Below are 144179 nucleotides of genomic sequence, written 5' to 3'. Positions count from 1 at the left end.
CAGGTAGATTGTGCTGCTATCTTAGCATAACTAAGACGCATGACCTTAAGGTACAAAGAATAGCCATGTTTCAAAGCGTGTACACATCACCTATCGACTTTGCATGCATCGAATCTCGTACTAAACTTATTACGCTAGACTGTGCTGCCATCTTAGTCTAACCTATACGCATGAAATTAAAGTACGAAGAATAAACATGTTTTAAAGCGTGTACTCGTCACCTATCGATTTTGCATGCATCAAATATCGTACTAAACTTCTTGCGCTAGATTGTGCTGCTATCTTAGCATAACCTGTACGCATGAACTTAGAGTACAAAGAATAGCCTTGTTTCAAAGCGTGTACACATTACCTAATGATTTTGCATGAAACGACTATCATGCTAAACTTTTTCCACTAGATTGTGCTAAAATCATGTAAGTGTGCTGCTATTTTAGCATAACCTATCGATTTTACATGCATCGACTATCGTACTAGACTTCTTCCGCTAGAGCATGTAGCAATCGCTTTTGTGTATCCCTAACCCATGTGCACGAACTTAAAGCATAAAGATGAGCTATGTTCTAAAGCGTGTACACATCACCTATCGATAATGTATGTATCGAATATCGTACTAAACTTCTCCTGCTAGAGCGTACGAGTATCGATTATGCGCGCATGAACTTAAAGCATAAAGAATAGCAATGTATAAAAATCTTGTAAACAAAGCAGCAGCATTACGTATAGTCAAGATTAAATGCGTGCACACATCATGTATCCATGATGCACACAGTACTAAACTTATTCCATTAGAATGTACAAAGTTCGCATGTGTTTGTACTGCTATCTTAGCATAGCCTATGGCCATGAACTTAAAGAATAAAGAATAGTTATGTGTAAAAAATCTTGTGAATATAGCAGAGTGTTAACTACGTAGGTGTAGACATTGAACTTTACATGCTGAGGCAACATACTACGTGACCGTGACGTCACGACCACGTGCACTTGTTTGGTAAACATAGCCACGTGCTTTTCTGACAGCTGTCTTCTTGACGAACCCTAACCTCAATTTGAAGGACAATAGAGCGTCGCTAACCTCACTGCTGCCATCTTTACGGCGGTAAACCTCAAGGCTGCCACCTTATGCATGTTGTAGCGCGGAATTTAAAATCCAACAACAGAACATTGCTAAACTCTCTGCTATCATCTTGAAAAGTTCAGTGTTCCAAACACTAGTTCGAAAAACGTAACTCATCGCACCTCGGGGATTTTATTACGTAAGACGTAACCCCTAGGTTCCATTCCTTGTTCTGAACATGAAACCATTTACAAATAAAGATTAATTTTCTACACTTAACAAAGTACAAGCGTTCTTGCTGATAGCGATCGACGAGGTTGTTGCTCCTTTAGCCCTTTAGCCCATTAGCCCTTTTGCCCATTAGCCCTTCAGCCAATTAGCCCTACAAGAAATGTGCGGTAAGGAGGAGGAAGAGTCCTTTCATCCTTTTTGCCCTTCTGATAAGATGTAACCCCTGGGTCCCATACCCTATCACGATTTTTTTTCAGCCATGTTTATGCGATAACTTGTTCGACTGATTTTTACACACAAGACGAATGATGGAAGGTAAATAATTTGAAGTTATACTTTGGCTATATCGTTTACTGAGCGAGTTAGCTGCGCAGTATGGGTACAGTGTGTTTTTGATTTTTACACTATGCAAATCATTGAAGTTGTAGTTTTGCAATGTTGCTTACTGAGCGAGTTAGCTACGCGATATGTGCACAGTGTATTTCCATAGTTTTTTATTTTACACTAAGCAAATCATCAAAATTGTACTTTTGCTCTGAACACATCAAACAATGTTCTGATCATATGTTGAGGTTAACAACATCGATTACAGTGTTCGATTCTAGTCTTGTTATGTTTCATTCTGATCTTCTTAGAACAAGGGTACCCCCTAACATGTTCTAAACACATGTTGTATTGAGTACAGTGTTCGATTCTAGTCTTGATCACTTATTTCGTGTTCTGAACACATCGATCAATGTTCTGATCACATGTTGTATCGAGTACAGTGTTCGATTCTAGTCATGATCACTTATTTTGTGTTCTGAACACATCAATCAATGTTCTGATCACATGTTGAAGTTAACAACATCGATTACAGTGTTCTATTCTAGTCTTGTTATGTTTCAATCTGATCTTCTTAGAACAAGCGTATCCCCTGACATATTCTAAACACATGATGTATTGAGTACATTGTTCGATTCTAGTCTTGATCACTTATTTTGTTTTCTGAACGCATCAATCAATGTTCTGATCACATGTCGTATCGAGTACAGCGTTTGATTCTACTCTTCTTATGTTTCGAAAGTCTAAACATGCACAATAATGTTATCGCTGCACACGCTTGCCTTCGCGATGCAGGTTTAATCTTGTTCGATATAAAGCTATGCCTTGACATAAGAGGCGGAGGAGGAGGTAGAGAAGGAGGAGGAGGAGGGGGAGGAGGAGGAGAATGATAAGGCCTTAACAGCCTATGTATAGTCGCCATTGTTTAAATATGACAGCTGTCAAAAGAATTTTTCAAATTATCCACCACCACATTTCAGCTAAAGAGGGCAGCAGGGTGCTCTGTTGATTAAGCACATAGAATTTCAAATTGCCCTCCACCACATGCATAACAGCAGCTGTTACCTTGCGCAGTAGCCTCTAAGCTAGCTTTCTTCATAAGAGTAGCCGCCATCTTGTGCGAGCACCCCTAGGCCGTCTCATAAGGAGCTATGTATAGTCACCATTTTGTGTCTGCCATCTTGCGTAAGCATCCCTAGGACGTCTCAAGGCATCTTGTTTCTCATAAGACCAGCCACCATCTTGTAGAAATAGATAGCTGCGAATGCCAAAGGGCTTAAGTAGGAATCGAACCGTTGATCTCATCATTAGACTATGTTTTTTCCTGTTCCTGATACTACGAACCTACGTATTAGGCGGGAAAATTTTGTCCGTTTTGCTCTACGATGCATCGTTTTCGAGATATTTAACATTTTGCATTTAAGCCTCCAAATTTAATGAATCGAACCTGCACGGTACGTTATACTCTCTACCATAGCTAGACCTGATCATGTTACGAAGACTCGCTTCAATACAAGCTAAAACAGAGCAAATGCCAAAGGGCCTAAGTAGGAACCGAACCGTTGATCCCATCATTAGACTATGATTTTCTTGTTCCTCATACTGCGAACCTGGGTATTAGGCAGAAAAATTTTGTCCGTTTTGCTCTACGCTGCACCGTTTTCGATATATTTAACATTTTGCATTTAAGCCCTAAATTTAATGAATCGAACTATCACGACACGTTAGCCTCTAAGCTAGCATTCTTCATAAGAGTAGCAACCATCTTGCGCAAGCACCCTTAAAGCGTCTCATAAGGAGTTATGTATAGCCGCCATCTTGTGTCCGCCATCTTGTGTCCGCCATCTTGCGCAAGCATCCTTAGGGCGTCTCAAGCCATCTTGTGCAAGGACCCTTAAGCCGTCCCATAAGAGCAGCCGCTATCTTGCGCAAGCATCCCTAGGGCATCTCATAAGGAGCCATGTATAACTGCCATCTTGCGCAAGCATCCCAAGGGCGTCTCATAAGAACCTGTGTATAGCAGCCATCTTGCGCAAGCACCCTTAAGGAGTCATGTATAGCCGCCATCTTATGCAATTAGCGTCGAGAGAGGGCTGCTGTAGAATTTTTCTTTTTAAATTATCCGCCACCACATTTCAAAGGTATCTAGCTAAAGATGGCAGCACTGCGGATGACAGGTGACGAATTTACATCTAAAGAGGGCAGCACGGTGCTCTCTGTATTAAAGATGGCGGATGACAGCTGTCAAAAAAGCACATGGCTATGTTTACCAAACAAGAGCACGTGGAATTTGCCGCCATCACATTTCAAACTAAAGAGGGCAGCACTATGCTCTGTTGATTAAAGATGGCGGATGGTAGCTGTCGAAAAAGCACGTGAGTTTGTTTCCAAACAAGAGCACGTGGAATTTTTCAATTTGCCGCCACCACCTTTCAAAGGTATCTAGCTAAAGATGGCAGCACGGTGCTCTCTTGATTAAAGATGGCGGATGATAGCTAACAGAACTTTTCAAATTGCCCGCTACTACGTGCTTAAGGTAGTAGCCATAAAGAGGGCAGCACGGTGTTCTGTGGATTAAAGATGGCGGATGACAGGTGATGAAATTGCCCGCATGATAGCAGCACAGTGCTCTGTTGATTAAAGATGGCGGATGACAGCTGTCAAAAAAGCACGTGAGTATGTTTTCAAACAAGAGCACGTGGAATTTTTCAATTTGCCGACACCACATAGAGGGCAGCACTGTTCTCTCTGGATTAAAGATGGCTGCTTGTCGAAAAGCATTTTTCAAATTATCCGCCACCACATTTCAAAGGTAAGTAGCTAAAGAGGGCAGCACTATGCTCTACAGATTAAAGATGGCGGATGACAGCTGTCAAAAAAAGCACGTGGCTGTCAAAAAGCACGTGGATTTGTTTATCTCGTGCTAGTGAGGTTAAGTTGGTAGCACTAAGGTTTGGGCCCGCTAAGATGGCAGCACTGCCGATGACAGGTGATGAAAGAGGGCAGCACAGTGTTTAAAGATGGCGGATGACAGCTGCACGTGGCTTTGTTTACTCATGCTAGTTAGGTTAAGTTGGTACCACTAAGGTTTAGGCCCGTCAAGATGGCAGTACTGAGGTTAGCGATGCGTTGTTGTCTGTCAGAAAGCACGTGGCTTTGTTTACAAATCTGTCAAAAGCACGTGGCTGTCAAAAAACACGTGGCTTTGTTTACCTCACGCTAGTGAGGTTAAGTTGGCACTACTGAGGTTTAGGCCCGTCAAGATGGCAGTACTGAGGTTAGCGATGCGTTGTTGTCTGTCAAAAAGCACGTGGCTGTCAAAAAACACGTGGCTTTGTTTACCTCATGCTAGTTAGGTTAAGTTGGCACTAGTGAGGTTTAGGCCCGTCAAGATGGCAGCAGTGAGGTTAGCGATGCGTTGTTGTCGATGACAGCTGTCAAAAAGCACGTGGCTTTGTTTACAAATTCAAATCTCCCGCCAAAATTCAAATTTCCCGCCAAAATTCAAATTTCCCGCGGGCGGAGGAGGAGGCGGCGGAGGAGGAGGCGGGCGGAGGCGGGCGGCGGAGGAGGTGCGGCAGAACTCTCCCATTATACTACTATAGACTGTATTAAAAATGTTCTGCTTGCCATGGATTCTGAAGATGCAGCCTCAATAATTGAAGCCGCGAAAACAGTTGTATGCGACACATTTGTGATAAATGACTTACGTTATATTCAGCATAATTTTATATGCGTCACAAAAACACTGCAAAAGGCACCAAAATTCGCAAATCTCTCTTTCTGAAAGTTGTGAAATTGTGAATAAAACTGTGGAACAACTAAATTGTGGTGCAGGTAAAGTTACAGATGTAGCAAACATGAAGGTGGCCACTGTACTTTCAAAGAATCCTAGATATGAAGAAATGACAAAGACTGCTGCAATGATGTGTGGAGATTTAAGTGTAGGATTAACATTGGATTTAACCCCAGCATATATCGTGAAGTTGAATTATGCCCCCGTTACCTCTTCCGATGTTGAACGTAGTTTCAGTCAATACAAATCTGTCCTTAGAGATAATAGGAGAAGATTCACTTTCGAGCACTTAAAAGAACATTTTGTAATCCATTGTTTTTGGTAACAGAGTATAAGAGATTGTGTGTTCTTCAAATATATTAAAATGAGAAGTGTAACATAATGTTGCATGTAGATCTACTTTGTTTAGCGTTTTTGAACTTTGATATTAAATAGAAATTAATTTTATGTGTGTAATTTTGAGTCCATATATAATTCAATATTTCAATAAAAATAACCACCATATATATATATATATATATATATATATATATATATATATATATATATATATGCATATTTCAATAATTATTAGTACATATACATCCGTTCCCTGTATGTTTACTATACCAAGCAAAGTATTCACCGGCATCTCGGAAGGGAGGGTGCAATCAGTAGTTGAGAGGAAGTCGCATGAAAACCAGTGTGGCTACAGAGCACGGAGGGGCTGTCAAGATCCAATTTTCAGTACGCACCAGGTGAATGTAAAATGTTAAGATGTGAATAGACAGCTGTGTTTTTGTTTCGTAGATCTAGAGAAAGCATATGACAGGGTGCCGAGGGATAAGATGTTCACCATACTGTGAAGAGGGGGAGGGGGATGAAATTAAGGGTAGACTATTAAAATCAGTCAAACGCATTCATGATGACAATTGGGGTCCAGTGAGAATTGATGGTAGAACGAATTCTTGGTTCAGGATACTTATAGGGATTAGACAAGGCTGTAATCCTTCACATTTGTTCTTCGTAGTTTACGTAGATTATCTGCTGAAGGGTAGGTATACATGGGTAAGGAGTTATTCAGGCGGGTGGAAATTTAGTAAGCAGTCTGGCCCCTGCTGACGACTTCGTCTTAATGCCAGATTGTGCCGAAAGCCTGCAGTCTAGTATCTTGGAACTTGAAAACAGGTTTAATGAGTATGGGATGACAAGTAGCCTCTCCAAGACTAAATTGATGTCGGTAGGTTTGAAAGTCAACAGAGTTGAATGTCAGATTGGTGATACAAACATGGAACAGGTAGGTAGATAATTTTAAGTATTTTTGTTGTGTGTTCCCCAGGATGGTAATATAGTAAGTGATATAGAATCAAGGTGTAGTAAAGCCAATGCAGTGAGCTGGCAGTTGCGATCAACAATGTTCTGTAAGGAGGAAGTCAGCTCCAGGACGATACTGTATTTACATCGGTGTGTTTCCAGACCATCTTTGCTTTGCGGGAACGAAAGCTGGGTGGACTCGGGATATATTATTCATAAGTTAGAAGTAACGGACATGAAAGTAGCGAGAATTATTGCTTTAACAAACAGGTGGGAACAATGGCAGGAGAGTACTCGGAACAAGCAGCTGACGGCTAAGTTTTGAATGAACTCGATGGATGAAGCTGTACGCGCAAACCGTCTTCGGCGGTGAGGATATATGCGACGAATGGAGGAGGATAGGTTGCCTAGAGGAGAATATTATTCTCTATTATGGAGGGTAAGAGAAATAGAGGGAGACCAAGATGACAATCGTTTGATTCAGTTCCTAACGATTTAAAGATAAGAGGTATAGAGCTAAAAGAGGCCACGGCACTAGTTGCAAATAGAGGATTGTCCGACGTGCCGTTTTGGTAAATTCACAGAGGCTTGCAGACTGAACGCTGAAAGGCATAACGGACTATAATGATATTGCAAGTATATATGTATAAGAAACCTTACGATTTTTTTCCGTTAGTGTACGAAGAATTGGTTCGTAAAGTTCAGTCAGTTGATCCCTCCTTCCATGGCTGTCCACATACGTTAAGACTTACGGATCTGCTTTCGTATTCTTTCTTTCACCCGGAGAGGTTCCTTCTCTCTTATATATCCTTTTTGAGCCAGACATAGCGGGACATTGCACCCAGTGCTGCCAGTGCCCTTTTCAGTAAGAATCGCATACTACAATTGTAGACATTAGGGATAAGTTCAACTACAACTCTCCGCACAATTGTGTATTTTGGTATACATGAGCGTTACAGTGTGATTTATGACAAGTATTGGAACTGGGTGACATAACAAGCCCATTCACATTTCAAGTAGAAGAAGAAGTGTCGCATGCTGTGTAGTTGCGTTGCCTACGCTATAATAGAAGGCCTGGACAAGCCGACACATTTCTGGGCGAACAAAGTAGTTCAGGAAATTGCCGCTTGGATCGCGTTTATGTTCTGATGTTCTGTCTATATCCTTATATTGAAGATTCATACAATAACTTGAAATAATACATTTTAATATCATTATGCCCGGTGTGAATCAGATATAAATATATAAAACAACTTAGAACACACTACAATTCATATATTTCTTTCATTTAGCACTTGATTATCATACAAGAATAAAGAATAGGGAAATAGGCCTAAATAGAAGTACTCACACGATTTTTCCCTAATTTCAACACTTTTCTGCTCAGAGGCCTTCTGTTGAATTTGTTTAATAAATCACAGTCTTTAGTCACTTTCTTTGCATTAGTATCAAGAACAGACCTGGAAAATGTTGTAAGTATAACGTATGTGATGTGTGCTTGATCGCAGTCGCGGCACTGAAACGTCTCTTTAAACTTTGGAGCGGTACGGAATTTCAGCTTTCGGACAAGGTTACATTTTCCGAGATATCCTAACGCCCGCGTTGTAAATATTAATATTTTTAAGAAGAAGACGAATTTGCGTCGGCACTTTGTCGGGGAGCAGAATTCACCTCAGTGTATTTACACTGTAATCTAATTCCACAAAGTGCAAGCTACACATTCTGGAGTTATCATTAGGAGCCCAACAAAATCCTTTTCTGCTGCCCTGTCGAGAAATAGCAAGCCTCCATATGTCCCCTAAACTCGGATCTTTAGGAAAAAGGTGAAAATTTATGTTTGTGTAAATTTTTTGCTGTGTCAGATGTGCAGTTAAGCACGCAACAATAAACCACCTTAACCTACAGAATGGAAAGAGAAACTTGACGGCAATGGGACCCAGGGGCTCTGAAATTTGGAGCGTGGGTTGGCGACCACGGGGCACTTAGCTGAGTCCTGGCATTTCTTCCACTTACTTGTGCCAGGCTCCTAACTTTCATGTATCCTATCCGACCTTCCTTGGTCAACTCTGGTTCTTTGCCGACCCCGACGCTATTAGGTTTCCGAGGGTTAGGGAGTCTTTCATTTTCACGCCCTTTGTGGTCCTTGTCTTCCGTTGGCCTTTACTTTCATTTTTCGAAGTGTCTGGTCCCTTCCAGTTTCTCTCTCTTCTTCTTCTGGAAATGTATGGACTCTTTTCGTGTCGCCCAGTCACAAACACATAATTTTTAAACAATATACACATTAAAACACAGTCCACTTGGTCTGAAAACATTGAAGTATCGATATTCACTCATCAGTTTCTCTCTCTGATTAGTGTTATATAGAGGATGGTTGCCTAGTTGTACTTCCTCTTAAAACAATAAGCACCACCACCACCTTGACGGTAATTTGGAAGCACATAACTAAACAAATGTTAAGTGCATCTCAACAACCATCCATATATTGCAAATCGTGAGACCAAATAAATTAAAAAATACAAAACTCTTCATGTTTCGTGTTAGATAAGGCCCTTATAAAACGAAGTTTAATATGTTATTTCTTCTCATAAAACATGTTGCAGTAACATACGTAATCCTAGAATTCGCGTCAACAACAGAACATAAACGCGAACCTAGCGGTGGGAAAGAGAAAAACTATTACCCCGCTTTTAATGCAAGAAATTGGCTCTCTGTGCAGGCCTTCTAGTATCTATGCTGAAATTGAAGTCAAGAGCTTAGGCCTCAACTGGTATCATACGTCTGTGAGACGGCCGAAAATTTTCCCAAGGCCATCCCCTCTCCTATACTTAGCCTACTGCTTTCTTCCCTTCTGTACCTTTCAGTTGGAATGTTGTTTCCCTGCAGGGAAAGTGATGTACCGCTCGCTTTGTTTCACCTTGAATAAGTGCGTATTAAACTTATCGCGCCGTCTGAGAGACGTATGATACCAGTTCCGTGACTATTGTTCGCGAACCCGTTATTCAGTATTGAGTGTTTATTGAGATAATGGCTAGGCTTGATTTTATGAAGACACTTGCCAAGTCACTGGTCTATCCTCAAATGCATCGGAAGCTTACTGAGATGGAGAAAATTTCACATGAACTGACATTCTGGATGAGGAGGATGCATCAGATTGATGACGAACAAGAGGAACCTGAATTCTTCGAGGTTCGTAAAACGTGCTACTTTTGCGATCCTCAACTGAAAAGAAGAACGAAGTACCAGTGCCAGAAGTGCGGAAAACCGATCTGCTTGGAGTGAGCCAAAAAAAAAAAAAAAAAGTAACATATCATGTGATAAGGAAAATTGTGCTTTCTAACAAACAGTGACTTTGAACCTTAAAATTTAAATTTATGTTTGGAGTTTTCCAGTAATTTTATGTTTTATTTGTTTGTATGGTCTTTGTGTAATACTGATATATATCGTAATAATCATATTTTCTAGATTTTTAAGAAAAGCAGAAGCGTCCACATTTTTGGAGCATCATTCTAATATTTTATTATAATTTTTCTGGGATTGTAATTTTTTCTTCAAATTTTTGCACTGACATATTTGCAAACATATATTTAAAGGAATTAAGTTGAATAAATAACAAAAAGTTAAGAACAAATTGTTTAATTTAAAATTAATATCTGGAGTCTGACAGACGTATGATACCAGTTACGTTAGAAACGTAGATGATACCAGTTGAGGGTTAAGAAAAGTATCCTTCCGCATGTGAGCACGTCCCCTGTTCCCTCTTCCCGTCTCGTCCCGTTCTCCATCTCCGCCACAGCCAGGTTATCATTAACGCCGTGCGTCCATCTGACAAGTACAGTACTTCATTCTGAAATAGTGAAGCATCAAACGAAATCACTTCCTTTCACATAGCTGTCCTTTGATTACGTCGCATACCTATTTATTCCTTTATTGCCCATGTAAAATCTACAGATTACTGACGAATACCGAGGCAAGAGAAGCAAGGTTTATTTTTATTTCATAATGCAATTTGTGTGAGGCACATGGGGACTTACAACATAAGTATACGATTCCGCTCTCGTGCAACGACTGTCAGTGTCAATTTCTCACAGTTAAAAAAACTGAAAAACCCACCCGTTAGTGGGATTGCAAAATACAATGCTTCCAGGAATGTTGTAAATATTGTAGTCTCGTCATTCGGAAGGTAAAAACGAACTCATGTTCCTCGCATGACAACATTTCTGCAGGTAAAGGGTGGTTACGAATATAAAGTACATATTATTATTATTATTATTATTATTATTATTATTATTATTATTATTATTATTATTATTATTATTATTATTATTATTATCATCATCATCATCATCATCGAATTCGCCAAGGATCCTATTCCCATACCGTGTTAAGGCCCTTCCTGTTTTATTTACGGCGAGTGCTGAGCTGACACATCGATCTTTCGCTGGAGACTTGGATTTTCCGTGGAGTTTAAATTTCAAGCGAGCGGCGTAAACACTGTACAAAAAAACGCCGATCAGCTGCGCGGTCTTTTTCACGTCTTCCACAGTCCACAGTGGATTCTAATCTCGTAGGCTACTGTAATCGTTTAAAACAATTTGGTTTAGATGTTCTACTTTATTTTTCTCCACTTTTGATAGCTTTAAAATATTTCACAGGGGACTCAAGCGCCACGGCATCACACACGCCTTGCTCACAGCTGGCAGCCATTATGAATACTGAACAGTGAACACGCTGTTGCAGCCAGTATTGCCAACAGTTTTCTTGGATCCATCTTCAACGTCACACATATTATGCGAACTTATCAGCAGTGGAATGAAGTCGAACAAAGTTACAAAGTACACAGTGCAATAAGATATCAATATCATATTAAATTATTATTATTTTGCTACATACACCACTGAGAACAATAACTATTCATAGCCATCTACGTATGAAATATAAGAGTTGGTAACGAACCCGAATAACATACAACATGTGATATATTTTCCATATTTATACAGGGCAAAATTTTAATTCATCAAGTCAGTTCACCAGAATATCTAACCAAACTGAAGAAAGCTCCTGACTTCAGGAACAAGTAACAAATCTAGGAAACTATTTGGCGCTTCGGAAGCCTTTTCACCGACCAGAAGTCTGACTAACATTAAAGGGGCCGCTAAGGTCTTGAGTTGACTCTCAGTATAGTAGGCTTTGGTAGTTGTCACTACTATCTGCGCACTTTACACCCTAGTGCTGAATCGGTCGACCTCGGTTATCTTCGAGATTCGTATTGGCAACCTTTGAAACACAAACTAAGAATCGCTTATCATCGCTGTGCGACACCTGGCGTACACTTTAAGTACTCGCACTGTTGTTGTTTACACAGCAAAGCCAAACTATAGAATTCATGCTAAGAACACGTTTCGCATCGGGAAATGTTATATAGTATTATATATTGTGTGTGGACACAGTAGTTTGCTTAAGATAATAACAGTTTAGAAAATTCATATCGATCGATCATGTTATCGATTCAATTCAGATTTCATTTCCATTAGTGATGAGCGATACCGTGATTTGTGAGTCACAGCGTGATTTGATATCGTGATTTTCTGATATCAGTGATTTTTAGTCGTGACGTGATCACAATCACCGCATCATCCGTGCTGCTTGGTGCTTGGACTGCTTGTTATTTGTAGCTTGTGATCAAGAGAATGCCTTGTTATTGTGACTAGGCTATCTCTGTGTAAACGTTTATAAGAAAATCAGCAACCTAAGGGTTTGCATTTAATAAACAGCCTACATTTTGGTTGCATTACAGACACGGTCGTTGCCAATTTACTTCTAGGCGTACAAACCTAATCATTTTATTATTTACATTCGTTTTTTTTTTGTAGACATGCCGAAGTTCAACCAATATGTCAAGGAAAAAATAGGATCAACATTGGTAACAGTCGTGTTTTATACTGTAACCGATTATTTGGTATGTGCTAGGAAATGAAATTCTACACATTTATCTGGCACAAGTGAAAAATATAATGATGAATGACTATTCCCAGCCACCTAATGTAAGGTTAACGATACCAGTGCACCTTTCCCTAGATTCCAGTACCGGCAGTAATTTAGAAAAATATATGGTATGGAAAGGCGTTGACCCAGCTGCGTGAGGGCAATTGGGAAGCTACAATAAGGAGCGGTCTAAGAGGCACGGCAATACACTTGAGGGATGTGACGTGCTGACCACACGGCTATCTAATATCTGCAAGCCTAGAGCTGCGCAGCAGCTGTAAATGAAAGCCAAGACCTTTTGAGGGCTGGAGTGTTCTTGCTCTTAATTAACTTTAGAGTAGTAGTGGTTTAAATGAAATAATTCAAAATTACAAATTTTATTCATCAGCTATTCCTTATCTTAGTCTAATTTTCATCACATTATTGTGTTTTAGATTTCACAAGAGCATGCTGATAGTGCTAGTCACAAAGCAAAATCAACCATAAAAAGTAAAACTGGACAGACTCTGCTCACACAAAGTATACCTCCCACAATCCACAGTGGTTTCTATGCTCATATGTTTAGAGCCCTAGTTGCTGAAAATATCCCCTGGAATTCTGTGCATAGTCTTGTTTACAGAAATACACCAACAACACATACTTTCAACATCTACATTAAAGGAAAACTACTTAGATATAGGAGGTAATTTTGCCAGTCACAGAGGATATTTGGGAGTCCTTACATAGGGTTGTATGTGGACAAAACCAGCAACTCTGTGGGCAGGTACATTGCTAATCTTGTAGTAGAAAAACTGGAACCCAATTGGCATTTACTGCTCTCCTTTGTTCTAAGCAGCTTGAGAAAATAGAGCAAAGCATTGTGTACATCATCAACAAGGGGTTCCAGTTGTTGTATCCTGGGAGTGTTGATATTTATAAAGACCTTCTCCTTGTCTCCAATGCTGCTTCCTACATGATTGCTACTCTACCTCTCGTTAAAACTTTCTACCCTTCTTTAATGTCCATGTTACTTGCATGGCCCATGCCTTGCACAGACTCACAGAAATAGTTAGGGCCAAGTTGCCTGCAGTAAATAATCTGATTTCAACAACGAAGAGAGTGTTCTGTAAGCTTCCATCAAGAATAGCCATCTTCTGAGAGAAATTCCCCTCTATTCTTTTCCACCACAGCCAATCATCAGCCGTTGGGGTTCCTCAATGGAAGCTGCCCTGTATTATATCGAACATCTGTGATAGACAATATGCCTTTAACAGACAACTCTGCATATGTGTCGTATGGGCAAAGATCTGCTAAAGGATTATTCCAGTGTTCAGAGAGACATTGCATATATTCAGGCAAATTTTTCATTTGTTCCAGTCAATCAGTACAAAAATAGGAAAAAAAGTAGAGCCTCAAACAGATATATTTTGTAATTGAGGAAGCTGAGAATATTATACAAAGTACTAGGGGTAAAGTAAGGGATAAAATAAAAGACAGGTGGGCTAGTGTATTGCAGAAGAATCTAGGTAATTCAGTGCAGGAAAGGATATATCAGGTAATGGATGGGGAAAAGTAGACCTACCTAGTGAAATTGAACTGAAAAATGTAGGTAAATTTTGCTATGCCCCTCCAACATCTGTGAGTGTAGAGCACATTTTTTCTGCTTAAAAAGTTATTTTAACAGACAAAAGACGCAGCCTGACTATGGAAAATTTGGAGAAGATTATTGTTATGTGCTGTAAAGCAAACTACGACTGAAAAGTGCAGTAGGAATGTTCCTCACAAATAAATACGCATACCAGTACTACGCATTTAATTTAATTTTAGTACAGTACTGATGAAAATTTTTTGTTTCCTAATCCATAGCTGTTTGTAATAAACGCCTGTTTAATTATGCCTTCATTTTGCAACTATTCCTATTTAGAAAGGGTAACCTATACCACATTACTGTACTTAACGTAAAAAAAAATATCACATTACAGTGTAGGTCTATATTGTCATATTTTAAAGTCGATTTTCTGCCTATTTTTAAAGCATATTTGAAGTGCCTATATTCTCTTTTAAAAACCTATTTACTTGTTTAAAAGGCCATTTTAGGTGCCTAAAACATTTTTTTAGAGTCTAAAATCCCAGGTCTGTATCATCAGATACATGCTGATTGTTGACTACTGCTTTCTGGCAAAGCAAGTGAGAGGTGCTTGTATTCCAAATGATTATTCAGATTTGAAGTACTTCTTTTTAAGACAATTTCTGTTTGCTCATATTACATATTGTGAAATTTTCATCCACTTCTTTAAAGGACTGCTACAGGTCACTGTTCTTCCTTTTTCTAGAAAACGCCATTTCAGTTAACTTGCCTCCTAATACTGAGCTTCAGTGACAATATGCCCCCGGGCATTCCAAAATACAGGAGAAATACATGTTTGTTACTATTCTAGGAGAGTCCCGTGTACCACGATTTTTTTGAACGCGCGCTTAAAAATAATACCACACTGCGAGTCAACTAACAATTTCCTGAAACTGATATTGCAAGCGATGCCGAGGATTATAAGTGTTTCAGTTGTTAATATATTCGGGAGGAATGTGCTCAATTCCTACAAATACATTATATATTGAACGATATGTTGACGTCTCTAAAAAATTAAATCAACAAATGTCCATACTGTTGGTAATCGTGGCGATGCTGCTTCCTTGAACGCATCGCTTCGCATGGATACCGTTGCGGCAGCACATGTCGTGATATCACGACTGATCACAACATCGATCACAGTCACAGTTTAGGTAGCAACATTCTAGTTCTGTATATGGCGTTAAGATGGCGCACGATGATCACTTGAAGTGAAATCACGACTGATCACAGTGATAGCGTAGACAGTAACAGTCGTTACTCGTGATTTCTTGATATCAGTGAAAAAATCACAGTTCGTGAAATATCGCCCATCACTAATTTCCATTCCGTTGGCAGTATTACTGAAACCGACAGTGCTCCCTTTTTACACCTCCAACGAGTGCAAAAATCTATAACTAAAATGTGCGCATACTATAGTAATACAGCCTTTCCTAAATACAGCTTGTTCTACTGACTGTTACAAATCAAATTTGTTCTTCGAGAGGTAATTTTAAGTGATTAAACAACATTCAAATGTCCGGTTTTGTGTCGAAGTAGCTGATATGTTGTTATATAAGGCACGTAATGGCCAATTCCACAGCTTATTCCGTTAATCAGTTACGGATTTCCTTCATTGTGGAATTGTGATCTTTTTACACTGCGTCCACAACCTCTAACATATTGTCGGTAATGTTCAAGTTCAATAATTTACTTTTGCTAAATGTATAGATCTCAACCGAGAATATTAGAAGTTCTTAATACTAATATTTCCCAGATTCAGCATTTTACATATTTTTAATATTTAATGTTATTAATTATCTTAAATTTTCTTTTTAATTAAGCATTAAAAATAAATACTCATATAACTAGCTTGCTTTTTAGAAAACTCCCAGCCTTTGCGATGCAAGTGCCTGCAAGTTGAATGTAGTACCAATATATCGTATATCTAACTTTAGTGGAATGAGGATTTTTTTCTGAAGAGCAACGCAGATGAAGAAATGCGGATGGTAGTTTCAGAAAGAGATTGCAACATGTAGTGTGTAATTTTAGTTATTGTTTTGCTGTATTATTTACCTCTGTGTGCAATTTTATAGTGACGCTGTGAATGTTGAGTTGTTCTTTACACTGTATGATGCAACATATGGTACTAGGGATCAAATTCTTGAGAGGTTTCCATTTAGGATATCTGTATCTTTTTCTGTCAGTGTTGTTATGGAGATTCTTCTGTATCACATCAATGCCCCACAGCAGCTAATTCTGGTATTTATTTGTGATGATTTAGGTAACAGTAGGCTGTCTCTCTGATTTATTGCTGTGTAAAAGATTTTCAGGAGTGAGTGGCAGTGAGTTTGCATGGGGTCTAATCCTAGGATCTGCAGCCCTGAAAAACGTTTCCGTGGTTTCCCCATTTTATCATTTATTAACCTTAATTAGTGCTGCTGTGTACCTAACCTTATTCCTTTCCCTTGGAGTTGTTAGTGCACCATTAAACTGCTAGCAGAAATGGAAAAACAATCTTCAGGAATAAATTTTGGCTGTGGTAACTCTAAAAGGTGTATGCTTGAAAGTAAAACGAATAACATATTAATAGAATAACCTGTGATGGCCAGAACAATTGAACATGGCACACAGTATTGCTCCTACATTGAAATATACAAAATACAATTGAGCATAGTTTCCTGAGTAGATATGTGTTTACATAGAAATCTGTTCCCTGGCAATGTATAAGAATCGACACAATTAGCCACAGGAACGAAGTTTGTATTACCTGTACGAGAAATTGTAATATTAATTGTTAGTGCACTATGTTTACATTTACAGTAAAATATCACAAAGTAGCTTACGAACACTGTTATTGGGTGAAATGAATTCTCTGAGGCACTACTCGAGGTATTCAAAATAGACAATTTTTGTACCACCTGCGAAACAATAAAAACTGCTTAACATTTAAATCAATAGTTTGACATGGAACTCCCTACAAGGGGCAATCTGGTAAATACTGCTCGGTTGTGACATTAGACATGACATGCACAGAAAAATAAACAAATGATACTTAAGTTAAGGTCGGTGGCATTGTTCGATGAAATGAGCTGATAGCAGTATTGTATAAATTTTTGTCTTCATTTCAACATAATTTTCTTCATTTTCCATTTCCATTTCCATTGAAATGTGAATCAAAAACCTCTTCAGTTTTTCTCTCTCCACCCTTCCGTCCTCAAATATTTTTTTCTACTTTTACTCCACCCTTCTCTGTACTCTCTTTACTGTATCCATTCACCCCTTTCTGGGCAATCCCCAGTGTCTTTCTCCTATGATTTTCACTGTAAATACTTACTTTGGAACTCTGTTCTCTTCCATTCTCATCATGTGTCCATACCACTTCAGCTTACAGGTCTCTATCTAGCCTTTCAGTGTGGGGAATCCAATTATCTCCCTGATTTCTATGTTTCATACTTGATCCCTTCATGCCCTCCCTATTAATTTTTTTTGTAAGAAATTTTTTCTTGGCCTCTTGCATTCTGCTTTCATCATGTTTTCTTGTTGTTGTCGATGTGCTTGATGTATATGTCAAAATTGGTGTGTAGTATATTGGTTGCAAAATTTCCTAGTATTCCATTGGGATGTCCCATTTACCGACTTTACGTCTCGCACATTAGTGTAACTCATTGGCTTGTTCAATTCTCTTTCCAAGTTCTTCATTTATTTTCCCAACTTCTGCAATTATTCTCTCCAAATACTTGAAGCTTTCCACAACTTCTAATGGTCTTCCATTTACTTCAATATTCCCACTTCCTTTTCTATTACCCCTTGTCACCACTACTATCAACACTTTTCCATACTTATTTTCATTTCATATTTCTCTATCTCCTGATTCCATACAGTATCCTGTTCTTGTGCTTCCGTTTCGTCTTCTCCACATATTACTGTGTCATCTGCAAAGAGTAAGGCCTTTGCCTCCTTGGTTCCCATTTCTTGTTGTATACTTTTGTATATGACTGTAATGAAGATTGGAGGAGATAAAACACATCCTCTTTGAAGTCCTGCTTCTACTCTGAACCATTCTGTTAGTTCTATTGTAGTATTCATACTACTTACTCACTTTTCGTTCATGGCTTTTTTAATTGGTTCTTCACCTCTCCCTGCCTTCTTCTTTATCAATGCATCCGAGACCACTTACCATGGAACACGAACATATGCCTTCTCAATATCAATAAATATCATCACTGAATCCAGCCTAAATTCCTATCTGTTCTCCATCATATTCTTTACGTTCAACAGATTGAAAATTTTAAAAATTATGTTTACACTGAGTATGGAGTAAGACACTGTGTGGAAGTGAATCATAGACAAAAACTGGTGCCGAGAAAAACAGAGTTGAAGCCTTTTAAAGGCTGTGTTATCAGAAGTCCCTGAAGATGAGATTGATAGAATGTGTCTCAAATGAAGAGATAGTGAATCAGCTTGATGAGAGGAGAATGGTTTGTGAGTATTTGATCCTGGGTAGGAAAATTTTGATAGAGAAAATCTCAAAGAACTGTGAACTTGTTCAGTTAGCTTTGAAGCTAATTGTAAAGTATAAAAATGGTAGAAAGAATCCAAGATATGGACCCAGGTGATCAGAGTGATATGCAGATGGCATTGTCACTGAATTTTCAAGAAGTTTTGTGCATTTCAATCACAAGCGATGTACGTTGAATTTTTAACAGGAAAGGTCATCTTGTTGCGGTTTCAGTTCCATATAAAACTGTATGTTATGTAGCTATTAATAAGATATAAGGTGTCATGTAAAACTAGGAGTCCTCAGGAGTCCTTTGACTATGATGTTGATATTGACACACATGTTAACTTATATTTACTGTGGATGTGATCACTGTTTTAGAAGTCATGTAAAACTGGAAATCCTTAGCTTTGATCAAAGTATCAGTCATAGAAAACTTCAGGTGTCATGTAAAATTACAAGATTGTTGCTTAGTCTGTTGACAAACAACATAAGTAGCAATGACATCAATAAGGTAATATATTTTTCTGGGTTATGTTTCAGTGTAAGGTCATTGGAAGAAATCAACGATCCCAGTAACTTCTAACTACTCAGTTGCAGTTTGAAATGGACCTGGAAGTAAAGATCAAAGAGGAACCAGCCTGGCTTGAAGGAACAACGACTGCATCACTTGTAAATCTCATTCCAGATAACTTCATACAGGTCAGAAATTAACCCTTAATAGCTGAATAAGTTTGGCAGGGACATAATTTTCTGTGTGCTTCCTCAGTATTAACACTAGGAGTCACCAATTGCTGAATGATCATCTATGCGTAGTGCAAATCTGTTTTGTTTCTTTGTCTGGGAATACACCACAAAGCGCTACGCGAAGCTGCCAACTCTTAGGAACTTACGCTTGTGGTAGGATTTTTATTTTCAGTATCAAAATGACTTTCGTTTAGGGGTTGCACCTCTTCTAGTTTCCCCTCTGATTATAATAGAGGACTGTTGGCCCATTGTACTTTTTTTAAACTAATATCCTCCAACACTACTGCACCACCATTAGCACCACATGTTAAATATTGTTACTCCTACCATAATTAGTAGAGAAGAAGTTAAATCACAAATCTTTTGTTAGTGTTTTTTAGACTGGATACACCAGTCTTCTAAACAAAATGTCAACACAAGTGTGATTATTCTGTTTCCCACACATCCACAATGTGCTAAAAGATATGTGTGTTAAGGAGAGAGCAGATTTGCCTATGGCATGCAAGGGATAAAATAGCTCAAAAACTGAAATTATGTTCTCTCAAAATAAGTATTTTGCTCAGATTGAATTCATTTAGAAAGGCAGAATAGTGATAAGCTCATTCCTCAAATTCAGGTCAGATTGTATGTTATATAGAGAACCATGTCCAAGGGCGCTAGAATGCATGATTACTGAGAATAATTTCTTTAATATGCCCCTTCTTAGTGGGCTCTGACACCTTTAGGACTTAGGGCACATTAAATACAAACAGGAGTTTTAAAACTGAATTTGAATATACTTTGGATGGGGTAGTTATCCCAAAAGATGGCAAGTGCAAATACTTAGGTGTAAGATTTGAAAGTAATTTGCACTGGAAGGGTCATGTGGATGACATTGTTGGGAAAGCATACAGATCGTTACATGTCATAATGAGGCTACTTAAAGGATGCAACAAAGAATTAAAAGAGAAAAGTTACTTAAGTATGGTTCGTCCATTATTGGAATATGCAAACAGTATATGGGATCCTCACCAAGAATACCTAATAAAAGAAATAGATAATGTGCAGAGGAAAGCAGCAAGATTTGTAACAGGGGATTTCAGGGGAAAGAGTAGTGTGTCAGAAATGTTAAAAAAACTAGGGTGGGAAACTTTAAGTAAGAGAAGGGAGAAAACTAGACTTATAGGTTTATATAGAGCCTATACAGGAGAAGCCGCATGGGGAGATATCCGTGAGAGGCTTCAGTTGGAAAATAATTATATCGGCAGGACTGACCACAAATATAAAATTAGAAGGAATTTTAGCAGAAGCGATTGGGGTAAATTTTCTTTCATTGGGAAGGGTGTGAAGGAGTGGAACAGTTTACCAGGGGTAGTGTTTGATCCTTTTCGAAAATCTGTACAGATATTCAAGAAGAGAATAAACAGCAACAGAGAAAATAAATGAAATGTTAGAGGGCATTCGACCAGTGCAGGTTAATGTAAATAAAAAATGTGTGTGAATAAATTAATTCCATCCCCTGGTCTAAGGAGTTTGGACAGCCAAAGTAGGGGACTGCCTGTAGGGGTGAAGTACAGTGGGGACTTCGAGGGCCCTGGGACCGCTACGGTAGCTGTGAAGGCCCTTCAGGAACTCTGAAAAGTGGTGGTAAAAGGGGCTCTGGTTAAGACGCAGCAGGTCGTTATGCTACTTAGGTTCCAGAATGGGTAAAGAAAAGAAAAAGTAAATAAATGCAATGTAAATTTTAATCTTATACCAGTTGTACAATATCATTTGAAGTAATCCCACATACTGTATATCAGATGACTATATTTGTAAGTAGTACAGGAGATATTATAAGTAGAATTTTGTAAACAATGTAAATTTATTAAGGATGAGCTGTGTGTTTAATAGAAAAAGTTGTTTGCATAAATTATATAATATTGTATTATAGGAAAATTTTATTCTCTTGTTAATTTAATATTTAGTGCTTGACAATAATGTATTTTAGTGTACCATTTGCCACTGAGGTAAACACCTCATTTGCAAATAAAGAGATTTTGATTTTGATTTGATTTTGAATAGTTTTTTTTCTTTCCTCTTTGTCATAATTTCTCTGTCCTTTTTGTGCATCCTTTTCATCCATTTCGTAGTTCAGCTACTGTTCTGTATTGAAAGGTTTAAGTTGGTATATTCTATAACTTGTTACTTTAATTTACTTTTATTAGTAAGTTAACTTATATAAGAACATAAGCTTTTGATCAAAGTCCCCCCCCTCCCCCTCTTTTAGTGCTGACAATGTTTTATGAATCCAAGTGAGAAATTTAAATGTATCGTAATAAATCTTAAAAGATCTTCTGAAACTGCAGATGTACACTCCAACACTGCTGACTCTCCACTGACAGTGTCCTCATTCCCACAGTTCTTCACAGAATGCTACATAACATGCTTGCAGCAGTAAAATATTTCATTGCTAGTTGCTTTGACTTTGGGCTACATCACATCTTTTGCTGCTATATGACTGTGATAAGCCTGCTTCTTTCATGTTAGTGTTTTTTATTTTACACTTGGAAGCATTGAAATATGCTGTTTGAAACAGAACTCTCTTAATGCTTTATGTAGCCCCTGTGATCTGAGCAAAACCAGAGTAGAGAATTTGATTCCATTATTTTAAGTTATTTTAATCTGTCTGTAAACAAACTCTATGCTGAGAACAAAATAATTATTTTAAACAGTTGTAACACTTCTAATTGGTTCAAACATCTTTTAAGATTTGATTGATATGATTGTACATATGAAAACAGTTAATACAATTTAGTGCTCATGCCTATGGCTGCTTCCTTCCAAATTCTGTGTGAGATGGCCCCAATTCCATCCCTGGCAGTATATCTTCTGATATGGCTAGAAAATGTTTCGCATTTTGTGTTTTGTTCTCAGTCTCATACTTTCTCCGACATAAGGATTGAGCAAGAATAGTAACACCATTCTCAGTACAGCCTTTGGTTATAACAATCCTCTACTGGTAGAAATCTTCCTTAAAAATTAGTGAAATTCTGAAAGTAACTGTAATACTAGAAATGAATAAATTAACGTGCTCATTTGTTTGTGACTGTATTTGTAGATGTGTGTTATGAGCATACCTAATATATCTTATTTTCCACAGGAAAATTTTGAACATGTATCAGAAGTGATAGCTGTGAAAGAAGAAGTTAAATTAGAGTTAACGGAGCCATGGTCATCGCAGGAAAACTCTCTAGAGGTAATGTACATAATTTCATAATCCATCGTCAGGTAATGGAAATGGTTAGAAAATTGCTCAACAGATACCAGGGTTTGATCCTTCATTTCAGTGTACATGATTGATAGTCCTACAGAAACTATATTTTATTATGAGGTTGACTGTTGACTTACCTAATTTTTACTTTTCTTTCAAGTTGTTCCACAATTTTGCATTTTGAATTGTGCAGCTGTTAGGATTATTCCAAAGACCTGTACTTTATATCACTTGGGAGCTGGTATCATTCCTACTTTTACTTTTGAATTTGTAAATAGTTTCGAACACAAAGTAGCTATTACATTTGTCTTCTTGTTACTGTTACAGGATATTTTATTAATTGTTTCCAAATGATTCACCTTTGTTATCTTATTGAATATATTACTTATTGATTTCTAGATAATACAGTAATTTGTGATGCATGTTGCAGGTAATATGCTTGTTTACTGTGAGCATTCGCTTATATACAACACACATTGTAGCTGTCTCGTGGCAAGTAAAATATATTCTTATACTTCCTAATATGGTTTGTGGTGTTACTTGTCCATTGTGACATATAATATTACTTATACATGCAATGGAAGAAATAAGCCATTCAAGAGTTATCTTGCCTTTCTCTTCCATACTTCGTAAGGGATAGTGTTTGTGAATAGGTCTTGTAAGTTCACTGTTACTCACCTAAACATTCGTTTACATGAATGAATTTGTCATTACCAGGATACGTATTTGATCACTGTCATCGTCCACTTCATAGTATACATGCCATCTTCTTTCAGTATGACTATGTTGCTATGGGGTATTTCATTGCCCATTTATTGAGATATTCGTGTCACCACCTCTTCCACGAGTTCTGGGTTAGCTACTGAAAATATAGCCTTGTGGACAAGGTTGTAATGAGAGAGGAAGTATAATCATAATCAGAGTGTGTAGTAATAGGCTCTCCTATAAGGAAATGGGATGTAGTTACTTAAGAAGTGTCAAAAGGGTTATCATTTAGCTTTCGTGAGAGGATGTGTTGTAAGAAAGGTTCATTCTTTGTTGGTGAAGCGATAAGAATCCGTCACTCATCTGAGGTATTATATCAGACTCTTGATAGCTGCTTCCCAGATTCCACCAAAGTGTGGTGCTGTAGAAGGGATGAAATGTCACGTCATTCCCATGCCTGCAGTTGTATGACAAGTTGGTTTTCTGGGGGTTGTTTTGCCATAAGGCCTTGATTTTTGTAGTTGATCTGAAGAAGTTTGTGCAGTTATTGCTGTAAATGTTCAGGGGTTGACCTCTATGAGAAATAAGTCGATAAAGTGCTTAGAGAAATGTTGTGGTGAGATCAGGTATCATGTCTATGTAGACAGTCTTGGTAGCTAGGCATTCTGGTCTTATTCGATTTCACACGATGTTTTATTAGAATTGGGCCAGAATAGTCTATGCTAGTTTTATGGAATTGGTATGTTGGGGCTACAGGCACCTTTTGTGTATTTCACATGAATTGTTCTGAGGTATCTGCATTCAACTTAGAACACTTGAGACGTGTATGAGTGTGGCTCCTTTCTGTGTTGGAATTACTGATGGATCCTCCCGCTTTCTCCCACTCACCACACTAAAACACACACACTACTGGACCTAATAGTAACGAACAACCCTGACAGAGTATTACATTACAGCCAGACATCTCCTCCTGGACTCTCAGCCCATGACATTATCTTTATGTGTTATGCACTGCAATGTCCCATACATAAACCTAAGTACATAACTTACAGAGACTTTAGCCGTGTTGACAATGAAAAATTATTGGAAGACCCATTTTCGATCCCGTGGCAGAAGTCAACTCATGAAACCATCATTGGCGACATGGTCACCACTTTCAGTAACATGATACTACAATTTTTTGACAAACACGCCCCTCTACGAACATCACGCATCTGTAGAAGACTCTCCCCGTAGCTAAATGATGATATTAGAGCAATGATGGCTAAGCAGGATGCAGCTCATAGGAAATACAAACTTTACCCGACAGAGGAAAACTTTATCTATTGCAAACGAATACATAATAAAATGACTCTGACAGTAAGAAACGCTCGACTACGGTATGCCCATGACCTTATAAAACCTGACATAAGATCCATTACCTTATGGAAGTCAATCCAAAAATTTGGACTAAATAAACTGGACAAGGTAGACGATTTGGAGATTTCTCTTGATGAATTGAATAATCGCTTCGTATCTCATGTTCAATTAAACGAAGAAGCAAAAGAAAATCTTTTGCTGGCAATTTACAACACGCCACCCGTAGGCAAGTGAAAGCGGCTATCTTGCAAATTAAAACCGAATCCATAGGGGTGGAAAATATATATATTATAAAGCTAAAGAAAATTATCGATGCTATTATTCCAGTATTGACATTCATATACAACTCTCCTTTCAAAACATTGTATTTCCAAATGTCTGGAAAATGGCCCTGGTACAGCCCTTCCCAAAAACAAAATATTCTAGACTAAACAGTGACTACAAACCTGTTAATATACTGTCTATAATAGCCAGGGGACTCAAACACATTGTGTATAATCAAATTGCGAACTATCTCAATGACCACGACTTACTAGACCCACACCAGTCAGGTTTTCGACGAAATCATAGTATGTGTACTACCTTACTAAGCGTGACTGACAATATAAGACAGGCTATTGATGAGCAAAAACGGACAATTCTAGTATTATTGGACTTCAGCAAACCATTGCCTCTCTAGGCACAACCTACATTTAACAAGACCTTATCAATTGATTTTTAAGTTTACACAGGGGTATCGAGTACCCTTTCTGTCGGGCCTTTGTGAAAAATAATATTTTCAATTACTGGCCCAAAAATCAAAATTATGGAGGCAGAAACATGCGCTCCCTGAAATCAAAGATTAAAACCCTACTTGGGCTAGTGGCCCGACGATGCAGAGGCTTGTCCCACACTACTGAGGTGACTAGATGGAGGACATTTAAGTTACAAGGCTACAGATAGAATATGGTTACAAAAACATAGTCACCTCAAAACAAGTTGATAGGGAACTCGAGAGGGTATCACACTCTCTATTCCCAAATTTCAGTTAAGTACACTTGATTTACTTGAACGTTTACATGGGAAGAAAGAGAAGTTTACATTTTAGGAAATGGACTGTTACATAGTTAAATATTGGAACCTTCCCCTCGAGTCAGCTTGCGGAGATAACTACTGAGATAGAAAATTGGTGGCCGTTACCTTATCTGATGTTCTGCCTGCCAATGGATGAGGCCCCCTTCCCCTCTCTTAACACACACACTCAATAGCATGACGATCAGTAAGACAAGTTAACTCCAAAAAGCGTCAGCTTTTATTCCCGAGAGTAAGGTTCGAGATGACTCTGGGCTAAGACCAGACACACCCCCTCATTTTTATTGGACAATCGAAAAGTTAAAAGAAGCCTATGATTGGTAGAAAAATAAATACACAACATTTTTATTGGCCAGAGTCCAAAGCTGGCGGGATGAGTAAGAAGTGTTGAAAACCTGGAAGTATCAAAAACAAAGGAGATCCGTTCAGTTCAGAAAACCTATAAACACAACATTTCTTTAAATTTCTTGTTGTTCCTCTTTACACCAGAGTTCATAACATCAGTTTTTTAATAGAGACGTCAATGGGGAGAAGTCCAAACTTCTTGAAATAGCTTTTGCCAACTGTGATACACAAAAAACCAAGTGAAATCCAGTCAGTTTAGGAAATCTAAAAATAACACATTACTCTAACACTTTAGTAGTAACATCTGTTGACCAACATGCCAACTTCCTGCACTAGTTGTTTCAATTTTTATGTGATAGATAGCATTCTTCAAGGCACTTCATTTAAATGCATAGGGTTGAGGTGTACCTCCTGGTACAGACGCCCTCCCCCAGTAGTCTTTCCCTGGGTGACACTGTAGAAATTTGCAAAAAAAAATTATGTTGGAATTTCACGGATGGAAAACTTCTTGCTGAATGTTCAGTTTAGAAAAAAATTTGAAAACGAGTCTTGAAATCTTCCTGAAGTTTTCAAAGTCCGTGATGCCTAGTTCAAGTTTGATGGCAATAGCGACTGACACTGCCTATACCCGGGTGGTATCCCCCAGGACCCCCCATGTACCCTCAGACATGCCTCTCCCACTACCTTGAGAGGGTTAGCCGTGGTGGTGCCCACCACAGACAAGATGTAGTAATGCTGCTCCAAGATGGGTAGGTTGTTGAGTTATCGCACCTCAGTCCTTGCCGGAAAGGATGGAGCTTCGGCGTACTGTCAGAAGGAGACTGGACCAGAGTGGAGTGGTCCCTTACCCTACACCGGCATCGCTCGCCAGATGTTGCAACATGGCTGCCATTGGCTTAGAGGGCACTGAAGCAGTACTTTGTTCGATGACAGAGATTGTTTGTTGGAGATTGAGGGTCTTTATTATTTTGCAGGTTTTTATGAGACGGGCGGCGTAGCGGATGAGTGTGTGTCTGTTTACCGGGGTTTGGAGACTGGGGCTAGGTCATGGCCACTAGGCCATGGACAAACCGAAACGCTTATTGGAGGGGAAGGTTGTATAAATCTAATTACAATACATGATATGAATTTCTTACGATCGGGGCAGAAGGCCTCCATATTTCAAAATAAGTTACCTAATTAATTTTATGATTTAAGATCATTACTGTAAGGAATATAACCTTTGCTTTCTGCCAAGATTTAGTGGCCTATGTACTAAAATAAGGAATTTTTTACTGGTTTCACCTGAGAAAGGTGAACCCTAAATATCCTCTCATTGGCTGGGTTGCTGACCAATAAGGTGACAGCGGGTTAAGAAATCCAAAACAATACATGGTCCACGAAGTCTGGGAGCCAGCTTGCCACAAGTACAATTTTTTTTACCATAACCTGTTCTCCAACTTTTAAATTGGGTAGGCCTCTGTCCACGATCATATTCCTCTCTGACTTTTTCATTGGAAGCTTTAAAGTTACTCTTAGCCTTCTTCCATAGATCTCTAATATAATCGGGATCTATTGGCACTGGCAACATGTCATTAAGTGACCATATATTAGACAGCGGCACGTGGGAACAAATTTAAACATGAGGGTGATTATTACCTTAAACTAAGCTGGTTGCCTCATGTGCTCAGTAATATACTCTCCATAATGCAATATTCGTTGCTACTTCCTCAGTGTTCATAAATATGAGCTATCATCCCATTCTATCACTTAACAAGGCTAGACTATTTCCATTGAGCACTATCTGCCTTCTTAAATAGAGCATCGTGTGGCATTAAAGCCTATTATTAACATTCGGTCATTAAATCCACGTTCATTACTTTTAACATAACTTACTTTTATATAATAAGTTAAGTTCCTAATGTACATGAATAACATTTGGGTGACAGTTGATACTTCATTGATGAAATGATGCAAGATGAGGTGTCATTATATAAAAAATTCACAAAGGAATGCATCGTATCCATCCCAGTTAGTCTTTTAGGTTCTAAGTTAAACAAATTCGTCTGTAATTTTTAACACTTGATTGTTAGTGCACTACACTGTTAGTGGCATTCAAATAATTGAAGACTTACATTATCAACACATTTCAACTGATAGAAGTGCACTCATGTTCATAAAACAGAACACCTTTAAAGACTAGAGATAGGAAATTCATATTCACATGACATGTTCATTAGTATCTTCTGCAGAAATGATTAGCATTTCAGTCACCCAGGTATGGCATGTGCCCTGTTGCTTAGTAGGCACTTTGTCCTCGAGGGGCACTGATAACTTGTTCCACGTGTGAGGGCATCAACGCGTACAAGGCGCAAATGGCATCCTGGGGTATAGCCATCACCTGGTCCCACAGTTCATCTTTGGTGGTTGGCAGCGCCGCACCCGCCCTTTCACCATATCCCACACATTTTCGATTAGCGACAAGTCCGATGATCAGGTGGGCCAGGGCAACAGCCTGACATCCTGTGACAACAAGAAGGCACGTGTTCGTGCAGCAACATGTGGTCGCGCATTGTCGTGTTGAAATATGCCATCTGGGGTGTCGTGCAGAAAGGATATGGCTACGGGTCGCAGGATATCGTTCACGTAGGTCAAACTTTTAACAGAGACCTGGACATGCACCAGCTGTGATTCATGTTTGTACCCTATAGCACCCCACACCATAAAGCCTTGAGTTGGCTCTGTATGTCTTGTGTGAAAGCAGTCAGTGTGATGCCTCCCCCCTGTCTGCGGTGAACGAGAATGCGGCCATCATTTATAAACGAACAGAACCTGGATTCATTCGAAAAAACTGTCTGCTGCCATTCCTGTTCCCAGTGACGTCGTTCCATACATCATTACAGTCTAGCATGTTTATTCACATTATTCAAAGGTAGGTGGAGAACTGGATTACGCGTCAGTAACCCAGATCGTAATCAACAGGGACGGATTTTCACTCCTGATAGTGTACGATGTGTTACACTGTACCACTGTTGCACCATAGCCGAGGACGATGCCAATCTGTGCTGCAATGCCATCCGGATGAGGTGTCGATCTTCTCGGGATTGGTCTGGTTGGTGTGAACGGACCCACCTCGTAGTTATCTACGACCTTCTATGAATGTTCTTTACACATCCGCTGCACTGCTGACACACGTCTTCACACACGAGCTGCAATTTCCCAGATAGATGTATCACGTTCTCCCATGCCCATAATTCGCCTTCATTCAAAGTGACTAATTTGACAGTACTTTTCTTGCATACGTCTGCGAGGCATCATGCACCTCTGCTCAAGTCACACTGATCCATTACCTTTGGTTTATAGCGACAACGAGAGCCGCAAGCACAATTTACTAGTCCGTGGTTGTGCGCAGGGATATTGATATTGGACCTTGAACCTGAGGATCGACATGTTTCAAATGCTAATTCTTTCTTCAGAACGTAATGCACATATCCTGTGAATATGAACTTCCTCTTCCTAGTCTTTCAAGGTGCTCTGGATTTTATGGACATGAGTGTATTTCAATCATTCACAAAGTTCACCAACACCAATAATTAGATGAGAAGTGATAAGAATCTGTAACAACACAAAATAATAGAAAATGTTATTTCAAGAATGAAGTCCTTCTGAAAAGGAAATTAATATTTAAAAAAGGTTCTCAACCTTTTATGATGGAAGTTGATTAAGTCCTGGCTGGCAACGTCTCATGATTGGTCCCTTTGGCACCCTTTAGGGTATGGTGGGATCTCCCCTTTTAGTGGCACATTCTGGAAGGAATATCCTTTGCAAGGTGCACCATGATCAAAGTAGAGATTCCTCTTACAAGCAGCATGATGATTCCCCTTGTTCCTTGTCTTGCAGGCTTCTTGTAACAGTAGGCTTCCTCACACATACATTCAAACACATACACACATACTGACACATACTGAAACTAAAATGGCACATTAATATGTGTTCCAACGATGCCTGTTTAAATGTCAGTCGACACGTAACTTGTGGATTCAGATGATTTGCACACCACACGTGTTCTGGAATTAATATTGTAGTGGTTAAGTCGTGCAGAAGACGAAATAATGTGTTCCCTTTGTAAGATATCATGGCTAATAAACGGCGTTTGGCATAGAATATCTTGTAGAATTGTAGTGGGAAAACGAAGTGAAGTTGTGCTCTAAAGTAGAGCAGTATGAAAGCAGTAGAGCAAAATCTGAATAAGTTGAGCGTGGATTACACACTGCCTTTATCAGCCCTCTGTCTAGAAGGTGTGATTAGTTGGAAACCAATCATACATTTCTTCACGTCATCTTAAAGTATCATGGTTCAAAACTGGTCTTGTGAAGAATTCTGAAAACTTGCCGGGTGGTGTTAGCCTTGAAAATTTTAACTGTTCATATCTGTCACATGCTAACCTCCTGAGCAATAAGAAAATAGGGATGGGTCGCCACACAACCATGCAGCTATGAGCTTAAAGGCGAATTTCTCCAAAGTAATCAGATCCTGGCCTTCACCAGAGCTGTTATAAATGACCCACTGACCGAATTAAATTAAGCTTTTGCGGCAGTCTCAGTTTTAACTCCAATTATGCCATTTTTGGGTACAGTGTGTTGTACATGAAAGATTTTTTTCCACAGTATATACTGCTGTATAAATTATACAGAAGTCTTAAAAGTGTATTATTTTGATATATTGATGCTTTGTTGAATTAGTAAAATTGGTTTGTAGAAATCCTGTCTGTGGTGTGAAAACTGCATTTTCAGTATAAAGTGTTGTGAGAACTTTAAGGTGAAACTATCTATAGACTTGTACAGTGCTTATGCATTGTCATTCTACATTGTTAACAGTTAACTTCTCTGAGATGCCCAGCTATCTTTTAGCTGTTAATGTTAATACTATAATTGGTTTTACAGTAAAATAATGATAATCATTACATTTACTATTTCTTAATTGATATTTCACCCATGTGTCATTGAAATGTGTTTGATCCAACCCTGTCTCCTCACTTTTGGAGATAAATTGACCCGTGAGTATTTCTCTATGCCCAAATACCTTTGATCCATGATTCCCGTTTAGAGCATATACCCTGCAATTTACTAGTATCTTCGTACACTTCTCTTCCAAATATTTCATGCGATAATTCTGGACGTCGGTTTATCTTCACATAAATGTGTACTTTGTTTCTTAATATGGATAGATCTGTGTTGATGTAGGACTGTCAAAGTTCATAGAACTATTGTGATAAACCTTTTTCTTGATTGTTGTCTCTTTTTCTTTGTCCCTCAGTGAGAGACTTTGCTAGTTGTATTGTGTGCTACCAAATGTTCACATTGTCAAGAAATGTTAATTGAAGTGAATTGTTTTACTCTAACTGAAGTGCTGTTAGGTTCAACTTGCATTAGCTTGATCACCTCAAGAATCATGTCTTTGGCTGTTCTTCTGTGTAAGGTTCTTTTGTGGGGTTACTTCGGAATGTGTTGCAAGAGTATAAGCATAAATTTGGAAGCATTGTCTATCGTAATTACAATGCCGATAAGCTTGATAAGTCTCTTAAAGGGATTCTTGGTGAAGGGCATACAGAGAAGCTGCGAAGAAGTAAGGGCCACCTAGATCCGAAGAGCATACGTAGGCAGCCCATCTTGACTTCAAAGGGAAGAAAGCATGATCTGCATAGAATTTTGGGATTCTACTTTACTCTTTACTTTTCCAAAGTAACCCCATGTATCATAAAATTTTGGACATGTATATGAAAACTTATGTCCAAATGTGCATGTAAATCTGGGGAACTGTGAAAGCTGAATTTCTAAAATAAAAACTTACTTTTTAACGTATTGTTTGAAATTACATATTAACATACTCTCACAATAATTATTGGAAGAGAAGGAATTCAAGCAATTGCTTCCTTGTTGTACTGAATAACTGGCCATATAGCTCTAGGCCTGCATTTATAAGATGCTGGGCTCGAACCCACTGTCGACAGCTCGGAAGTGCATGTTTCACATTTTCACAGCAAACAAATGGTGCGAGTGTACCTTAATTAAGGCCACAATTGCTTCCTTCTCATTCCTAGCCATTTTTAGCTCATCATCGCCATATGACCTATCTGTGTCGGTTTGAAAGAGAAATGGTAGAAACCATCAAATAAACAATATGCCGTAGGTTATGTTCAATTAACTTTCATTAATAAGGCTTAAATTTATGATTATATCTGGCCACTGTTCGTTGACTGATAATTACATTCAAACTTTTTGCCTTTTTGTCTCTTTGATAAATCAAGGAAACTAAATTTTATGTACATAGTCAATGAATATTTACATTCTCATAAGTTCCATAGATTCATACTTTAGGAATATTTGTTGCTTCAGTTAAACTATTGTAGTTAGGATACATCTAAATGTGGCTTAGAATTATTGTAGAATAGTTATTTTATTAGTAAATATCATTCTTGCTTTATTATTACTTAATCTTTTCATTCTATTGTTCCTGTTAACCTGTTGCAATTTGGATAATGTAAGTCCGGTTTAGAATTGAAGTGTAGCTATGTAATTAGATTTTAAGTTGCTCGCTTTGGAAAGGCCAGAAATCTCATGACATCAAAGATGTCTGTGAACTTATCTGGTAGGTTACATCCAGCAGGAATGGTGTTGATTTCATTGTGTGCGCAAGCGTGCAAGATTGAGTTGCTGAGGTTCAGCGCTATTCCGACAGCCTTATGTGAATTACATTCGACGTTGCATCCTCTCGAACTTGTGTTTTCTATGTCACAATCTGGCTGTGATGACCTGGATAAGGAAGAGCATTGGCAGGAGCTACGAGGTCATGTTGCAGCGTATCCTGAAGATGAGTTTCCACTTCTCTGTGATGACCTTAATGCGCATCATGGTCACTAAGAATGTTTATAGCTGCCATGTTGGTAATACCTTTGTTATCTGATATGATGATGGAACTCATATTTGAGGTTTCTCTTGTGGGGTGACTGCAGCAATCAAATTGACCTGATCATTGTTCAGCACCGTGATCTACGACGAAGAAAGGTTGTGAATGTCATATCATCTGACCGTATCCCACCTCTGCATAAGGTAGGCATAGCGGATTTAAGGACCTCTATGCCCCCGAGAATATCAAGTGGTGGAAGCTTAAAGACTAGAAGGAGACCCTAGCTACAACATAAATTTTCCTCTTGTTGATCTTAATGCATTTGACAACATGTAGACACATTCTACAGAACTTTCACTGCAACCGTCACAGTAAACTTGGGTATGATATAACCTAGTTCCTATTGTATTGAATATCTAACGTTCCTATGGATGATTGCAGTCCATGAAGAGTTGTAGGATAAGACGAAGGCATACTGTATATAAATTGGCTTTCACAAAAGACTCCAGAACACAGGGAAAGAATTGTCTTTGAGGAACCTGTGGCTAAGAAATCTGTCGCTCAATCGAGACGCACTCACTGTAATGACCTGTGTACAAGGTGTATCAGAACTATACTGACAGAGAAATCAGGGATGCTCTTCGTGGAATGTTGAGAATGATGGTGCAGTCAGATTCTCAGGGAAATGTTTCCTATTGAGGAAATTAAAGTGACCTTGTTACTTCCGGTCATGCAGTTCAGATTGATGAACTTGCTCTATTTGCTATGTCAGAGAGTCAGCCGCTGTGCGTCAGAAAAGAGAAGGGGTGGGAAGTGAAATTTGGAGAAATAGGTAATTCTCGGTGCGAATGCACAAGTTTCTCGTTCTTTTCGCATAGTCGCTTCCACACTCCGGTAGGCACTGTACAGTTTGTTCTACACGAATTGACTACTATGTGAACCCTATAGAAAGAGAAAACATCTTGTAACAAGAATACAGGCAGCTTTCCAACCCGTTCGCCATACACTACACATCCTGGACATGATCACTCACTACTACGCCATAGTGAACTATACACCAAAGTAGGAGGGGGCCGTATTGAACATACACTGTAATCAAATCATTCGGCGTGTTGATTCCTTCATTAAGTATTTCATTGAGTTTACAATATTATGAGGGAAGGAATACACAATCTTCGAGCATGTTAATTAATATAGAATATTACTGCGACAAACAGATGAGAGGAGAAACAATCTGGTGCTTTCCTTGACTAACATGCGTGTCTTAAATACAGTGTGTTCTTTAACTGTGTGTGCAGTTACAGCTATTAGATAAATGGACTGTGGATATTGCCTGTTAGAGACAATAATATTGAAGTCGTATGAGGAAGCATTATCTCTGTCTGCGCATACACTCCACAACACCTCCCTACCCTTATCTTCCCTGAAAGGCGGTCAGCAGCTCTTCAATTTCAATCGCGCACCAGGAAGTAACAATTTAACCTCATTTTCTCAAAAATATAATTTTTCCCGCCAGTCTGATTGAACCATTGTTCTTAACATAATACGATGAGGATCCTTGAATTTTTGTCGGTGTAGTCCTGATAAACTCTGTACACCTCTGAGCTCAAGGGAAGAAGAAGCGAACTGTTTTCCATCTGATGAAAATTGACACAAGTATTGAGCACACTGTCTGCATTAGAGACAAAGATGACCAGTGATTAGAGGACAAACAAGAAATCCTCAATCATTGGCAACAACATTTGTAGATATTTCCTGCATTGAATTACCACATTACCCTATTCCTGATTGTAAGTCCCATCTTATGCATCACATGAAAGGAAGTGGAGAGTGCCAGTAGGAGTATGAAGGACCAAAAAGCGCCAGGACCGGATGACCATCCAGCAAACTTCTGGAAGATGAGGCAGTTTAAAGAACTCATTATCAACTGGCTGAGAAGCTTATTCAGTGCCAGAGTTGACTCTGGCTCTGTCCCCAGTCATTGGGCTGTAAACATCCTTGTGCCTATTTTTGAGCAAAATGACGATTCAGCAGAATGTGCAAATTACCATCCAAATTACACCCAATTGTACATGAGAAGATCTTTTAGAGTAGCCTTCATTATTGACTGGGTGAAATTGCCGGCATTATTGCTATACAATGCATCGTCATTAAGGGTGTTGGAACAACTCATGCAATTTTCACTGCCAGAATGCTAATTGAAAAGCACTGAGAGCACCAGCCGGCAGTGTACATTGTCTTCCTTGATACTGGAATTACTTTCAGCCGTGTTACTACGGCTTGTTGCTGTGTACGGTGTTGAATGTTGACAGATTTAGAAAGGTATTAAGTAGCAATTACGCAACATGGGAATGTGTATACTTCATTAGTCGATGGGCATCGCAGCCGTCACTCGTGACGCATAGGATATGTCACCAATGGTTTGGTCATGTCCTTTTGCAGTACTTGACGCAGTTGACAATTTCACCTAATCCTTTGAAATTACTTTACAATATCCACTATAAGGAACATTGAATGTAATATACAAAAATTTAAAACTAGAAATGCTTCTGGGATGGGTAAAATTTCTGGGCATATACGAAAGTCAGTTCTTTGAGATATTGATTAGAGTATGTATGAAACAGCTATACCAGATGAATGAATACTTAGTGTAGTAGCATTCTGTGTATAGAGAAAATGTGCTAAACTTAAGGCTAGTAATTACACAATGGTCGTATTGACTTGTGTTGCATGCAAGCTCTTGGAATGCATTCTTTCTGATTATGTTATACACATTTAAGAAATTACCAACTGGCTCGATAGAAGGTAGTTCAGGTTTAGGAAATATTATTCCACTGAAGCTCATCTTATGGATTCCAGCAGGATATAGCAGATATATTAGATTCAGGAAGTCAAATGTATCACGATTGACATATCCAAGGTTTTCTTAGGGTAGATCTCGGGAAACTACTGACAAAAAATTAGTGCGTTTGGGATAGATAAAACAGTGGCTAAATGGGTGACTATAAAGATATGGCCAAATTATTAAACATTAAAAATTTGAGAATTGAACAGATAAGATGATACCAATTTTTAAATTGATGACATTAGTACTTGGTATGCACCCCCTTAGCTTTCATGAGCGACTTGCTTAGACTAGGCATACCCTCAAACAGTATTTTACACTGGCCCCTTAAATCGTCATCATGACACCAGATCTGAACGAGCTTCTCAATAAAACCAATTTTTGTCGTTATAATTTTTTGGACTTTTCTTTGCTATTTTCCAAGGATTTTCTATGGGGTTCATGTCTGGACTGTTTGTAGGCTTCGTTCTTGCATAAAAATCTTATCTTGCATGATATTAAATTCACTTTGGCCAAACTACTCTTGCACCTGAGCTACCAAACGGGTTCTTAATACTTTACTGTTCACGTCTCATAGTTCCTTCTACAATATATAATCGTCCACAGCCATACCAAGAAAACACACTCCAGACCATCACTGAAGTTGGATGCTTCACTCAATCTGGATGGAATGCTTCTCCTTATCTTCTGACATATTGACTTGTCTCTTCTTCGACAGGAAATACCGATTCGTCACTAAAGCACACCTGAAATAAATAAAACAAATAAGCCTAGGATTAAATGCAATAAGCTGTATGGTTTAAAAGAAGAATTTCATACATTTACTGTGCTGTACGGTTACATCACTTAGATTGGGTTATAATGGAATAATGAATGATAATTTAGGAATTACAGTAATTGTCATGGACTTGCCTGTTTCCATTCATCAGATGACCAATTCTGGAGAGTCTTAGCACACTGGAACCTGTTTACAGCCATAGCAGGAGTAAACTTCGCTTTGCCTTGAGGTCATCTTGCTTTCATTCCAGCATTAAACAGCTCTCGCCTCAGAGTCCTGGCTAATACAAATGACCCATACTCTTCTAATTTCTTACGTAAATCCAAACTAGTAACCTTGCAGTTGTTCACTGACAAATTAATCAGATTTGCTTCCTCCTTGGGGTTGGTTTCTTCTTCTGGCCACAGTTTCCAACACGTTGTTGACATTTTGTCTTGGGCTGATGACCTTCGATGTCAGGCCCCTTAAAACAACAAGCATCATCATCATCATCATCACATTTTGTCTTCCCGTTATCTTCACGTTTTAAAATTCTACTTACAGATTGCTGTGGTATTTGCAATCTAGAATCTATTTCTTGTTGTGATTGACGTTTCTCAAGAAGTAGCTCTCTGTCAGTGCCTTTCTTGGCGAAAGGTCTCTTCGTCTCCCCATAACCTCAAAATTTGAGAGTTCTCTAGAACCTCTCTTAAGAAATATCAGTTGAACTCCTGAAGAGTATCAATAATACATGTAATTTTCAGAATGCACAGTCTTAACAATAGGTCACATTATTTACTTCCAAACAGCAACAATATGCAGGTAATAAAGATAAACAACAGAATATGCTCACTAACAAAAATGACACAAGACCAGTGATACTGAAATTACATTGTGGTTCTCACTGTAGCCACTGTATGAAAAAATACAATAGTGTGGACCAGGATATCCCAAGTGGAAACTTTGCCTCCAAACAAGTTCAAGGATTAGGCTATAAAGGTCGATAGTTTACATAAAGGTAGAAATATACCTTTTACCATTAAAATTTGGCCTCGTCTGGTGTATTTCTAGAAAATAGAACTCAGAGCATAAGAGTAGGTGAAGCTTTATTTGATCCTGTAACAATTATGGGATTGGGTCCCACAGGGCAGTATTATGAAACCTTTATTTTCTGATATATGTAAACAATATGAATAATGAACTGAAATAAGTGATGATGCTCTTTGTAATAAATAAGTTTCAGGATTATGAGTAACTGAAAAAGACCTTGACAATATTGTAAGTTGGACATCGTGCAATGCTGTATTTGTAAACGTGGTGAAAAGTCAGTTTCTTTGTTTCACAAATAGAAAGAGTCCTCTCCGGTTTTATTATTGTATTGATGGGTGAAATTTCTTAATGGGGATCTCTGTAAGTACCTAGCTATTCATAATAAGGATATAGCTTCATTATGGTAATCATTTAAACACATTGAAAATAAAATTTACAGATCCCTTAATATGATTATGAGGTTATTTATTGGTTGTAAAGAAGAGGGCATATAAATCTCAAGCAAAGCCACAATGAGAGTGTGAGACCATCACCAGTATTACTTGATTAGAGAACAGGAAATAATCCACAGAAATAGCTCCATTTCTTGCAGGTGATTTCTAACAAAAGAGTTGTGTTACAGAGATGTTGCAAAGTTTCAGCTGGGGAGACTTGGAGAAAGGAAACAAGTTGTTTGATTAAGCAGTATATTCTGAGATGTCATAGGAGAGATGGCTTGGAATGACATTAGTTGATGGATACATTTAAGTCATGTTCTTTAAGTGTAGGAAAGTTCACAACATGAAGATAAGTTTGAATTCAAGGGGACAAATTTTGGCAAATGTTCACTTATAGGAAGATGATTTAGTGATTGAAATAATTTACCATGGGAGTTGTTTCATATATTTCCACAATCTTTTTTCTATATAAACAACCAAGAGCCCTAATTGCTGTGGTTTGATTGATTCATTGATTGATTCATTCATTGATTGGGACATTAATTGATTTATGCTTTTGGTCTTAATGTGATGTACAGAGGGGGGATGATGGATATTTCTATGCTTATGATTTAAGCGTTGTCCACTTGTTGGGAAAGTGGTGGGAGTACTGTGGGATTATTTGATATTACAGTGAAGTGTTTTTGGAAAGAAAGTATATAGGAACATGGAAATGAACAAAGAGGTGACAAGTTAATTCATATGTAGGAAGATGGGAACAGGGGAATATGAATATAAGAGGATGAAGAATATGGCTAATCATTGTGGAATTAGGGATCAACAGAAAGAGAAACAGAGGCAAGGAATGGTATTGGCTAATGATTTGGAGATACTGCTTACTATTATTTATTTCCCTAAAATTGTACATGTTCACATACATGGAAGTACCTCCACCCATACATGTATGTGTACATATACTCTGCTGAATATTCACAAATATGTAGGTGATTTTAAATTTACAAATTTGCAATGTTCCTCCCTTTCTGAGCTACTGTGTCTACTGCTCTCCTACAGTGTGTTCCTATTCATGTTCTTATATCTCATCAATTGTTTGAAAAGCAGTGGCAGAAGGGTCTCAGGTTAAAACACAGCAGGTCATTGTGCAAGTTAGGTTCCAAAAAGGGTAAAAAATAAAATAAGTAAATGCAATGTAATTTTTAACCTAATAGAATTTGTATAGTATTATTTGAAGTAGTTGCACAAGTGGTATGTGTGTTGATTATGTTTGTAAAACAGAAAATATTATGAGTAAGAGTTTGTAAATTCTATACATTTATTAAGGATGAGCTGTGTGCTTAATAGAAAAAAATAGCAAAAATTGTAGAATACTGTTTTTAGGAAATTGTCTTCTTCTCTGTTCTTTTAAACTTTAGTGCTTGATAATAATGTATTTTTGTGTACCATTTGCCACCAAGGTAGACACCTCTCTTGCATTTAATGAGATTTTCATTTGATTGTTCCTTTCCATTATATATTTTTTTAAATGGGAGATAAATTAATTATACTCTTCTTGTGCCACTATGAAATTTATTTTCTCAGCTGTTTCTATTTTAGGCCTATATATTTTTATTCCTTACTTCTCTATTCTACTTTTCTTATTTCTTACTGACAGCCTTCCGAAGATACTAAGGAGGAAGTATTCATAGACGAACAAACTGATGATCAGCTGTTGCCATACATCAAAGAAGAAACAAAGTACGTACACTACAAGTCCTATACAATATGGAATATGTTGTACCTATTCATAGTTGTGTTCAGTAGTGGATGGTTTATCTCCAAAAGTGGCCATTTTCATCAGTTCTTTACAAGGTTACATTTAAAAATAAATTCTGAAAATTCTATTGGTTAAAATTATCTAAAATATTCAGGAACTTTAAGGTCATATTTAATTTTCCATCATGTACTCGTAGTTTTATTCAATATATATCTACAAAAAGAATCTCTGGTAAAGCTAGATATTTTTGAAGTGTATTTGTTTACAATACCTTTAAGCAACCATGAAAAAGTGTTCTTCCTTTCACTTTCTCTGCATCATTTGTTCATCACATTCTTATCATTTGAAATGCTATCTGAAACTCTTGCTTCCAGATATTCTGAGTAATATTCTTGTACGTTCACGCCAACAGTGACACACAGAAAAAGCAATATTTGTAGATTAAAAATTAAATCTACTAATTAGAAATTGTTAAGTTTTAAGTACATTGTAAACAATAAATGTTTCAAACTAACATAATCAGTTTCATTAATCAATATAATGATGGCTGAGTTCAATAATGTGATAACTCGAAGAATGTCATTTTGAAATTATTTTGTTAGATTCCTTTTTTCTGATCATTTCTGTTCTCTTGTGTGTTAAGTCAGATTCCTCCATTTGTGGACGCCAAAGCAGATAATGTGTTGTAGAAATGAAACTTTGAGGTCAGTTATGCTACATCTTCGGTATCATAGTTTTCAAATAAAACTTGTGCATTGTTGTAAGCACAAAAATTGTGCTATTTAATTTATGTTCATTCCAGTGATGTGGTCACACTTTCTGATTCATTTTAGTGTTCATTGTCAGTCAGGTGCTTCTAGTGTGTTGATTGCAAACATACTTACACAATTAGTATAAACTAATAAAATGGACAGGTGCAAGTGGAGTTTTAAATTTGTGCAGGTTGCCTAAAAAAACTCAGAATTCTTCAAGTAAATGAATTTATTTTCTCATAAAAGTAGATAAATAGGCGGTACATTATTGCTTCACGTCCGTAGGTTTATCCTCAACGTGCCCTACACGTGACCCTCGGGTGGTGCTAAGAAAGCAATAACTGTGGCTGCTGGACCTATCTTCTTAAAGATCCTCTAGCAATAGCAGAAGTATTTCATGGAAATGGCTCTTCTCAGAGCTACCAGACAAGAAACATCGGACCTTTCATCCATGTTTTCGAGCTTAACGTAGAAAGCATCAGCAGAGCAAAATGTGACTACCTATCCAAAGTTATCCTGAATAATAATATAGATGTTGTGGTTATACGTGAAATCCATACAGCCAATGAAGAAGAGTTTCGGAAAAGGGGCCTCATTGATGGTTTCACAGCTCTTCGTGCAACATATCACAGTGCACATGGTATAGCTAGTTATGTTCGTAATAATATCCAAGATGCCTCAATGCTCTTTCAAAACGAAGACGTAGACATCCATTGTGTTGCTGTCCGAGTGGCACATGTTACTATGTTTTGCATTTATAACCCCCCAAACGCACAGTGGTCAGGTACTGTACTCCCGACTGCTCAACACCCTGCAGTTTATATAGGCGACTTCAACACCCATCAGAAACTATGGAAGTACTCGAATAACAATGAATGTGGAAAGAAACTCGTAGAATGGACAGAAATGAACAATCTCCATCTGATTTTTTACCCTAAAGATCTTGGTACTTTCCAATGAGCTGCATGAAATAGGGATTTCAATCCTGACTTGTGATTTGTTAGCTGCAATGATGCAGGACAGCCCTTACATACCAGTCGTAAAGTGTTAAGACATTTTCCCCACAGTCAACATGGCGCCATTGTAGTGGACATTGGCATCAAAATTCCTGTTGTACCGTCAATACCACATGCTCGGAGGAACTTCAGAAAAGCAAATTGGTCAACACTCACCACTGAACTGGATAAATGTGTTTGGTGGATTGCTCCCAAGTACAATTACAAGCGTTTCGTAGATGCAGTTATGATGGAGGCTAAGAAGAGTATGCCATAGAAAAGAATACATCCCTGTTGGAATGCAGAGACTGATGCACTCTATAACGAATATCTGCATACTGGTGATGAAGACATAGCTGATGAACTTCTTTCCAGCATGGATACTACACGGAGAGAACGGTGGATTGAAACAGTGGAGAATATCGACCTAACTCATTTCAGTAGAAGATCTTGGGGGCACCGCAGAAAACTTGGAGGAAGGGCACCTTTGGTGAAGCAACAGCTTGGAGTTACTCCGGATCAAGTAGCATCTCACATCGTCACAACTTCCCAAAGTCCATCAGATAAGAAACATACCAAATACATACTGCGCCAGCTCCAAACTCTGGAATCAAGAACACCATGCACATCAAGGTATTCACAACCGCTTACGGTGCAAGACATCAATGCTGCTCTCAAAGACGTTAAACCAAGTACAGCTCCAGATTTTGACGACATTCATCCAGAATTTCGCATTCATTTAGGAAAGAATGCAAGAAGATGGCTGTTTAGGTTTTCTACCGACCTTCTACAGAACAGACAACTCCCTTCTATCTTGTCATGTTTTCACCTGAATAATCGCCAAGCTGGCATTAAACTTCACATACGTTTTTGTCACCAAGAACTTAGGCATAGCAGCTATCCGAAATATTTGGGGATTACACTTGATCGCACACGATCTTACAAACAATATCTTAAGAACCTATCCAGAAAGCTCAAAACACGTAATATTATCCTTCAGGAATTGTATGGCTCAAGTGGGTGTTCATCAGCAAAGACTTCATGAACTTCTGCTTTGGGACTGGTTTTCTCGTGTGCTGAGTACTGTGCACCAGTTTGGCTGGATAGCCCATATACAAGACTAATTGATACTCAACTGAAAGCTAGCTTGTGGTTAATATCTGGTACTGTCCAGTCCACATCCCTTTATTGGCTCCCAATTATGTCAGGTATAATGCCACCTGTTTTAAAAAGATCAAATGCTCCTATCCGAGAGTTCAAGAAGATAGAAATGAACCCTCAATTGTATGTTTTGGATGATATTCCTGTTCTCAAGGTAACGAGGTTCGAGTCACGACATCCATCTTTGCATGATGCTGTCGCATTGGCTTTATGGGAATTTTCACCCTTTAGAAGAATGGAGAAGTCGCTGGAAAGTTGCCACAGACAGTTCCTTACACAACATCTCTTCTGGTGAACATCATCTACCGCGTAAGATTAGGACCACTCTGAATCGGGTGAGAAAAAATCATGGACCATGCAGGGATGCCCTTTATAAGTGGAAATATATCTCATCACCAGAGTGCGACTGTGGTGCATCTAGGCAGATGAACTCCATATTGTAAGTGAATGTACACGACATTCCTACACAGGTAGCCCGAGTAACTGTTTGGAACCAACAGAGGAAGCTATACAGTGGATCACTCAACTGGACATTCTGCTATAAAACATGTTTCTTGTCTTTGTATATTTTAAATACTATATAATTGTATATATGTATCTAACTTGTTGCCCTATGGTAATAATAATAATAGTAATAATAATAATAATAATAATAATAATAATAATAATAATAATAATAGGTAAATAACGTAGTGATATTATATTATTTCAAAATTGTAATTATTGTCACTGACCTTACAAAGTACCACAAGTGTATGTCCTGTTTTAAAACATTTAATGCAGTAGTGTTTTTGAACTGTAGTTGTGACATTGCTAATTAATTTTTTGCTGTCACACCTTTGTTGGTTACTGTGTGAAATGATCTTTGATAATCCCTAGGAAATGCTTGTATTGTCTCGGATTGGTGCTCTTAACTAAGCCCTTGTATCAGCACGTCATGCGATGGCTAGTCATAGCCTAAGGTTTGACTTCAAGCCAGATTTGTGATGGAAACTACGAATTCTGAATGGTTTATTTGATTTTGTGAGTGGTTAGTGTCTTCTCGGCTCTTATGTGGTGCATTGACTTGTTCGTACTGTACATTCACAACTAGTGGCAAGAAATATTCATCTCGGTCCTCAGAACTACCCAGTACCAGCTCACACTCTCTGTTTCTTTGTAATTCATGTGTAACAGGACACAATAGGCTACGTTAGAGAACAATTTTGCATTATGACCACCAGTAAAAATGTTGCTTATGAATCCTTTTCACACACAAAATCATATTTCTATTTTTGATGGAGTCTAAATTAGCTTTCTACTTTCTAAACATATTTTGTGCAGAGACCAGCAAAGCGACATGCATTTTATGTGTCTTCTTTTTTCTTGGCATATATGTCAGAGGTCAGTCCATTGTCTATGTAGCTTAGTCCATTTTACATCATAGATTTTAGATGCTTCTGAAGGATTCAGTCGACCGGATCTTATCTGCTACTTCCCACTTTGTTTTATATCTCACCTCAGGCGCTATTGTTTCCTCACTCTCATTTCAGCAGTCTACAAATATCATGTCGCAACTTAAATGACTTCCTTTTTAAAATGTCTAAAATATTTGCCATGCCAGTTTGGTATTGAATTACATACGAAAAGATTTTAAGATTCATAAAATTTCCTAATTGCTGACTTGTGGAAATACACGTATTTCTGAGATTACCAATTAGTGATGAGATTACCTTCCATTTGTGGAGAGACACATCGTCCTGAGCTAAATAGTGATGAGGCTTACTTCCGTTTGTGTAGGACACATGGTCCTGAAATAACCACTTAGTTATGTGGCTTCCTTCCAGCTTTAGAGCGTCGAGTGTCACATGGCCCTGAGCTGACCACTTTGTGCCACTCCTCCATGGTCTTCATATTTATAGGCGTGATCGGAGTGAAAATAACAAACTGATTAATATGATCGTCTGCTGTCTATGACGTATGTAAGCTGAAATATGAATTGCAAAATTCTATTCAGGCTAGAATACACTGACGGACTCCCCTCTTTTAGGTACTCATAGAATTTCACCGGATATTCAAACTGTCCTTCCCATTTAACACAGATATACCCATTTTTTATTTTTTGGAGTTATAAGTTTTTCTTCACAATGCATTTATAGGAGTCACTTAAACTCGAAATCCAGAAGCGTTCAGCCATTCAAACACTATTTTGTGAAAATAAGTTTTTATAGATATCGGACATAGGCTTTAGGGGAGAAAATTTGAACATACAATAAACTGATTTGAATGTTAGGATGTGTAAAATATCCTTTGCATTCCATTTTTGTAACAGAATATTCATCAGTCTGCATCTGGTGGCAGGGTCCGGAGTTGAGGTTCATTGACTCCAGTTAGTTCGGTCTCGGGCCATGTCTGCATGTAGTCTTCCAACTTTCAGGCCGTTGTGCACTTTATCAGTCTATGCTGTCTGGTTCGTCCCTAGCGCCTCTTTTCACCGACTTTCTGTGTAATACTCTGACTTTCCCAATGTATCGTCCTCTACACGCAACACTTGCCCAAACCAGCGCACTCGTCTTTCCCCAATTTTCTTCTGGATCGCTGCAATGCCAAAACATTTTCTAATAACATCATTTGAAATGTGATCTAGTCTAGTTATGCCAGCCTTCCACCTAAGCAACTTCGTATCCATGATGCCTATTTTGCGTTCTACCTCTAGAGCTGGGCAGCATTCGTTGCCGTAGAAAACGACAGGATGGATATCGATAGGACAGATATCAGTTCGGTAGAACTTAGTTTAGAGATGGCCCTTCGTCCAAAGTTCGAAAGGGGGCCTGTTGTCATTCTCCACTTCAGTCAGGCTTTGTATATCCTTAAGTTGACTTTATCAGTAAGTCGGCCATAATCATGGATTGTGGAGCCAATATACTTAAATATCTCTACTCGTGCTATATCTTCAACGTCAACATGCATGGTTCCAAATTCTCGACGATGTAATGCAATGTATTCTGTCTTGTTCTTGTTGAGGCGCGGGGCTTATTGCACTAGTCGATTGTTCCAGTCTTCTGTTTGACGCTGCAGGTCTAGCGTATTCTCTTCAGCCAAATGATATCATTTGCTTAGAGAAGTGTTCATGGTATTGGACTGCGCAGGTTTGTGGTAATTGTGTCCATCACATGAATGAGCTGCAGTGGTGATAAGCCGGGGCCTTGATGGACTCCTACAGTTATGCGGAAGTCATCAGACGCTCCTGCGGCAGCTTGAAGACAACTCATTTGTTCTGTGTAGAGCAATTATACCCTCTCAGCAAGGTGCTCTGGAATGCCATGTACTCGTAGGGCTGACTGATTAGGTCATGAAGTACCCGATGGAAGGGCTTCTAAGGGTCCAGAAATTTGTGATGAAGCCTCTTATTCTTTTAACAGTGTTTCTCAAGTAACAGTCGGGCAGCATGGGTTTCTCCTATTGCGCCACAATTTTACACAAATCCAGCTTGGCTTGTTGTATGTTTGTCTAAATCGCTAATCCTTGAGTCGAAGATTTGTTCTAAGTCTCTCATTGCGAGGCTCAGAAGTATGTTCGGTCCGTAATTAGAAAAATCGCCAGGGCTTCCCTTATTTCTGAATTGATACTCCGTCGCTAGTCTGTTTGTTTTTTACCTTCTTTGATAATATGGTTGAAAAGCTTGCTTTAGCCACACTGCTGCATCCCCCCATTGAGAGAAACAAAACTCTGCTGGAAGATAATCGGGACAGATGGCTTTCCCTGATTTCATTTCCTTCAGCATAGCCTGGACTTTAGTGACGTCATTTTCCTACGTTGGACCTTCAACAGCGGAGGTGATTAGGATTGGTAGATACGGAAATTCCATGATTGAAATTCAGTCAAAAGAGTTCCGCCAGTGTACTCGCGCTTCCCGCCTGTCCAGTAGCAAATCGTCTGTTTCCTCATTGATGCCGTAAAAACTTTGGACTTCTGACGTTTTGCGATGGCTCGATTGGACTAGCCGTTAAAAATTCCGCCCAAATTCGCGCATGTCAAGTTTCACATATAGACCTGCCTACTGGTTTGATTTTGTTACGGCAAAGACCTCCTTCATTTTACGAGTGGCTGCCTTGTAGGCATTCTAACCAGCAAGAAACTCGTGGTACAGCCGCTTCTTCAACCGTACTGCATATTTAACATCTTCATTCCTTAGCCATATGACATGTTTAATCCTTCGTTGTCGCCCTGACTTAATTGTTCCAGGAATAGAGCGAAAGGCGTCTTTCAGTTTAGTCCGGCTCACTTCAACTATGGTGATTTGTGACTCTGTAACTTTTGCAACGACGTTAGTCTCCTTCTTCAGGGGCAACCATTTGATCCCAATTTGTCTATTTCCTGTGAAGTATTGGGCTCTTGGTGACTTTATCCGCAGCTTAGATGACTGGTCGTTGTTGCATCGCAAGGATTTAATAAGGGACAACTGTTATCTCTAGAACATCTTCGAGATTTCACCCTCTCACAAGGATGTAGTCAATGCGAACTGGATGGGAGCCACTGTAGTACTGAGTAGATGAATATCACTCTTTTTGAACCGTGTGTTTGCGGTGATCAGTTTCTGCATAATCGCGAATTTGTTGGGCATCGTCGTTCTTTTCTCCATATCCATGAACGCCATGGACTGTTCTTCTTTCCTCAGTCCGACACGACCATTCAGATCAGCGGCAGCGATAAGATAGTCAGCGGTCTTCTTGTCAGGCAGTGCCCAGAACGCATATTTGGTTTCCATGCGCACGTCAGTTTGTGGAGCGTTGCGCTGAATAATTGGAATTTCCTTCTCTCCCTAATGCGGACGAGTTACATCAAGCGATTGTCATACTTTTGCACCTCGGAGAATGAACCGTCAAATTTAGCTGATATGACAATGTCAACACCATGAGCTGTTCTTCGGTTTCTGTTGTACACCAGTTAGTAACCACACCTCTTTTCACATGACTTTTCTCCATTCCGTCTTTTTTCTGCACCTCTCAGATGCCTACAAGCCTTCTCTCAAGTGCAGTGGCTTATTTGCTACTTCACCCAAGCATAATTCAATGATGGGATACAAAATGGGGGTACTAGCATGGTTAGCCGTCACAGCCCGTGCGACGGTAACCCTAGCATACTTTTCATGCTGATTGGGCACTGCCAATGCGCGTCCCTTCCAGGGGCTGCACTAAGCTTTGCTCTGATACCATGAGACATATTTCTGTAATGATGTAACGGCATTATTTTACGGCCGGCTTGTCTTGAAGCATTTAAGTGCTCATGACGGAAGGTAGTAACGCAGCTGCGGACATGGAGAACAGATGCCTTTTGCAGCCACTCCTCTAGAGAAGAAACGCTACCCTCTTTTCTGCATTAACTTCTAGAAATTTAGTGTACCTCTTCCGCCATCTGGTCCCTAGTGAACGTCTCCATCTCCGCCAAAGTTGCCATTAAAGACTTTGTACATGTTTGGTACGCGAGAGCTTTTATATTTTGCTCAAGTTCATCGGCAGGCCAGCGGCGAACCCCTATCCGTCACCTGGGAAGCGCCCCGTGTTACAGCAATATAGCTGGTTGGTGTAGAATATTTATCAGTGCTAAATGAAACATTATTTTACTGAAAACTAATTGTGAACCTGATAAATTACTTGTCACAAGAATCAAGTATTCACGTAAAGAAGAAGGGTTACAGACTTTTGCACCTTTGCTTGGTGTGATATGCCACAGAACGCATTGCATACCATCCAGTGTCGTATTTTCTGCCCCCTGTTGTCTAGTGGTGTCAACATCAGTATCTTGTTTGATGATCAAGAGGTTTAGTCTGTCATATCTGGAATCAATGTCCCCCTCTCATTTGTCCACTTATTTTCTCCAAACAGTGCAGTAACGACACATAGTCGAGCCTCCCATTACTTTGCTTGTGAGCCAGTCATGCATTCGACTGGGCCATGTGAATTCAGTTCATACAGCATGAATTGGAATGTACCAGTCCATGTTACGATATATTTTAGCCTGCGTGATCGATTTTCCCATGTCGCAGTTCTAAGCGGATCTCACCTTTAACCAAGAAATTTGCATTTCCCGCCCTTCTTCCGTAGAATATGTAGAACTACTCTGTGGTGGGGAGACAGGCTCAGAATTGGATGCTATCCAACTATGTTATGAATCCACTAAAAATAATCACGTCGCCAGTGATCTTTTGAAATAAATAGAATAATATTCCTTCTTTTACATAGCAGCAATATCCACTACGGTGCAATTCAACGTCTTGTCATCTCGAATTTTGGCTCAAGCCTTGATTTTCATGCTCCTTCTATCCGTATTGTTAAAGTAATACTTGTATGAATATTCAAGGGCATGATAGGTTGCGTTTGGTTTCAAAATTAGGATATTAGGACATTGTAATAAAACGCTACCACCAATGCCATATTCTGTGTTGCCTTCATGATGTCTTTAACAGCAGTGTCTTGAGGAGAAAAGACAGTATCAATGCTAGCGAGAGAGCCGTCATATACTTGTTATATTTCAGCTTTGCCAGGATTTCATCAGGATTAGTGGCTACCGTGTTAAATACAGGAATTAAGATGTAGACTGATGTAGTACATGATAGTAAGTATGATCGTCCTTGTATAAACCTACCGTCCTATATATAGGTTGGCTATGTTTGATTGCACATCAAAGATACATATTTCGGAAAAGCGACACAGTGACATAATAAAATGCTATAGTGATATAACAATGTACAAATACAATATGTATATTTGTGTGACAAAATAACATTCATAAAAGATTAGCCGTGTTTCAACAGATCTTGCTGAATGTCGGCAAACGTTCTCAACTTTATGAATATCTACAGCACAGACATTCTCTCAAACAACCTCAAGGACAAGGTCCTTTCCAAAAATTATTACTTCCCTGCAACAAAGCGCAGAGTGCTTCAACAAGATCAAAACTCCAAAGCATATGCTGTTCTTTATGTAGGAGAACAGACTACGGATTTCGATAGAATAATATGTGCTGGATTAAAGAGCTTGTACGAGTATTTACCCTTTCAGGCTGGACCACTTCTCATGCTTTCTTCAATTGAGGTTGTCTATTAACTCGTACATTTCTAAACCGTGACAAGTTTCTTGCGCCTGATATCGTGATTAAGAAAAGACGCAACATATTCTCGTAACAAGTGAGAGCTTTTGAAATTTAACCTCAGATGATGTTTACTCTCAGGAATGTAATGTTTATGAGTAACGAGCTGTCTGCACTGGATATCAGTGTTTGGAATGTCCAGTAGCAAATCCCCTGTGTGAGAGTTGTAGTGGATTTGGCTGTTGAACTATTGGTCACATGGTTTTCATTTGTCACTGTAGATCGAGACCCGAGGTGAACTATAGAGATCATCAACCTCCGGACGGCGGATCATCTAGTTTTAGGTGTAGTGTGTGCAGTGAAGTCCTGGCTAGGAAGTTGGACCTCTTGCGACATCTGAAGAGACACAAGGAAGATCGTCCCTTCAAGTGCGATCACTGCGGAAAGGTGTTATGTAGCCGAAGCAGCTTGTCGAAGCACCTCAGGATCCACCCGCTCCAAGTGTGCGGATTTTCTGATAATTGCTTTACAAAGAGGAAAATGCTCACTGGCGACACGCGATTGCATAAAGCTGGGATTATAAACGAATGCTCAGTATCTCATAAAAATTTAAGGAAAAGACCGGACGTTATGCGGTCTCACACGGGCGAGAACCGAAACTGCTGCAACGTCTGTGGAAAATCCTTCAGCTGGAAAAAACTAGCCGGTCAAATGGTTATTCACACAGGCAACAAGCCTCACGTATGCACTGAATGTTGCAAATCATATGTCAATAAAAGCAGTTTACCTTATCACAAGCTGACTCATGCAGGCGAGAAGCCATACAGTTGCAACGTCTGTGGCAAATCATTCATTCACAGAGGTAAACTAACCGAACATATGCGGACCCATACAGGCGAGAAGCCTTACAGCTGCAATGTCTGTGGCAAATCATTCATGCACAGAGGTAAACTAACCGAACATATGCGAACCCATAAAGGCGAGAAGCCTTACAGGTGCAATACCTGTAGCAAATCATTCATAAAGAAAGGCATTCTAACCGCTCATATCCGGACCCATACAGGCGAGAAGCCATACAGCTGCAATGTCTGTAGAAAATCATTCATACAGAGAGGTAAACTAACCGAACATATACGGACCCATACAGGCGAAAAGCATTACAGGTGCAATGCCTGTGGGAAAGTAATCACAACGAAAGGCAGTCTGACCGATCATATGCGTACCCATACGGGCGAGAAGCCCTACAGGTGCAACGTCTGTGGCAAATCATTCATCCAGAGAGGTAACCTAACCGAACATATGCGGACCCATACAGGCGAGAAGCCATACAGTTGCAATGTCTGTGGCAAATCATTCACAACGAAAGGCTATCTGACCGGTCATATGCGGACCCATACAGGCGAGAGGCCATACAGGTGCAATGTCTGTGGCAAATCATTCATACAGAGATATAAGCTTACCGAACATATGCGGACCCATACAGGCGAGAAGCCATACAGTTGCAATGTCTGTGGCAAATCATTCACAACGAAAGGCAATCTGACCGGTCATATGCGGACCCATACAGGCGAGAGGCCATACAGTTGCAATGTCTGTGGCAAATCATTCATACAGAGATGTAAACTTACCGAACATATGCGGAGACATACAGGCGAGTCATAAAGAGAGGCAAACTAACCGAACATATGCGGACCCATATTGGCGTGAAGCCATACAGCTGCAATGTCTGTGGCGAATCATTCATAAGGAGAAGCTAACTAACCGAAGATGTGCTTACCCATACAGTCGAGTCATAAATAGAGGCAAACTGACCGATCAAATTCGGACCCATACTAGCAAGAAGCCTTACAGGTGCAATGTCTGTGGCAAATCATTCACAACGGAAGGCAGTCTGACCGATCAAATGCTTACCGATACAGGCGAGAAGCCATACAGCTGCAATGTCTGTGGCAAATCATTCATACAGAGATGTAACCTAACCGAACAAATGCGGACCCATACAGGCAAGAAGCATTTCAAGTGCCATGTCTGTGGCAAATCATTCACAACGGAAGGCAAACTGACCGATCATATGCGGAACTATACAGGCGAGAAGCCATACAGCTGCAATGTCTGTGGCAAATCATTCATACAGAGAGGTAAACTTACCGAACATATGCGGAGACATACAGGCGAGTCATAAAGAGAGGCAAACTAACCCAACATATGCGGACCCATACTGGCGAGAAGCCATACAGTTGCAATGTCTGTGGCGAATCATTCATAAAGAGAAGCTAACTAACCGAAGATGTGCTTACCCATACAGGCGAGTCAAAAAGAGAGGCAAACTAACCGATCATATGCGGACCCATACAAGCGAGAAGCCTTTCAGGTGCAATGTCTGTGGCAAATCATTCACTAGGAAAGGCAGACTGACCGATCATATGCGGACCCATACAGGCGAGAAGCCAAACAGCTGCAATCGAAACCGACTTTCAACCTATTAGGTCGTGTTACGTACATTTAGTACGTATTGAAGATATGTTAAGTACAGAACAAAAATGGCCAACCAGACACCAGTGGGATCCGAACCCACAACCTCCCGTTTTCGCGTCGGTTGCTCTACCAATTGAGATATGGTGGCCTAGGCCATCTTTGTTCTGTTGGAAAGATTCTAAGCTACAGGTCTGGTACTACTACCATCTCACTGTAGAGTGCGTTTAAGTTGCCCGTTGAGGGCCAAGTCAATGAATATTGAATTTTCACGACCGCATTGTAATCGAAACAGACTTTCAACCTATTAGGTCGTGTTACGTACATTTAGTACGTATTGAAGAGATGTTAAGTACAGAACAAAAATTGCCAACCAGACACCTGTGGGATCCGAACCCACAACCTCCCAATTTCGCGTCGGTTGCTCTACCAATTGAGCTATGGTGGCCTAGGCCATCTTTGTTCTGTAGCTTAGATCCTTTCCAACAGAACAAAGATGGCCTAGGCCACCATAGCTCAATTGGTAGAGCAACCGACGCGAAATCGGGAGGTTGTGGGTTCGGATCCCACTGGTGTCTGGTTGGCCATTTTTGTTCTGTACTTAACATCTCTTCAATACGTACTAAATGTACGTAACACGACCTAATAGGTTGAAAGTCGGTTTCGATTACAATGCGGTCGTGAAAATTCAATATTCATAAACAGCTGCAATGTCTGTGGCAAATCATCCATACAGAAAGGCTTTCTAACCTGTCATATGGGGACCCGTACAGGCGGGAAGCCATACAGCTACAATGTCTGTGGCAAATCATTCATAAAGAGAGGCAAACTTACCGAACATATGTGGAGACATACATGCGAGTCATAAAGAGAGGCAAACTAACCGAACATATGCGGACCCATACTGGCGAGAAGCCATACTGCCGCAATGTCTGTGGCGAATCATACATAAAGAGAGGCAATCTTAACGAACATATGCGTAAACATACAGGCGAGTCATAAAGAGAGGCAAATTAACCGATCATATGCGGACCCATACAAGCGAGAAGCCATATAGGTGCAATGTCTGTGGCAAATCATTCACAAGGAAAGGCAGTCTGACCGATCATACGCGGACCCATACAGGCGAGAAGCCAAACAGGTGGAATGTCTGTGGCTAATCATTCACAAAGAAAGGCAGTCTGAGCTAACTGTTCTTATGCGGACACACACAGAAGAGAAGCCATACTGTTGCAAAGTTTATTCCACTGAAGCACAACTTGTAGGATTCCAGCAAGATATAGCAGATATCCTGCATTCAGGTGGTCAATTGGACTGTATCGCCACTGACCTGTCTAAGGCATTTGATAGGGTAGATCGTGGGAGACTACTGGCAAAAATGAGTGCAATTGGACTAGATAAAAGAGTGACTGAATGGGTGGCTCGGTTTTTAGAAAATAGGGCTCAGAGAATTATAGTAGGTGAAGCTTTATCTGGCCCTGTAAAAATTAAGAGGGGAATTCCTCAAGGCAGTATTATTGGACCTTTATGTTTTCTTATATATATCAATGATATGTGTAAAGAAGTGGAATCAGAGATAATGCTTTTCGCAGATGATGTTATTCTGTACAGAGTAATAAATAAGTTACAAGATTGTGAGCAACTGCAAAATGATCTCGATAATGTTGTTGGGTTGTTGCATTTTCAGTTTAAAGCTCGCAAATGAGCTGTTTTAATTCAGTAATGGCTACTATACCCCACCCATATCCAATCCCTCCTTCAACGACAACGTCCCTTCCTCCCCAACATCAATAACCGAACCACCGCCGTCTCAATCTATATATGTAGGATTGAGACGGCAGTGAACCGTACTGCCGAACCTTACCCCCACCACTACCACGTGAAAGGGTTTGACAGCGGCAGAGGTCCTACCCTTCCGAGGGCCCGGCTCAGACTGAATACTTTTGCTCTCCACTCGCGTGGGCGCGCTGTTGTACTTCACGTCACTCATCCTAAGCCCACGTGACGAATACGGCAGCTCCTATTGGTAGAAACATCTCCCGATTGCTATTGGTCGATTTGAGTTTGACAACTTGGACCACGTGGGACGACCACGTTTTTGACGTTTGTGACATTTTGCTTTACTTTGATATGTTTGCGTATATCTGTTATCTTCGTTTGCGTGTTTGAAGAAAAAGAACAAGATATTTGAGGTAAGCATCCTTACTGTTCTTGTTTTACTAATCTCCTGAGGCCAGAACATGAAAACATACCACACCAAGGCAAATGAATTTCGGATAATTTGAAACATAAGTGCGGCCAGTATCCAGTATTCGGGAGATAGGTTCGAACCCCACTATCGGCAGCCCGGAAAATTGTTTTCTGTGGTTTCCCATTTTCACACCAGGCAAATGCTGGGGCTGTACCTTAATTAAGGCCACGGCTGCTTCCTTCCCATTCCTAGGCCTTTCCTGTACCATCATCATCATAAGACCTATCTGTGTCGGTGCAACGTAAAGCAACTAGCCTTATCATAGTTGTCCCCCTGTGGGTAGGGGCAGTAGAATAACAGCCACAGCATTCTCTGCCTGCTGTAAGAGACGACTAAAAGGGGTCCCATGTGGGCTCTGTACTTGGGAGCTTGGGTAGGCGACCACGGAGCCCTTAATTGAATTTTGGCACTACTTTCGCTTACTTGTGCCAGGCTCCCCACTTTCATCTATCCTATCTGATCTACCTCGATCACGACCTGTTCTTTTCTGCCCCCGATTGTATTATGTATGGAGGCCTAGGGAGTCTTATTTTCCTCAAAGGGCATGGTCCTTCTTAGCTGATACCATAACTTTTCCCAGTGTCAGCCCCCTTCCATTTCTTCTCTCCGATTACTAATATATATAGGGGATGGTTGCCTAGTTGTACTTTCTCTTAAAACAATGAACTAGATTTTAGGCCCTTTTAATCAACAGGCATCATCATCTTAAGCAAGGAGATTTGTGGTGAGGGCAAGATATTTGGTGGCCATGACATATACTAGGAACTGTCCCATCATTCGCCTTACTGCAGGCGAAAGGAAAAACCAATCTCAGGACAGCCAGTGGTAGGGGAACAGCCCGTTTCTGTGTCCCAAATGCAGAGGTATAGAAACACGGTGGAACCATAGCCACCCCTCCTCTGCTTGGTTGGCCGGTTGGAGTGCATGCTGTCAGACCACAGATCAGCCTACTCTGCAACCATCAACATAGATTTCTGCCTTCGATATACAGTAGGTACAAATGGCACTGTCTGAAGTGAGTTTCCACTGTCTTCAACTGGCATTTCGTCTAGGTCACAGCAAAGTCCCGTGCACGCCGTAATGTTGTGGAAGTAGCAGCATATTGTTCATAATACTGTACTAAAGTAGCAAGCATTTCCTTGGACATAGCTCTTAATAGGTGGAGCTATGTTGTGACTTGGCATGGGAATGTTTTGTGCTGGATCAGCTGCCATATTATTGTATGTAGATCCTGATGCTACATATTTCTGTAAATTTATTAGAACTACTCTCCTGCGGATGGACTGAAAGGAAGCATTATTTGTACCTCCTGCATGTTGTAAGAGCGAGCAATCACAGAATCTGTAAGCTCTCTCTTGTCTTTTAAACCCTCAAATATATTCATGATTCCATCCTTTTCCATGTAGCAGAATTTTTTTATATATCCTACTGTCACATAAAATAGAACATTTTTTATTGTAAATAGTGTAGATCAATGAATACAAGGGATGCATACAATTTTGTAGCTTGACATTGTTTATCATCTAAATGCAGATGACTGATTGAATGATATGTTGTGTTTTGGTGCAGTATGTAGGAACAGAGTATGTGCTATCATGTCTTGGTTTCTTCAAACACTACTCTGCCAGAGATTTGTCATCCTCTAGTAGATGCAAAAGAAGTACAAATCTCAATATTTTTCAGTGTGTGGCCCAAGGTGCCTCTTTTGACAGACTGAAAGATTTATCATATTGTAAGTTCCTTGGGAAAATACAAATGGTGTTGCTGAAAACTTTTGCAATGTCAGTGCAACGTTAAACTGCGATAAGAGAGAAAAGTATTATGTTGTACCTTGTCAGTTCCAGTCTTTCTTTCATAAATGAATGATCTTGTATTTGTGTTGTATTGAATAGTTTTCTGGCTGATGAATATTAATTGATGATTAACACTGCTGAATACAATTTCTTCACAATTTTATACCTGTAACACTGTGGATAGTAGGTAGAATATAGCTCCATAAATCAAAAGATCATGTTTCATTTCAATTTACCTTTGAATCCTAAAAAATCCCTCCTTAGCATATGAGTTTCCTTTCATCATTTTGGTTCCTGCATATGGTTTTCTTTCTTACATTATATTTATATTTTATTTCCTGCATAAGTGGCATATCTTGATACTGTTGACTGTTACAGTTGGCTTAAGTAGTGTTAAAGAGGACTGATGTACGAGGGGATGTTAGTGTCTATTTCTGTCATACGTCTTAATCTGAGATAAGGATTGCCAATCCTGCTCACCTTCAGGTCACTTCCTTCCTCCCTTTGTGAGTTAGCTTCCTTTTTCCTCAGCAGAAACAAACAAAAGCAGCACAGGCAAGGCCAGTCACTCCGATCCTTCAAGGCTTTTTGAATGAGTAAAAATAAAATATAGCTCCATAATTGAAATAATTATAATAAGCAGCACAAGCTGGTAAGCTTCTTTTCTCCAGCAAAAAATTATTAATAATAATAAAACACAGCCCAGCCTCCAGGTGTATTGTTGTTCAGAATGCAGTATTTCAGAAAAAGGTAACTGAAAGAAGGAAAGAAAGAAAAGGAAATGAAAGAAAATAGACGAGAAAGAAAAAAAGAAAAAATATATTTAATATAATATTTAAGAGTGGACGGGGACGAGAACCTGGGGACCTTCCGCGCTCTAAACGATTTAAATCACCCGCCCGGTAATTTTAGTTCAGCCCTGTTTACACTAGAGGCGCTGGTGTGCAATTCCTGGCGATCTTTGCGCAGCCGTTGCGTTCAGAAGTGAAAAATAACGTTGAGAGTCATCTCTTACTCATTCTCTTTGACCACGTGTAAAGCCCACTAGAGCAGGACTGCATTGATAGTTGATAGTTAGAAATATAACGGGACATTGCACCCAGTGCTGTTTTCAAGAAGTGTCGTGTACTCTGGAGTTCTCACTGGTAATTAATCCTTTCCTAAATTCAGCCCGTTCTACTGACTGATACAAATCAAATCCGTTCTTTAAGTGTTTGTTTTAAGTGATTACACTGAATTAAAATATCAGGTTTTATCTCTAGGTGTGAGGTATGTGTTACATAAGACGCGTATTAGCCATTTGTACAGCCTATTCTGTTAATTTATTGTGCTACAGATTTTCTTCATTGAGAAATTGTGATTTCTATCATTTACACTGTGTCCACAATCTCTATTGTCGGTAAGGTTCAAGTTCTATAATTTACTTTTGCGAAAATTATAGATCTCAATTGGGAACAGTAAGAAGTTAATACTAATCTTTCTCAGTTTCAGCATTCTACATATTTTTAACATTTAATATTTTTAATTTTCTTAAATTTTATTTCTACTTAAGCATTAAAACTGTATACACATATAACTGGCATTCTTTTTGAAAACTCCTGGCCTTTGTGTTACAAGTGCCGGCAAATCTGTTCCTCGTGTGTTGTAGCAATATAACGTAACTTACCCCGGTACCTTACCTATCAAAATTGTTTTGGAGTGAAGAATTTTTCTGAAGTTCTACGCATATTAGTTTCAGAAAGAAATTACAATATGTAGTGCATAATTTTAATTATTGAGTTGCTGTGTTATTTACCTATGTTTGCAATTTAATAGTGACGCTGTGAATGTTGAGTTTTTCTTTACATTGTAGGCTGCAACATATGGTAGTAGGGTTCGAAATTTTGAGAAGTTTCCGTTTAGGATATCATATGTAGAATTCTTGTTATGGTTATCAGTGTTGTTATGGAGATTGTTCTGCATAGTGTCAGTCATAGAAAACTTGAGGTCCAATAGGTATGATCACAATATTAACAGTCATGTAAAATTTTGAGTCTTTTTGGTATGTTCATAATATTGACGGTCATGTAAAATTTCAAGCATAATGCTTAGTCTGTTGACAGATAACCTAAGTAGCAATGACTGCAATAAGGTAATATATTTCTGTGGGCTATGTTTCAGTGTAATATCATTGGAAGTAATCAAGAACCCCAGTAGCTTCTAACTACTTCAGTTGCAGTGTGAACTGGATCTGCAAGTAAAAATCAAAGAGGAACCAGCCTGGCTTGAAAGAACAACAAATGCATCACTTGTGAGTCTCATGGCAAATAAATTTATAGAGATCAGAATTTAACCCTTAGTAGCTGAGTTAGTTTGGCAGGGGCATAATTTACTATGTGCTTCCCCAATATTAACCCCAGCAGTCGCCATTTGCTACATGGGCATCTAGGAAAAGTATGTCTCTCTTTTGTTTCTTTGTCTGGGAGTATGTGATAATGTGCTACGCAAGGCAGCCAACTCTTAGGAAGTACAAACAACAGTATTTATATACATCTATAGGTACAACTAGTGACAGAAACCTTATTCATGGGGCAAGGAAAGGGGTTCTGGTGGCACATGCTCCCAGATTATGGTTGCCAAGTGGACAATTGGCCTCTAGCATTTACTAGGGAGATGGCAGTGCATGCTATGTTTGATAGTGGCAAAAAGCTGAATTAAAGTTGTGGACTTGATAGTGAAGGAACCTTGGTTAGGTCCAGCTACCAATGAAGTTGTGACAGGCAGCGTTTCAAGATCTAGGCATCAGGACATTTCATGAGCTAAGTACCCATCAAATGACTGTTTATTGTTTATTGATTACCTCTGGCATTTATTGAAATGGATTTCTGTAGGTTGTATGGTTATGTTTTTATTCTCCATGGTTTGGTAATGGTATCGTTGTGGGATTGACATCATCTCCTATCATACATTATCCAAATTTAGTGCTAGTAGCTGCTGAACGGAAGGACAATTGTGGGTGCTGGATTTAATTCGGTTATGACCAGTAGGTCTTTGAATCTCATAGTGAACATATTTTGCCTCCAAAAGAAATTCCAGGTAAGATTTGCATCATTTAAACTTCTTTACAATGTTACTAATGTTGGGTGATCTCATAGTAAAACTCTGCCTTGGCGGAGAAGCTGTGAAATAATTTTGGAGAAGAAGCGACTTATTGTCATCATCTTTCCTTGCTCTGTCTGTTGCTACTGTAAACACAGTAAATTGTAATCTTCTGAATGTGTGGCTTACAGTTCAGTCTCTCTTCATCTGATAGTTTACATGGTGATGTGATAACATTCTACTTTCATGTTGGCGAGTGTAATTTGGGTCCATTCTAGAGGTATTTGATGAAGCTGAATATCCCAGCACACGTCTGTAGTTATACTGGCATAAAAGTCAATTCCTGCACATCATTCTTGCACCTCAGAGTCTTTGAAAACCTTGAAAGTTGGAAGAGGGATATTCAATGAGTAATTGTGGGTCGTCAGCAAAAATCTACTCCCAACACTGTGAACTGCTAATTTATAGATGTGATATTGTCCAGGAGTTACTTAAAGGTGAAATTCTGCAGCTTATGCACACTGTTCTCTGAATAAATGTGTGCTAGTTGAGTTCTAAATTACAGATACTACAGAAGAGAACGGTGTCTGAACATATCTGAGATGCGAGTGCACTGCTATTCAAGATCTATACTCTTGACACTTCTTGTTATGTTCTATTCTTGGGTATATAGAAAAAAACAATAGCTGTCATCAACAACAACGGAATTCAAAAACTACAATGTGATCCTACAAATAAATTTCCAAACAAAATAAAACAAGCTATCCAGCAAACAGACTTCATTCTCACTGAACAAGAAAAAGAAAGCCTCACCATCAAAAAATCCCAAACTCCCCACAGTAAGAGCCATCCCCAAAATACACAAAAGCTCATGTCCCATTAGACCAATAGTAAATTATGATGTGCTAAGTTACAATTTAAGCTAACAACTGAAAAAATCCTAAAAGAGAAAGTCTCACATAAAGAAGACAGATAAATTAAAACCAGCCTAGAACTAATCAACCCCTTTCCGCCCGAACGCGCCCGACTGTTCACTTTGCCTTACGGTCCTTATTGCCCGAAAACACTCTGCTGCATTATCTGCATACGTGTGCAATCTATGCAATAGTTTTGTATTTTTTGGTGGTGAATTGTTTATTAGGCATTGATGAACATGCAGTACAATATACAAGGCTTAGGAGGTAAAAGAAGAGTGAGAATTTGTCTTGAAGTTGTCTAGGCAACGGTCTTGAACTTCCGCGAGTGCTGGTCAGCTGTTTAGTTCGTAAACATGACGGGATTGAATACTGCGGATATTGAGACTGAGCTGAATAACGGCATAAGAAATGACACAGAATTGTTGAGCAGGGGTGGAGGTAAATTTTTAGTGAGTAAATAACATATCAACAAAGATAATTTTACTGATAACTGTGGTATAAATGAAAACGGATATCTAGAAATCGGACCTGATGATGATGCGGCTGCAATTCAGATAACACAAGCATTTTGTTTCATTATTCAATGATTATACGGATGATGTTGAACCTATCAATAATTTCAAAAGAGTATTATGAGAAATAGGTTATATTTTTACATATGTTAGGCGGAGACAATCTATTCATTGACATTACCGATTGCGTATATATGAATGCAGCAATCAAACAGACGCATTTCAGTAAAATAGAAACAGAATGGGAAGACACTTGCTAGAGGAAATGAAAGTTGATATACAAGGTCACCAATACACTTCCAGAATCTAATCTTTATTGGCTTAGGGGGATTTAGACAACATGAGAATGTGACAAATACAGCCTACCTCAGTGTTGAGTATCTCCAGCACGGGTGGGGGTTTGAACCGACAAACTTATGACTCAATGAATAGAGAAATGGACATGATGGTATGTTAAATGTTGTAAATGATGGCATATTTTCTAATATTATTGAAAATGTGAATACATTGTGATCAATATTTTTTATAATATTTAACCTTAAGTGCGGCCTGTATCCAGTAATCGGGAGATAGTGGGTTCGGGCCCCACTGTCGCCAGCCCTGAAGATGGTTTTGCGTGGTTTCCCATTTTCAGACCAGGCAAATGCTGGAGCTGTACCATAATTAAGGCCACTTCCACTTCCTAGACCTTTCCTATCCCATTGTCGCCATAAGAGATATCTCTGTCGGTGCGACGTTAAGCAAATAGAAAAACAACAAGCATCATCATATATTAAAGTGACAACGTTACCGAGTCATTTAAAGCAACAATCGGTTCATTATTCAGGTCTGCCTTCGCGAAGGCACTTTTAGAATCAACCAAATCGGAGATTTTATTACATTCCTGCCGACAAATAACTCTCTCTGAATCCACAGAAAATTCAGGGGCAAGATTCACAAGTATTACTATTAACCTTTAGTCATTGATTGCGTTTTTTGAAAGAGGTTGGGCAATTATTCTTAATGTGCTGCCTCGACCTACACAAATAAGAACAAGGACCAGTACTACGCTTTATTGACGGGCGAGCATTCCGAAGGTGGTCACGTAATCCACAATTATACCATTTTTAAGATTTCCACTATTCCTAGATTGAGGCGAGGCCGGGTTAAAAGGAGGAGGGTGGCAGATGGGTCTGGCCGCGTCCCCGTGCTTGACATATTCAGCACAGGTACAAGCAGCCTCTAATTCCACAAAATTAGTCGGGCTCTTCCTGAGGAAGAGGTAGGATCTGTTGTAGGGCGGAAAACCTTTCAGAATATGTGCCACCATTTCTTCTTCAGGCACCGAAATTAGAAATACCATGCAATATAACCTCGAGTTTAAGATATAGTTGAGTCCTAAAACAATATTGAGGAAACAAATTTTGCAGTGCTAAAGAAGGGATAAATTTTTATAGTACAAGCTCATGAAATTCCGTAATCTTTATATTCTTCGAAATAGCTTCAGAAATTTCACGTTTCAAGATTCCCTCACAATGGCGGAACAAGGCATTTAGAAATATTCAGTTCACCAGTTGGAACAAGTTAAAGATGAGTTAAAAAAACACTTACAGTGTAGTATCTTGCCGTAGTCGTCAGTACGCTTCAGCATAATATCCTTACTTACGTATGGTAAAGGTAACCCTTAGAGTGCACTCAAAAATTCCAGGCGAGGTACATTAAATGATAATAAAATTTAAAAGGAAATTGCAAAGTTCAGGAGGGCGTAAGCCCTATCAAACCAACTTCACCCTGGGTCCACGATAATCACTCTATCCATCCCGTCAAGCGAGAAGCACGCCGTCCTTCCATCACAGCAGAACCTTAATGGCGACAACCCAGAAGCCTGAAGTCAGACCACAGTCGCAATGTTTACGTGCGCATACTCGCTCGGTGGAGGGGGAGAGTGGCGAGATGATTCATACCGACGACACTAGAATGCAGAAGAATACTGGAAAAGGCACTGTCTGGCCATACACCACAGATAGGCACATTAATAACTTTAAAGCCGGTGGAAGTTAATGTTTATAAATATTGAAAACCATAGTATCTGTGACCATGAATCACTTGATGAATAACGCAGCGGCGAACCACAATAAAGAGTGGAATTTCAATGGCCATGTAGCCAGCACTAAAGTATTCACAGAGAGGGTATACATTATTACTCCGGTAATAAGAGAATAAATAAAATAGCTAGTCATTGTTGAAATAGGGATCAGCAGAAAGGAAAAAGGAAGCGAAGAATAGTATTGGGTAATATTTTGGAGATAGTATTTATTATTAATACTATTATTTATTTATTTTCCTAAAATTCTACATTTACAAATACACGGGAGTGCCTCCATACCCGTATGTATGTGTGCATATTCTCTGCTGAATATTCAGAAATGCATAGGTAATTTTAAATGTACATATTTACAAATGTTCCGCTTTTTCTACGCTAAGTTGTCTACTGCTACCCTACAGTGTGTCCCTTTTCTTTTTCCTATCTCTTATCAGTTGTCTAAAAAGGAGTGGCGAAAGGACTTGGGTTAAGACGCAGCAGGTCGCTATGCAAGTTAGGTTCCAAAAAGTGTAAGAAAATAAAATATATAAATGCAATGTAAATTTTATTCTAATATCAGTTGTATATTATTGTTTGAAATAACTCCACATGTTGTATATGAGTTGATAATGTTTTTAAATACAGAGGATAATATGAGTAAAATTTCCACGAACCTACTACTCTGGCTTAGCAGGGGGAGAAGTGGTACTCCCACGTGGCGCGTCCCAGGTGGCGGATAGGGGGTCTTAAGCGGCTTGCTGGCGGACTTGAGGGAAATAAAATACTTCTCGCGCACCAAGCACACAACCCCCCTGTGGGAGGGGGACGCAGACGAAGAATACACCCACGGTATTCCCTGCCTGTCGTAAGGGGCGACCAAGTAACCACGAAACTACCTGTGATTATTACCACCATGCGAAGAACATCATGGTTCGATTTTACTTGCGCGTAGTACCACTATATTAGGTATCAAATATGTTTGTGATTAGTATCATAGGAGCACTGTGCGGTCGGCTTTTGCAGTACCTGTGATTAGTACCACCATATGAGCGGGACCATGAGATGATAGCTACCATGGTCCTGCCTTGTCTGTGATTAGTACCCACTCTATGAGGAACACCGCGGGATAGTGCAGGTCCCTGTGGCTAGTACTCTTATGTGATTAACACCATAGGTTTGCGTTGCCTGTAAATGGCGCCGCAAGGTGAGAAAACTCATAGGTCTGTATTACATGTCGAATTTCATAACCTGTGTGTAGTACCATAATATGTGGAATACCGTGAGTCTCTGCTACATTTGATTAGTACCGCAACATGACAAATACCATGTTCTACCTTCCTAGAGGTAAGTAGCGTTATGCGGGGCCGATAACTTGGATTTTAGACCCTCTTTAGACTGCAAGCATCATCCATTCAGTGTTATGCTATAGCAACAGTCCCTTGGTCAGTAATCCTATTGGGCCGGTGACCTTCGACGTTAGGCCCCTTAAAACAACAAGCATCATCAGTAATGCTATTGTTTTACATCAGTTTCTGTGAATGCAAGGCATTGTGCGTCGCATCCACCGATTGTTTTAAATCCATGTCCATCCATTCATTCTTCGTCCTCACGTATTCTGGTCAGTGGAGAATTTTGGACTTTTAATTTGTCATACCATTTCGTCTCATTTCGTACCATTAGGAGCCGATGATCTCGATGTTAGGCCCCATTAAACAACAAGCATCATCATCATCATGAGTTAAATTTTGTAAATAATGTAAATTTATTAATGATGAGCTGTGTGTTTAATAGAAGAAAAGTAAGTGTAAATTTTATAATACTGTATTTTAGGAAATTGTCTTCCTGTCTGTTCATTGACAATTTAATGCTTGATAGTAAGGTATTTTTGTGTACCATTTGCCACCAAGGTAGACACCTCCATTGCATTTGAAGTGATTTTGATTTGATTGTTCCTTTCCACTCTTATATTTTTAAATGGGAGATAAATTAATTATACTATCCTTGTGCCACTGTGAAATTTATTTCCTCAGCTGTTTCTTGTTTAGGCCTATATATTTAATTCCCTTACTTCTTTATTCTACTTTACTTATTTGTTACTGTGCCATTTCACCGTTCTCTATTTGCATCAGTAGGAACAAAAATGGCGTTCAAACCATTACAAGGTCAATGTGAAAGCAACTAACAGCGGTACGAGCCGAAATGATAATCCTTTCAACCGGTAGTCACCGAAAGAACCATTCCTAGAAGGCTGTGAGTAAAGAATGACAGAAGCGGATTATTTAAAGTAATTATTAGAAAAAAGAGACTTCCATTAGAACATTCGACACAATTCAGCACTACGGCAAGTAAGACGGAGTCTAGCAAAGAAATAAGCCAACTTATCTGTTTTTAAGATCAGCTATTGACGGAGAATAAAATCCGCGGCAGCCCACTCAACGTCAACTGCATAGATTGAAATAACTGCGCGAAATATAAAGACCAGCAAAAAGGAATCATCAAGTCTAGTACAACTAATACGTCACGGCTGGACTTGGAAGCTTTATATTTGTCTGATACTGCACATCGTAGAGAGCAGAATCCAACCAGCTGTCAAGTGCAATTCTAATAAGCACGGAAAAATTGCATTCGCTCGGCAAGCGAGAGAGTTTACAAATAGTAGCACATTTAGAACTGTTATAGCGAAACTAGACGGCCCAGAGCACATTCATTCTGATATCATAGGCAGTACGAAACGAAGATAAATTACAACATGACAACATTAACTAATACATTGTATTATTCTGTTCTTAACGTACCAGAGACCACTATGATGTTCTAAAAGACCAAGGCAGAGACTACTCCGACTATGGTGGCGCTTTACGAGGTTGATGACCCGGGAGGATTGGAAATCAGCTGAGAAGACGAGATGGACCCGATTACCTAAAGCAGAACCATGGAGCGAGGCCTACCATTCCCGATGATCAACAGCGAGATGGCAAACAGGGCCCAATAAGCAAAGTTAAGTCCCCTATGAGTCGTTTTTCGTAAGTAGAAACCTTTGTTTTTTGGCTATGTGTGATATGATTTGTGACATTGTGCGTGCGTATATAATATTGAAGTGTAATTACATGGATGTAGGTATTCATCTGAAGTTACTGTTAATCCCATATATAGGCGTGAAATACCAGTGAAAACCGTTCGCAAATTTATCAATGTGGTGTGAGAGAAAGTAATAGTTATCTTAATTCGTTATCAGTGAAGTGTTGGAGTATAATATGAATGTCAATATACATGTATGATGGCTTTATCGGAATAGCAAGCTTGGAGATCGTATTTAGGGAATGTTTACGACGAAGTATAGTAGTACAGCTTAGTATTTTGAGACACTTTTCTTTGATACTATGACGGTAAGGAAATGTTTTTTTTATATGTGTAGGTTATGGCACATATGCAGCGTATTTAATGAGATGAGTGCTTGAGATGCATTGATATGGATATTACGTGATATTTGAAGTGATAAATGGTGAATGAAGTGATAATATAAGCGGATGTTAAGTTGTGATGGTGATATTTATTTTTATTTGAAAGGTTGGTCATAGTAGTCTTCTAAGAGATGATAGTACGTGCAAATTATGCATGCTAAGATATATAATGAAATGTACTGCTTTCAATTGCTGTTTTTATTCCCAGATACACAAAGTAGGTTAGGATACGATCTCAATGCCATCAACACAGAGTTGTTTGAGTATGTAGGATCATCAGATGAGCCAAGAGGCTAATAACGTTAATATTTAGGCCGTCACTGAGTTATTTATGACCACTTTCAAGTACTCTCACACATGGTAACCTAATTCCTGATTTTATGGGAGCAGTTTGACACATCACTGGCAACTTAGTCATTGATATATGGATTTTTAGATGAAGGTAGAGTCTTCTAATATGCCAATTTTTCCACTTATGGTATAATTTATTAGAAAGTTAATTAAATACACTTGGCAATGCTACATTCAGCCAGATACGCACTTAAATTGAACTTTAACCATGGATTAAGATAATAATTAAGTGAATGAGCCACATAAGCCTTATGATAGAATTAATTTGAAATCAATTACGACTTAGAGTGGACCTGAATTTGCTTATATGGAGATCAGATCTTATGAAACATGAAACATCCAAGCGAACTTTTAAATATATGAGTTAACTAAAGTCCTCAGAAGATAGACATTGCTTTCCCATACGATTTTCTACTGTGTATGGACACAGATGTTAAGTTTAGCAAAGTGACATTCGTTTCACCGGTCATATGTGAATTAAAGGTTAAATAATGGAATTTTAAGTAACTTTGAGGAGCAATCCAGCTCAGTGAGAAGAGATTCCAGATCTTAATGAATTATTTATTTGGCTATTTTCACTGCGTTCTACATTCCATTTTAAAACTATAATCTGAAATGATCTATATAGTTGGGAATATAATTTTCTTTTCATTTTTAACCAATTGGATGCATCTAATTCTTTCAACTCTATTTAATATGTTTCATTTGATTTATATATTTTAATTTTTCAATTGATTTCTGCAAACATTACTTAACTATGACTTAGTATTTCAACAGGCCAGGGTTAATGAATCGATGATTAAGGCCTAGATTTCAACTACTTCTTACGGGTTTTTCCAAACCTATTTTTATTTATTTCAACGTAATTGCAACTGATGGAGATGTTTATAGCATTATGAAGCTGTCTACGTTGTACGAGGCATTTTTTTAACGATATCTTAGATGACATTTACTTGATATTTAGACTGAATAGTCAATAAAAGCTGAGTAGTGAAACTATATAATTCTTTTAATGCCTACTTAGTATAAGAATTAGATGTAAGACTGTAAGGACTCATTTTCTGATTGAGATTTCGTTAGCAACACGTACGAATCACTTGAAATATCGTAGTAACCTGAAATTTGCGATTAATTTTGGCGACATGCGAGTATGGTATCCGACTGATAGCGTGTTGGAGACGTCCTTCTGCGTAGGTTGAGATATACCATAGGCCGTCGGCGTACTTTCTCAAGTGGAACCCACAACCCAGCAACATTAATCAGATAGAATCATTTATCAGGAGCTAGTCTGGATCTCATGTATCCTCACCTGGACGCGGGAGCGGTGCATTACTTACAGCCTTCTGAAGATATTAAGGAGGAAATATACATAGAAGAACATACTGATGTTCAGCTGTTGCCGTACATCAAAGAAGAAACAAAGTACGTACACTACGCATCCTATACAATATGGAATATATTGTACCTATTCACAGTTGTGTTCAGTAGTGGTTGGTTTATGTCCAAAAGCTGGCCATTTTCTTCAGTTTAATCGTTTCTTTACAAAGTTTCATTTAAGCGCTAATATTTTAAAATTCTGTTGGTAATATTTATCTAAAATATTTAGGAATTTTAAGATCATATTTTTGTTCCGTGATGTAGTTATACTGAATATATATATATACAAACATAATATCTGGTAAAGCTAGATATTTTTGAAGTGTATTTCTTTACAATACCTTTAAGCAACCATGTAAAATGTGTTCTTTCCTTCACTGTCAATGCATGATTTGTTCATCACATTCTTATTATCTGAAATGCCGTCTGCAACTATTACCTCCAGATAGTCTCAATAATTTTGTACGTTCGTACTCTGCCAGGAACCATGTGTGGCCTGGAACATAATTTTATTTAATGGAAGTCAGCGCAGCGGGGGGACCCTAGCATGCGATGTAGCGCAACAGAACGGTTCGAGCATGCATACAGCAAGCAAGATACGTCACGCAGCGCGTGATGCAGCTATAACACCCCCTGATATTGTCGAACATACTACAAGAAATTGTACTAACTTTGGAACCCACTGATATATCAATTAATGAGATACGCCATCGTATAGCCCATTATTTAAAGGCAAACATACTGCAATTTCATTAATGTCGTCCTACGGTCTTAAAGAGAAATTCAGGTATAAAAAACTTGATTTTTCCACGAGAGGAGGAAGCTGAGCTCGGCAGATTGGTATAAAAGAACGGGGTTTTGCTAGGTCAAGTCAGTTCAGTTCTCAAATCGCTGCCGTCGTGTAGTCATGCTGTCTCACATGAACGGGTTCGCGAGGTTCGAACTTAAAACATCACATCGTACCAACTCTACGGTAAAGTTTTCGCCAAGACTTATAAAACAATAACTCGTGTTGGAACTTAGAAACTTTTCTAGTGATATGATACTAACATAATAATTTCAAAGTGTTGTCAAAGATTTATGATATTTAATCACTGTACAGACTTAGTACTTTCCACTGCAAATCGAACAAATTTAATTGATTTAAACTTCTATTCATATTCAAATGAAACTGACTTTAAACATTCAAGAGAAATAAGCGTATGAATATTAAGACGATTTTCAAGTGAAATAATTAAACATTTAATCTGTCAAACGAATCTATTTCATAAAGTTACCTTAAGTACGTGTGTAATAATTACTGGTTGAAGTTTTAATACGGTTAAACCTTCATCACAAGTGAACAGTATTTGACATTGTATGACATTGCCGTCATAGGAACTTGTAAATATCCGCGAATTAAGTATTTCGTTATGGTGGATAAGACTGATTTTCGTGTGTAAATATGTTATAAATGTGCTTCAACATAAACAGTGAATCCAATCTAATGAGCAATAACAATCATCTACCAGTGATTAAATATTAGAGGAAATTCACGTAGTAAAATACAGTGCCAATTTTACGACTTACAAGCATAGAACACTCACAAGTTAATCTTGTCAGTTGAACGTTTTCGTGCTTATAAATTTTATAAGTGACATCTGAAACCCTGACATCGCCTATTTTGTCATATAAAGCTGCTGTCATTTTGACTACGTGGGAGTTGGAACGTGGTGACTTCATAGAATTTAAACGTGGTTACTACGCGGGACATGGAACGCGGTTTGAGGTTCGATTCGGAACGTGGTTACTACGCGGGAATCAGACGTGGTACCGTGGGGATAGCATCACAACACCAGCTGTCGAGGACTTCATATGATGTTCGTTGAACCGCATTTGTCTACATTTTCAGTTTGATATTTGGATGTTTCTGGTGACATGAGTGCCACTGTAAACAAACTTGAGATTTAAACAGACTATATTACAAGTTGAACTGTAGAATCAGTGATTTCATTCATAATTCAACAAACTATTTCGCTCATTGGATTTCACATTAAATTTTATAAATATTGAGTGACAGTTCTAAAATAGACTATAGCACCGAACTTTAGAAGAAGATAAATCTTGCCAAATTTTGAAGTGTTAAAATATTGAAAGTGGTGTAGGGAAATTCATTTTACACGTGTAAGGGTGTTACATTCATTTTCAGTTTTTGTCATTTGAACCAATACTTGAAGAACTTTATGAACTTTATTAGGAAAGAACATATTGATTTTCAACGAAAGATAATCGTTTCATGTTAAAAGATGGACAATCATAAATATTTATTTTGTTTCAATTAGCCAGGCGACATGAACTTGCTCAGACAATATTTTAATTTGGTTTAATGCTACGAGTCAGAAATAATAGGGAACTTATTCATCAAATTCTCCAGGTGAATAAATTAAGTTTTCAAATATATCCATTATTTCGCTCTGCATCTAAATCTCTCTGTATCTGCTCCCTAAGGACCGTTCCCCCTTCAGAAGATTCTTGTGCACATATCCTTAATTTTTCCTGGTACAGTACTAACAGTGACACACAGAAATAGCCATTTTTGTAGATTATAAACTAAATATACAAATTTGAAGCTGCTAAGTTTTATGTACATTGTAAACAGTACAGTAATTTTAAACCAACATAATTAGGTTCATTAATCAATATAATGATGCCTGAGTTCATTAGTGTGATAACTCAAAAATGCCATTTTCAAGTATTTATTTGGATAGATTATTTTCTAATGATCTTTTCTGTTCTCTTGTGTGTTAATTAAGATTCCTCCATTTGTAGATCCCAAGACAGATAAGTTGTAGTAGAAATGAAACGTTGAGGTCCGTTGTGCTACATCTTAGGTATCATAGTTTTCAAATAAAACGTCCACATTTTTGTAAGCAAAGGAAATTTTTGGCATATAATTTATGTTTTTTCCAGTGTTGTGGTCACACTAGCTGATTGTTGCCAATTCCCACTTTTCATTTTAGTGCTCATTGTCAGTCAAGTGCTTGTAGCATGTTCATTGCAAACACATTTACACAATTAGTATAAACTAATAAAATGGACAGCTACAACTTAATTATTAATTTGTGCAGGTTGCCTAAAAAATTCAGAATACTTCAAGTAAGTGAATTTATTATCTCCTAAAAGTAGGTAAAGAATAATGCAATGATATAATATTATTTCAAAATTGTAATTTTTATCACTGAGGTTAAAAAGTAGCACAAGTGTACATCCTGTTTTCAAACATTTAATGCAGTAGTTTGTTTGAACTGTAGGTGTGCCTTTGGTCTATATGCTAATTAATTTTGTGCTGTCACACCTTTGTTCGTTACTGTGCGCAACGATCTTTGATAATACCTGGGAGATGATGGTATAATCTCGGATTGGTAAACTTAACTGAGCCCCTGTATCGGCAGCTCATACAGTGGCTAGTCATAGCCTATGATTTGACTTCAGACCAGATTAGTGATGGAAACTATGAATTCTGAAAGGTTTATTTTATTCTGTGGGTGGTTAGAGTCTTCTTGACTGTTATATGACGCATTGATTTCTTCTTACTGTACATTTGCAACCAGTAGCAAAAAAATATTCATTTCAGTCCTCAGAACTACCCAGTACCAGCTTACATGCTTTCATTAGTCAGAGTAGAACCATGCACACAACTGAAGACCGCCCAAATACAACTCTTTGAGGAGGAAATTCTGCTGTTTCTTTGTAATTTTTGTGTGACTGGACACAATAGGCTGTTAGAGAGCAATCATATATTATGGCCACCAATAAAAATGTTCCTTATGAATACTTTTCACATGCAAATGCACATTTCTGTTTTTGGATGGAGTTTAAATAGCTTTTTTCTTCCTAAACATATCTTGTGCTGATGCAGTCTCGAACCAGCAAAGCGACAAGCATTTTGTGTGTATGCTTTTTCCTTGGTATATAAGGCTCTGAATGATTCAGTAGACCGGATCTTATCTACTGCATACCACTTTGTTTTATATCTCACCTCATGTGCTATGTTATCCTGACTCATTTCAGCATTCTACAAATATCAAGCAGCAACTTTAATGACTTCTTGCCTTGTCAGTTTGGTACTGAATTACATATGAACAGGTTTTAAGGTTCATAAAATTTCCTAATTCCTGACATGTGGAAAGGCACATGTTTACGAGCTTACCAATTACTGATGAGATTTCCTTCCATTTTTGGAACAACACATCACCCTGAAATAAATAATTAGTGATGAGGCTAACTTAAGTTTGTGTAGACACATAGTCCTGAACTAAACATGTAGTGATGCGGCGTCCCTTCAATTGTAGATGTCGAGTGTCACAAGGCCCTGAGCCGACCTCTTTTTGTCTCTCCTCCATAGTCTTCATATTTATAGATGTGATTACGGTGAAAATAAATTATAATGATCGTCTGCTATCTATGTCGGATGTCAGAAGAAATATGAATTGCAAAATTCCAATCAGGCTAGAATACACTGAAGGTCTTACGTCTTGTTGTTACTCGTACAATTTCACCGGATATTCAAACTGTCACTCCCGATAAAAACAGATACTCCTGATTTTTTTATTTTGTTGAGTTATATATTAATCTTTATAATGCGTTTATAGGAGTCACTTAAACACGTAATCCAGAGGTGTTCTGCCATTCAAACACTATTTTGTTGAAATAAGGCATAGATATTAGACATAGGCTTTAAGGGAGAAAATTTGAACATAGTAAGTTATATGTTAGGATGTGCAAAATATCCATTGTATCCCATTTCTATAACAGATTATTCATCAACCTGCTTCTTGTTATTCTGCTCTTTTAATATTAGTCCTGCCTGGTGTTGTGATTCATTGTCTCCAGTTAGTTCAGTCAAGGGCCATGTTTCTATGTAGTCTCACAGCTTTCAGGTCATTTGTTCTATGCTGTCTTGTTTGTCCCCGGTATTCATGTTCGCTTCATTACAAAATCCATAATTTTACACAAAAATTTTAAAATTGTGTTAGTAGTTAACAGGAAGGTAAATGAAGACTGTTATACTGTAGGATTGCAAACTTTATCATTTAAGGGCTGTCCAAGAATTTTTTGTTAACAAAAATGGCACTTTTTTGAGACTATATAGCAACTACAAAAATGCATTTATTTTAATGTTTCTTTCGCCGAACTATCATCGTTAGTGTTCTTGATGTCTCCTACTAAATGTATTAGTTTATCACCATTTCACAAAGAATTATAACACCTTTTTTCAAAAATTCAAAATTTTCAAAATAATTTTTCATTTCTTCGTTCTCAGATTTTGAACGGGGATATATTTTTCTCAGTTCTAGTACAAGATATTCCTAAATTAATTATCATCAATTTGAGACCTTTTCGAGGTAGATATCCGATTTAGAACTCGACTCATTGTTGTTCGAACCTGAAAAGAAAACATAGTTTTTAGTTTTTAGTAAATTTAAAGGGTTGTATTATGATTAGACCTCTTTCTTTTTACCTGAAAGTATTAGAATTCTCCCGCTGCATAGGTGCGACCTTCCCCTTCAAGTTTCTTGTCCTATTTCAGTTTTCTTCTTCCCGTGAGGTACCTCCTTCGCTGTCTTTGTTCAGAAGTGCTCTGAGGCTGACTTATGCGTACACATGCCTCATCAGCTTGTGACACTCCTGATGCTGAGTACATATCAGGCACAACCTCAATTCTTCCTAAAACCTCTATTTCAACCTTGTATCCACAATTAAAGTGTAAAACTGCATCCATGACACCCAGTTTGAGAGTTGATAGCCCCACATATGTATCTTTTCTACACCTCTTCCATACCGTACCGTTGCATGACTCATTGGTATTTTGAGTCAAACCATGAAAACATTTGAATAACATTTTTGGATTACAGAGCCTTTCATACACAGGCTTCATTGCATGTGCCAACGGCCGTAGCCGTTTTGAAGCACCAGATCCTGTGAGATCTCCGAAGTTATGCAACATTGGGCGTGGTCAGGAGTTGGATGGGGTGTCACACGCTGTTGGTGGGGGTAAGAGAATGGAGGAGCAGAAAGGAACTGGCCACCCTTCTGCATGTAAACTCCAGCTCAGGAACACCTCTGCGGAGGTTCGAACTTGCCTTTAGGCAGAATAACACTTACCTTACCATTGCATTAGGACTTCCAGTGGTATTCCTGCTTTATGCTTATAATTTTCAAGTAGTTTGCCAGCTGTGGCTCGTTGGTATAAACACCAGCTGTCTGTTCCTATAGGGCACCTGTGGTGGGGAGGCACTTTATGGGCAGTCAAATGATACAATGTTGCCCATAGAGCATTTGTCATATCTTTTATGAAACTGTAGTTGGAACGCAAAGCAATTCCAAAATAATTCTGACACTTGTCTCTCAGTGTTCCAGTTGATTTGCCTCTACCACACATGGTTTGTTATGTTGTACAATTTTTCTAAGAGCTGTTCCTAAATGCTTTTTATAGTGGCCCACACATTCCAGTTTATTGACTTCTTTACCATTGTATGGATTGGAATCACACACTACCTTGTAACTTTTGGAATCCCCATCCCCATAGAAATCTACATACTCCAGACCTCTACTCTCACCTGAGCGAGAAAATATTTTTGTTGTTGTTTGAGTCATCAGTCCATAGACTGGTTTGATGCAGCCCTCCATGCCACCCTATCCTGTGCTAACCTTTTCATTTCTACGTAACTATTGCATCCTACATCTGCTCTAATCTGTTTGTCATATTCATACCTTGGTCTACCTCTACCGTTCTTGCCACCTACACTTCCTTCCAAAACCAACTGAACAAGTCCTGGGTGTCTTAAGATGTGTCCTATCATTCTATCTCTTCTTCTCGTCAAATTTAGCCAAATCGATCTCCTCTCACCAATTCGATTCAGTATCTCTTCATTCGTGATTCGATCTATCCATCTCACCTTCAGCATTCTTCTGTAACACCACATTTCAAAAGCTTCTATTCTCTTTCTTTCTGAGCTAGTTATCGTCCATGTTTCACTTCCATACAATGCCACGCTCCACACAAAAGTCTTCAAAAACATCTTTCTAATTCCGATATCAATGTTTGAAGTGAGCAAATTTCTTTTCTTAAGAAAGCTCTTCCTTGCTTGTGCTAGTCTGCATTTTATGTCCTCCTTACTTCTGCCATCGTTGGTTATTTTACTACCCAAGTAACAATATTCATCTACTTCCTTTAAGACTTCGTTTCCTAATCTAATATTTCCTACATCACCTGCCTTCGTTCGACTGCACTCCATTACTTTTGTTTTGGACTTATTTATTTTCATCTTGTACTCCTTACCTAAGACTTCATCCATACCATTCAGCAACTTCTCGAGATCTTCTGCAGTCTCAGATAAAATAACAATATCATCGGCAAATCTCAAGGTTTTGATTTCCTCTCCTTGGACTGTGATTCCCTTTCCAAATTTCTCTTTGATTTCCTTTACTGCCTGTTCTATGTAAACATTGAAAAGGAGAGGAGACAAACTGCAGCCTTGCCTCACTCCTTTCTGGATTGCTGCTTCTTTTTCAAAGCCCTCGATTCTTATCACTGCAGACTGATTTTTATACAGGTTGTAGATAATTCTTCGTTCTCGGTATCTGATCCCTATCATCTTCAGAATCATAAATAGCCTGGACCAATCAACATTATCGAATGCCTTTTCTAGATCTACGAATGCCATGTGCGTGGGCTTGTCCTTCTTGATTCGATCCTCTAAGATCAGACGTAAAGTCAGGATTGCTTCACGTGTTCCTACATTTCTTCTGAAGCCAAATTGATCTTCCCCCAACTCAGCTTCAACTTGTTTTTCCATTCTTCTGTAAATAATACGTGTTAAAATTTTGCAGGCATGAGATACTAAACTAATAGTGCGGTAGTTTTCACACCTGTCAGCACCGGCTTTCTTGGGAATAGGTATAACAACATTCTGCCGAAAATCGGATGGGACTTCTCCTGTCTCATACATCTTGCACACTAAATGAAATAACCTTACCATGCTGGTTTCTCCTAAGGCAGTCAGTAATTCAGAGGGAATATCATCAATTCCAGGTGCCTTGTTCCTATTTAGGTCACTCACAGCTCTGTCAAACTCTGACCTCAAAATTGGGTCTCCCATTTCATCAGCATCAACAGCCTCTTCATGTTCCAGAACCAAATTATCTACATCGTTACCTTGATACAACTGTTGGATATGCTCCTGCCATCTTTCTGCTTTGTCTTCTTTCCCTAGAAGTGGCTTTCCATCTGAGCTCTTAATATTCATGCACCTAGATTTCCTTTCTCCAAAGGTTTCCTTGATTTTCCTGTATGCAGCATCTACCTTTCCCAGGACCATACAGACTTCGACATCCTTGCACTTCTCCTTCAGCCATTCTTCCTTAGCTACCTTGCACTTTCTATCCACTTCATTCTTTAATCGCCTGTATTTTTTTCTGTCCTCTTCATTTCTAGCATTCTTGTATTTTCGTCGTTCATCAATCAGGTCTAGTATCTCCTGAGTTATCCACTGATTCTTAGTTGATCTCTTCTTCCTTCCTAACATTTCTTCAGCAGCCCTACTGACTTCATTTTTCATGACTCTCCACTCTTCCTCTACTGTGTTTCCTTCGGCCTTTTCATTTAGTCCTTGTGCAACATGTTCCTTGAAACAATCCATCACACTCTTTTCTTTCAACTTGTCTAGATCCCATCTTTTTGCATTCTTTCCTTTCTTCAATTTCTTCAATTTCAGATGGCATTTCATGACCAACAAATTGTGGTCAGAGTCCACGTCTGCTCCTGGGAAAGTTTTGCAATCCAACACCTGGTTTCTGAATCTCTGCCTAATCATAATGAAGTCTATTTGATACCTTCCAGTGTCTCCAGGTCTCGTCCACGTATACAGCCGTCGTTTGTGGTGTTTGAACCAAGTATTGGCGAGGACTAAATTATGGTCAGTGCAGAATTCAACCAGCCGACTTCCTCTTTCGTTCCTTTGTCCCAATCCGAATTCTCCTACTGTACTACCTTCTCTTCCTTTGCCTACCACTGCATTCCAGTCTCCCATCACAATTAGATTCTCGTCACCTTTGACATATTGTATTAAATCTTCTATCTCCTCATATATTCTTTCAATTTCTTCATCATCCGCTGAACTAGTAGGCATATAGACCTGCACTATTGTGGTGGGCATTGGTTTGGTGTCTATCTTGGCGACAATAATTCTTTCACTATGCTGGTCGTAGTAGCTTATCCGCTGCCCTATTTTCTTATTCATTATTAAACCAACTCCTGCATTACCCCTGTTTGATTTCGTGTTGATAATTCGGTAGTCGCCTGACCAAAAATCCTGTTCTTCCTGCCAACGTACTTCACTTATACCAACTACATCTAACTTTAGCCTATCCATCTCCCTTTTCAGATTCTCTAACCTACCACAACGATTCAAACTTCTAACATTCCACGCTCCGACTCGCAGAATGTCAGTATCCATCTTCCTGATGATCGCCCCCTCTCGTGTAGTCCCCACCCGGAGATCCGAATGGGGGACTAGTTTACCTCCGGAATATTTTACCCGGGAGGAAGCCATCATCAGTACATCATTCATACAGAGAGAGCTGCATGTCCTCGGGAGGTGGTTACGGCTGTAGTTTCCCGTTGCTTTCAGCCGTGTAGCAGTATCAACACAGCTAAGCCATATTGAGTATTATTACAAGGGCGTATCAGTCAATCATCTAGACTGCCGCCCTTGCAACTACCATATTAGGCGAAGACTCACTGTAATTTTTGGCAAAGACTGTGGCATGATCCAGCTTTCCAACCTAAATAGAATGGGGAATGCATATAATCATTTCAATGCTTCTTACATCCAATACAGTTTCTGGACATTATCTCAACAACGAATATACATCCAAAGGCACACAGGCAAACAGGCAACATGGCAATATTTTCACTAAAAACACGCAGTTATTGAAACCATGAAAGCTCTCAATACCAAATAGTATTACTGCTGCATACAAAGAATACGCATGTGGAGCCATCTATGGAGAGCTATTCTGTAACAACGAGCGCCAAACTTGAATTAAATCGAAAGGAACAATGAAATTCTCCGTGCAGCGAAGCCACGCCCATCTTAGACCGAGATACGGGTGCACTGTTCCCTTTATATCAATTTTCTGAGCATATTTATGCACGAAAGATGTAAGTACTATACATTTTCTTAAAGTAGAAGAATAAATCTTTCATCAGGAAACAAAAATGAAAAAGTGAAAATTCTGTCTAAATACGCCATTTCAAACGTTTTTGAATACCTTAAACACGTAATCCAGAGTGCTCTGTCATTCAAACACTATTTGATGGAAATAAGAACATAGATATTAGACATAGGCTTTAAGAGAGAAAATTTGAACATAGTAAGTTAAATGTTAGGATGTGCAAAATATCCATTGTATCCCATTTCTATAACAGATCATTCACCAACCTGCTTCTTGTTATTCTGCTCTTTTAAAATTAGTCCTGCCTGGTGTGAGTCTCCAGTTAGTTCGGTCACGGGCCATGATTCTATGTAGTCTCACAGCTTTCAGGTCATTCGTCTTATGCTGTCTTGTTTGTCCCTTGCGCCTCTTTTCACCTACTTTCTGTGTATACGCTAAATTTCTCAATATATCATCCTCTGCATGCAAATATACCCAAACCAGCGCACACGCCTTTCCTACATTTTCTTCTTTATCGGTGCAATGCTGGAACGTTTTCTAATAACATCATTTGAAATGTGATCTAATCTAGTTATGTCAGCCGTTCACCTAAGCGTCTTCGTATCCATGATGCTTAGTTGGCGTTTACCTCCTCTTTAGCTGGCCAGCAATCGTTGCCATAGAAAACGACAGGACGGATAACAGTTCAGTAGATATTAGATTTCAGGTGGTCCTTCATCCGACGGTCGCAGGGGAGCCCGATGTCATTCTCAACTTCAGCCAGGGTTTGTTTATCCCTAAGTTGACTTCATCAGTAAGTCGGCCATCGTCAGAGATTTTGGAACCAAGATACTTAAATTTCTCTTCTCGTACTATATTTTTACCGTCATCATGCATGCTTCCAACTTCTCAGCGATGTAATGTCATATATTCTCTATCCTTTTTGTTGAGGAGCGGGACGTATTGCGCTAGTGGATTGATCCAATCTTCCGTTTGGCGCTTATTCTCTGCACCATTTGCATACAGATGTGTCCATGGTATTGGAATGTGTAGGTCTTATGTAATGTGTCCGTCAAAAGAATGAACAGCAGTGGTGATACGGAAGGGCCTTGGTGGAATTGTACAGTTTCGCGGACGTCATCAGACGCTCTTGCGACAGCTTCAGCATAACTCCTCGGTTCTACATAGATCAATTATTCCCTCTCAACCAGGTGCTCTGTAATGCTATGCTCTTGTAGCTCGGACTGATTAGGTTATGATGTACCGGATGGAAGTCCTTATCAGGGTCCAGAAAGTCATGATGAAGGCTCTTATTCTTTTCGAAATACCTCTCACGTAACAGCCTTGCAGCGTGTGTTGCTCCTGTTGCGCCACAATTTTACACAAAACCAGCTTGGCTTGTTGTGTGTTCGTTTAAATCGCTAATTCTTTTGTCGATGATTTGTTTGAAATGTGTCACTGCGTGGCTGAGAAGTATGATCGGACGGTAATTAGAAAAATCGGCAGGACTTCTCTTATTTTTGAATGGATACTCCGTCGTCAGTTTGTTGGTTCTTGACCTTCTTTGATGATCTGGTTGAAAAGCTTGCTTTAGCCACACTGCTGCATCCACCCATTGAGAGAAAAAAACACTGCCGGAAGATAATCAGGACAGACGGCTTTCCCTGGTGTCATTTCTTTCAACATAGCCTGGACTTGGGTGACGCCAATTTCCTATATTGGACCTTCAACAGCGGCGGTGATTGGGATTGGTAGGTACGGAAATTCCAAGATTGAAATTTTGTCAAAGTAGTTAAGACTCGCGCTTCCCGCCAGTCGAGTAGAAAACCGTCTGTTTCCTAATTGATGATGTAGAACGTTCCGTGTTTCGATGCCCCGATTTGACTAGCCGTTAAATATTCCGCTCGTTTTAGCGCATGTCAATTTCATATATAGACCTGCTTACCGCTTTGCTTTTGTTACAGCGACAACCTCCTTCACTTTACTACTGGCTGCTTTGTAGGCATTCCAACGAGCAAGAAACTCGTTTTACAGCTGTTTCTTCAACCGTATTGCATACATAACATCGTCATTCCGAAACCACGTGTCATTGTTAATCCTTCATTGTCGTCGCTCTGACTTAGTTGTTCCAGGAATGGAGCGTGCGGCGCCTTTCAGTTTAGTCCAGCTCGCTTCTAATATGGTGAATTGTGGCACTGTAACGTTTGCAACAATGTTGGCCTCCTTCTTCAGGCGTCACCGTTTGATCCAATTTGGTCCATTTCCTGCGAAGTATTGAGCTCTTGTTGACTATCCGCATCTTACAGACAACTGGTCGATGTTGCATCGCAACGGTTTCGTAAGGAACAACTGTTGTCTCTAGAACATCTTTGAGATTCCTTCGTCTGACAAGGATGTAGTCAGTGTGCGTTGGATGGGAGCGATTGTAGTACGTGACTAGGTGAATATCACGCTCTTTGTATCGTGTGTTCGCGATGATCAGTTTCTGCATAATCGGGAAACTGTTGGCAATCATCTTTCTTCTGAACATATCCATGAAGGCCATGGACTGTGTGTGCTTCTTTTCTCCGTCCGACACGTGCATTCAGAGAAACCGGCCACAATAAGATAGTAAGCAGTGTTCTAGTCAAGTAGTGCTCAGAAGGGATTTTTGGTTTCCTTGCCAAAACCATTAGTTGTTCTTCGGCTTCCATTGTACATCAGTTAGTAATCGCACCCCGCTTCGCATGACTTTTCTCCCCTCAATCTTTTTTTTTGCACCTCACAGATGCCTATATGCCTTCTCTCATTGCTGTGGCTAATTTGCTAATTCATTCAGACATAGTTCAGTGATGGGATACAGAATGGTGGTACTCGCTTGCCTAGCCGTCACTGCCCGCGCGACGGTAACCCTTGCATACGTTTCATGCTGACTGGGCCCTGCCAAAGCGCGTACCTTCCAGAGGACGCCCGAACCTTGGTTCCGATTCCATGAGACATATTTCTGTAAACATGTGACAGTATTATTTTACGGCCGGCGTGTCTTGAAGCATTTTAGAGCTCATGACAGCAGGTAGTTACGCCGTTCCGGACATGGGGAACAGACACCTTGTGCAGCCTCTCCTCTAGAGTTGAAACGCTATGCTCCTTTCTGCAATAACTTCCAGAAAGGTAGAGTAACTCTTCTGCCAACTGCTCCGTACCGAACGTCTCCATCTCCTCCAAAATCGCCATTAGAGACTTTATGAGTGTTTCGTCCGCGAGAGCTATCATATTTTGCTCAATTCGGCCGGCAGGCAAGTAGGCAACCCGTGTCCATCTCCTGGGACGTGCCACATGTTCCAGCAATATAGCTGATTCGTGGAGAATATTTATTAATGCAAAATGAAATACCATTTTACTGAAAAACTAATTGTTAACCTTATGAATCACTTGTCACAAAAATGCATTATCACGTAAAGAAGAATGGCCTTTCTTTTGCACCCTTTACTTGGCGTGATATGCCACTGAACGTATGACATAAAATCCGGTGTCATATTGTTTGTGCCATGTTGCCTAGTGGTATCAACATCAATATCCTGTGCGATAATCATGAGGTCTAGCATGTCGTATCTGGATGCATTGTCCCCCTTTTATTTGTCCACTTATTTTCTCCTAAGAGTGCAGTAACAAGACGTGGTCGAGCATCCCATTACTTTGCTTGTGACGAAGTTATGCATTCGACTGGGCCATGAGAATTCCGTGCATCCACCATGAGTTGAGAAGTACCAGTTCTTTTTACGATATGCTTTGGCATGCGTGATCGACTTTTCCCATGTGCATGTTGTAAACGGATCTGACCTTTAACCAAGAAATTTTTATTTCTCGCTCTTCTTTCATAGAATATGCGGTGGGAAGACAGGCTTAGACTTAGATGCTATTCAACTATGTCATCAAGACACTAAAATATTCACGTTGTCCGCGATCTTTTAAAATAAAAAGAATCCCATTCCTTCCTTTACATAGGAGCAATATCCACTATGTTGCAATTCAACGTCTTGTCTTCACGAGTTTTGGCTCAAGCCTTGATTTTCATGTTCCTTCTAGCCGTAGTGTTAAAGGAACACTTGTAAGAATATTCAGACACGATTGCTTGAATTTGGTGTCAAATTCAGGATATCAGAACATAGTAATGAAACACTACCAAAGCCATATTCATTGTTGACTGCATAATGTCTATGACAACAGTATCTGAAGGAGAAAAGAAAGCGTCAGTGTTAGGGAAAGAGCTGTCATGTGCTTGTTATATTTCATATTTCACAGCATTTCATCAGGATGAGTGGTTTCCATTTTGTATATGGCCTCTGTTAATGACATGGTAGTACGTATGAACTTCTTTGTATAAACCTACCGTCCTATATGTGGGTTGGCTCTGTTTGATTGCACATCAGTGCTACGTAATTAGAAATGACCAGACTCTGATGTATAGACTGCTACCTTGATGTGATAACAATGTACAAATTCAATAAGTATGTTTTGCGTGACAGTAAGTGACATTCATAGAAGATTAGTCCTGCTTCAGCAGATCTTGCTGACTGTCGGCAAAAACATTTCTCAATTTTATTAATATCTACAACAGAGAGATTCTCCCAAACACCCTCAACAACAAGGGCTTTTATAAAAATTATTACTTGACTGCCACAAAGTGCAGAGCACTTCAACATCAAAACTTCTAAGCTAATGCCGTCATTATGTAGGAGAACGGACATACACGGATTTCAGTTTATAAATGTGTGCCGGATTAAAGAGCTTGTTATCCTCTTTTTAGAGTATACCTCTTCTTATCATTGATTTTTTTAAGTGAGGTTGTCTATGAATTTGTACATTCCCACATCGTCACAAGTTACTTGCGCGTAATATCGTAATTCGAGAGAAAAGACGCAACACATCTTCGTAACAAGTGAGAGAAATGTGATGTTCATCTGTAATGATATTCTCTGCGTGGGATACTAGTGAGTGGCATTTCCTTTGTATAAGAGTTCTGGTTGAGTTGGCTGTTAAACTATTCGTCACATGGTTTTAATTTGTCTATATGGATCAAGAGCCGAGATGAGCTATGCAGATCATCAACCTCCGGATGGTGGAGCAACCTGTATTAGGTGCATATTTTGTGGCAAGACATTCAGCAATAGATGCCAACTTTCACGACATATTCAGGCTCACATAGCCCAAAGTTCAAATGTTTGCATTGTATGTGGTAAGTCGTTCATCACGAAATCCTTCCTAGACTCTCACATGCAGACACACATAGGCGGGAAGCAAGTCTAATGCAATATATGCTACAAGTCATTCGGTAGAAAATCCCACTTAGCACTTCACCTAAAGACTCACATGCACGACAAACCAAACTGCTGCCATCTCTGTTGCAAATCCTTCACCCGAAGAGAAAGCGTAGTCGCTCACTTGTGATCTCACACGGGTGACGAGCCATACCGTGTGATATCTGTTACAAATCCTTCAGCAGTAATTCTCGCCTAGGTTATCACATTCGGATTCACACGGCTGAGAAGCTGAACTATTGCACTATGTGTGGGAAGCAATTCATCCATAAAAGTGGACTTATGGTATATATGTGGACTCATACTGGCGGGAGGCCATATTTAGGTAATATTTGTGGCAAATCCTTTAGCCAGGAAGTTGGGCTAACATATCACATACTGACTCATACGGGAGACAAGACTCTGCAATGTAATGCGTGTGGCAAGTTATTCAAGAATGCAATGTGTTTGGTAAATCCTTCGTACAAAAAAGTACAGCTAACACGTCACATGGTGAGTCATACGGGTAAAAAGCCACACTGGTACAAGGTCTGCGGCGAATCCTTCAGCACGAAATCCTGCGTTGCTCGTCATATTCGGATTCACACGGGCGAGAAGCCATTCTGGTGCAATATCTGTGGTAAGCTCTGCACGCAACGAGGTGGACTCTCGCAACATATGCGGAATCACAGGAACGAGAGGCCATACTACTGTAATGTCTGCGGCAAATACTTCAACGAGCAAGTCGATCTAAAATATCATCTGCTGGCTCACATGGGCAATAAGTCACATTCCTGTAATGTGTGTGGGAAATTATTCACCACGAAATCCCGAGTAAGGGGTCACATGAGATCCTACACGTGCGAGAAGCCATTTTGTTGCTCTGTCGTAAGGCGTTCGGCAGTAGATCACACTTGGCACGTCACATACAGACACACACCAGCGAGTCACCGAACAAATGCAGTATATGTGGCACGCCATTCATCACTAAATCCTGCCTGGTATGACATATGCGCACTGACACTGGAGAGATGTCGCACGTTTGCAATATCTGTAGCAAGTCATTCCGTTTGCAATCCGCCTTGTCACTTCTCATGCGGACTCATACTGGCGAGGTGTCGTTCGTTTGCAATTTCTGTGGCAAATCATTGAACAGAAAATCCCAACTGGTACGTCACATACTAACTCACACCAGAGAATAGCTACACCAAAGCAGTATCTGTAATAAGCACTTCAACGGAAGAATCTCTCTTCCAAAACGATTACTGGCGAGAAGCCATACCGTGAAATATCTGTCGCATATCTTCAGCCAGAAAATCAATTTAGCAGTTCAGATCCGAACACACACTGGTGTAAAAGCACACGTGTTCTCAGTAATATGATAAAATGTTTAGAGATTCATGTAACTTAACGCTGCACATCTGAATCACACTCATGAGATGACCTGTGCCGTGTTTTGTGGCAAATCTTCGCTCGCAGCTCCACGCTGTCGGTGCACGAGCGTCACCTCTCGCCGGGATGAAGCCGCACGTGATTTAATACTGTGGTTTTGTTTCAAGTCACACTAACTACTGAGCGAATAGGACCATCTCAAATTCTGGAGATGTAGCCAGGTACATGCGGTCGCACACAGTAGAGAAGTAATAAGTTCTTCAGCCACAACGGCGCCTCCTCGACACACCTCATGGTGTATACCGGAGAGCGGTCCATCCCTTTGTTTTCATCCTGGTTTTTTATCATAATGCTTCACTTTGTCCCATGTACTTTAATCTGGAATGCTGATTTCTCGAAGTCCTTTACTTGTAGATAATCCAATTATTCTTGCCTTTTAGCGAGGAGGAATACTTAAATATCTTTTTAGTTTGTCATTCATCAACCATTCTTTGAATATGGTCATCAAATTTCAATCGCCTTTTTCCAATTGTGTCCAATATTTTCTCAATATGTTGGTATAATTCCGAAGACCTCCTATTCATCCACACCCTACTATGCATACCTGGCCAAACATGTCCGTCAGGATATTTCCTTTTAGTTTTTCGATAATTTTAGATAGTGATCTTCCTCCAGTCTGATCAATGTTTCTGACATGTGTGATGCTTGAGACCTAATTACGCGTTATAATATATTAATTTAGCGTTCGAGGATATTAATTTTGTACCTTTGCCATGTGTAACTATGACCTACTTCTCCTATAGAAAACTTTTTCTGTTTTCTTCATGATTTAATGTGGATTACTGGAGAATTTCCCCAAGTATTAGAAATTATTTACGTGAGGAATTTCGCCAAACTGAGTTACCCGGTTTTGTTTGTCCGAGTAGATACTTCCGTGTATCGGGTTTTCTGTTATGACATTTGGATTCATTTTAGATGCAGTTTCATGAAGTTTTTCTAAGGACTAAATTTGTTGCCTATTGTTGGATAAATCAACTAGACAATATGTGATGGCCAAACATTTGATGTGAACTTTATCATTACCAGCTTGCCAGGAAATGCCTTGAGGACACCTCTTATGCTAAATACCATAGTTATACTGCTGAGATAGATTAAAATCTAACTCTACCCTGTCTTCAACATACTAGCGTGATAGAATCAATTATTGTTGTTATAAGTATGAAATCATTATTGTAAATATTAATTGATTTATTTATGTAGCCATACGCCAAAAAAATAATTTTATTACCATTATTGACGTTTATAAATTACAAGTTGACCAAAACTTTTCAATTTGTATACATAACTGATTGTACGTCTGTGCTCATGAAATCTCGCAAATTAACTTACTTAAAATTCCTCTAAATTTCACTGCTCTAATGCAAACACGTGCTTCATTAAGTCTGAAAGAATTCGATGAGAAATGCACTAAATTTAACGTCCCATGCCGAATAACAATTTGACGAAATTTTCTAACGCACGCAAGCATCGTACTTTTCGCCTCGTGTCCTCTCAACACAGAAATTAATAAAATGTCATAATGTTCCATATTGAACTGTATCACAAATTAAATTGAAACAAGAAATTAAGTGGTTCAACCTATTCAATGCAAGTAAATAAGAAATGTAGTGTTACATACTTATTTGGTTGAAAACAGTGCCGGACATCGCGTGTGTTGTGCCACTCTTCAGGGACTTGCGCTTTGACACAAATAAGTGACTGTTCTCCGAGTTCATCTGGATTTTATGATTTAAAATTGGACAGTCCTAACCCCTACTGTCTTATAATGCTTCATGAAACGCTTTTGTGAAAGACATATCCTTTAATTTTTTGTTTCCCTGTTCATTGTTTTTATATTTTGAATTGGCTGATGATGACCCAGATTGGTGGTCGAAATCGGTACCTCTTTTAACCAAACAAGAATGTAACACTACATTTCTTATTTACTTGCATTGAATAGGTTGAACCACTTAATTTCTTGCTTCAATTTAATTTCAGAAATTAATAGCTGAAGCTGTGATAAACTTCTCCTAAAATAATACAAGGTCATATCAGCTCTACACATAGCAAAGTCACCGGACGACATTGTAGAAGCTCAATTTATGCTCTTCGTCGTCCTCTGTATGTATGGATATACTGGTTTATTTTACGCACTTTTGCATAATAATATTTTGCAATTTCATTATTTTATTTCTATTAGTGACTGAATTCCAAGAATATGAAAAAGAACACAAAATATATACCCTCGCAATTTTCTCCGCACGCTAATAATATGCATTCAAAAAACTCACCGAGACTAGAATTTTCGCCGTTCAAAAATCAAGGGCATAGTGGTTGAAGATCCTCAGTGCTATCCTACATCCAGATCCTCCCCCGTAATGACATTGAAACTCCCACAGTAGAGCTCAATTAATAAGCCATCAGATACTGTGTTTAGATTTGTGGAGCCTTCCGGTATCAATATGAGAATTTTGTGTTTGTTTATTTGAGCAGTCAGAATACAATATGGGGCTACCCAGGTACCGACAAAATAGAAGAGGCTGGCGTAGAATGGGCAGATTCGTGCGATCTAATTATACTGCATAACAAACTTCCAGCATCATTCAACAGTGCGAGGTGGAACATGGATATAATCCAGATATTAACTTACAGTATCCGCGTAAGCAAACATATCTCAGTTATCAGCGAAATAAGTGGGGCAAAAATCCCTCATCGTTCTTCATTACAGACTGTTATGCCCTCCAGCGTTCAACCGTCTACCCTCTGTGAATTTACTAAACGCCCCCATAATCCTCTATTTGCAACCAGTTCTGTGGCTTCGTCTTAGATTCATACGTCTTACCTTTAAATCTTTAGAATGTGAGTTCCTCTTCGAAGAAGATATCATTTTAATGAAGGCTGATTAGGAGAAATGTACCATTTCACTGGACGAGAACATTCTGAACGTACAGTTTTTTACTGAACCATACACTGACTGACAGTGACAATGCAACGCCAAGGAGGAGTGGTTCGAAAGGGATGAAAGTTGGGGAAAAAACAGAGACGGCACGGATGAATAATTGATGTTTATTTCAAACCGATATGCAGGTTACACAATGCGCACGGCATCGACTCAGTAGGATGTAGGACCACCGCGAGCGGTGATGCACGCAGAAACACGTCGAGGTACAGAGTCAATAAGAGTGCGGATGGTGTCCTGAGGGATGGTTCTCCATTCTCTGTCAACCATTTGCCACAGTTGGTCGTCCGTACGAGGCTGGGGCAGAGTTTGCAAACGGCGTCCAATGAGATCCCACACGTGTTCGATTGGTGAGAGATCCGGAGAGTACGCTGGCCACGGAAGCATCTGTACACCTCGTAGAGCCTGTTGGGAGATGCGAGCAGTGTGTGGGCGGGCATTATCCTGCTGAAACAGAGCATTGGGCAGCCCCTGAAGGTACGGGACTGCCACCGGCCGCACCACATGCTGCACGTAGCGGTGGGCATTTAACGTGCCTTGAATACGCACTAGAGGTGACGTGGAATCATACGCAATAGCGCCCCAAACCATGATGCCGCGTTGTCTAGCGGTAGGGCGCTCCACAGTTACTGCCGGATTTGACCTTTCTCCACGCCGACGCCACATTCGTCTGCGGTGACTATCACTGACAGAACAGAAGCGTGACTCATCGGAGAACACGACGTTCCGCCATTCCCTCATCCAAGTCGCTCTAGCCCGGCACCATGCCAGGCGTGCACGTCTATGCTGTGGAGTCAATGGTAGTCTTCTGAGCGGACGCCGGGAGTGCAGGCCTCCTTCAACCAATCGACGGGAAATTGTTCTGGTCGATATTGGAACAGCCAGGGTGTCTTGCACATGCTGAAAAATGGCGGTTGACGTGGCGTGCGGGGCTGCCACCGCTTGGCGGCGGATGCGCCGATCCTTGCGTGCTGACGTCACTCGGGCTGCGCCTGGACCCCTCGCACGTGCCACATGTCCCTGCGCCAACCATCTTCGCCACAGGCGCTGCACCGTGGACACATCCCTATGGGTATCGGCTGCGATTTGACGAAGCGACAAACCTGCCCTTCTCAGCCCGATCACCATACCCCTCGTAAAGTCGTCTGTCTGCTGGAAATGCCTCCGTTGAGGGCGGCCTGGCATTCTTAGCTATACACGTGTCCTGTGGCACACGACAACACGATCTATAATGACTGTCGGCTGAGAAATCACGGTACGAAGTGGGCCATTCGCCAACGCCGTGTCCCATTTATCGTTCGCTACGTGCGCAGCACAGCGGCGCATTTCACATCATGAGCATACCTCAGTGACGTCAGTCTACCCTGCAATTGGCATAAAGTTCTGACCACTCCTTCTTGGTGTTGCATTTGCTCTGTCAGTCAGTGTATGATTATTTTGCAAATATCGTGAAGCATTGTTCTCGTATCTCAATTCCCTGAGGCTGCACACTATATACAGAAACTAGGGGAATATTGTGAAACTATCGTGATCTCCTTGACAACGATCCTTTGAGCTCCGAAACCGTCCAAGCTGGGGAAGTTCCCTTAAAAGCGATATCTAATAACAGGATGAATGGAGGAGACTGATATAAAGAAGAGCAGCCACAATGCCCGGAGGTTTCTTAAGCATCTGAGTTGTAAACCTAACAGCTAGAGAGGCTCATGCGAATGTAACATCTAAAAATATTGTCCGCCACCTCGTTGAGAATGGTAAACCTCACCATCACACTTCAAAATTTTACGGTCAGAAGAATTAGAGTTTAGTCACCTTATGCGGCTTTTCACCGAGCTCGATAGCTGCAGTCGCTTAAGTGCGGTCAGTATCCAATATTCGGGAGATAGTAGGTTCGGGCCCCACTATCGGCAGCCCTGAAAATTGTTTTCCGTGGTTTCCCAATTTCACACCAGGCGAATGCTGGGGCTATACCTTCATTAAGGCCACGGCCGCTTCCTTCCCACTCCTAGCCCTTTCCTGTCCCATTGTCGCCATAAGACCTATCTCTATCGCTGCAACGTAAAGCAACTAGCAAAAAAAATATGCGGCTTTTCTAGCGGTGAGCCGGGATGGATAGACGATATCAGATTAAAGCAGATTAACCTCGAACATACTACGCTGTCGTGATAACTCCAACATGGCGCGTCCCAGGTGGCAGATAGGGGGAGTCCTACCCGATTTTCCGGCCGACTTGAGCGAAATAAAATTTATCTCGCGGACCAAACAATCAAACCTCTATGGGTGGGGGACGAGTCCAAGGGATGCTGAATGTTCGACCAAATTACCTGTGTTTATTTCCATCATCCTTGTGATTAGACCCACTATGAAGGAAACCTATGGGAATGCGTTCCGAGGAATAACACATATCTGGGTTTTAGTTATCATTAGTACCCACTATTTGAGGAACACAACGGGATAGTACGGGTCCCTGAGATATGTAGAACTATGTGACGAACACCATGGATTTGCGTTCTGGGGAACACCACGGGTCTGGTTTATTTATTTATTTACTCGTGTCAGAATGATACTTAATCATACAGTAAAAGTCAAATAATTTCAAAGTACGAAAATTCCAAAAATTAACAAACATAGGAAATTGAACAAATTTACTGTACATCTAGATGGTGTTTTCCAAAACTGAGCCACACCTAGGGCATTGTAATCAGCAAGCATTAAATCATGCTCTGAGCATGAAAATGGGCTGAAAGGACATTGATACATATGGTTCACTGTTTATTTTCTTCACCGCAGTCGCACTTGCTGTCCTCTGATGTGAAGCCCCATAACTTAAGTGATTACTTCGCCCTGCTGACACCAGTTCTTATTCGGTTAAGGGACCTCCAAACACTCCAGTCTTCATTAGACCCAGCCGGAAGATATTCACGTGGCCTCATCCATTATTGGTGCTTAGATTTCCATAAGGAATGTCTTGCCTTTTCTGGTGGTCCTCAAGGGATTTGATGTCTGGAGGGAACTTTTCCTAGATTTAAGCCTAGATTGAGATTGTTGATGACCAAACACCGGGTGAGCTCCAACATTCTCAATCTTTAGTCGTTCTTGATCAGCAGCGATTTCTCGACGATTACTTGGAGGTGCAACGCCAGCAAGTCAGTGTATCTTCTCAACAGGGGTAGGTTTCAGGCATCCTGTGATTAATCTACAAGCTTCATTCAGGGCAGGTCCACAGTCTTAGCGTGTGTTGATCTATACCACACAGCGGATGCGTTTTACGCAGCAGTGTAACACAGAACCAATGCAGTGGTTCTAAGAACTTGTGGCTTTGCATCCCAGTTTGTACCTCTCAGCTTCCTCAGGATGTTGTTTCTGGCATTGACTTTGTGATTGATGTTGAAACAGTGCTTTCTGAAAGTAAGTGAGCGGTCTAGCGTTACGCCTAGGTACTTTGGGGTGAAAGAATGTTTCAGGAGGGTTCCATTCCAAGAGACGTGTAATTTCCTTGATGCCTCTCTGTTCTTGAGGTGGAAAGCACAACGCAGAGATTTTGACGGATTCGGCTTTAGGTGGTTAGCCTTCTATTATGTGAATAATTTCTTCCGAGCGCTGTCAAGAGTTAGTTCTACCTCTTCAAAAGTTGCACACTGGCAGGCTAGTAAAGGTCGTCTGTATATATGAAACTTCTTGTTTTGTTAGGGAGTGGTTGGTCATTGGTATAACTAATAAATAGCAATGGAGCCAGTACACTTCCTTGGGGCAATCCATTTTTCTGTGATCTATATCTGATTCTTTGTCCTTGAAAATAAAAAACTGCGGTTCTGCAACAAGGTTGACATCAATCTGGTAAGTTTTCAATCTTTCGTGAGTGTAAAGATCTTCTGAAGCAGTATACGGTGGTTCACTCTTATCATATGCAGCACTGAGGTCAATGAAATCTACCCCTGTAATTTGTCGATTTTCAAAACCGTCCTCAATGTACTGCGTGAGGTTTGAACTTGTGCAACAGCATTCATGCCTGGTCTAAAACCTTCCTGTTGTGGAATGAGGTTTTTGTTGATAGTCTGGATGAGTCTGTTGAGTACCATTCTTTCGAAAATCTTATATCGGTGGCACAGAAGAGATATTGGTCTGTAGTTCCTGGTGTCTCTGTTGTCCTTTCCAGGCTTTAGACCAGCAATTACACGTGCTTTGCTCCACAATATTGGACATCTGTAAGCAGTTATTATAAAATTGTAGCAACAATTCTTTCGTGTTTCTTCCAAAATTCTTTATTTTCTCAACTCGCAAATCATCCAAACCCGCAGCTTCACCTGATTTGCACTTGATAATTGCATTTTCCAACTCAGTGAAATTGAAATGTTGCATGAGCTCAGATATTTCTTCATCCCTACCCGCAGGTACCTTCAACATAGCACTCCGGGTTTTGGCTTCATGTTTTATTTTGCCATTCATGAGAAGTTGGTGGGCAATCTGGTTGGCTGTAACAAGAGGATGTGTTACTCAAGGTTGGATCTCTGGTCAACTTCATTAGGAGTCTCCAGACCTTTTGGCTGCTCAGCGTCATAACCACCAACTCTCTCTTTTCGATGAGGCTATTAGAGAAGTTAGGGCATGTGCTGCTGTAATAGTTTCCTCTTAGTTTCTGTTTGAATAGCTTGTAGTAGTCATTTAGTTGCGAGACTGCATCCAGATTAAGACCTTCGATGTAACTAGTGCGACATCCACGGGGAATAGATTTACGACAACTTTCCTTAACAGCCTAAGTGAACTGTTCATATGATTCAGGAATTGGTTTGATGTTTTGGACCGTATCATCCAGTAAAGCAGGGAATTTTGACCAATCTCCCTTTTTTGAACTTGTATCTACGACGAAAGGGAACATACAGAGGTCGGATAACGGAGTAAAACTGACAGGATTGGTCTGTGTTGAGACTTAGGTACTGGGTTGCATACTCCCTTGCTGCATTGTTCTCCTAAGTTATTAGTGACGAAAATCAAATCTGGATGATATCCTCTTCTCCAATGGCCACTGTTAAAATAAAGTGGCTGTTTGTCATCATGAATAAGAGAGAGTTCCGTAGCATTTGCCCATTGTTGTATTAGCTCGCCGTTGTCATAACTGTGTTCATATCCCCATTCGGAACTGTGACAGAATCTACGGGTCTGGTGTTTACCTGTGATTAGTACTCACTATGTTAGGAAGACCACGGAATAGTACGGGTCCCTGTGATTAGTACCTACTATGTTAGGAACGCCATTCTTGCATTGCGTATGATTGGGGCCCTTATGTGACGAACACCATAAGTCTGCATTACCTGTGCGTAGTGAAGAACACCGTGAGTATACTTTAGTACCGCTATATGATAAAGAGCATGGTTCTGCTCTACTAGGGATACATACCATTATGAGGGGCCGTTGGCTTGTATTTTCAACAAAATATCATCTATTCAGGGATGTGCTTTGGGAACAGCACCTTGGTCAGAACATACCATTGTTTTAAGTTCATAATCATTGTTCGTCGTCGTGTTTCTTTAATTGGAATCGGAGTATTGATATGAAATTATTAGTAAATTTTAATACTGTGAGCTGCTGATAATTTTACCTTCGAATTCATCCATTATTCATAATCAAGAATTGAATTGTGGTCGGTGGATGAATTTTTGGACTTGAAAATTTTTCTTACATTTCGTACCATTAGGGGCCGATAACCTAGATTCTAGGCCACTATAAACAATAATAATTATAATAACTATCACTTCACGAAGAGATGGAATATACTTGACTAATTGTTACACAAGTTCTAGGTCCATCATGAGGAAAGTAATCTATACAGCTCAGGAGATTTCTGGGCGTGGCTGATGTATGACGAGTGCCGTTTGAAGGATCTACACTTGGCCAAGTTGTCAACAGTCCCTCCTCTGTTACTCTGTTATACATAACGGACAGGCGAGGTAAGCTGAGCCTAGCTTGTAGGAACACGTCCTTTCCACACGTCGGCCTCAAACGTTGCCAGATCCTCACTTTCATGGCAGTTTCCATCTGCTACTTCTTCGGAGCTACACCAACAATGTGTTTTATGTTTCTTTTCAGATAAATTTCTTGCCACTTCGGGTTACTCTTCCATTTACTGGATACCACGCCTTGTGTACACTACTGACGTTCATACAGAGCGGATTCCTGAGAATGCTGCGCTCATTTTCCGGCGAAACATTGGCAGCTACTAACGCAACTATAGCGCAGCATACAGTGAAGACACTGGCCGTGAAAGACTATACCGACAATCTCAAATTGTTCCGGAAGCTCTCGAGCATTAGGAGCGGGCACTAGTGAAGTGATGACCCACATCACCAACGACATCTTAAAATATCTTCCTTGCAACACATTTACCCAAACTCTATATTCGCTTGGTCTCTTGCCTGTAGCTCCACATATCTTTTGCTAGTGTTCTCTGTCACTGGACCACCCAAAAGGTGCCTTAAATGATGAGATCCAAGTTCAATACAAAGTACAGGCCCATTTCGACCAAGACAGGTGTAAGGTTATTGCTGACCTAAGATCAGGCGGCATGATTGCCTAGTATCATTGCCGCTGAGCTGGCTGTGGGTAGAGTTCCGGCCAAGGAATGTGGGAGTCATTAAATTAAGAAGACATCCTTCTGGTTCGGATTCCAAATTAAACTAGAAACCCTTGGTCATGATCAAGGTATCTATGTTCAGGAAAGTCAGCATGTTTCCTTTCATAAGAGACTGATTCGTCTTGGTGTTGCTTTATTTCCAGTTGTCTAGATACTTTTTAGTTACCTCTTAACTTGACTACACTATATGATATTAGTCTGGATAAAAAAGACATACGAACCGTTGCCAACCTGTATTAAAATCAGACCTCATCTGTTAATGTTGATAACACCAACAACCATGCTATTGAAATAAAGCAAGGGATGAGGCAAGGCTCTGTTATAACTCAACTCCTCTTCAATATCTACTGTAAAAGGGTGTTTTTCTTAAGCACTGCAAGGAAAACAGGATATCATCATTGTTAATGGAATCGTAATAAATAATCTGCATAATGCATATGATACTTTTCTGTTTGCAATAAGTGCTGATGATCCACAGATATTAGCAAACTGATTGGTCAAACAAAGTTCTGCGTTTAAACACCAAAAATACTAACTTAGTGACCGTAAGAAAATATGTCATTCAACCTATAAAAGTGACAGTGCCTGGCACACCACTGGAGCATGTAGGTACTGCACTGCTCAGGACAAACTGATCCATTACCTTAGGTTTATAGCGACAACGAGAGCCGCAGGCACAATTTACCAGTCGGTGGTTGTGCGCAGAGATATCAGTGTGGGCCTTGAAACTGAGGGTCGACGAGGTTCAAATGCTAGCCATTTCTTCACAACATACTATTGCACATGTCCTGTGAGTATGAATTCCTATCTCTAGTCTTTCAAGGTGATCTTGATTTTATGGATATGGGTGTATTTCAATCATTCACAAAACTTACCAGCACCATTAAGTAGATGAGAAGCGATAAGAATATGTCACAACACAAAACAGTAGAAAATATAATTTCAATAAATAAGTCATGCTGAAAAGGAAATTAATATTTATAAAGGGTACTTAAATGTTTATGATGGAAGTTGATTAGGTCCTGACTTGCAATGTCTCACGATTGGTCCATTTAGCACCGTTTAGGCTGTGGTGGGATCTCCCCTTTTAGTTCCATATTCCGGAAAGGAGTAGCCCTTGCAAGGTGCATCATGATGAAATTAGAGATTCTTCTTGCAAACTGCATAATGATTCCTTTGTTCCTAGTCTTGCAGGCTTCTCGTAACAGTAAGCTTTCTGACACGCGCACAGACACATTGAAACTAAAATGGCTTATTAATATGTGCTCCAACCATGCCTATTTAAATGTCAGTTGACACTTAACTTGCGGGTTCAGATGATTTATGCATACCACACGTGTTCCGGAATTAATATTATAGTGGTTATGTCTTATAGAAGACGAAATAAAGTGTTCCCTTTGTAAGACATCATGGCTAATAAACGTCGCTTGGCATAGAATATCTTGTAGAATTGTAGTGGGAAAGTGAAGTGAAGTTGTGCTCTAAAGTAGATCAGTACGAAAGCAGTAGAGTAAGAGCTGAGTAAGTTGAGCGTCGATTACACACTGCCTTTATCAGTTCTCGGCCTAGAAGGTGTGAATAGTTGGAAAACAATCTTAAATTTTCTTCATTTCTTCTAAAATTATTATGGTTCGAAACTGGTCTTGTGAAGAGTTCTGAAAACTTTCCGGGCGGTGTTAGCCTTGAAAATGTTAACTGCAGGAAAATACGCGCCATCATTGGTGTCCACTTCACATTTGGCCGTTGGGACGCCTGTTTTGTGTCATTATGATGTGCTGTAATGATCAGTTAAGAAAAGAATTATAGTAAAACCAAAAGTTACTTCCGGAACATTCGTCAGTATAGTAATGCACTTGCATTTGCTTACTTTCAAGTTGATATCATAAATGTAAAACAAGATTATATTAAGTGGTAAGTACGACTGTCGAATTTTGTACTGATTTGTGTATTCCTTAGTTCACAGCGGCTACTCCACTGAAAACTTTTATAAACATGCGACATTTCTCGTATGAGTCCCGTAGTCATACATTATTAACAATTAACTCTTCTGAGATGCTCAGCTATCTTTTAGCTGTTAATTTTAATACTGTAATTGGTTTTACAGTAAAATAACGATAATCATTAAATTTACTATTTGTTAATTTATAATTCTCGCAAGTGTCATTGAAATGTGTTTGATCCAACCTAATCACTTCCCTTTCGAGATAAATTGACCCATGAGCGTTTCTCTATGCCCAGATACCTGTGATCCATGATTCCCCTTTACAGCGTATACCCTGCAATTTACTAGTGTTATCTTACACTTCTCTGAATATTAGCTTCCAAATACTCCATTGGATTATTCTGGATGTCGGTTTATCTTCAAAGTAGTGTATACATTGTTTCTTAATATGGATAGATCTGTGTTGATATAGGACAGTCGAAGTTCATGGAACTATTGTGATAAAACTATTGCTTGATTGCTGTCTCTCTCTATCTCTCAGTGAGAGAATTTGTTTCTTGTATGGTGTGGTACTGAATGTTCACTTTGTCAACAAATGTTAGTTGAAGTGACCTGTTTTCGAGTTCTGTTAGGATCAACTTGCGTAAGCTTGATCACCTTAAGAATCATGTCTTTCGCAGTTTTTCTGAGTAGAGTTCATTCGCGGGGTTACTTCGGACTGTGCTGCAAGAATATAAGTATAAACTTGGAGGCAAGGTCTATCGTAATTACAATGCCGAGAAGCTTGATAAGTCTCTTAAATGGATTCTTGGTGAAAGACATGCGGAGAAGCTGCGAAGAAGTAAGGGCTACCTCGATCCTAGAACCGAAGGGCATAGGTAGGCAGCCCACCTTGACTTTAAGGGAAAAAAGCATGCTCTGCATAGAATTTTGAAAGATGATGCATTTGCGATTCTATTTTACTCTTTACGTTTCCAAAGTAACCCCATGTATCGTCAAATTTCGGACCTGTGTATGGAAACTTATGTCCAAAGGTGCATGTAAATCTGGGGAACTGTGACCACCAAGTTTTTAAAATAAAAACTTACGTTTTAACGTAATGTTTGAAATTACATAATAAGATACTCTCACAACAATTACTGGAAGAGAAGGAATTCAAGCAATTGCTTCTTTATGGTACTGAACAACTGGCCGTGTACGTATCGGCCTGCATTTGGGAGATGCTGGGCTCGAACCCATTGTCGACAGCTCTGAAGTGCATGTTTTCCATGGTTTCACATTTTCATTTTTGTTATTTGTTTTACGTCGCACCGACACAGATAGGTCTTATGGCAACGATGAGGCAGGAAGGGGCTAGGAATGGTACGGAAGCGGCAGTGGCCTTAATTAAGGTACAGCCCCAGCATGTGCCTGGTGTGAAAATGGGAAACCACGGAAAACCATCTTCAGGGCTGCAAATGGTGCGGCTGTACCTTAATTAAGGACACAGTTGCTTCTTTCCCACTCCTAGCCATTTTCAAGCTCATCATAACCATACGACCTATCTGTGTGGTTTGAAAGAGAAATGCCTGATATCGTAAAATCATAAAAACATCCTAAAAACAATATGACGTATGTTATGTTTAATTAACTTTCGTTAGTAGGGCTGAAATTTATGATTTCAACTGACCACTGCTCTTTGACTGATAATTTCATTCAAACTTTTCACCTTATATTCTCTTTCAAAAACCAAGGGAACTAAATGTTATGTACGTAGTCAATGAAAATTTACAGGCTCATAAGTTCCATAGATTCATAGTTTACGAATATTTGTTGTGTCAGTTAAACTATTGTAATTAGGATACAACCAAATGTACCTCAGAATTATTGTAGTGTGATTATTTTATTAGTAAATATCATTCTTGCTTCATTATTACATTATATTTTCATTGTAGGGGAGATATGTCCCTAGAAATTTAGTTCCCACTTGAATTCGACTGTTTCAGATAACCTGTTGTAATTAGGATAATGTAAGTCCAGTTTAGAATTGAAGAGTAGCTATGTTAAATAGATAATAAGTTGCTTGCTTTGGAAAGGCCAGAAATCTCATGACGTTAGAGATGTCTATAAACTTATCTACCAGGTTACATCCAGCAGGAATGGTGTTGACATCATTGTGTGCGCAAGCCCACAATATTGAGTTGCTGAGGTTCAGTGCTATCCAGACAGCCTTATGTCAATTACAATCGACGTTGCATCCGCTCGAGCTTGTGTTTTTTCTGTCACAAACCGGCTGTGATGACCTACATAAGGAACAGAATTGGCAAGAGCTACGAGATCAAGTTTCAGCGTGTCCAGAATATGAGTTCCCACTTATCTGTGGTGATCTTAATGAGCATGTTGGTCACACAAATTATGGTTATAACTGCAATGATGCTATACTTGCGGTATCTGAAATTATGATGGAACTCATATTTTGGTTTTCAGAAGCAAATGTCTTGCTTTTAGTGGTAATACGTTCTTCAAAAGTGCATCAATCATCTCATTACCTATACTTGTGGTGACTGCAGCTTATCTGTGATCGGCACCGTGATCTCCGACTAAGAATATCATGTAGTCTGTGTACCACCTCAGCATAAGCTGGTCACAGAGGATTTAATGCATTGTACAGGTGGAAGGATAAATACCCTCGAGAAGGTCAAGTGGTGGAAGCTAAACTTGGGTACGAAATAACCTAGTTCCTACTGCATTGAAATTCAAACGTTCTTATGGATGATTCCAGTCCAAGAAGAGCTGTAGAAAAAGACAGAGAGATACTGTATATAAACTGGGTTTCAAATAGACTCCAGAACACAGGGAAAGAATTGTTTTTGCCGAACGTGTGGCTAAGAAATCTGTCGCACCCACTGTAATGACATGTGTACGAAGTGTATCAGAACTATACTGACAAAGAAATCAGGCATACTCTTCGTGTGATATTGAGAGTGATGATGCAGTTGGATTGCTAAGGATATGTACCTTTTTGAGGAAATAAAGTGACCTTGTTACTTCCGTCCGTGCATTTCAAATTGACGAGTTTGCTGTATGTGCTATGACAGAGAGTCAGCCGCTGTGCGTGAGAAGAGGGAAGGGGAGGGGAAGTGAAAAGTGGGAGGCAGAGGTAATGCTCGGTGCGAATGCACAAGTTTCTCGTTCATTTCGCATAGTCCCGAGCTCCGGTAGGCAGTGTACAGTTTGTTCTACACAAATTGACTACTATGTGAACCCCATAGAAAGAGAAGACATACTTGCACCAAGAATACAAGCAGCTTTCCAAGCCGTTCGCCACACACTACACATCCTGTACAGAGACCAAAGACACTTACAACTACACCATTGTGAACTGTGCACCAAAGTAGGAGGGGGCCATATTGAACATCTACTGTAATCAAAACATTGGGCGTGTTGATTCCTTCGATCAGTATTTAATAAATTCACAATGTTGTGAGTGAAAGAATACAGATCGCGACGCGGCAGCTTTGCATCTTCTAGCATGTTAATTAATATAGAATATTACTGCGACAAACAGGTGAGAGGAGAAACAATCTGGTGCTTGCTTTTCCTTCCGTGAAACACGGCAGCAGCTCGTCAATTCGAATCGCGCACCGGGCAGTAAAAATTTAACCTACTTTTCTCAAAAATAATAATTTTCCCCGCCAGCCTGATTGAACCATTATTCTTAACATAACACGAAGAGCATCCTTGAATTTTTTTCGGTATAGCTCTGATAAACACTGTACATCACTGAACTCAAACGAAGGAGAAATGAACTATTTTCCAACTGACCAAACTTGACACAAGTATTGAGCACTCTGTGTGCATTAGAGGCAAAAATGACCAGTGATTACAGGACAAACAAGAAATATTCAAAAGTCAAAAACATTTGTAGGGATTTCCTGCTTTGAATTCCCACATCACCGTATTGCAGATGCTAAGACCCATCTTATCCATCACATCAAAAAATGTCGACAGTCCCATTAAGAATATAAAGAACGAAAAAGCGCTAGAGCCAGATGATCTTCCAGAAACCTCTGGAATTTTTAGCCATTTTAAGAGCTCATTATCAACTGGCTGACAAGCGTGTTCAGTGCCAGAGTTGACTCTGGCTCTGTTCGGAGTCATTGGGCTACAAACATCCTTGTTCCATTTTTAAGCAAAATAACGATCCAGCAGAATGTGCACATTACCGTCCAAATTGCCCCCAATTGCACATGAGAAGACCTTTGAGAGTATCCTTCATTATTGACTGCGTGAAATCGTCGGCATTATTGCTAACCAGTGCATCCTCATTAAGGGTGCTGGAACAACTCATGCAATTCTCACTGCCAGAATACTAATTGAAAATCACTTAGAGCATCCGCAGGCATTGTACTTTGTCTTCCTTGATCTTGAAATGATTTTCGACCGTGTTCCACACCGTGTGATCTAGTCTGCACTCGTGACCATGGTGTTCCAGAAATGCTTATAATTTGGATCAAGATGCTATACACGAACACGAGAGGTTGTGTATGTTGCGTTGCCAAACGTCTCGGAGAGCTTCTCAGTGAATGTTGATGTGTACGCCAATGTTCCACTCTGTCCCCATTGTCCTTTGTCCTCAGCATGGACACCACCACATGAGTAGTATAATTGGATGGTTCGGCGGCCTCCTCCTCCTCCGGCTCTCGGAAGAGGCCTCCTCCTCAGCCAGTGGCCTCCTCCTCCTCCTCAGCCAGTGGCCTCCCAGTGGCCACCTCCTCCTCCTCCTCAGCCAGTGGCCTCCCAGTGGCCTCCTCCACCTCAGCCAGAGGCCTCTTCCAGTGCTGCCAACTTAACCTAACTAGCGCGAGATAAACAAAGCCACGTGCTTTTTGACAGACAACAACGCACCGCTAACCTCAGTACTGCCATCTTGACGGGCCTAAACCTCAGTAGTGCCAACTTAACCTCACAAGCGCGAGGTAAACAAAGCCACGTGCTTTTTGACAGATTTGTAAACAAAGCCACGTGCTTTTTGACAGCTGTCATCGACAACAACGCATCGCAAACCTCAGTACTACCATCTTGACGGGCCTAAACCCCAGTAGTGCCAACTTAACCTAACTAGCATGAGGTAAACAAAGCCACGTGTTTTTTGACAGCCACGTGCTTTTTGACAGACAACAACGCATCGCTAACCTCAGTACTGCCATCTTGACGGGCCTAAACCTTAGTGGTACCAACTTAACCTCACTAGCGCGAGGTAAACAAAGCCACGTGTTTTTTGACAGCCACGTGCTTTTGACAGATTTGTAAACAAAGCCACGTGCTTTTTGACAGACAACAACGCATCGCAAACCTCAGTACTGCCATCTTGACGGGAATAAACCTTAGTGGTACCAACTTAACCTCACTAGCTCGAGATAAACAAAGCCACGTGCTTTTTGACAGCCACGTGCTTTTTGACAGCTGTCATCCGCCATCTTTGAGCACCGTGCTGCCCTCTTGCGTCACCTGTCATCGGCAGTGCTGCCATCTTGGCGGGCCTAAACCTTAGTGCTACCAACTTAACCTCACTAGCTCGAGATAAACAAATCCACGTGCTTTTTGACAGCCACGTGCTTTTTTGACAGCTGTCATCCGCCATCTTTGAGCACCGTGCTGCCCTCTTTAGCTACTTACCTTTGAAATGTGGTGGCGGATAATTTGAAAAATGCTTTTTGACAGCAGCCATCTTGCATCGCAAACCTCAGTGCTGCCCTCTTTAGCTAGATACCTGTGGTAGCAGACAATTCCACGTGACAGCAGCCATCTTTAATCAAGAGAGCACCGTGCTGCCCTCTATGTGGTGGCGGCAAATTGAAAAATTCCACGTGCTCTTGTTTGGAAACAAACTCACGTGCTTTTTTGACAGCTACCATCCACCATCTTTAATCAACAGAGCACAGTGCTGTACTCTTTAGCTAGATACCTTTGAAATGTGGTGGCGGCAATTTGAAAAATTCTATGTGCTCTTGTTGGGAAACAAAGCCACGTGCTTTTTTGACAGCTGTCATCCGCCATCTTTAATCAATAGAGCACCGTGCTGCTATCATGCGGGCAATTTCATCACCTATCACCCGCCATCTTTAATCTACAGAACACCGTGCTGCCCTCTTTATGGCTACTACCTTAAGCATGTAGTAGCGGGCAATTTGAAAAGTTCTGTTAGCTATCATCCGCCATCTTTAATCAAGAGAGCACCGTGCTGCCATCTTTAGCTAGATACCTTTGAAATGTGGTGGCGGCAAATTGAAAAATTCCACATGCTCTTGTTTGGAAACAAACTCACGTGCTTTTTGACAGCTACCATCCGCCATCTTTAATCAACAGAGCATAGTGCTGCCCTCTTTAGTTTGAAATGTGGTGGCGGCAAATTCCACATGCTCTTGTTTGGTAAACATAGCCACGTGCTTTTTTGACAGCTATCATCCGCCATCTTTAATCCAGAGAGCACTGTGCTGCCCTCTTTATCGCAGTAGATGTAAATACGTCACCTGTCATACGCAGTGCTGCTATCTTTAGCTAGATACCTTTGAAATGTGGTGGTGGATAATTTAAAAAGAAAAATTCTACAGCAGTCCTCTCTCGACGCTAATTGCATAAGATGGCGGCTATACATGACTCCTTAAGGGTGCTTACGCAAGATGGCTGCTATACACAGGTTCTTATGAGACGCCCTTGGGATGCTTGCGCAAGATGGTGGTTATACAAGGCTCCTTATGAGACACCCTAGTGATGCTTGCGCAAGATGGCGGTTGCTCTTATGAGGCGGCTTAAGGGTCCTTGCACAAGATGGCTAGAGACGCCCTAAGGATGCTTGCGCAAGATGGCGGACACAAGATGGCGGCTATACACGTCTCCTTATGAGACGCCTTAAGGGTGCTTGCGCAAGATGGCTGCTGCTCTTAGCTTAGAGGCTAACGTGTCGTGCTAGTTCGATTCATTAAATTTAGGGCTTAAATGCAAAATGTTAAATATCTCGAAAGCAGTGCACCGTAGAGCAAAACGGACAAAATTTTTCTGCCTAATACCCAGGTTCGCAGTATGAGGAACAAGAAAATCATAGTCTAATGATGGGATCAACGGTTCGGTTCCTACTTAGGCCCTTTGGCATTTGCTCTGTTTTAGCTTGTATTGAAGCGAGTCTTCGTAACATGATCAGGTTTAGCTATGGTAGAGAGTATAACGTACCGTGCAGGTTCGATTCATTAAATTTGGAGGCTTAAATGCAAAATGTTAAATATCTCGAAAACGATGCATCGTAGAGCAAAACGGACAAAATTTTTCCGCCTAATACGTAGGTTCGTAGTATCAGGAACAAGAAAAAACATAGTCTAATGATGAGATCAACGGTTCGATTCCTACTTAAGCCCTTTGGCATTCGCAGCTATCTATTTCCACAAGATGGTGGCTGCTCTTATGAGAAACAAGATGCCTTGAGACGTCCTAGGGATGCTTACGCAAGATGGCAGACACAAAATGGTGACTATACATAGCTCCTTATGAGACGGCCTAGGGGTGCTCGCACAAGATGGCGGCTACTCTTATGAAGAAAGCTAGCTTAGAGGCTACTGCGCAAGATAACAGCTGCTGTTATGCATGTGGTGGAGGGCAATTTGAAATTCTATGTGCTTAATCAACAGAGCACCCTGCTGCCCTCTTTAGCTGAAATGTGGTGGTGGATAATTTGAAAAATTCTTTTGACAGCTATCATCTTTAAAAACAATGGCGACTATACATAGGCTGTTAAGGCCTTATCATTCTCCTCCTCCTCCTCCTCCTCCTCCTCCCCCTCCTCCTCCTCCTTCTCTACCTCCTCCTCCGCCTCTTATGTCAAGGCATAGCTTTATATCGAACAAGTTTAAACCTGCATCGCGAAGGCAAGCGTGTGCAGCGATAACATTATTGTGCATGTTTAGACTTTCGAAACATAAGAAGAGTAGAATCAAACGCTGTACTCGATACGACATGTGATCAGAACATTGATTGATGCGTTCAGAAAACAAAATAAGTGATCAAGACTAGAATCGAACAATGTACTCAATACATCATGTGTTTAGAATATGTCAGGGGATACGCTTGTTCTAAGAAGATCAGATTGAAACATAACAAGACTAGAATAGAACACTGTAATCGATGTTGTTAACTTCAACATGTGATCAGAACATTGATTGATGTGTTCAGAACACAAAATAAGTGATCATGACTAGAATCGAACACTGTACTCGATACAACATGTGATCAGAACATTGATCGATGTGTTCAGAACACGAAATAAGTGATCAAGACTAGAATCGAACACTGTACTCAATACAACATGTGTTTAGAACATGTTAGGGGGTACCCTCGTTCTAAGAAGATCAGAATGAAACATAACAAGACTAGAATCGAACACTGTAATCGATGTTGTTAACCTCAACATATGATCAGAACATTGTTTGATGTGTTCAGAGCAAAAGTACAATTTTGATGATTTGCGCAGCTAACTCGCTCGGTAAACGATATAGCCAAAGTATAACTTCAAATTATTTACCTTCCATCATTCGTCTTGTGTGTAAAAATCAGTCGAACAAGTTATCGCATAAACATGGCTGAAAAAAAATCGTGATAGGGTACATAGCAGAGTGTTAACTACGTAGGTGTAGACATTGAACTTTACATGCTGAGGCAGCATACTACGTGACCGTGACGTCACGACCACGTGCTCTTGTTTGGTAAACATAGCCACGTGCTTTTTTGACAGCTGTCTTCTTGACGAACCCTAACCTCACTTTGAAGGACAATGGAGCGTCGCTAACCTCACTGCTGCCATCTTTACGGCGGTAAACCTCAAGGCTGCCACCTTTTGCATGTTATAGCGGGGAATTTTAAAAATCCAACAACGGAACATTGCTAACCTCACTCTTGCCATCTTTACGGGAGTAAACCTCAAGGGCTGCCACCTTATGCATGTTGTAGCGCGGAATTTAAAATCCAACAACAGAACATTGCTAACCTCACTCTTGCCATCTTGAAAAGTTCAGTGTTCCAAACACTAGTTCGAAAAACGTAACTCATCGCACCTCGGGGATTTTATTAGGTAAGACGTAACCCCTAGGTTCCATTCCTTGTTCTGAACATAAAACCATTTACCAATAAAGATTAATTTTCTACACTTAACAAAGTACAAGCGTTCTTGCTGATAGCGATCGATGAGGTTGTTGCACCTTTAGCCCTTTAGCCCTTTAGCCCATTAGCCCTTTAGCCCATTAGCCCTTTAGCCAAGGAATGTGCGGTAAGGAGGAGGAAGAGTCCTTTCATCCTTTTTGCCCTTCTGGTAAGATGTAACCCCTGGGTTCCGTACCCTATCACGATTTTTTTTCAGCCATGTTTATGCGATAACTTGTTCGACTGATTTTTACACACAAGACGAATGATGGAAGGTAAATAATTTGAAGTTATACTTTGGCTATATCGTTTACCGAGCGAGTTAGCTGCGCAAATCATCAAAATTGTACTTTTGCTCTGAACACATCAAACAATGTTCTGATCATATGTTGAGGTTAACAACATCGATTACAGTGTTCGATTCTAGTCTTGTTATGTTTCATTCTGATCTTCTTAGAACGAGGGTACCCCCTAACATGTTCTAAACACATGTTGTATTGAGTACAGTGTTCGATTCTAGTCTTGATCACTTATTTCGTGTTCTGAACACATCGATCAATGTTCTGATCACATGTTGTATCGAGTACAGTGTTCGATTCTAGTCATGATCACTTATTTTGTGTTCTGAACACATCAATCAATGTTCTGATCACATGTTGAAGTTAACAACATCGATTACAGTGTTCTATTCTAGTCTTGTTATGTTTCAATCTGATCTTCTTAGAACAAGCGTATCCCCTGACATATTCTAAACACATGATGTATTGAGTACATTGTTCGATTCTAGTCTTGATCACTTATTTTGTTTTCTGAACGCATCAATCAATGTTCTGATCACATGTCGTATCGAGTACAGCGTTTGATTCTACTCTTCTTATGTTTCGAAAGTCTAAACATGCACAATAATGTTATCGCTGCACACGCTTGCCTTCGCGATGCAGGTTTAAACTTGTTCGATATAAAGCTATGCCTTGACATAAGAGGCGGAGGAGGAGGTAGAGAAGGAGGAGGAGGAGGGGGAGGAGGAGGAGGAGGAGGAGGAGGAGAATGATAAGGCCTTAACAGCCTATGTATAGTCGCCATTGTTTTTAAAGATGATAGCTGTCAAAAGAATTTTTCAAATTATCCACCACCACATTTCAGCTAAAGAGGGCAGCAGGGTGCTCTGTTGATTAAGCACATAGAATTTCAAATTGCCCTCCACCACATGCATAACAGCAGCTGTTATCTTGCGCAGTAGCCTCTAAGCTAGCTTTCTTCATAAGAGTAGCCGCCATCTTGTGCGAGCACCCCTAGGCCGTCTCATAAGGAGCTATGTATAGTCACCATTTTGTGTCTGCCATCTTGCGTAAGCATCCCTAGGACGTCTCAAGGCATCTTGTTTCTCATAAGAGCAGCCACCATCTTGTGGAAATAGATAGCTGCGAATGCCAAAGGGCTTAAGTAGGAATCGAACCGTTGATCTCATCATTAGACTATGTTTTTTCTTGTTCCTGACACTACGAACCTACGTATTAGGCGGAAAAATTTTGTCCGTTTTGCTCTACGATGCATCGTTTTCGAGATATTTAACATTTTGCATTTAAGCCTCCAAATTTAATGAATCGAACCTGCACGGTACGTTATACTCTCTACCATAGCTAAACCTGATCATGTTACGAAGACTCGCTTCAATACAAGCTAAAACAGAGCAAATGCCAAAGGGCCTAAGTAGGAACCGAACCGTTGATCCCATCATTAGACTATGATTTTCTTGTTCCTCATACTGCGAACCTACGTATTAGGCAGAAAAATTTTGTCCGTTTTGCTCTACGGTGCACTGCTTTCGAGATATTTAACATTTTGCATTTAAGCCCTAAATTTAATGAATCGAACTAGCACGACACGTTAGCCTCTAAGCTAAGAGCAGCAGCCATCTTGCGCAAGCACCCTTAAGGCGTCTCATAAGGAGACGTGTATAGCCGCCATCTTGTGTCCGCCATCTTGCGCAAGCATCCTTAGGGCGTCTCTAGCCATCTTGTGCAAGGACCCTTAAGCCGCCTCATAAGAGCAACCGCCATCTTGCGCAAGCATCACTAGGGTGTCTCATAAGGAGCCTTGTATAACCACCATCTTGCGCAAGCATCCCAAGGGCGTCTCATAAGAACCTGTGTATAGCAGCCATCTTGCGTAAGCACCCTTAAGGAGTCATGTATAGCCGCCATCTTATGCAATTAGCGTCGAGAGAGGACTGCTGTAGAATTTTTCTTTTTAAATTATCCACCACCACATTTCAAAGGTATCTAGCTAAAGATAGCAGCACTGCGTATGACAGGTGACGTATTTACATCTACTGCGATAAAGAGGGCAGCACGGTGCTCTCTGGATTAAAGATGGCGGATGATAGCTGTCAAAAAAGCACGTGGCTATGTTTACCAAACAAGAGCATGTGGAATTTGCCGCCACCACATTTCAAACTAAAGAGGGCAGCACTATGCTCTGTTGATTAAAGATGGCGGATGGTAGCTGTCAAAAAGCACGTGAGTTTGTTTCCAAACAAGAGCATGTGGAATTTTTCAATTTGCCGCCACCACATTTCAAAGGTATCTAGCTAAAGATGGCAGCACGGTGCTCTCTTGATTAAATATGGCGGATGATAGCTAACAGAACTTTTCAAATTGCCCGCTACTACATGCTTAAGGTAGTAGCCATAAAGAGGGCAGCACGGTGTTCTGTAGATTAAAGATGGCGGGTGATAGGTGATGAAATTGCCCGCATGATAGCAGCACGGTGCTCTATTGATTAAAGATGGCGGATGACAGCTGTCAAAAAAGCACGTGGCTTTGTTTCCCAACAAGAGCACATAGAATTTTTCAAATTGCCGCCACCACATTTCAAAGGTATCTAGCTAAAGAGTACAGCACTGTGCTCTGTTGATTAAAGATGGTGGATGGTAGCTGTCAAAAAAGCACGTGAGTTTGTTTCCAAACAAGAGCACGTGGAATTTTTCAATTTGCCGCCACCATATAGAGGGCAGCACGGTGCTCTCTTGATTAAAGATGGCTGCTGTCACGTGGAATTGTCTGCTACCACAGGTATCTAGCTAAAGAGGGCAGCACTGAGGTTTGCGATGCAAGATGGCTGCTGTCAAAAAGCATTTTTCAAATTATCCGCCACCACATTTCAAAGGTAAGTAGCTAAAGAGGGCAGCACGGTGCTCAAAGATGGCGGATGACAGCTGTCAAAAAAGCACGTGGCTGTCAAAAAGCACGTGGATTTGTTTATCTCGAGCTAGTGAGGTTAAGTTGGTAGCACTAAGGTTTAGGCCCGCCAAGATGGCAGCACTGCCGATGACAGGTGACGCAAGAGGGCAGCACGGTGCTCAAAGATGGCGGATGACAGCTGTCAAAAAGCACGTGGCTGTCAAAAAGCACGTGGCTTTGTTTATCTCGAGCTAGTGAGGTTAAGTTGGTACCACTAAGGTTTATTCCCGTCAAGATGGCAGTACTGAGGTTTGCGATGCGTTGTTGTCTGTCAAAAAGCACGTGGCTTTGTTTACAAATCTGTCAAAAGCACGTGGCTGTCAAAAAACACGTGGCTTTGTTTACCTCGCGCTAGTGAGGTTAAGTTGGTACCACTAAGGTTTAGGCCCGTCAAGATGGCAGTACTGAGGTTAGCGATGCGTTGTTGTCTGTCAAAAAGCACGTGGCTGTCAAAAAACACGTGGCTTTGTTTACCTCATGCTAGTTAGGTTAAGTTGGCACTACTGGGGTTTAGGCCCGTCAAGATGGTAGTACTGAGGTTTGCGATGCGTTGTTGTCGATGACAGCTGTCAAAAAGCACGTGGCTTTGTTTACAAATCTGTCAAAAAGCACGTGGCTGTCAAAAAGCACGTGGCTTTGTTTACCTCGCGCTTGTGAGGTTAAGTTGGCACTACTGAGGTTTAGGCCCGTCAAGATGGCAGTACTGAGGTTAGCGGTGCGTTGTTGTCTGTCAAAAAGCACGTGGCTTTGTTTATCTCGCGCTAGTTAGGTTAAGTTGGCAGCACTGGAAGAGGCCTCTGGCTGAGGTGGAGGAGGCCACTGGGAGGCCACTGGCTGAGGAGGAGGAGGAGGTGGCCACTGGGAGGCCACTGGCTGAGGAGGAGGAGGAGGCCACTGGCTGAGGAGGAGGCCTCTTCCGAGAGCCGGAGGAGGAGGAGGCCGCCGAACCATCCAATTATACTACTCACATGGGACCTGCAAAGGAGTGTTCCTACAACTCTAATTTATGCAGATGATGTTTCACTTTCTGATAAACCCAGAAACGGACTGCAGGATCATTGTGAAGATTAGTATACTTGTTTCTAAAAAACTTAGAATGAAAAAAGTAAGAGTGAATACCTGGAATCATCCGAACCGTCCAATGGCTCCATTCAAGTTGATTCCGGTATCTAGGATTTTGCCTACACTCTGTTAGTGGGGTAGTTGTTGAAGTGCGAATTATGAAAAAGGCAGCATGGATGAGATGACGCGAAGTCAGAGGCATACTCTGTGACTGAAGGATGCCACTACATCTGAAGTCCGGAATATACTGCATGATACTACGTCCTGTTGCTGTGTACCGTGTTGAATGTCGACAGAGTGAGAAAGGTATGGAGTAGCAATTATACAACATGGAAATGTGTATACTCCATTAGTCGATGGGCATCGCAGTCCTGCATCACGTAAAAAAGACACCGTTCACCAGCAAATGAGCAACGCAACCGTCACTCGTGAGACATCGGATATGTTACTAATGGTATGGTCATGTCCTTTTGCAGTACCTGAGGCAGTTGACAGTTTCACCCAATCCTTTGAAATTACTTTGCAGTGTTCACATGGACCTTCGATAAAAGAAGATATTGAAAATAAGAAACAAATATTTAAAACTAGAAATGCTGCTGCGATTGGTAACATTTCTGGGCATATACGAAAGTCAATTCGTTGAGATATAGAACCAAATCTGTAGTGCTTAATTGGTTAGTGTATGTATTAAGCAGCTATACCAGATGAAAGAGGGATTAACGTAGCAGCCAATAATTACTCACTAGTCGTCTTGAGTGGTGTTGTATGCAAGGTCTTGGAATGCAATATTTCTGAATATATCATACACATTTACGAAATTACCAACTGGTTCGTTAGTTTTCAGAAACATTATTCCACTGAAGCTTCTCTTGTACATTCCAGCAAGATATATTAGATTCAGGAGGTCAAAAGTATCACGATTGACATATCTTAGGATGTTGTTGGGGTAGAGCTTGAAAAAATTTAGTGCAGGTGGGCAAAATGAAATAGTGGCTAAATGGGTGACTATAAAGACGTGGCCACATTACTAAAGTAGACATTAAAAAATGAAAATTGAACACATATGATGTTACCATTTTTAAGTTGATGACTTTAGTACTTGGTGTGCATCCCCTTAGCTTTCGTGAGTGACTTAAATCGACTGGGCGTTCCCTCAATCATTATTCTACACTGACTCCTTAAATCGACATCATGAAATCAGATCTGAAGGAGCTTCTCAATCAGGCCATTTTTTGTTTTATTTGTTTTTCGGATTTTTCTTTGCTATCGCCCAAATATTTTCTATGGGGTTAATGTCTGGTCTGTTTCTAGGCCTATCAAGCACATTCGTGTTGTTTTCCATTAAAAATCAAATTAATTCCTTCGCTTTATGGCAACGAGTCCCATCATGATTAAAAATATATCACTTTGGCCAAACCACTCTTGAACCTGAGGTAGCGAACGGGTTCTTAATACTATACTGTTCACGTCTCATAGTTCCTTCTACAATATATATTCGTCCACCTCCGTACCAAGAAAGCGCACTCCAGACCATCGCTGAAGTTGGATGCTTCACTCTCTGCTTCACACAGTGTAGATGGAATTCTTCTCCTCCTTTCCTTCTAACATGTTGACTTGTCCCTTCTTCGACCTGAATTCCGATTCGTGAATAAAACAAACCGGAAATAAATAAAATCAATAAGCGTAGCATTAAATGCAATAAACTGTACAGTTTCAAATACAAATTTCATACTTGTACTGTACTGTACGGTTACATCAGTCAGATTGGGTAAACATGGAATAATCAATTATATTTACGAATTACAGGAATTGTCATGGACTTGCCTGTTTCCAGTCATCAGATGCCCAATTCCGGAACCTCTTTCCAGCCATAGCAAGGGTAATCCTCGGTTTTTATTGAGTTCGTCTTGCTCTCCTTCCAGCATAAAACAGCTCTCGCCTCAGAGTCCTGGCTGGTACCAATGATCCATACTCTTCTAATTTTTTACGTAAATCCGAACTAGGAACATTCGATAATTGCTCCACTTCCGTACAATCGATTGTTTGCGTGGGTCGAAGCACGCTCGGTCTTGGTCGAAGGCAAATCCACGATAGTCGATAACACATTCTTTGATATGATCGGTATTTTTAACTGTGTGATGTTTGTGTCGTTAATGGAATTGAATTTAAAGCCAGGATAACAGATTTTCCGAGTGAATCTTAGGTGTCGACGGACTCTGCTCTGCAAATTCTTTGTTCCGCTCCATTCGCTTGTTGTGATTTAACCTATATTCTTTGACCACGTGATTGTTGTTGTTTGTTGGCCTTTTAAGGTTATGATATATTTTAATGAAGTGTTCGAGTTTTTTTGTAATAACATAGTGCCTCGCAGTTCACTGTATTCGTTGGACTAATTATACTCGTTCCATTGACTGGGTATATCGCTATTCGCGCAGCCCATTAAATTATAAAAATGAAGAAGAGTAATTACATTCGTTCCACGTGTGTATGTCCTAACCATGTGCATATTCTTCGTTCACGAGGTTGGCGTCGTGTTCATTTAATGGTTTAAGACTTTGTGTGATTTGCCATGTTTTAATGAAGTGTTTGCCTGCCTTGAGTGTTTATGTTATAATTTTTATGTGACGTTCAGTGATCCAGGTTCCTTTCGATGTTTCAGTGGATATAGAGACATTTTTCTCGAACATTTTCATACACTATATTCCATTTGTAGATTATCATGTATAAATCCAACAAGATACAGTATTTCCAGACATTTAAAAAATCATATTATGTTGCTTTCCGTGCTTACTAAAATCAAGAAAGGGAGAAAAATTTGCCTTTGCACTGTATGTGGGTGTGATATTAATATTGCACACGGTGGAAGAAATGATTTAGGTGATCGTGTGAAGTGCGGTAAACACCTATGTTACGTTAAATCGAAGGAAGATAACAAGAAAATCAACAACATTTTTTGCCAAGTCTGGAAACGTTGACAGTGACGTAATTAGGGCCGAGTTTCTGTTTACTTCCTTTTTGGTGGAATGCAATGTGCCTTTAAGTGCGGCTGATCATGCTGGTGCTTTATTTAAGATGTTTCCCACATCAGAAGTTGCAAAGGAATACAGTTGTGGTCGCACGAAAACGACATGCTTTGTAAATAAAATGGCAAAAATGCATCATCTGAAGTTAAGTGCCTTCAGAACGGACCATTTTCTTTGACAACGGATGGAAGATAGTATACGAATGCCAAGTTGAATCCTATTGTTGTTACATTCTCCGATAATCCTCAGGGAAAAGTAGTGAGCATTGTGCTATCCATACCAGCGTTAGAAGGCGACTCAACCTGGCGAAACATAAGTAAGCTGATGTAAACACAGCTGAACTCTCATAACATACCAACTGAAAACTGTGTGGCTTTCTGCTCCGACAATGCTCCTGTTATGATAGAACACAAAAAATGGGGTAAGGGGGAAGGTACACTTTTACAAGTATAATAATCTACAACATTTAACCTCTTATTTCTCTGTAACACTATGTTCTGTTGAAATGAAATTTAACACACTCATAGTACTGTCCTTCTTCCTTAGTATTCCGTTTGAACATTTGTAATTGTCCCATGTTAATAAAAATTAATTTTCAAAATTTTGGACTAATTTCTACATTCATTATGCTTTTCATTGATAATTTCTACAAATTTTCATATTACTGGAATATGAATGTTTTAGAATATTTACAATGCTTATGTTAACAATGTGAACTAAGATCCTTAGGTTATCCTTTGAAATAATAGTTATTCTCCCTTTTTGATTGGAGTAGTTTAATTTTTTGGCATTCTCTTGAAGTATTTTCTCCCCAAAGATACCAAAAACAAAAGTTAGAGCAATGGTTCTAGTTCATTTGTTAAGAAGCAAAAACTACATATTCTGCCTGTTTATGCCACGACTAACACATTAGAAACATAAGACACCCTCAGGGGTGCTCAGTAAGGGATTGACATGTTCCACAAAAATATGGTGTGGATCAAGGAAATGGACAGATATCAGTAAATAATGAACCGTCGAAATACACATTAATGGTGGATGATTTATTACAAAATAATTCCGTCCTTCTAAGAATTATGATTGTGTGAGAAGATCACTAAAAGTTTTAATTTTACGTTAACTCTTGCTGTACATCCAAAAATTAAAGCAAATGAGATGGTACATGTTAATGAATTCTTATTAATTCTGACACACATTGTTTTCATAAAAGTCATATTTTATCGAATATTATTTGAATGTTAAATTTGATTTTGTTATAGAATTATGCTCGTACGCATTTCAAATCATGCCGGAAATTCTGGAACAAGATTTTAAATGCTTAAGTTACTTGAGTGGTCAAAAAGATGAAATACAAAAAATTAATAATTAAAAAATTAATTTCACTTGCTAATTATTTCTCCAATTTAAAGCGACCTTTCAGTGATTATCTCTTCAGTGTAACCTCAGAATACACGTGACTTTACGTGATAAAAGTAAGCAAGAAAGAGGAAAAAAATTAAATTAAATTTTAACCATGTGTCATGACCTTAACACAACGCCGAAACTCAGAACAACGGTGGTAACACACACATCAAAACTTCATAACAAAAATAAGATCACTCAACCTGTGGAAATAACAAAATAAAATGCACGTAATAAGTCTCCCCTTACCCTCATCCACCAAGGAAAGAATTGGAACCATCTACAACTAAGGGTACTATTTTACAAATATACACACACGTCCACACGTTATACGTCCATTTTATGGAAATGGAAGACTCTCGTAAATAATGGCTTGCACATAGAAATAATCCATCAGGTACAAATAGTCTGGGTAATGGTGACTGATAATATCGTCAATATCTACATCGAACTCAGGACGTTACCAAAATTTATCAAATGTCGAGGCATTGAGTAATATTACACAGCCACGATTTTGATATTATTGCGATGACGCTCATGCAGTATGACAAAAGGCTCTAACAATCTCATACGCTCAATTTTATTTTGTAGGAAGACATGTGGTTTACCTCGTGGTTCAATAATATTTTATGAAGACGCTATTGCCTATGGTTCTCTCACGAAAACAACTACTCGCAAATACATCAAAAATGACGATAAATTATTCCTAAATATCCATTCATCGTTGCACACAACATCACAGAAAATAGATTGCATGTGCTTCTGATCATAGAGACGCGAAGATTCGCCCCCAAATAGCACATAAAGTCACCATAATCCATGCAACATTTCTCCACGTGGCACAACGTGAGGGGTACAATATCGAAAATAATTCGCCACATCCGTCCAAACTATCACGGGAAAATTCTCATAAATGACTGGAACCTCACGTAAATATATCAATCAGACAATATCCTCCCTTAAAAGTATGAAATCGGATCCAAAAGAAAGCAATCTGTATCGTTAGCGTAGCATTATGTGCCGTTTCACAGTTCTTTATAAGAGCTGTAGTAACAAAGATGGAGTCTCTGCCATCAAAATGTCAAATAAAATGCATTTAACGTCAGTACGGGCCGAAATGTAAGTCTTTTCGTCGGTCGGTTACGGAAATAACCGCGTATAGAAGGCGCAGGAAAAAATGACAAATGGACATTATTTAAAACCATTATTCAAAAAAAATGCTCATCACTTATTATATAATCTGACTTCGATGTGTTAAGAAGACGCAAGACTAGATTTGAAAGGGATTATCCAGCAGAGCTAAATACTATAAATTGGAAACGAAAGATAATTCGCGACTACACGCCAATCTGCTGATATCAAGATTTAAACGCCGCGCGGGAGATTAAATACGTAAAAAGAAGAGATAAATAGACTACAGTAGAACTACGTCACGGAGTGGCGCAGGGCCTCAATAAAATTTTCCCGATTCTGCTTAATGTTGAAGGACACCTACTGATCAGTTGTTGAGTGCATTTACGCCAATAAAAAGATAGCGGAAAGAGATTTATTTTCAAACTGGAATATATACAGAACATCTATCTTAGTCGATTTGGAACTAGTTTGTTGGATCAACTGTACCCTAACGAAATCTATACCACTTGAGCAACACAAGAGATATATTAATTGAAAGATGTCAGCAATGAATCAAATATTTTATTATTGTTCTGTTTCATACGCTCGAGTTTCAACCATGAGTCGGTAAAGAAGCAAGGCAACGCTACTTGGATCCTGATGAGGCGATACGATGTTGGCTGTCCCGGATGACCCGTAATCAGTGTTGAGAAGCTACGATGTACCCGACCACTTGTGGAGGAACCAGATGACGAGATCCTAATCTCAGATGACCGGAGATGAGGAAACACCGAGACCATCTTGAGCAAAGCTAAGTCCATTATCCAAGTCGTTTTCGTAAGTAAGAGTATATTATTTCCTTTATTGTATGTTGATGTTTGTTGATGTTGATGTTTTGTGCGAAGACAGTGCGTAGATAAACGTCTAGCTGAGATGATTGGAAGTAAGTACTCATCCAAAGGAAATGTCAATTCCATTTGTAGGCGTAGTCACCAAGTGATTTTCCGATCGTAATGTTTTCCAGTGATATGTGAGGAGAGATAGCTAGAGTTATTATTATTATCAGTGAAGAGTAAAGAGTGAAGTTGGCATTAATACCTGTGTGTCCTAATTTAATCAATGTCAATCAGTTCGAGATCGTATATTGGAAGTGTTTTATGAAGGAATAAGCCAGTAGACTACTCCGAGTTCATGTTAAGTCTAGCACTATGACAGTAGTAAGTAATGTAGGCATTTTATGAATGTCACGGCACGTTGATGGGAAAGTTAAGGGAGTGATGAAGTGAAAGAGTTGTTATATATGAAATGTGAGTATATTTAACGCGTTATAGATATGATGTAAGGTTGTTAATGATTTATGATGGTTGTATTTATTGTTTTCTTCGAGAGAGAAATAGTCATAGTTGTGCGAAGTGAGATCTCGTGATTGCAAATGATGTTTCTGAGAGTGTCACTGAATTCTCGCCAATTCCTTGTTATAGTTCTGGATCCTACGCATTTTACTTAGCTCAGGATATGATCTCGAGACGTGTAGTGCAATGTTTTTGTCCATGTTAGGATTACCTAGAGAATCATATATGTACGCAAGATGAGATTTGAGCCTTCACTGATTTATTTAGGATGATCTTGAAAACTCTCACTGTGTATAACATTATTCTGGACAAAATTCAACCTACTAGGCTAATCACTGGTGACATAGATTTTCAAAAGAGAATTATTTTTTTTAGTCGGAGATAGTGTCATCTGATCAAGTAGATTTTCCATTGGTAGTATGTGTTATGATAACTATGTATGATATGTGTGGTGACGTTTCTTGCAACCTTATACGCACGTAGTCTAATATCAATAAGCTAAGGCCACATTACCTTAAGTTCATAAATTAAATCTTACAATAACGTTACTTGAAGGGTGATTACGACTTACAATGGACGTAGCTTAGCTTATGGTGTGTAACACAGGGAAATATGAGCAACTAAGAGGCAACTAAGTATGCGGAAGTGAATATTTTAAACTGTAAAACATACAAGAGAGTACTTGTCAGATCAAAGGAAGAAGAACTTTGTGATAGCTTTTATTGAGAATTTTTAAACCTGCATCCAGACAAACAGTCAGTGAAAATTAAGTAATGCGGCAGTTTAAAGAGTAAGGAATAGGTGGTAACTAACAGAATCTAATAGGCCTACTTATTCCAAGAATAATTGATTCAGACAACTTGAACTCCAATCCTGAACTGAACATTAACTCGGCAATTCTACAAGCGTTTCTTTATTTTCTCAAGAGAGTATCGCTAGGAATATTGTAAATAGTAACTAATACAATTTTTTTTCTTCTTTGAGGATGCATCCTATATTCTTTGTATACTTGATTTTAATGTTTATTTTCTTACCAGTACGGCACATGTAAATACAATTAACTGCATTCACATTAATTTATTTTATTGTCGCCCAACTTCGTGAGTTGTATGCGAAGGAAAACATGTCTTTTTCAAAAGTTTCCCAGATGTTACATAGTATTTATTCTAATAATTTATAATTTTGAGATCAATGGACTTATGAAAGGAAATAGTGTAATCCGAGAATATTTTTATTTAGGATGAATTCGGAAGATGTAATTTTTCTGAAATGTTGTTGACGGATATAGACTATAGGGATGACAGTGAGTCACTCACTTCAAAAAAATTTATTGGCAAAGTTTGAGATAATTTTCTTGAATGTTTGAATTAATATTTAAAATAAATATGGAATAGTGAAACCAAACATTCTTTCTCTGTGTTCTTAGAATAAGAATTAGTGGTAAGACGGTAGTTGTTTCAATCGACGACAATTTCTCTAAGCGCTAATAAGAGCATGGTATCTAACTAGTTACGAGTTAGAGACGTCTTTCTGCGTTAGTTAGAAACTACCATTACCTGGACGTTTTTCCATTACGGAACTCACACCCGTAAAACTTGGTCACCGGATTATTTGAATTTAGAGCTAGTCAGGATCTCTTGTGTCCACGCCTGGACGCGGGAACGGCGCAAGTAGAAAATGGCGCCTCAACGTGATGCGAATGGAGGAAAACGCCACGGGAACCGTTGGTCGTAAACCAAGTAGAATTTTTGGGATACTCATGCATGTGGAAATTCAAGAGAAAGTCGTCGTGGGAATTCCAAGAGAAAGAATACGACACAGAACTGTGAAGTGGTTGATTCCCATATGTAACAGTAAGAATGAGGAAAACATCGGGAAACCTGTTAAGAAGATGACAGAGATGATAGTCGAATGACGGATCTTTGGTGCAATATTCGAGTAAAATGGGAGAATTTACTCAAAAGAAGTGGGTAAGATAAAGGAGATATTTTAGGAATTAATGGATGAGGAGTTATTGATTTTAACAGCAAGATGATTGCATGGAGATGGAGATGTCGTACGGTAATTTCTTTACTAGACTGTTATGCATTATTATTTTATGGGATCGAAATGGACACAGCAAGATATTAGACTGTGAGAACGAGTAGATGCCCAGTATAGATAATGGAATAGGAGAAAGAAGAAATGGATGATTGCTCTGAAGAGAATAGCAGAAAAGGGCTGATGGCAGTCAGAACTTGGAAAGGATAGATTACCGCTAATATGTTGATTTATTTAGATGTAACTTAGATATAAGAGATAGATTGTAAGAGGTTATTTGAGTTATTTTCAGTTAAGAATTGGAGTCATAAGTACATGAACAAGTTCCTCATATTTCCTAGTGTGATTGGGTCAACATCGTGAGCTGAGTTAGATCCAAGTAGTGAAGCCTGCCTGTTTATTTACTGAATATATATATTGTTGATTGAGGTAGTGGTAGAGACATTGCTGGAGAACTTGAGTTGTGGAGAACTTAGGGAAAATATAAAGTTTATCAGGATTTTTAGAATTTAGAATACTAATTGAATATCGATATGACGACGTTAAGCCATTTGAAAGCTCAATTTGAGGAATATCAAAGGGAACAACGAGAAGAACGAGAACAGTATCGGAAAGGCCAAGAAGAGAAACTAGAGAAATATCAAAAAGAACAGGAAGAGAAAGAAAGAAGACAGAAAGAAGAGCAACGGGGATTGTTGCAGGCTATAAAAGAAATGATGGAAGAAGCTAAAAAGGAGAGATTGGAAGAGAATAGAAAGCGCGATGAAGAAGCTAGAAAGCGTGATGAAGAAGCTAGAAAGGAGAGGTTGGAAGAGAACAGAAAGCGTGATGAAGAAGCTAGAATGCGTGATGAAAAACGGAAGGAAGAAGCTAGAAGACGCGACGAGGAAGCTAAGAAAGAGAGGCAGGAAGAAATGAGAAAGCAGGAAGAGACGTTGAAGAAGATGATGGAAGAAATGAATAAGAAACAGGTGGAAGAAATGGCTAAGAAGCAGGAGGAAGAGAAGAATAAAGAGAGACAAGAACGAGAGGAGCAGGAGAAGAGGCAGGAAGAAGAGAGGAAGAGAGAGAAGCAAGAACAAGAGGAACGATATCAGAGATTCATGGAAGAGTTGGAGAGAAAAATGGGGGAGATACAGGAAGTAAAACATAGAGAAATGATGGTGGAAATAAGGAGAGGTCAGCAAGAACAAAGGGAAGAAATGAATAAATATCAGGAGAAGATGGAAGAAGTGACTAGGGAACAAGATGAAAGACATAAGATAATGATGGAGGAGATGAAAGAAGAGATCAAGAACAATATAGATGAATGGAAAGCTGAAATTAGTGGAAGTATAGAGGAGAAGAACCGAGAGAAACGAGAAGAAATAAACGAAATTAGGAAAGAAATGACAGGGAACAATAACTATCTCCAGTCTTTAAAGGAGAATGTAATAAAGGATTTATCAGACAACATGGAAAAGTTAAGCCTAGATTCCCAAGAAAAATGGAGATTATGTGAAGAAAGTATAGGAAAACTAGGTGAGGACGTGCAAACCACGAGTACAAGTCTGGAAAAGAAGTACGACCAGGCTGCAAACCAAATTGGGAGCAGAATAACGGAGATAAGGGACGAAATAGAACAACATAAGGATGAGTTAAACCAAAGAATATCGAAATCTGAAGAAGGGCTTAGACAAATGCAAGCTCAGTTACGAGAAATTCGGGAGGAAGGACCAGGAAAGACTGTTATGATGTCTGGTAGCGAGCGGAACAGAGGAGTTGAGTTTCAAATAAATGAAAGAGAAGTGACACCCATACCAGTCACACGTTCTAACCACAGTATGGGGGAGACAAATGTGGATAACGGAAGCAGTGGTTATCCTACGATTATTAACGTCATAAAAACTTTCGATGATAGACCGAAGCACTTTAATAATTCAACCAGTATTTCGCCCAAACGTTTCCTTAGGGAAATGGAGGATTACTTTAAGGAACATGGCATCGCTGAGGAGAAGAAATTGAAAATAGTGGAAAAGCATTTAGATGCTAATCCAAGCTTATGGTTCCAAACATTTAAGTATACTTTCCATGAGTATATCGACTTTAAAACGGCGTTCTTACAAAAAATTTGGAGTCCAGAAGTGCAGCAGAGTTTACGTCTAGAGTTGTATTCTCGCAAGTATGCTACTAATGGTCAAACAGGGTTTAGTGATTACTTCGCTTACCAGTTTCACCGTTTTCAAGATCTTGATTCGCCACCCAGTGAACTTGAAGCGATCAAGACGATACAACGACAATTTCCCTCAGACGTACAACGACAGCTGGCTACTGCTAACCCAACTACGGCAGTACAAATGGAAACGACACTTAGACAGATCGATATGACTACAGCACCACACCCTCAAAGAATGGTTAGGAATACTTACGGTGAAGAAACGGTTAATGTGCTCACACAGGAAAACATCGATAGGAATACCCCTGAAGAAAGAGGAAAAATGAACAGGAAGAGACAATGGGGAAACCAGGAGAGTGGAAGGAGAGATGAAGAAAAATGCTATTGCAGGAAAGGGTCCTACAACCAAGAAGCATATATGGGAAATAGAGCATATAGACCCAACATGCGATACAGGAACCCGTATAGAGAAAACAGAGGAAGAAGTAATTTCAGAGGAAGATATGGTTACGGAAAAAGAAATGTGAGAGACAACCAAGGAAGGGAAACTTATAATCGGAGACCTATACGCGAAGTAAATGAGGACCGAAACGAGAAAGTCAAGTGGGAGAAAGCAATTAGAGAACAAGACGTCAACGCTGATGTAGAGGGAGCGGAGAGTCTTGAGTTACAGAGATACAAAAAGAGGAAACAGGAAGAACAAATCCTCGATCCAAATTCGAGAGAATTCGAATGTAGAAGAGAAAATGAGAAGATAACAAGCAAAAAAAAACGCCGATTTTGAACTAGAAGGTGAGGTTGAGAATATAAAGAACGCATTGGATTCCAAATTTCACAGTTATTTCATAACGCAGGTTAATTCATGATTTTGAAAGGAGTACATAACAGTTCAAACATCAAGTTATATTTCAAGGAATAGAGAAGTGGCAGACCATCTCAGGTGATGACGAAGCAAAGAAGTATGCATTGAAGCCACTTACATCATGAATGAACAGATTATCCCGAAGAAAGGAGTAATGATATAAATAAGAACTTATAAAGAACAGTGAAAAGTCCCATTATATGAAGGAAGGCGAATATAATAAATATATAGCAAGCCATATATTTCTTTCAACGTAGGGGAAGTTAATGTGCCGTTTCACAGTTCTTTATAAGAGCTGTAGTAACAAAGATGGAGTCTCTGCCATCAAAATGTCAAATAAAATGCATTTAACGTCAGTACGGGCCGAAATGTAAGTCTTTTCGTCGGTCGGTTACGGAAATAACCGCGTATAGAAGGCGCAGGAAAAAATGACAAATGGACATTATTTAAAACCATTATTCAAAAAAAATGCTCATCACTTATTATATAATCTGACTTCGATGTGTTAAGAAGACGCAAGACTAGATTTGAAAGGGATTATCCAGCGGAGCTAAATACTATAAATTGGAAACGAAAGATAATTCGCGACTACACGCCAATCTGCTGATATCAAGATTTAAACGCCGCGCGGGAGATTAAATACGTAAAAAGAAGAGATAAATAGACTACAGTAGAACTACGTCACGGAGTGGCGCAGGGCCTCAATAAAATTTTCCCGATTCTGCTTAATGTTGAAGGACACCTACTGATCAGTTGTTGAGTGCATTTACGCCAATAAAAAGATAGCGGAAAGAGATTTATTTTCAAACTGGAATATATACAGAACATCTATCTTAGTCGATTTGGAACTAGTTTGTTGGATCAACTGTACCCTAACGAAATCTATACCACTTGAGCAACACAAGAGATATATTAATTGAAAGATGTCAGCAATGAATCAAATATTTTATTATTGTTCTGTTTCATACGCTCGAGTTTCAACCATGAGTCGGTAAAGAAGCAAGGCAACGCTACTTGGATCCTGATGAGGCGATACGATGTTGGCTGTCCCGGATGACCCGTAATCAGTGTTGAGAAGCTACGATGTACCCGACCACTTGTGGAGGAACCAGATGACGAGATCCTAATCTCAGATGACCGGAGATGAGGAAACACCGAGACCATCTTGAGCAAAGCTAAGTCCATTATCCAAGTCGTTTTCGTAAGTAAGAGTATATTATTTCCTTTATTGTATGTTGATGTTTGTTGATGTTGATGTTTTGTGCGAAGACAGTGCGTAGATAAACGTCTAGCTGAGATGATTGGAAGTAAGTACTCATCCAAAGGAAATGTCAATTCCATTTGTAGGCGTGGTCACCAAGTGATTTTCCAATCGTAATGTTTTCCAGTGATATGTGAGGAGAGATAGCTAGAGTTATTATTATTATCAGTGAAGAGTAAAGAGTGAAGTTGGCATTAATACCTGTGTGTCCTAATTTAATCAATGTCAATCAGTTCGATATCGTATATTGGAAGTGTTTTATGAAGGAATAAGGCAGTAGACTACTCCGAGTTCATGTTAAGTCTAGCACTATGACAGTAGTAAGTAATGTAGGCATTTTATGAATGTCACGGCACGTTGATGTGCAAGTTAAGGGAGTGATTTACATATGATGAAGTGAAAGAGTTGTTATATATGAAATGTGAGTATATTTAACGCGTTATAGATATGATGTAAGGTTGTTAATGATTTATGATGGTTGTATTTATTGTTTTCTTCGAGAGAGAAATAGTCATAGTTGTGCGAAGTGAGATCTCGTGATTGCAAATGATGTTTCTGAGAGTGTCACTGAATTCTCGCCAATTCCTTGTTATAGTTCTGGATCCTACGCATTTTACTTAGCTCAGGATATGATCTCGAGACGTGTAGTGCAATGTTTTTGTCCATGTTAGGATTACCTAGAGAATCATATATGTACGCAAGATGAGATTTGAGCCTTCACTGATTTATTTAGGATGATCTTGAAAACTCTCACTGTGTATAACATTATTCTGGACAAAATTCAACCTACTAGGCTAATCACTGGTGACATAGATTTTCAAAAGAGAATTATTTTTTTTAGTCGGAGATAGTGTCATCTGATCAAGTAGATTTTCCATTGGTAGTATGTGTTATGATAACTATGTATGATATGTGTGGTGACGTTTCTTGCAACCTTATACGCACGTAGTCTAATATCAATAAGCTAAGGCCACATTACCTTAAGTTCATAAATTAAATCTTACAATAACGTTACTTGAAGGGTGATTACGACTTACAATGGACGTAGCTTAGCTTATGGTGTGTAACACAGGGAAATATGAGCAACTAAGAGGCAACTAAGTATGCGGAAGTGAATATTTTAAACTGTAAAACATACAAGAGAGTACTTGTCAGATCAAAGGAAGAAGAACTTTGTGATAGCTTTTATTGAGAATTTTTAAACCTGCATCCAGACAAACAGTCAGTGAAAATTAAGTAATGCGGCAGTTTAAAGAGTAAGGAATAGGTGGTAACTAACAGAATCTAATAGGCCTACTTATTCCAAGAATAATTGATTCAGACAACTTGAACTCCAATCCTGAACTGAACATTAACTCGGCAATTCTACAAGCGTTTCTTTATTTTCTCAAGAGAGTATCGCTAGGAATATTGTAAATAGTAACTAATACAATTTTTTTTTCTTCTTTGAGGATGCATCCTATATTCTTGGTATACTTGATTTTAATGTTTATTTTCTTGCCAGTACGGCACATGTAAATACAATTAACTGGATTCACATTAATTTATTTTATTGTCGCCCAACTTCGTGAGTTGTATGCGAAGGAAAACATGTTTTTCAAAAGTTTCCCAGATGTTACATAGTATTTATTCTAATAATTTATAATTTTGAGATCAATGGACTTATGGAAGGAAATAGTGTAATCCGAGAAGATATTTATTTAGGATGAATTCGGAAGATGTAATTTTTCTGAAATGTTGTTGACGGATATAGACTATAGGGATGACAGTGAGTCACTCACTTCAAAAAAATTTATTGGCAAAGTTTGAGATAATTTTCTTGAATGTTTGAATTAATATTTAAAATAAATATGGAATAGTGAAACCAAATATTCTTTCTCTGTGTTCTTAGAATAAGAATTAGTGGTAAGACTGCAGTTGTTTCAATCGACGACAATTTCTCTAAGCGCTAATAAGAGCATGGTATCTAACTAGTTACGAGTTAGAGACGTCTTTCTGCGTTAGTTAGAAACTACCATTACCTGGACGTTTTTCCATTACGGAACTCACACCCGTAAAACTTGGTCACCGGATTATTTGAATTTAGAGCTAGTCAGGATCTCTTGTGTCCACGCCTGGACGCGGGAACGGCGCAATTAATATGTCAGATGAGCCTGCTCCCTCATAAAAAACGTGGCAACCACTTTCGGTAAAATATAGGAGAAATAAATTCCGAAGAATAAAAATATCACGCGTACACAATCCTCAATATTATAGTAATTGAATGGAAACGTAAAATTCCTTAAAAGTTAGCTGATGGCTGATATTTAAATCAGATACTTGTCCGATGACATGACTTATTGAAACCCGCGTGGTCGATGATGTTGACATACCGTCATCACGCACTTTAAAATCGAATAGTAGGATAAAATACAAATTCAACGTCGTATAACACAAGAAAATGACATGGTAAAGATACTAGAAATCTACTCAAACTACTGTTCAATCAATAATCCCTTCAAGAAGAAAGTTAACTACTTATTACAGCTACATAGAACAAATAATACCCAGTATGAATGTAATGTCGACTTAACTTGGATGTCTTGTTGACCCTGGTCTCCTTCTAGGCTGGATTCATGGCATTAGGACGCTGTCGGCATTGGTCCCGTCTTTTAGTACTGCATCCTGATGTGGGCGGTGTCTCCGGGACACACGAATTTCTTACTGTAGGTCTTCATTGCCTTGACCGGTATCGAACTGGTACTGCTTGATGTTCACTGAAACTTTCACAAAAATGTTAGTACAAATTCCCCACTCGTGGTTTCACAGTTGACATGTAATGATACGATCTTTCTTCCCAGACACTATTGACGTCTCTTATGATTGTAGATGGTCTGTTAAACTGCCAAGAAATGACACCGTTCTCCTCGTGGTGTAAGTAACAGCTGTCCAGGTCTATAAAAGACCTCCCTGCGTAGTGAGCTTCCGAGAAACACGCAAAGCCAGCAGATAAGCAAGAGTAAGAAAATCCTAGCTCGGTTCGCCACCTATATTCTGAGCTCTGACGTCATACCTCGTGATTCGATTGACGTCCTGAATTCCTCGACGTTGTAATTAACATGTCCCCTAATATCTTGTTAACCTATTTGATCCAATTGTTCCCAAATCGGAACATGATTTCTTATTCTTGTCAGGAAACAATAAGCTAAGTTTAGGCTGTTCTATTGTTACTCGCGCCTAGTATTGAATTCCGTTTGAGAGTTCCAACTCTGTTCGAGGTTTTATACAGTACCGACAGTATATTCATGCTGCAGCCGAATGTCTTCAGACTTCGTTCTTACTTACGTTTGAAGTAAGTTATAATATTTGTTTAAAAAATCAGTGACAAATATGTTTTTTTTTATCTCTGGAGTTTACAATGTACCAAAGTAAATATTAAGAACACGATACATGGGGGGATGGTAAAGGATTCATTTTTTTGTTCCCAAATGGGAACAATGGGACCTTGCATATAGTGTTTTTCCTGTATGACACAGTAACATTTCCACTGACAACCTAAACATTTATCAAATTTGAATATCTGTATTAGTAAGATTAGTGAGAAATTCAAACGCATTATCAATGCTCATTTTCTCCGGATTTAATCAGTAAAACTTCTATGACTTTTTCGTACATATAACTGGTTCGATGTAACATCCGCTTCGCTTCACGTTTTTCATATAAGTTCGTTTCTCACTTATTTCAGATGTCTTTCAAGAAATTCCTGAAACTTGAAGAGATTTTAGAAGAATTAGAAAATGACAATCTACAGGGTGAAGTAGATATTGTTATAATGCCCCCTGAAGGAGGAGATGGGAACTTGACAGATGATGAAGCTGGTGACGATGACGTAACATGCACCGATGAGCAAGATCTGCCTGCAGAAGTGTGTGGAGAGGTGGAACTACACCATGCTACTGAAGATGATACTGATGATGGCGGTGAATCGCATTCTAAGAGGGCTAGATCTGAAAAAGATCCACGCATTTCCAGTAAAACGGCAAGTAGTAAAGGCAAGAGAGAGAGAATTACACCGCAATGGAAGAAGTCGGAAAAATATATAGCCAATCTACAAGAAACTCCTATTGACAGTTTGGAACAAAGTCATCCTCACCTTGTAGGACTGGAGCCGTTTTCCCTATTCCGTTATTTTTTCAATAATCGTATTTTGGACATGTTTGTAAGGGAAATGAAAAGATACGCATATAAAATATGACTAATTTTTACTGTGATAAACAGATGTGCAAAAAAATTTTGGAATAATATTTATGTCCGGATATCATTCTTTATCACGAGAAAAATTGTATTGGTCAAAGGCAGAAGATGTTTCTGTTCCATTTGTTTCAAGGCAAATGAGTCGTAACAAATTTCAGGCGATGAAAAGAAACATTCATGTTGCCAACAATGAAGACCTGACACCTGGAGACAAAATGGTAAAAGTGAGACCTCTCATTCAGGCAGTAAATGAATCTTTACAACAGTTCGGGATTTCTGAAAGAGAATTGAGTGTGGATGAACAAATGGTACCTTACTATGGGCGCCATAGTTGCAAAATATTCCTGCGTGCTAAACCGTTCAGATTCGGATTCAAACTTTGGATGTTACGTTCATCTCTTGGATATCCATTCAATATTGATCCATATTGTGGTAGAGACATCAATAATCAGAAATCTGGTATTCCTTTGGGTACTAAAGTGGTGAAAAATATGTTGAGCTGTGTACTCAACCCGTCATGTCATATTGTGTTCATGGATAACTTTTTCACGTCATATGATCTCTTGGCTGAATTACGTCTTCTTGGATTCAGGGCTACGGGAACAGTGCGCGAGGTGAGACTCATGAACTGCCCTCTCCAGAATATTACCTCAACAGACAAGTCCATTCGAGGAACATACGACTTTAGAACTGATGGAAGGGTCCTCGCAGCAAAGTGGAAAGACAATAAAGTTGTTTGTGTTGCAACAAATTTTGATAAAGTGCATCCTACCCAGCAGGTGAAACGGTATAACCAAAGTCAGAAAAAGCATATACAAGTTACCCAGCCTCTTTTAATAAAACCTTTCAACAAGTATATGGGTGGAGTGGATTTACTTGACCGTTTTACTACGCAGTATAGGCCGGTAATAACGTCAAAAAATGGTACTGGCCTATACTCATGAATTGCATCAGTATGCTGAGAATTGCTGCTTGGCGGATCCACACACTGCTCTCTCCAGAGTCAAAGCTGGACCACCTTGTTTTCACCAGAATGCTAGTCAGTGGTATGTTTACATCCACTCCACCATCTCCTAGAACTGGACCTTCAGGATCACTTTCTTTTGTACAGAGAACCGGTGGAGCACACCATCTCGTACCAGCTTGTAGTGCACAGATTCCAGTCCTGTTGCACCTTCACTGCTCACCATTGTTCCAGAAGACTGGACTCAATAGAGCTATTGTGTGGGACCATTGTTCCCAATTGGGAACATCCATTTTTGAAGATAATAGTATGTGTAATTTTCTTTTAAATGTGTTTTGCAGTCTAAAATGATGTCAATAAATAAATAAACTGTGAAAACAAATTTCTAATGGGGTTGGGTCCAAAAGGGTTAATTAATTAGTTAATTAATTCCACAATTAATTTAATTTCCAAATATTATTATTTATGCCTTCCTGAAATGTGATATCAAAGCTTTTATGCACACTTGTTGGAGAATGTTTATTAACACGTCGAATCTGAAGTTGTGATATTACGAAATATTTTGAATGTAGTACTTCTCGTGGATAGAGAGTTCAGCAGTATTAACATTTTTCCCGTCTTCTCTTGCGGTGACAACATTGTCTTTCACCGCACAACAGGTTATACAAAAAGAAAAAAGAAGTCATCCCTTTAGGTTCCGCCGCCGACACTCTGCGCGGAACACATGGCGTACAGTCCGGTCACATAAAATTCACTGCCAATTACAATAGACCTAAAATGTCACAATACGCATACAAATTTTCATCAGGATAACTAAAAAATATTTTACTTATGAAGGAAAATAAAAGTAAATTTAAAGTTTCTGAGAATGATGTTTAAACTTACCAATGAGAGGAAAAGGCATCCAAACTCTTCTGCTGCATAAAGTGCTTAAGTGCCACCTTTCAAAGATGGCTGTGTTCTGCCTTGTCCGTGGGAAGACATTTTGGGATACCCGGAGCGTGTTACAAATGGAGTGGAGTACTCCTGGTTAAGTATGGGGCGACTAAGGCTACGCCTTTGTGTCTTTTTTCTTATATATCTGTGAGCTCCAACCTAAAGTTTGATTTATTTGTGTAAATAGAAAGTATTGTGAGTGTCGACCGTTACAAAATGTAAGTACTGGAAAATCATAATTACTACGGCAGATCTTTAAGACCGCGGATGATTAGAAGTAAGAAATCTTACCGTGAATTTGGCCTATAATTTTATTGATCCTATCGACAACATTTCTTTATTTAATTGAACTGTGTTCTTTTTGGCAACGTCGGTTGTGAACTTTGGTAAACAAAATGTTCTTGTATTGGTTATGTACTAAATTTCTAAATGTAAATATAATTAAATTATGTTGGAATTTGGAATCGCTAGTGATGCGTCTATGAGGTTGTGTTTTGTGTGAGTTGTTTAAATTTATTGTCTTATCGTTCGTGCTTGATTGTCATTGATTCATTCTTCGTGATTATTATTTTTTAATTTTGATGTGTGTTTTCCTTCCTAATTTCTTGCTTGTTTGAATTTGCCTTCTAACTGTGTTGCTATTGCGTTTGCTGCCTGACGATTTGTATCGGATCGTTTTTTGCGTTGTTCTCGACTTTAATTGAAACACCTCACGTATGCATCTGGCATTATCCAAAGCCCCCTCCATTCAAAATTATCCAAGCTTTTGGCGAACTGTTTAAATGTTAAAAGTAATTTCGTACTATCATCCAAAACTGTAATTATAATTATTCTTACTATGCTTTTAATAACATCGAGTCTGCAAAAAATTTAAATTTGCTGGTCGACATTTAAGTTAATATATGCCGTTCTGTTGACGTTTACTTGTCACATACTATCCATTGTTTGGGGCCTTTGCCTTCGTTTATTATTACATAATGTGTCATATTATCTTATCTGATGGGCACATTTTTAATTTTGGTGGCTTTGACGACTTTTACGGGATGATGGCTTGGCGTCGGTAACGACTAGCTTCTGTTGTTTGCTTCCGTGTTCTGTTGTTAAGTGTGCAACGTTTATTCTATTTTTTCCCTTGTAATGCTTGACTTGGTTGGGAAAGCTTTCTGCTATATATTTATTGTCATTTAATATTCTTTCATTTAATTGTTTAATATTTATTCGCGGTTGGAGCCACAGTCGATTTTAGTATGTGTGTCCTTGTGTTTTACTTGTAATTATTAATCTGGGAAGTGTAGCAAATATCAATTCTAAACAGCGTTAGTAGTTGCGGGCCCGTATAGTAATTATCAAGTATATATGGTTCAAGTATTTATAAATTATATTTTTTGCAACCTATTTTTTTTTAAATATTCTATCTCTTCAATATTTTAATTAAACATTGTTTACCAGATTATTAAGGATAAAAGTTTTCAAGCCCTCCAAATATTTAATTCCTTAAAGAAGCCAATGCTGGTATCAGCTTCATTTATGTCTACTTAAAATTCATTATGAAGTATTATTTCACAATTCAATTTTCTTTGCGTTATTGTTTTTCAAAAATATATTTAATTGTACATATGTATACTGTATAATGAAATGTAAAGCTTAATTTATTAAGTTTTTTTTTTAATTTAACTTTAATCTCGCTTCTTATTTAGTAGTTAGTAATATTGACCTGGCAAACTTTCAAGCGTTAATTTTAAGATCCAGTCCTTTTATCCTTCATGTATTGGCCCTTCACGCGTTGTATTTTGTGCTACTGCCTCATGGTGAGTAATTGTGATTTGTTTTTCATTTTGCTATGTATGTATTTTCATTGTTAGGCCTCTTCTTCTTAATGGGGTTGCAAAAACAACAAAAATTGTCATGCAGGCAGATGATGTTGATTGCATGGAAAACCTACCCCTCTCTGCCTCTTTATAACATCAACTTTATGACGCAAACACAACAGTCACCGTGACAGAATGAATAATCACGGATTCCAACACTGATCTCTCTCTGTTCAGGATTAGAATAAAAATCTCTAATACATGCATCACATGGATTTCGAACCCTGATCTCTCTGATTACCGCAAGAATAAAAAACTACCACACTTCTTATTACATGTGCTGTCTACATATGAATCAATACAGCGTTAATTTTATGACACAAACGTATAACCACTATAAAAATCTCTATTACCCTGATGTATTCCTACACTGATCTCTCTCTTGAATGCCAGATTAAGAAAATGAAAATCTCTAACACAAACAACAGAAAATTCTGCATTATGGATATAGATACGAACTCTGCTCTCTCTCTCTGATATTCTTACCGTAACCGTTGCTATACAACGTACTGTATTCTGAATTGATTAATTACTATACAATACTCTTGGTGTATTAATATGCAACGTATTGTACTCTGAGATCACTATTTACTACAAATTACACTTTGTGCATTTACTATACAACGTATTCTATTCGGTATTCATTACTTACTATAGAATATAATTGGTTTATATACTATACAACGTAATGTATTCTGAGATTACTGTTTACTATAACTTACAATTGGTGTATTTTCTATACAACGTATTCTATTCGGTATTCATTATTTACTATAGAATATAATTGATTTATATACTATACAACGTAATGTATTCTGATTTACTGTTTACTATAACTTACAATTGGCGTATTTTCTATACAACGTACTGTATTCGGTATTCATTATTTGCTATACAATACACTTGGTGTATTTACTATACAACGTACTGTATTCTGAGCTCACTATTTACTATACACTTGGTGCATTTCCTATACAACGTACTGTAGTCTATGTTCATTATTTACTATACAATATGCTTGCTTTATATACTATACAACTTACTGTATTCTGATATCACTGTCATATATACAATACATTTAGTGCATTTACTATACAACGTACTGTATTATCAGATCACTATTTAATATACAATACACTTAGTGCATTTACTATACAACGTACTGTATTCGGTATTCATTATTTACTATACAATATACTTGTTTTATATACTATACAACGTACTGATTTCTGAGATCACTATTTACTATACAATACACTGTGCATTTACTATAGAACGTACTGTAATCTCTGTTCATTATTTACTATACAATATTCTTGGTTTATATACTATACAACGTACTATATTCTGAGATTATTATTTACTGTAGAGAACTCAATGTTCTGGGTTCAAACCCGGTTCAGTCCGGTCAGCCTCGTCTCGGTACATTTACTGCCACGTAAACGAACACCTTCGGGATAAAATTCTGGCGGTTCAACGTCTTCGAAGACCGTGAATGTTCAGTGACGGGTCTTGACCTACGAATTAATTTATTTTCCTTTAGTTTAGTTCTGCTGTCGTCTGTGTGATCCCTCACGAGCCCTCGCTGCACAGCACGTAGCCTATCAACAGGCTTAATAGCAAATCAAGAGGTAATCGTAAGGGAACTGATTTTAATGGTTCCCCGCTAAATGGTGTTTTAGAAAACAACAGAACTGTCAACTAACATCAAGGGAGTCCTCATCCACATGTCATCTTAAATATGTCTGTCTATATCGGTCCCTCAATCCTGAGGATCGTGATCTCTGAAGATATTTCTTTGTATCCGTCTCCATCCTCCACGGTCTTCTGCTGTATCGGTAGATTGTATGAACGATGTCTTTGTTGCATGTCCAGCGTATAGGTGCTCGCCCACGCTCCCTCTTTCCAGGCAGGTTTTCCAAGATTATGTGCTTTTCAAGGCTTCCTTCTCCACGACTCATAATATGACCAAAGATTTGGAGAATCCTCTGTTGACATTTTGCCGATAACCTGGTATTGATGCTCAGCTCCTTGAGGATGTAGTTGTAGATTGGAAATGCTGTCCAAGGAATGCGAAGCATTCTTCTCCATCACCACTTCTCGAAAGACTTGATCTTATTCAAATCTGAATCAGCACTATAGGGGAAGACAGAGTGTACCAGTGTCTGTACTAGTCTCATCTTCAGCTTTACAGAAATGTAGCGATCGTTCCAAATATGAGATAACTGAGACATGATATTCCTGGCCAAGGCAATCCTTCTCCTGATCTCTATTTCACAGCTGTTATTGCTAGTTATAATGGCACCCAGGTAAAAAATTTCAGAAACCATTTCCATTTCGCTGAAGGCACTGAGTTTGTTCAGCTTGCCAGGCCTACAAACTACCAAAATTTTTGACTTTTGCGTGTTGATATGCAAACTCAAACTGATGCTCTCAGTTCTGACCCCGTCTGAAAGCTCTGTCATTTCTGCCTCATCCATGGCAATCAATACAGTGTCATCTGCATATCGGAGATTCGATACCTTTTTGCCACCAATAGGAAAACATACAGCCATGGCGAATGCCCCTTTGTGTCTTGAAGATTTCAGATATCTTTCCATTTATCCTGACAACTGCTGTGTTAAATATAATTGGGAATAATTATTTCCCACACCTTATATGTCACTGACATCTAATTACCCACATTATGTTAACCAACCCATACTTTGCACATTACAAGTCTCAATGCATTTGGTATTTTTCCCTTTCGCAAGCTGTAATCAGATCAGTACTTCAGATATCCAACTGTATCCCGACCCTTTACCTTCTTTGTGTATTCCCTGGTTCCTTATCAATTTCAGCTTTAGTTCTTAGTATTCTTAGTATCTCTCTTGTAAGGATCTTTATTATTATACGCTAATTTCCGTCCTTCGCTAGTATTAGTCACCACCTGTACCAGGACACTACCCTTGGTCATTCATGATCCCTGGAATATACTTCCAGGAACCTATTTCTCCCCTAATGTGTCAGTAAATACTTCAACACTTTCACTAACATTCTCATGACTTGCAAGTAACCAACCCATTATGCTTTCCTTAGATGACTTTTTTCGTAATTTAATTTTCCTAGAAAAATCCAGCAGTCTGTCCTTTCTTCACTCTAATTGATAAATAGATTTTCTGACATGCACCTCTTTCCTAAACTGCTTTATTATCTGTTATATTATAGTGGGCCATAGCAACTCTTCCTTTTCACCATGAAAGGCACATACCTGTTTTTAAACATCTCGAGAATCGCTTTAAATCTATCTCATAGGCCGTTTACATGTTCATTTACCTTTTTCCACTGATCACAATTGCTTCATAAATACTTCATCGTGCCTCTCTTCTCTACCGTTCGATACTGCTTAGTAGTCTGGTCGGAGGACGACTCCAAATACAGAAGGTGCAGAAGTTCCCCTCGCCGAAGACCGGGATAGGCAATATGCATGTCATCCAACTGGTCGACTGAACTACTCTAGTGTTATGTACTGACCGGCTGTCCTCTCCTCCTCTCTCCCTCCACACCACTTATCAGCTCGGACGTACAGTCCACTATCCGTAACCTCGGCACTTGGTGGGGCAGAGTGGTCAGCTCTACGCCCGGCCGCCTTTATCCCAAGGAATTAACCGAGTATAGACTGAGCGACCCTCAGGGCAATGTGCACTTCCGGAGAAGGAAATCTATTTTCTGACATTTGTCGACTTCCTGACGAGGAATCGAACCGACGTTCTTCCGTGTGATCCGACCACACCCTGCCCCTATTGTTGAGCTGCTCACCAGTTAACATATTACCTATTTAATTTGTTTCTCGACTATTGAGAGGACTGTTAATGTAATAGTACTTCGTACTCTCCAGCCGAAATGTGGACTGTATTGCTTTTAATGACTAAGAATATGGAACATGTGCTGCCTCCAAACTAAGGAAGATATGTCCGTCCCTCTACGAAAGAGGAATCTAGTTCGTTTTTCCCTGCTGAAAGTGGCGTACATCAAGATTCAGCCATGATCCCAACTCCAGTCTTCAGAGCAGCTGGTGTCAGAACTGCCATGAACAGGTTTCATCGGGATAATGGCATAGGAAATGACTAGGAGCGAAAGGAAGCGACAGTGGTCTTAATGTTTTAATATTTATCAGTCTTACTAATAAACGGTGTATAAGCTTCCTGTGTATACGTCTGTTATAGTTATTCGCTGAATTACTTGTACAGACCAGGACCGACTGACGGAAAGGAAACGAGTGATCAGTTTATTTTAGTGGCCTTTACTCTCTGCAGTAATATAATCGTGGTGAAACATCCGACTCATCCACTGAGCAAACATTGAAAGAATGGAAAATAACGTTGATGATCTTCAAGATATTGTGAAGATGTAGTAGAAGACAGAACATTTTGTGATTATAGAGGCGTTCGTAAAATAAAACACTGTAGGAGGTGGAGTGAAACAAGATGACGGAAGTTTTAAAATTGAATGTACATTTACGAAGGCACATGCTCGAATTCTCCTTAACACAGCCAGAAATGATTTAATGAAAGATCCTAGAGGCGGCTTCATATCTTGCGAAATTCAAGTTCTCACAGCACTACGGACATGAGCGAGGAAAGTGGTTAGTAATTACTATCAGTGACAATTATTACTATGGAACGTTTCTTCTTATTTTGAAGATCCATTGTGCAGGCTTCTGCCTTTTTCTATGAACTAAAAAGCCCCACGCAAAAGCACGCACTCTCAAATTACACAAAACTTCACAACGACAATCCACTTGTCCTGAAGAGTTCATTTATCACTGATTTTTATTTCATCAGTATTGTACTGATAATAAAATGAACACTGGAGTGCATACGACTGTCTGGAGATTTAAATGCAGACGGAATGTGGAATCCCTACTGGCACATCACGCGTGAAACCTAAACAAACGAGACGTTCTTCCTGTCACAAATTAAGAACTAAGCGAGATAAAAACTTGAGGTTTGTTTTAAAATTAACTTCCGTATCCGGAGACCATTTGCCTTGCTTTCCCCCTCCCCTCAATGTAGAGTTAATAGTAAAGACATTGGCCAGCGACTGACGTTTTCGTGCTTGCGCACACTAATTTCTGAACATGACTGTAAGGAATGACACGTACTGATATTTTATCATTCAAATTTAAAATCCGAAATGTTTCTTTACCACCTGTGAAATAATTGAAAACTTAATGAAGATGAAATGGGAGTTATGACATAGTAGGTTCCATGCTATGAAGATTTTTTATCTGAAGTAACTTTCCATTATATTAATATTTTCACACTCGATTCCTTTTTAACATTATTTTTGTTAACGGCATTAGATGTGGCTTGAAATACTGTACATAACTGGATATTTACCTATGTCAATCGATAACATTCAGATTTATATACAGATCGGCCTAACCAGAAAAAGTGGCCATGAACGTGTATTCAAGTGTTAAACAAGTGTATAAGGATGTTTATTAGTAAGACTATGTGTCTGGAGCTGAAGATAACAACTTGTGTGTGTATTACATTGCTAAGGAAATTATCTTGAGTGCTACATAAGAATGACAGGAATAAATCTTCTTTTCCTTAGTACCTTATATTGCATAGCGCAATACTATAGTCTGCTCAAACAGGTGATGTGAAACACTTTGTCTGGTATACGCTGTGCTAACAGCTTTATTGCTGCCTTAAATACGTATGTCACCAAAGCATACATCCCTTGAATTTGAACTTCTGGACTCTTCCTGGCTGTTGACAACAATAGGCAAAAACAGGCTGCATGTTTACTTCAGCGACCGCACGGATACAGTGCTCCACAAGAAGTTACGAGGAGCTCGCATTAACACTCACAGTTTATGGGTTTCGAAAGTAGGTTTATTTCACAAGTAATACATAAAATATTAACAGAAAATTTACCAAATTCTATGTGGTTAGCAGCAAACGTAAATAGTTCTAGTGTCACAATTTAATAACTTACAAAACTAAAACATTCTGAAGTTGAGGCTTCTTCGTGTGACGCTGACATGATTACTGCTGAAAACGAGAAATGATCTGCAGGTGATGAATTACGGACAAATCCTTCTAGCATTTCAGTTGAAATAGCTAACGTGTCCACCATCTGAAATAATGTTAAAATTTTCAATTAGCACTAAGCGGTTAGTTAGTGATGAGCAGAATTAATAAGGTTAGTCAGGTGTCATGTTTGAAGTTCCATGTATTAAAACTATACAAATATTATAAAGAATATTGTTTGTAACGGATAGAGTCAAAAACTACTTACCGATTTTAAAAATTACTTCACCTTACCAGTGAGTAACCACGGACTGTATTTTATTTTCAAAACTATTCGATGGTAATGTAGCGTATTCATGAAGAGGAGAGTCATTAACTAACGTTTCAACAGTGAGGTTTAAAGTTTCAAATTAATTATCAGTTCAAATGTTTCACAAAAATGTGTATTTGCCTAAAGAGCACTTTAGATTTATATTGGAACCTTATGCTTGTGAAGACCTGAATATGACAGATGGACGAAGTTTGGCACTTCGGTAAGTCATCTCACAAGTTGCTGTTGTTTGAGTCATCAGTCCATAGAGTGGCTTGATGCAGCTCTCCATTCCACCCTATCATTTGCTAACCTTTTCACTTCTACGTAACTACTGCATCATACTTCTGCACTAATCTGATTGCCATATTCATACCTTGGTCGACCCCTACCGTTCTTACACTTGTTTCCCAAACCAACTGAACAAGTCCTCCGTGTCTTAAGATGTGTCCTACTATTGTATCATTTCTTCTCATCAAATTTAGCCAAATCGATCTCCGCTTACCAATTCAATTCAGTATCTCTTCATTCGTGATTGGATCTATCCATCGCACCTTCAGCATTCTTCTGTAACACCACATTTCAAAAGCTTCTATTCTCTTTCTTTCTGAGCTGGTAATAGTCCATGTTTCACTTCCATACAATGCCACGCTCCAGATGAAAGTCTTCAGAAACGTCTTTCTATTTCTTGTATAAATGTTTGAAGTGAGCAAATTCCTTTTCTTAAGAAAGCTCCTCCTTGATTGTGCTAGTCTGCATTTTATTTCCTCCTTCTGCCATCGTTAGTTATTTTAAACCCAAGTAACAATATTCATCTACTTCCTTTAGGACTTCATTTTCTAATATAATATTTCCTGCATCACCTGCCTTCATTCGATTGCACTCCATTACTTTGGTTTAGGACTTAATTATTTTCATCGTGTACTCCTTACCCAGGACTTCGTCCATACCATTCAGCAGCTTCTCGATATCTTCTGCAGTCTCTGATAAAATAACAATATCATCGGCAAATCTCATGGTCTTGATTTCCTCTCCTTGGATTGTGATTTCCTCTCCAAATCCCTCGTTGATTTTCTTTACTGCCTATTCTTTGTAAACTGTAAACAATGAAAAGGAGGGGGGAAATCCTGCAGCTTTGCCTTACTCTTATGACTGGAGACTGATTTTAGATAATTCTTCGTTCTCGGTATCTGATCCCAATCACTTTAAATAGCTTGGTCCAATCAACATTATTGAATGCCTTTTCTAGATCTACGAACGCTATGTACGTTAGCTTCTCCTTCTTAATTCGATCCTCTAGGATCAGCCGTAAAGTCAGGATTGCTTCACGTGTTCCTACATTCCTTCTGAAGCCAAATTGATCTTCTCCTAACTCAGCTTCAACTTGTCTTTCCATTCTTCTGTGAATAATACGTGTTAAAATTTTGCAGGCATTAGATACTTAACTAATGGTGCGGTAGTTTTCATACTTGTCAGCACCGGCTTTCTTGGGAATAGGTATAACGACATTCTACCGAAAATCGGATGGCGGTTCTCCTGTCTCACACATCTAACACACTAAATGGAATAACTTTGCCATGCTGGTTTCTCCTAAGGTAGTCAGTAATTCAGAGGGAATGTCATCAATTCCTGGAGCCTTGTTCCTATTTATTACTCACAGCTCTGTCAAACTCTGACCTCAAAATTGGGTCTCCCATTTCATCAGCATCAACAGCCTCTTCCTGTTCCCGAACCAAATCATCTACATCTTTACCTTGATACAACTGTTGGATATATTCTTGCCACCTTTCTGCTTTGTCTTCTTTTCTTAGAAGTGGCTTTCCATCTGAGCTCTTAATATTCATACACCTAGATTTCCTTTCTATAAAGGTTTCCTTAATTTTCCTGTATGCAGCACCTACCTTCCCTAGGACCATACAACCTTCGACATCTTTGCACTTCTCCTTCAGCCATTCTTCCTTAGCTACCTTTCACTTTCTATCCACTTCATTCTTTAATCGCTTGTATTCTTTTCTGCCTCCTTCATTTCTAGCAATTTCGTATTTTCGTCGTTCATCAATCAGGTCCAGGATCTCCTGAGTTATCCATTGATTCTTACTTGAACTTTTCTTCCTTCCAAACATTTCTTCAGCAGCCCTACTGACTTCTTTTTTCATGACTCTCCACTCTTCCTCTATTGTGTTTCCTTCAGCCTTTTCATTTAATCCTTTTGCAAAATGTTCCTTGAAACAATCCCTCACATTCTTTTCCTTCAACATGTCTAGATCCCATCCCCTTGCATTCCTTTCTTTCTTCAATTTCTTCAACTTCAGATGGCATTTAATGACCAACAAGTTGTGGTCGGAGTCCACTTCTGCTCCTAGGAAAGTGTTCCAACCCAACACCGGGTTTCTGAATCACTGCCTAATCATAATGAAGTCTATTTGATACCTTCCAGTGTCTCCAGGTCTCGTCCACGTATACAGCCGTCGTTTGTGGAGTTTGAACCAAGTATTAGCAAGGACTAAATTATGATCAGTGCAGAATTCACCCAGCCGACTTCCCTTTCGTTCCTTTGTCCCAATCCGAATTCTCCTACTATATTACTTTACCCTCCTTTGCATACCACTATATTCCAGTCTCCCATCACAATTAGATTCTCGTCACCTTTACATATTGTATTAAATCTTCTATCTCTTTATATTGTACCGGTAACGGCGGTACAAAACAAGTCCCCGTAATAGAAATCTTTAAAAAAACTTACGCGTTACGCTCCGGGCCGGCTACGAAAGACTGACTGGACGGCGAGCGTGTGACGTAGAGATCGGGTGACGTCACAGCATGCCTCACCACAACACAGAGCCTAGACTGATGTGGAATGTTCTTCGAGTTTCTATGGGTAATAACTTTCCCCATAATAATAATTAAACAAATTTAATAATATCATCGTGTAACCCGATCCCTTATCTACGTTCCTGCAGAGTTTCACGTAAATCTGGCATGAGGCGATGAAGTTATGGAACGAGATGTGAAGGCCCGGATCAGATATAAATACAGTACTGCTTCGCTCAGCAGAGCAGTGTGTGGTCTGAGTATGTGGCCAGAGTGTGTATGTGCATGGGCGCCCGCAAGGGGGGGCAAGGGGGGGCACTTTCCCCCCCTGGAATTCTAAAAATGTTGATATTCAGTTGTTTAATATCATACCAGATTATTTCATAAACTGAACTTACTGACAGTCATCTAGCATCTGTTATAACTGGAAATATCTGTAAACAATTTAATGTTGCTGACGTTATATTGGTTTTATATTCAAGAAAATTGTTAATGTGCCCCCCCCCCTGGAAAAGATCCTGCGGGCGCCCATGTGTATGTGCACGCTAGGCAGTGGAGTTCATACAGTCGGTTCGCGAGGACCGTGATCTAGCGTGAAGCGGCTATCAGTCTTCGAGTCCTTGGACTTTAACCCAATCGCGTCGAATATGGACTTGTACGGATTTCTTTATACTGTGAGTGATAAACTTTTACTCCGACGGGACGTGATATAAATTGTGCTTCGTCTGAACATTATCAAGTGACTGTTTATTCTACACGAGTGTCTAAGACTTGCGAATGTTTTCGAGTGCTCGTAATTTGAAGTTTAATGTTATGGACAGGACTTAGGACAGTTTGCTCCTTACAGAGTACTAAATACTTCAAGTTTATGAGACTGTGTTTTAATCCAGAGTTACTCGATTGCAAGCATGACTACGTCACTAATTTACCATTTCATGAACTTTAGGTCATGAACTGTAAACTGTGCATGTGTGAACTGTGCATTTCAATTATACTAAACAGCACGTTTCAATTCTACGAACATTCAGTTGTGCGTTTCGATTTTACGAACAGTCGAACCGAGGACTGTCAATACATGATTAATTTCGTCTTTTAATTTCATGTTATTATCAATACGTGAATGAGTTCGAATTCACGAGTGAAACATCTTTATTTTCTAATCCAATTAAATTACGTTGAACAGTGTTTCAAACTAAGAACTAAGTCGTGCGGCATTACTTTACATAAAGCCAAGTGCCACAAACTTCAAGTGACTCTGTTAAAATTCGACGATAAGTTTCGAGTGGACTTTTATTTTTATGAGTATTAAACTTACATGCTCATTCGAGTCTAGTGGCCTTCTTTTCATTTAACACGGCACAAAATTTAGTGACATTTCACCGTGTGATAAACTCTCAAAGATACCTTTTTTTCGTGTTTGAACCTTGTTAAAACCATTGATAAACTTTCCTCTCATCTGTGCAGAAGCAGTCTTTGCATTAACTCGCCCGAAGGCTTAACGATGTTCATTCACGTTCATCGTCTACGAGGACTACCTCAACGCCCTTCATCAGCACCGTATGGATCTTCAAGACTTCGGATGGATCTTCTAGAACTTCCATCGGGGGAGGAATGGTGGTTCACTGGTATGGGAAAAGGAGGAGCTGCCGGAATCCAAGGACATCGCCAGCCCTAGGACGAGGAACATTTTCTACTGTATCTGCTGTACAGAGGTGACATGACTTTGAATTTGTTAATAAACTCAGAGGAAAAATTTTAAGATTTATTTCTAAACAAACCCTCTCCCTCTGTACGCACTTCAACGAATGGTACACGCCCTGCGTCTCATGTCTACCGAAGTACCACATTTACTGTTACAATATTGTGATATTTCCTACATTTAAAGGCACCATCCAAAATTATTCGTCCACTGATGTCTTCCCACGCCATCTCTCCACTGACAGCTCGGAACATACCACTTAGACGAGCAGCTCGTCTCCTTTCTCCCAAGTCTTCCCAGCCCAAACTTTGCAACATTTTTGTAACGCTACTTTTTTGTCGGAAATCGCCCAGATCAAATCGAGGTGCTTTTCTTTGGATTTTTTCCAGTTCCTGAATCAAGTAATCTACTCTAGTTGGGGTCTCACCAGAGACAAATATGCTCTCTCCTCTACATCCTTACTACAGCCCCTAAATACTCTCATAACCATGTGCAGAGACCTGTACCCTTTATTTACAACTCCATGTATGTGATTACCCAAATGAAGATCTTTCCTTATATTAATACCTCGGTATTTACAATAATCCCCAAAGGGAACTTTCACCCCATCAACGCAGTAATTAAAACTGAGAGGACTTTTCCTATTTGTGAAACTCACAACCTGACTTTTATCCCCGTTTATCATCATACACTCCCTACTGTCCACCTCACAACATTATCGAGGTCATTTTGCAGTTGCTCACAGTCTTGTAACTTATTTATTACTCTGTACAGAATAACGTCATCTTCGAAAAGCCTTATCTCTGATTCAACTTCTTCACACATATCATTGATATATACAAGAAAACATAAAAGTCCAATAATACTGCCTTGAGGAATTCCCCTCTTAATTTTTACAGGGACAGATAAAATCTCACCTACTCTAATTCTCTGAGTTCTATTTTCTAGAAACAGATCCACCCATTCAGTCACTCTTTCATCAAGTCCAATTGCACTCATTTTTGCCAATAGTCTCCCATGATCTACCGTATTAAATGCCAAAATTCAATCAAACCAGTTATTAGTTTTGCAAACATGTCTAATATAATTAGAAAAAATGCTTTCCCAAAGCTTACATACAATGCATGTCAAACTGACTGACCTGTAATTTTCTGCTTTATGTCTATCACCCTTTCCGTTATATACAGGGGTCAATACAGCAACTCTCCATTCATTTAGTAAAGTTCCTTCATGCAAACAATAATCATGTAAGTACTTCAGATATGGTACTATATCCCAACCCATTGTCTTTAGTATATCCCCCGAAACCTTATCAATTCCAGCTGCTTTTCTAGTTTTCAACTTTTGTATCTTACTGTAAATGTCACTGCTGTCATAGGTAATTTTAATACTTCTTTAGTATTAGTCACCTCCTCTATCTGGACATTATCCTTGTAACCAACAATCCTTACATACTGTTGACTGAATACTTCTGCCTTTTGAAGATCCTCGCATACACACTCCCCTTGTTCATTAATGATTCCTGGAATATTTTTCTTGGAAACGGTTTCTGCCTTAAAGTACCTATACATATTCTTCCATTTTTCACTAAAATTAGTATGGCCTCCAATTATGCTTGCCATCATGTTATCCTTTGCTGACTTCTTTGTTAGATTCAATTTCCTAGTAAGTTCCTTCAATTTCTCCTCACTTCCACAGCCATTTCTTACTCTATTTCTTTCCAACCTGCACCTCCTCCTTAGTCTCTTTACTTCTCTGTTATAATATAGGGGATCTTTACCATTCCTTACCACCTTTAAAGGTACAAACCTATTTTCACATTCCTCAACAATTGCTTTAAACCCATCCCATTGAATCGTAATAAATCGTAATAAATAAATAAATAAATAAATAAATAAATAAATAAATAAATAAATAAATAAATAAATAAATAAATAAATAAATAAATAAATAATCCGCAATATGCATATGATACTTTTCTGTTTGCAGTAAGTGATGAAAATCCACAGATATTGGCAAATTGA

At 39.3% G+C, this 144179-nt stretch overlaps 1 protein-coding gene across 1 annotated transcript; it reads left to right on the top strand.

Moving 5' to 3' along the window:
* The first annotated feature begins 50561 nt into the window (after positions 1-50561).
* LOC137503272 (gastrula zinc finger protein XlCGF57.1-like) lies at positions 50562-127545 on the top strand. The gene is made up of 3 exons (XM_068230818.1): positions 50562-50877; positions 51130-51533; positions 127036-127545. Exons 1-3 carry the CDS (start codon positions 50562-50564, stop codon positions 127543-127545), a joined length of 1230 nt encoding a protein of 409 aa, XP_068086919.1.
* The last annotated feature ends 16634 nt before the right edge of the window (positions 127546-144179 follow it).

Source organism: Anabrus simplex, chromosome X (genome assembly GCF_040414725.1).
Source record: "Anabrus simplex isolate iqAnaSimp1 chromosome X, ASM4041472v1, whole genome shotgun sequence".
NCBI lineage: Eukaryota > Metazoa > Arthropoda > Insecta > Orthoptera > Tettigoniidae > Anabrus > Anabrus simplex.
This window is presented reverse-complemented; position numbering and strand designations above follow the sequence as displayed.

What these genes read in the sequence shown, in the direction of transcription:
- LOC137503272 (XM_068230818.1), top strand. Translation starts at nt 50,562, where the DNA reads ATGCGGTCTCACACGGGCGAGAACCGAAACTGCTGCAACGTCTGTGGA. An exon ending in CAAATCATTCATGCACAGAG is followed by an intron (nt 50,878 to 51,129) that starts GTAAACTAACCG and finishes TCACAACGAAAG; the next exon opens with GCAGTCTGACCGATCATATG. An exon ending in GTTGCAATGTCTGTGGCAAA is followed by an intron (nt 51,534 to 127,035) that starts TCATTCATACAG and finishes CACTTATTTCAG; the next exon opens with ATGTCTTTCAAGAAATTCCT.